Here is a 134,717-nt window from a genome sequence, read left to right as displayed (position 1 = left end):
AACCTATCTCCTACATCTTAGATGTGTGACCAGCAAGTTATTTAATCCCTTTCATGACTTAGTTCTCTTATTTATGAAATAGAGATGACAGTACCACCTATGTCACAGAATGCTTTTGAGGATTAAATGACATAATTAATGTGTAACATTTAGCACAATGCTTGGTGCATATTAAGTGTACAAGATATGTTATTATTTTTAAAAAGATTTTATTTATTTCTGGGATGCCCGGGTGGCTCAGCAACTGAATGTCTGCCTTCCACTCTGGGCGTGATCACCCGGTCTGGGATCTACTCCCGCATCAAGCTGCTTGATGGGAGCCTGCTTCTCCCTCTGCCTATGTCTCTGCCTCTCTCTGTGTGTCTCTCTGTCTCTGTCTCTCTCTGTGTCTCATGAATAAATAAATGAATAAAATATTTTAAAAAATTAAGAAAGATTTTATTTATTTCTGAGACTGAGAGCATGAAAGGGGGGGACAGCAGAGGAAGAGAGACAAGCAGCCTCCTCACTGAGCACTGAGCCCAGTGTGGGGCTCCATCCAAGGTCTAATTCCTCCTAAATTCTCGTATGAAATATTTTGCCTTTTCTTGAGCTTTTTCTCTTTCCTGTAATGCTTTTTTGTTTTTGTCTCCTCTTCACCTGTCTAAATCCTTTAAGGTCCAAGGCAACTTTTTCTTCTCCACAAACTCCTTCTCAGGGGACTCCTGCGCTCACTGATCTACTCACTGATCTTTGGCTACCTATGCCTCAGTCATCAGAACCAATTATCCAACACTTTCCTGTCCTCCTGAGATGTCTAATGTGTCATGTCCACCCCCAGCTGGTGAGCCTATCTCTGTGTGTCCCTCTCCCTATGGAGCTTCACATACGGTTGGGAATCTGGTAGGTTACATTTCAGAGCAGAAGAATCTGAGGACAGGCATAGCAGTGAAGTAAAGTTTGCTGGAATTTCAGTGCTGTCCTCAGTTTGCATGCCATCAAGGGATTGGTTAAGATGAGCCTAAGGCTCTCAGGCCCTAAGGAGGATCTGAGAACCTCAGTTTTTTTTTTTTTATAATAAATTTATTTTTTATTGGTGTTCAATTTACCAACATACAGAATCTCAGTTTTAAATTCCTTATTAAACTTGATCAATGATTACAAAAAGTCTTATTGTCGCTGATAACAAATTTGATGTTGCAGTGTTATACAGATACTGTGAGATCTGAGATCTGCTTTCAACCTGGTTTATATGCGGTCCTTTCCTAAGATTCACAAAGGAGGTCTCAGGACCAAAATTTCAGGAACCACACTAGCCACTGTGATAATCCCCGAGAAATGCAAGGATTTATAGGTTTCAAAGGATGTTCACCACAGCTTCCTTTACCTTCCCCACAGCACAGCAAAGATGGTAGTAGTAATGTCATCTTATTCATGCAAAGTTAAGGGGCCCTAAGATCATAGGGAGTTACTAGAAAAAGGACTGGAATTTAGGTCTCTTAAACCTGGATTGATGCCATTGTCATAAGAGAAACGATAGACTTTGGGGGAAAGTATTTCCTAGTTTCCACCCAGTCTAGTAGGACGTCTCTACAGCCTGAGATTAATTCTCTGCTTCTGAGCCCTGAATAGCTTTCCGTCTGGCTGACAGCTGGTTGAAGGAGCCTCCTGGAAAAGCAGAGTACCAGGTGACAGTCTCTTCACTTGGCTGTGCTCCCCACCCAGCGTCCCCCAGCCACACACTCCTTAAAGCACACAGGTACTCCCGAATGTGCACATTCCTCAAAACTGGTGTAGTTTTGTTTCTGAAGCTGAGAAGAGAAAGAAATTAGGGTTTTACTGCATTTTCCCTGAGAAAGGAAGAAAGAAAAGAAAGAGGATGGATAGAAAAAAAGGACAATACCTTGCTATCAGTTAGTCCTTGCTGAACATGAGTTTTTTCTGTTTTCATGGCTCTTATGGACACCTGCCAGCCTGACCAAACTCCTGTTCTCTCTCTGGACCACTTGTTCCTAAAACACCTGCCTCACTGTTTCCCTACTTCCATCCTTTGAATAGCCCTGTTGTGTCTCACCTCAGAGTGTCGCTTTAAGTCTTCTCCATGACCTCCTTCTTCATCTCTCCTGAAACTAGGCTAACTTCTCCTAAACAGCTTCTCCAATCTTTGGCGTTCCACCTTCTTCCCTTGCTTTGCAAGTACCCTCCTGCCCAAAGTCTTTTATGGTTTTCCTGTCCTCAGAGTCCTAGACTGGCCCTTCTATCATCTCACCCACTGTTGACTATTATTATCTTCCTCTGAGTCTTCTAGGAATGCTTTTTGCCTGGGTAAACATTTCTTGTCTTGATTATGCCTTTAGCTCTCTACACATTGCCTTTCTTCTTCTCCAGTAAGAGTTGAAGAGAGAGAGAATGTGGCTGCATGGACTATAAAGCAGAGGAATAGAAGAGAAAGAGTTTTGAAGTAGAATGAAGGATATCTGGGTTCCCATCCCAATTCCTGTATAAAGAAATCATTCATTCATTCATTCATTCACTCACACATTTATTTATTCATCAAACATTTGAATGTTTGATGTTTGTACTCTAGGTTACAGAGATGAATAAAGGATAGTCAAATAGTTTAACATACAGATTACTGATTGTCTTAGAGAGGCAGACACAGAACAAGCAAATAAGGCAATACAGTAGTGTGACTGAGACAGATGGAGGATGGATGGAGCAATTTAAGAGGCCCCTTTTTAGCGTTGGGCACTAGAGGAAACTTCTTGAGAAGGGACTACGATCTGACCCGTAGAGCTATGTGGGAGAATGAGAAGAAGCAGGCCATACTAGGTATGGGAAGCTGCCAAAACAAAGGCAAGCAGCTAGAAAGTGTGTGGCATGAGCATGCTGGGAAAAGATAACTGTGCTTGTTGGAGACGGGCATGGGCTTGCGGGTTTATTGCTGCTATGACTGAGCAGGAAGTTCTCAGATGTGAGTTTGGGACAGATCATGGAGTACTTCATAGCCCACAGTAAGAAGTTTGGGATTTATCTTATAAGTGATATATAAAATACATAAGTGATATAAGTGATAAGTGATTTCAAATTTTTAAACATAGCAGGTGCGCATTCTGATTTGTATTTTCTTTAGCATCAATTTTGAGAAATGGATTTAGGGGAAAGCCAGGAGATGAACTGGTAGGCTATAGTAGTAGTTCCTGGGGAGAAAGGATGGAGAGAAGGGGATTCATTTGAGGAATGTTTAGAAAATGAAAGAAGCAGCACTTGTTGGCTGGTTCTGTGGAAGAGGAGAAGATCCAGACTGCGACAGAGCCCCTGGTAGGACCCAGGGAAGTGCGCATGGAGGTAGGGGAGGGAAGGATGAGCAGAGTCAGTGGTCATTTAGTTTGGGAAAGTTGAGTCTGGGATCTGCAGGCAGAGAGGTCAGCAGGCAGTTGTGTGTACATGAACCTGATGGAAAATTCTGGCTGGTGGTGGAGATTTGGAACTCCTCAGTTTGGAGTAGTGGTACATACCCCAAGGATGCCTAAGCTCCCCCAGGCAGCCAAGTGCATCAGCAGGAGGGAAAGAAGCTCCAAGGAGGAGTCAGAGAATGAATAGCTACACAGAACCAAGGAAGGAGAGCCAGGGCGGTGGGCTGTTCCATGCCAAGAACAGGAGCATATTGAATGGAACTGAAAGTATCAAGTGGTAAAAGGTATAAACATGCCTATTGGTGGCGGTCAGAATGCTGTTAGAGAGAGCTATCTTCCGGGGAGAGTTGTTGCAGAAGTTTGGTTTTGGAGAATTAAATAGTGAGTAGGAGGTATGGAAATGGGCACTGTAAGTGTGGACTATCTTTACAAACTTTTGGTTGAGAGAGGAAGAAGGGAAGTTAGCCAGTAGCTATAGGAGAACAAGGGATCTATAAAGTTTTCATGAGTTTATCCTGAGACAAGATACTGAACTGGATTTTAAGATTTAAATGCAAAGCCTTAGTATGAAGAAGGTTTCTGGATCATCTGGGTAGTCACTGCTGAAGAGATCACCTAATATCTTACTCAATTCTATTTTTGTAAGATTCCACTGCTAAATTCTGTTTAGAAATCAGTGCACTAGGATTTATAAATCAGTGAATCTAGGAAACATTTGTTTCTTCTGTGTAAGTATACTCTTTCTTTCATCTTACAGTAAAGTTTGCAACACATCGTGTTTCCCTTTTTACTCTCCCTGCTGGGAAGCCCAGTGGCAAATTAAAGCTTATCAGAATGAAGAGCTCATTCCTGCCTCTTAGCATAAACTTTCCTCTTTTGCTCCTACAGCTTTAGATTTCTTTTGTACTTTATCTTACATTCATATATATGTAGTTAAATGTTTTTAAAATATTCAATATAAGTTTATTGAACAAATAAAACCTGAAAATGGTGATTTTCCTCATAAATTGAAGTACATAAATTGTTATTAACATATTTTCAGCATGTAGTTTTTGGCCAAATGTAGAAATGTTTCTATAGTTAAATGTCAAATGTTAGTCGTTATGTAAATATGGTTTTATTTTTATTTTTGTTTTTAATATGGCTTTATTTTAAGCCACCGAAAATACTTTCTGAACATAGGGAGGGAATTACCAAAAAAAATGGGAAAAGGCTTAACCTCCCTGGGTCTCAGGCTCCCCTTCTGTAAAATGGTGATAATAGTTCCTACTAGCCTGACTCAGGAGATAATGAATATAAAAGCAATTTGAAAGGGGTAAAAGATTCTACAAAGTCAAAGTAATATAAATAATAATATGATTTTTTAAAAATTCTTTACAATGTATAGCACAGTTAGCTACTTTATTGAAAATGTAGGAGTGTGGTCTAAAGACCTCTGAATTTCTGACTTTAAGAGCCCATAAATCTGACTTATTTTCAGGTGATGATTGCAATTTGCTCTATAGGCAGGCAAACTCTTCATGTATATAGTTTCCCAGATGCTTGAGCTGTGAGTGTGATGATGTGTTAGAGTTCTCCAGAAAAAGAGAACCGATGATGTATAGAGATATATAGAAAGAGATTTATTAGAGGGATTGGCTCATGCGAATACAGAGGCTGAGAGGCCCCACGGTCTACCATTTGTAAACTGGAGGCCCAGGGAAGCTGGTGGTGTAGTTCCAGCCTAAGCCAGGAGACCTGAGAATCAGGGGTGTCTATGTCAGAGGGCAGAAAATAGATGTCCCAGCTCAGGGAGAGAGGAAATTCATCCGTCTTTTACCTTTTCACTTCATTTGGGCTATCCATGGATTGGACAATGCCCTCCCACACTGGTGAGGACTATCTTCTTTACTTAGCCTACTGGTCCAAATGCTAATTTCTTCTGGAAACACACTCACAGCTACATCCAGAAATAATGTTTTACTAGCTATCTGGGCACCCCTTAGCCCAGTTAGGGTGACACACGAAATTAACCATCACAGGTGGTGAGCAGGTGGTTAAGAGGTTACCTGCTGTCCCTGTTACACCCTGGTGACAAGTCTGTCTCATGGAGATTTTCCCAGCAGGTTTTATGTTTGTCTTCTGACCCTGGAAATTGCACAGGTGGGTGATGCATGCAGGAGAAACAGTGCTGAGGCTGATGAAGAACAGCGGCCTGTCTGCAGACCTGAAAGAAACCGTCCTGCCTTACTGTGAGGTCTGCACAGTTATCAAGAGAGAAGGGATGATGGATGGGAGCGGGGCTCCCTCCCCATATGACCCGCTGGCTGGACCATCACTCACAGCCCCTGATGGACTGCCTCTTCTGCTCAGGCATGGCTTTGGGGTGGATTATGGATGAGCTGCCGTAAAAACTATTTTTTCTAATTATATTTTTGAGCTTGGGACATGACTGACCATGGGAGGTGGGAGGTGCCTGATTCTGAGGGAGGAGGTATAGAAGTAAAGTTAGAGGAGAGTGTGGGAGGATTTTTCTCTGTAGATGACTCTATATAAACAGCTAAGGAAGATCTCCAAGTCTCAGGCATGGCTGTGGGTGATGCTGTGAGCAGCTTCTGATGACCCTTTCCATATTTGCTCGCTTATTCATTCGTCAAGTGCTCTTTGAATGACTGCAGTGTGCAAGGCACTGTGTACAAGATGCTCCCTAGACAGAGTTTGTCGCACTTTACTGTGCATGCAAAATACCCAGGGATCTCATTAAAACTAGAATCTGGTTCAGTGGGTCCAGGGAGAGGCCTGAGAGTCTGCATTCCTAACAAGCTCCCATGTCTGCCATGCTGCTGATTCACTCATTTTGAGTAGCAAGGGCATAGGATACATAGCCAGATAATATATGGCTCTTGCCCTGGAGGAGCTTTCAGTCCAATGAGGGAAACAGATGTATAGACAACTTATTACAATGAAAGTAAAAAGTGCAGTTGCAGTAGAAAGACAAGAACAACGCAGGAGCAGAAAAGAGCCATTAATTCTGACTTGGAGGATCAGGGTAAGTTTTGTGACACAGATGTCATTTAAATTGCACTTTGAAGGTTTGCTGAATTTTAATAAGAGGAGTAGGACCCTGGAGGGTGGTGAGGGTTATAGTGAGGATGCTTTCTGAGGCTGATGGAAGAGCCCTGCTATGGACTGAATGTTTGTGTCTTGCCAACATTCGTATGTTGAAACCTAATGCCCAAAGTGACTGTTTTAGGAGCTGGGACCTTTGGGAAGTGATTAGGTCATGTGGGTGAAGCCCTAATGAATGGGATTAGCGCCCTTATAAAGGAGACCCCATAGAGCTCCCTCATCCCTTCTGCCAAGTGAGGACTCAGCAAGAAGGTGCCAGGTATGAACCAGAAAACAGCACTCACCAGACTCTGAATCTGCCAGCACCTTGATTTAGACTTCTGGCTTCCAGAACTGAGAAGTAAATGTCTTGTTTAAGCAACCCAGTCTGTGGTGTTTTTCATAGCAGCCTGAAAGGACAAGCATGAATAGAGGCACGCTGATGGTTAGGTTAGTCCCCAGTGACTGCAGGATTTCTAGACAATTAAACTGCTAAGGAATTTGGACCTTCTTCTCAAATGAGAAACTATATTGGGATGGGAGTGGCAAGACTGGATGCATGCACTTCCTTGTGGGAATGTTTAAGGATAGGCTGGGCAGGCTGAAGGCAGGGAGTCAGCAGGGAGACCTTTAGTGTCTGGGAGAGGTGAGAATGGGAGAGACAGGATTATTGGTGGGAAGGAGAGAGGGGCAGAGAGAGGAAGGAGAGACAGGGCTGCAGATGGGAGGGAGAGAGGCAGAGGGAGGAAGGAGAGGCCAGAGGGAGAAGGGCTCTAAACATCCCCATGCTTCTGTCTCTACAGCTATCATTCACCCAGGAGGCACTGCATTTTACTTTTTATTTTTTTCATGACAATATGTCCTATTGCTCTACCTTGAGTACTGTTTTTTTGGGGGGGAGGGAACTGGGAAACCTCTTTTGCACCTGGCAAAGTAGCTTGTACCCAGCTGGTGCTCATTAAACATTTGTTGATGACAACATGTGAGGAAAGTGATAGAGATGAACTAACTCACACTATCCCATTAGTGATTTGATCCAATGGCCTATGGTTTCCTCCCTTTAGCTTGTTCTTTCTCTTTCTTTGGCTTGAACATATCTGAGTAACAAGATTGAAAGGAAGTTGTCCCATAAGATGTTAAAACATCCTTTAATGGGCGATGAGGTAATGCATTACTTCCCCCAGGAGTACTTGCTTTTTAAAAGAAGAGGGCTGAGAAAAGTCACTGTTTTTTTTTTTTTTTTTCCTACCTGCCCCCTGGTCTTGGCCCAAAGTTGTGAGAGCTGAAAGGTGCCACAGAGATCAGTCCCAGACTCTTATCTCAGAGAATAGACCAGAGGGACCCTGTACCTCTCCCAGGGTTGTGCAGCTGGCTAGTGGCAGGCACTTCAGACACATTGGAAGAGGCTAACATTGCTGGCATTGCAGATCTACAGATGGCACAGAGATATCCTCCAAATTCTGGGCTGGTGGATGATAAGCACTGCCTTGACACAAATTGGGGTCTGTTTTGCAGGCTCTAAACCTTCTAAGAAGGAAAGACATGAAGGGCCTCATTAATGAGGACTTTCTACACATGCTCAGAAAATCAGTGCAATAAACTAGAGTGGGCCTCTACCCAATAAGGTGTACCTTATTACCTCTATTTGTCAAGGAAGATCAACGAGGCTTAGAGAGGTAAAGTGACAGGCCCAGGACTCATGGAGGAGGTGCTGAGTCTGAACTCACACAGCAGCTTCAATGAGAGTAGTTTGTGCTCCCTCCTATGCTGCCTGGTGGCAAACACAGAGGATTCATAGGGTATGGACATTGGAAGATTAACTTCAGCACTGCACCCAAAGCCTGAAGGCTGCAAGGGAGAGGGTTTTACAAGCCACAGTGGCTCTTCTGGGAAATCAGCTGTCTTGCTTCTTTCCCTGAGTGGAGGAAGGTCTCTGGCATCATCCTGCAAGCTGTGTGGGTTGCTCCGGGTCCCCAAACTGGAGTCACTGTGGACCACCAGCCCTAGCCAGAAACATCCTCTCCTCTGCACCCTATCAGAGGAGGTAGGAGTAAATATTTAGGTTTGGAGCTCAGTGCCAGGCATAGGGTAGGGGTGGAATACGTAATTGTAAAATGGACTGATGGATTCAGGGAGTCAGCATTCTGAATCCCAGCAGTGTGATTGAATTGAAGGAACATGAACCTCGGAGGCAGAATAATTTGAGATTAAATTCTGGCTTTTCCAGACTGTGGAAGGAGCCTCGGTGTCCATTGAAAGATGAATGGATAAAGAAGATGTGGTCTATGTATACACTGGAATATTCCTCAGCCATTAGAAACGACAAATACCCACCATTTGCTTAGACGTGGATGGAACTGGAGGGTATTATGCTGAGTGAAATAAGTCCATTGGAGAAAGACAAACATTGTATGGTCTCATTCATTTGGGGAATATAAAGGATAGTGAAAGGGAATAAAGGGGAAAGGAGAAAAGATGAGTGGGAAATACCAGAGAGGGAGACAGAACATGAGAGACTCCTAACTCTGAGAAACGAACTAGAGGTGGGGGAAGGGGAGGTGGGGGGGGTTGGGGTGACTGGGTGACGAGCACTGAGGAGGGCACTTGATGAGATGAGCACTGGGTGTTATTCTATATGTTGGCAAATTGAATACCAATAACAAATAAATTTATATAAAAAAATTCTGGCTTTTCCTTGTGTTTGCTATGTGACTTTGGGTGAGTCCCTTAGCCTCTCTAAGTGAGTTTTCTCATCTGCAAACAGAAGGGGGATCATAACAACCACTCGTTTGTGAAGCATCATAGAGAGAAGCTATGGGGGAGTGGTAGCTTATAGGGCTTGGACTGCATGAATGTCCTTCCTTTGGCAGCCTTGGATTCTCCACTTACTGTGTTCCTGGTTAACTGTGTGCCTTTGAGAAAGTCACAGATGCTTTTGAACTCAGTTTCTATACGTGTAAAGTGAGGAGGATAACGTCATCCTGCTTAGCTCACATGTCTGTTATAAGGATGGATGGTGATAAGCCAGTAATGTTAGTGATAACACCGGGAACGGCTGCACAGCTGTTACTGAGAGATGGCTATAGGGCTGGTGCTCTCGGAGTGTGTTGTGGGGATTAAATAGGACATATCGAATGCCTGGAAGATGTATCTGGCATAGAAAGAGTGCTTAGGACTGTTTAATATGGTCCTTATTTTGGCCACAGAGGGCAACAGTGTAGGGGGGAACAGGCTGACATCAACTCAGAGCTAAAAGCTCATGGTCGGGAGTGCCCAGGCAGTGCACTCCCAACTGGGAATTGTATCTTCTCTCCTCTTATCTCTCCCATTCAGACAAGCAAGGATCTGTGCATTGCCTAGGGTCCCAGAATCCAGGCCTGACTCCTAGCCCAGCATTGGCTCCGCAAAAGGGCGATACTGGCCCTGCAGTGGAGGGGTGACAAAGATGGTCAGTACTTAGCCTCTCTCTCCTGCATGTCAGTAAACAACTTCTCAGTTTACTGGCTGCCACTTTGCCTTCCAACCTATCTTCCCCTCCTCCTCCTCCTCCTCCTCCTCCTCCTCCTCCTCCTCCTCCTCCACCTCCTCCTCCTCCTCCTCCTCCTCCACCCTCCACCTCCTCCTTTGCTCTTCCTAAGGTTAAACCAATCATGTTGCTCCCTGCCAACAATCCTTCAATGGTTCTCCATTGCCCTGTCTTGAAGTCTGAACTTGAAATAGCTCACAAGGTCTGCTCACTCTGGCCCTCATCTACCTCAATTGTTTCCTTTCCTCACCCCAGCTCAGGGATGCTCTGTGTGGTTCCCTAGCTCCTTACACTGCCTCATGGCCCCTGTTCTCTTGCAGATGCTGGCCCCTCTGCCTCCAACACTATCTCCCATCCATCTACTTATCTTTTAATTCAGAAATGATATCGAGCTTCTATTATATGCCAGGCATGATGCAAGATGCTAAAGTTATAGCAGTTAACAAGATACAGTGTTTTTGGTCCCTTGGAGTTTACATAGTAGAGAGAGACATAGCTTAGAGAAAGCAAATAACCAAAATATGTACACATTTTGAATCTATTTATTTATTTGTGTGTGTGTGTGTGTGTGTGTGTGTGTGTGTGTGTATGAATGGAAAATGCCATGAGGGAAAGTAAATAGTATAATGTAGCAGCTCCCAGGGTGAGGGGATGGTGGACTGGTGGGTTTGGAGTACTAATTCATCAGGCTAACAAGCGTTTACTTGTTTATCCTCACTGCAATCAGGGGTCACTCCCTCAGGAAGGCTTCCTGGATCAGAACCTATCTGAATGGAATGTCCCTTTGTGCCCATACCATGTCTGGGCACTTAATGCACCAAACATACAGTTGTGGCTTAGTATCTGTCTATGGAGGCTGTGAGCTCCCTGAAGCTTGACTCTTAATGCCTGGCTCTGAGGAAGGAGGAAGCAAGTACAGCTGCTGGCGCTGAGTAAATACATGGCCCCGGGGTCAGGGGCTGGGGCCAGGGGAGGGAGAGAGAGATCATGGAGACAAGCCTTGCTGAGCTGTCCCTACTTCTATTTAGAAGAGTGCAGTTGAAGATGGAATTGTGGAAGTCAGTCGGGCACTTGTTTATAAATGACAAAGGCAGTCAGGAGCTTTTGATGAGCTGCTCATTCATCCTGCCCCCATCACCTTCCTGTCATTTTCCAGTTATTTAGAACCGACTGGCCAGATAGCCCTTAACCAAGCAATATACATGTTAATGCGTAGAGCAGGGGCTGAGATTGAAGTAGCAGCAAAAACACATTATTCAAAGAGAAGACGAGGAGGAAAAGAAATAAATGGGGGATGGCAGCTGGGGGCAGCTGTTGTCTGCACTGAAAGTGACTACTAGTCTTGTCCCCTTAGGGCATGGCACTCTCTACCCCACTACCTCACCTCCAAGCCTCCCCCCTCAAACAGTCTTCCCCCATCCAAAAATGCCCTTAGTTTATCTTTAGCCCTTTTCCAGAAGGCCCCTGGCAGTCTAACTTTAATTAGAAGTGTACCCAAGGAAGCCAGAGATATTGATGGAATGATTTCTTTTCTTCTTTTCATCTTGTTGGCATTGTGTAGAGGACAGCCAAAAATGTTTCCAGACAAGTGGAAAATTTAGCATTTATTTATTTTTTCCTGGCCAACTGGTGTCAGTCCAAGAAGGTATGTGAGAAAGAACACTGGAGCTGGCAAGACATGGTGGCGCTGGCTCTTCTCCTCCCCTCACAAGCTGTTGGAGCTAACACCTCCACCTGTGGGATGAACCTTATTTTCTTCATCTGTGAAATGGGGTCCTCATTCCTGCCTGGCTTTCCTCCCTGGGCTGTAGTGGTTATAGTGAGGAGATAGGGAGTCGGAAGCAAACTTCTATTATAATAAGGTACAAATGGAAGCACTGTGAAGAGTTTAAGTTGCCAAGGCATGCATAACGGGCCCCGGTCCCAGGGGTACAGGAGGGCAGGCAGGGGGAGGAAAGTGTTCAGATCTGTAGATTGCTGCTTCTACCCTTCAGTCTTGGCCAGTTCACATCCCACTGGCTTTTGCAACCAACTCCCTTGGCTGGAGTTTTAGGAAGGATAGAAATAGTTGGAGGGAATTTTGGGGAAATAAGTGACTCGGGACACTATAGGGTGCGCTGGGACCCTAAGAAGGGGCAAAGTTCCCTTCTGGTTCCATATCCCAGCTTTATAAGTCATGCACATAGCCTGGGTGGTACACGACAGGTGTGCTCTGGTAGGCTTCCTAGAATCTGTTCAGGCTCAGCCAGAGTGTCAGGGTTGATGATACTCAGACAGACATGTGCCACTAGAGGTGGACACATAAAATTACTTGTATGCAACATTGCATATACATTGCACATGTATCCATGAGCACACACATCCACAGACACACTAAAAACTTATAGAACTGTTGGAGTGGGAACTCTATTAGTCATAGCAAAGTTGGACTGTTTTGCCTATACTCTGCATTAGTCATTACAGGTTAGGTTATCCCGCTATAACAAGCAACCTCATCCAGCTCAGTGATTTAATACAACCTTATTTTTTGCAAATTTATCATGGATCTGGGTAATCCTCCAAGGGAGCTGCCTTCCAGATGTTGGCACAGTGTGCCACACTGCATCTGTCTTATAGTATCTTTGTGTTAACAAGTGATTACCACGGAAGGATCAGAGCTGAACACCAGCCACTAAATGCCTGGGCCCCAAAGTGGCATATTATCATTTCTGGTAGAGGACAACCAGAGTTGATGAACATCAGTTGTATCTTCTACTCGCACCCTCCCAGGCTTCAGTTTCCTTCTTTGGGCTTCATTTCCTCTTTTACTGAGTGAGGAGGATGGGTTTAATGATTTTTCTGCTCAGATATTCTGTAGTAAAATGTGGCCAACAGTCTCACACCTCTCTTTGCCTTGTTGCCTTAGTGCTCTGGATCAAGTGCTTCTGACATCCCCAAAGTCACCCTACTTTATGAGAAATATATAGGGAGTGTCTCAAAGGATCTTTCTTGCAGAACTAGCTTGGTTATTCATGAGACAGTTTTTCTGGAGAATAAAGTATATCCACTTTAATTTAGTGTCTGAGGTTTCCTGATTTTAGTCCCAAATTAGTTTTCCAAGATCATCTGTTACTTCAACTTCTGCCCAAATAGACAACTTAGTCTTCCCTTAGCCTTCATCACATCCTACTTTTCTACTTGAGCATTCTGCTCTAGTCACACTGGCCATTTTCTTGGTTTCTCAAACATGCCAAGTTTGTTCTATCTCAGGGCCTTTGAACTTGCTGTTTCCTTTGACAATGCTGTGCATCAGCCCAGCTCTATCTCATCAATTTCTTCTCAGCTGAGATGTCATCATTTTGGAATGGCCTTTTTGCTATCTTATCTAGGGTCATCCTAACATATCATCTTCACATCACTTATAACTATCAGAAATCATTTGAACTCTCACTTGCTCATTTTTTTTCTGTCCTTCCCAATTAGAATGTAAGCCCTCTGAAGGCAAGGACCTTGTCTGGCTTCTTCACTCCTGTATCTCTAGCACTTAGAACAATGGTTGGTGCATAATAGTTGCTCAGTATAATGTGCTGACTAAATTGAAGCCAGCTTCTAAGGTTTGGTCTCATTACTCCCTCACCTGACCTCCTCTTCCACCCCATCCCCATTTCAGCATTTCTCAGTCCTGCATGCACTTCAAAGTCGGCTTTAAGTCCACCTCTTCATGAGTTTCTCACTAACCATGTTTTCAGTTCTTGCCCCATGAGAAGGAACACCTTCTCTCCCTCTGAACATCTATTGTATCCAACAGAAATACTTATAAGGCATTATTCTCAAAAGACTACAGTATTTTTCAGATTCCTTTTGCTTCTTCATCTCACAATAACTCAGTGGTAAAGTCCTCATTGGTAAAGAAGTTTGGAGAGGTCCTGCAGCTTGTGAAAAATTCCATCATGTCTGGAAGCCATGTGTCTGCCTTTGTGTCCAAAATCTGTTCCTCCACATCACAGGTGATGTTCACTCCCTTCCTACTTGTTGGTTATACACAAATAAAATCAACCATAGTCCCTGCCATACAGGAAGGTCATCCCATTGTACCTGGTTCTCTCTTGTACATCTGAGTGTCTCAGAGGAGGCCCATACCAGATATCACAGGAATCTAGTGGAGACAGCACATGAGGGCCAGGAGCAAGTGGGAAGGGGCCTGCAGTAACTTACCAGAGGAAGTGTTTTGGGAGTCTGGTCTTGAAGGAGGACACTTGGTCAGGATGATAGAAGAAGATGGAAATTCTGCACCAAGATAGCCACAAGAACAAAACTGTAGAAAAGATACTCTCTGGTCCCAGGCTCCCAAATTTGCTTGTTGGTGGCTATTCAAAATCATGGGAGCCTCTTTCTTGATTCTAGAGCATAGAGAAGTGTAGTTGGACTCTACTGAAGGGAGGAGCATCCCAATGCCTCCACAACTGCCCAGGCCCCTGGAGGTCTAGAGACTGATGAAGAGAAAACAAGTTGGGAGGGGGGGTGAGGGGAAAGATAAGAAAAGACTATTAGAAAAGAGGCATTCGGACATTGAAGCTTATAACTATGGGCAACTAATGCCAGAGATGCAGAGAAGCAGGCAGTCCAATGTCTGAACTAGGCTGGACCTATTTTGTAATATGTTGTTATTCCTCTGACTTTAAAGAGCTTTAAAGGAGGGCTTGAATTTGATTCTGCAATTCAGTAGATGTGAGACCATGGGTAAGTTGTGAAATGTCTTTGAACCTCATTGCTGTTATCAGAAAGTGAAGGTTGTAATGCCAGCCTTATAAAATTATGAAGATTGAATGAAAAAACCCAAGTCATATGAGCATTGACCACCCTACATGTGCTTAATAAATGTTTTCTTTACTCTCTTCTTGTGGGCGGACAGGTGATTGCTCTCCCTTCCTTAAAAGATGAAGGAGCTGAGGCCCCTGACCAGGGATTATGGGTGAATGATGGTTGGATTCAAACTGAGGTTAAGTTGGAGTTTTCAAGTCTTCTGGCTGAGGGTAGCAGGGGATCATTGGACTGGGGCATTGTCACACAACCTGGTTGCTCAGTTTCACACCACCCCTTCTCCCCCCGCAACTCCAAAGCTTCTATATCCTTAGTGAAAGTCAGCTGCGACCACAATTACAGTAGGAGAACAATCTCCCTGTTGTTCAGGGAGAAACACAAGGCAGGATTTGAAGTACTTTGCCCAGAAGTCTTGTTCAGCAGAGAGAGCTGGGGCTGGAATTCCCAGGCCTTGAATCTCTAGTTCCCTGCTTAAATTCTTTGAGCTCTGTTCAGGCCCTTCCACAGCTCAATTAAAAACAAAACAAAAACAAAAGGCAATGTTGCTTGAACAGAAAAGCACAAAGCCAGTTAGAACAAGAGTCGATTAGCTGTTCCTGGAATGTTCCCTCCCCCCGCACCAGCCCCCTCAGATGGCTCAACAGCCTTCATAAGTAGTTTTAAGATAGATTGGGAAATAAGATAACGATAGTGTTTCTCAACAATGACAAAGCAAGCAAACAAACAGGACTATATGGCTTTCCCCAGTGGCTTGTAGCTTTCTTGGGAGGAAACATGTGGAGAGGGTGATGTCCCTGGGCTGAGAATCAGAGCCAGGCAGGTGGGCCTTTCACAGCACAGAAACCTGTTCTGTCATCTTTCACTATCACCCTTTTTGGAGAACACAGCAAGACCTCAAGTCTTCATCAGGAAGAGGCTGGAGCTGACTGGAAATTAGCTGACAGGAGACAGTGTCTCCCAAGTATTTCAAGAAAGATGGATAACCCACTGGCTTTTTTCCTCACTTCTGTGATTATCTTATGGAGGCTGTTCCAGATTGTCCTGGTTGTATACCAGGGAGCCCGTGTTTCTCCGTATGAGAAGATTCAGCAGAAGACAGCTGAATATTCCTCAATTAATGGAGGGCGGGTTTGCTGTGACAGGCCTGGGAGGCTCAGGGCGCCATCCTTACTCAGTAGTGAGTTTGGTTGTATATCATGACCACTGGCTTTAGTCATCAGAGAAATTCCCCTACTTGGGCTTCCATGAAAATGTTGGTTTGCTGAGAAAGTTTAAAAACCATTAGACAAAACAAACAAACAAACAAACAAAAAAAAACAAAAACAAAAACCAAAAAACAACAACAACAAAAAAACTTTAAAGGCACTTCTGGGTCTAAGAGCATGTAATATCTGGGATATGGGTGGCCAGCCTTGGGCTGGGGTGAAGCTGAGGAAGCACCGTGGCATAAAAGTGAAGGAGACTTTGTTCTCAGAGTTGACCTCACAAAGGAACGTCTCCTTCAACTTTGCATCCTTGGCACATCTCTAGCTTCATCCTAGCCCCAACTCTGGTCAGTAAATATTCTTCCCTTTTAGTTTCTGGAAAGTCACAGGGTCATCTGAGGTCACCCAGACTAGCCACAAAAGCCAGCCATCTAGCAAATGGGAAGAATGAAAAGCTCTTATCTGAGGTGAAGAAAGCCCAGTCTGTTGGGGAAGGGAGAATGTAAGGGGCCAGAGGCTTCCTTTCTAGTACATCTGGGTGATGATGGTGAAGGAGGGCTCTGTAGGGCAAGGGAATGAGTGTAAATCCAAATCAGAGGGAGGGACCTCAATTTGTGAGTCTAGGCAGATCAGGAACCTATAAAGTTCCTGACAGTCTTTAATAGCCCAGATGGGGAATGGGTCCTGGATAATCCAATTGCTTTTCCAGAAAAGAGCATATTGATTTTGAGGGGAGTTTGCTTATCCTGTCAGTTGCTGGGTTTGTTTAGGGAAGGGAAGCCAGCCTTGGAATTCTATGGACATGTGTTCTCAGAGGAAGAGGGAATTGTGGAATAGCAGAAGGGGCTTGGAGGCAAAAGACCCAAGTTCTGATTCTGATTCTACCCCTCACTGCCTATTGACAAGGCTCCTTGAGCCTCAGTTTCCTCATTTGTGAGATAAAGTAAATCTCCTTCTCCCAGGGTTACCAGGGGGATGGACGCAAAATGCTGAAGGCGTTTGAAAGTGTTTGGCATATACTGGGCCCTCACTACCTGTTAATATCAGTCCCATTGGGAAGGAAGGGGAATTATGTTCACTTCCTTTTCTTAATCACCATCAGTGTCTGATCCCTGCTGTGACTTCTTTTTACCAGCAGAGCATTCTCAAAAGTTGTGTATCAATTGAATTTTTTTCTAAATTGAATCTCATTTCCAATGCACCGAGGGAGCTGGGCATTTAAAAGAATTCTCTAGTTTGTCTTTTTGTAAAGCTAATAACCACCTCCTTGATGTGTTTGGTAGGAATCAGTTTTTTCATGTATTGGCTTTGTTGAGAGTGGGATTCCCTTGTATTTAAGAAGCCCACGTATACAGACTTGGTGTTGACACAGAGATTGAACAAATCTGTCTAACAGACTTGGTCCCTTATGCCATGGGGTGGGGGGTGTAGCTGAAGTGAAGCTCGAGGATGTCAGAGAGGAAACAGACACAGAAATACTTGGGGAGGCCATGAGGCCCTCTGTCTCCATTGGCACCTACGAAGGGGACATGGAAGAGAGACATTTCCATTTTAGATCTGTGGATGCTCTTCCAAAAGAGAGTACCCCTGTGCCCCAAGTGAATTCTTGATGCTACATCCCTTAATTGAAATCTATTCCCCCCACATCCCTTCTTTCAACTGTTGCTGGTAGATGGAACACCGTGTTCCGTTGCTTAGATCCCCAGACAGTGTCCTGAGGTCCCAGGCCTGACTTTAGCTCAGACGCAAATTCATCTGTCTAGTCTTTAAATCTCATTTGGTTTGTCTGTTTTCCCTAATAAGAAGAATAGAATTAGTTAGTTTGCTACTCAGCAGGGCTCTGGTATGGAATTTATGTAAATTATCTCCTTAATAAAATTACTAAATATAGCAACAACACCGTTACAAAGGAAAAAAAAATAAAGCCCTTAGATTGTGAGTGTCTTTAAAAAACAAAGCAATGTTCCACCACCAAGGGAAATGAAATTTAGCTTCTTAACCAGTGGGTACAACGTGGGGGGAGGGGGAGAAGGAAGATTCGGGAGGACGGAGACAAAGACTGAGAGAGGATGGGAGAAATCTCTAAGCCAGACACACAGATAACCATTTAATTAATTGCTCCCCAGGGATTTGCTGGGTGTTTGGAATCAGGTCAAGAATATAAACAGTTCTTGCCTTCCTGAAAAAGATACTCCGATTACCTCCTCTCATGTCAAAGAGATTGTTCCAGTAAAATGAAGGTACTAGATGTGACAGTAGGTCAGAGTAGTATGTGTGTATGTCCACATATGTGTATCCATATGTGCGTGTGTGTGCAGGCCTGGGAGGATTGGGTGGAAAGAATAATGTCAGAAATGGGAATTTTGAATTAGAGGCACGTTTTAGAACCACCTAGAGGAGAAATGCCAGAGACACCTCAGATGTTTTGATTTGTCTCTTCCCCTGGTTCTTACATATAAAACACCCTCTCTGTTGTACCTCCCCAGAGTCTCTTGTTTTTAAGCCCCTGGCCACACCCTTGATTCAGTTCCTTCTGCTGCAATTCTCTGCAATACGCTCCCTCACTTCATCTCTAACCTTCTATGCTGCGTCTTCATCAGGATGCCAAAGGCATCTTCTTCAAATATGCTCAGCTCATGCTACTGTGCTGAAAAAAGTCTGTTAATACTTACTTACTTACTTACTTACTACTTACTTACTTACTCCATACTTCTCAGCCTGATGTGCAAGGCTGCTGACCATTTCACCAGACCCTTCACTTCCCATCCAGCCTTCTCCACAAGAGCCCACTTTGCCTCTTGCCCTCCACTGATGCCAGAAATGCACTCTCCAGATGCGCCCTCTGCACGCTGGCATACCCTCAGCATTCCGCATGCATTACTCCACACTGAGACATCTAGGCCCAGCTCACACTTAGCTCTCCCATCCCTGTTTGCCATGGCACTTCCAGCCATAGCTCTACTGGAGATTTGTCCTGACTTTTCAGTACAGTCACGTTTACATATCTGAATGCAAGGCAGCAGGGTGTAGGGAACCAGCCAGACCAGGTTCATATCCAAGATCTACCACCTGCCAGCTGTGTGGCCTCAGGTAAGTTTCCTCATCTCTGTGGGGCTCAGCCTCCTCACCTGTAAAAGATGGATAGAGAGGTCCACCCCATTGGGCTGCTAAGGGGATCAAATTGTGTCATGCCTGCAAAGCACTTCAGGCACAGTAAGCATCCAGTAAAACAAATGTTTATTTTTATTGTCTGTCTCCCTCTCTTGGTTGTGAGCTTCTTCTGAAAAGTAGTGTCTTCTTCAACTTTATATTCCCGGCAGCTAGCATTATGGGTTTTTAAATTTCATGGATAAGGGAACTGGGCAGGGATACTTAGGTGATATTCGCCTAAGTGTCCCCTCTTCCTCCTGGTTGTTGTCCTGTTTAGGCTGAGAACTCGGGCTCTGGGGATATGTTAAAAGGAAAAGAATATTGCAATTAGGGCTGCATTTTTGGATGCTCCATCCTTTCCCTGGGAACTGCCTCATCTCCCATACCTCCTGTGGTGGGCAGGAACCTGGGTGACCAGTTTATAGCAGAGGATGCAATCCATTCCCCTCACAGCTGATGAGACCAGGCTCAGTGGTGGCTTATCCATAAAACAGGTGACCTTAGGTCATCAGATTCTCTTATGCGAATGTGAGCTAACAAACTCAGGGCCATGGTCAGTCTATGCTCTACTCAAAGGTGAGCAGGTCTGCCATGGAAACCAAAGCCAGGAGTAAGTCAATATGAGGGATGGATTGGTTTGCTAAGGCTGCTATAATAGTGCTACAAATCAGGTTGCATAATACAAATTTATTTCTTACTATTCTGGAGGCTGTAAGTCCAATATCAAGGTGTTAGCAAGGTTGGGTCCTCCTAAGGGCTGTGAGGAGCATCTGTTCTATGCTTCCCCTCTAGCTTCTGGTGTTTTGTTGGCAATCTTTGGTGGTCTTTGGCTTCTGCTCAGCATTTTAATATCTGGCTTCGTCTTCACATGACATTCTCCATGTGTGTCTGCGTTCAAATTTTCCCCTTTTATAAAGACCCAGTTACTTAGAATTAGGGCCTACTACAGTATCTTCATCTTAACAAATTATGCCTATAGTGATCCTATCTTCAAATAAGATCACATTCTGAGGTACCGGACATTAGGACTTCAACATAGGGTTGCAGGTAGGGCACAGTTCAACCCAAAACAAGAGGAGCAGAAACTATAACAAATCAAGAAGAGATGGCAGCAGGGGAGACATGACCCAGATGTATATAGAAAGGCAGGCCCAAAAGAGTTTGTAGCCCAAGAGGAGACGGAGGAGAGAGATTCTGAATTACAACTCTCCAGTTCTAAGCTCATGTCACTAGGCTCAGCTCTAGTCAGGTTCTATGAGATGCCTCGAACCCTTTAGGAAACCTTCTTTTGATTTGATCTGAAGTGAATGGACATGTGTTTCTAGCATCCGAATAACTTCTCTAGGTCAGGAGCATGCCCAGTTTTTACATCATATTCATTTTCATATGGTGACTCAGGTAGAACCACAGCCTTCTCAAAGCAAGAAGAGTCAGGGATAGAACTAAGGAGTTAGGGAAAAGTAATGAACAAAGACCATAAACCCCCAGCTATATTGGCCAGTCTTCCCAGAGCCTGTCCTTCTCCCTTTCTAACCCCACAGTCCCATTTCAGTCCCTTTTCCATGTCCCCACCACACACACACAATTTTCTCTCTGCTTGTCCCGCGCATCGCACATTCTGCTGGAGTCCCACAGAAGCACTTCTCACCTCCAGAGTCTTCCAACAGCACCTGCAAGGAGTCTTTTATCTGCGAAGTACACTTGACCTTCAACGTATTTAGAAAGAAACTATTTTCCAAAGGCTTCAACTATGCTGGAATCCCATTTATCTAGTGAGACTGCAAATTCCTTAAGAGTGCGGACACTCTTTGGCATCTTGTTCTAAGACACTCAGTAAATATTAATGGAATAATTGAATAATCAAATAATTGTATCCTCTCTTTTTTTTTCCTCTCTTTTTTAAGAACAAGTAATTTACCATGGTGCTAAATTCAAGAGGTAGATGAGGATACCTAGTATAAGGCTTCCCTCCCATCCCTGCTGCTAAATTACCAGATCGTTCTCCCTAGAGGCAACCACCATTAATAGTTATTGTGTATCCTTCCAGAAATATTTTATGCTTCTCCAAGCAAATACATACAACTATTCTTTTTCCTCCTGTTACATATGAGTAGCTGGCCATACAAACTTCTCTGTACTTTGCTCTTTCTTTCTTTCTTTCTTTCTTTCTTTCTTTCTTTCTTTCTTTCTTTCTTTCTTTCTTTCTTTTTGCTTAGAAATCTATCTCTGTATGGTGATTTTAGAGATATGTCCACAGATTCTTTGATGCGTGTCTCCTTATTTATTTTTTTAAAGATTTTTATTTTATTTATTCATAGAGACAGAGAGACAGGCAGAGACACAGGCAGAGGGAGAAGCAGACTCCATGCAGGGAGCCTGACGTGGGACTCGATCCAGGGTCTCCAGGATCACATCCTGGGCTGCAGGCGGCACTAAACCACTGCGCCACCGGGGCTGCCCTGCACGTCTCCTTAATAGGTGGATTCATCTCCTCTTGACTATGGAATGGCCTTGGTAGCTTGTTTCTAGTGTATAGAAAGTCAGCAGAACTGATGTGGTGTCGCTTCTGAGATGAGGTTATGAACAAACTTCCCCTTCTGTTTTGGAAGATCTCTCTCTCTTGAATCACTTATCAGGGGAAACCACTGTTACATCCGGGGACACTCAAGCAGCCTAGGAGAGACCTGTGAGGGGAGCCACTGAGGCTGGCCCACAACTGTGTTAGTGTAGACATTGCCAACAGTGACAGGATGACCCAGGAGTGGGTCCTCCATCTTCCCTAGTCAGGTTTTGAGATGACTCCCAACCTCAGCCCCAGCTGATAACTTGCCTCCAGCCTCCATGGGTGACCCTGAGCCAGAGCCCCCAGTTGAGCTGCTCCCAAATGCCTGCTCATGGAAACCAGGAGATAGTAAATGTTGCTTTAAGCCAAAGAATTTGTTGTGCAACAACAGATAATATGCTTGGAGATCTTTCCACATGAGTTACATAGAGGGCATATTTATTCTTTTATAGCTATTTTGTATTCCATTGTCTGAACAGAGCATTATTTATGTTAACCAGTTCCCTATAAATGGACATCGCAGCTATTTCTAAGCCTGTGTTCTTTGAACCATGCTGCGATGAAAAATGTGATACGTATGTCATTCCACATGTGTGTGAGTACAACTGTAGGATAAATTTCTAGAAATGGAAAAGCCATGTCAAAGGATTCATGTTTTTGTTATTTTGATAAGTCCTGACAAGTGGCTTTATATAGAGGTTGTACCAACATATGCCTTTATTGGTAGATGAAAGGGCTGGTTTGCCCACACCATCATCATCTTCTAGAAGTCTTCTGGAACAGGGCACATAGGAGGGACTTAATAAGCCTGGTAATTGAATGACATCTTCCACAACTCAATAAGAAATGAACCAAAATACCATTGATTTGTTCAGGATCCCAGAGATTCTCTGGCCTTGCCCAGCAAATTCAGTTTTTGCACGGAACAACGATAGCAGTAAAAGCAGCAGTGGACAGTAGCCTGGTGTTGAAAAAAGTAAAATAAAATAAAACCAGATCAAGCCTAGTCTTTTCAGTTTCTGCTCACAGTAAGAAGGGAAACACCCAGGGGCGTGAAAATCCTATGCTGTGGAGATGCAAAGGGAGATCTGTAGTTTGCAGGTGTCTGATGACCTTACAGTCCCTGTGGGGAGTGTGGGAGGACACTGCTGGCAGCCTTCTGAACCTGGTGAGGCGCTGAGCCTTCAAAAGAGTCTGCTCCAGCTTTTCTTTCTAAGCAGAGCTGCTGCCAGGGGCTCCCGCAGCAGGAGGTGGTGGATCCTGGTGGCAGGAGCACACCTGTGAAGCCAGCTCAGAGCTGATTGAAGCAGTGAGTGTTGGCTCTCACCTGCAGGCTCCTGCTTCTTTTGGCTTCTGGCCATTGGGCATGGCTGTCTTCTGCCAACCATGCAGGCACAGGCCTCCTTTTCCTTGGTCTAGGAGAGTGGAAGAAGAAAAGGAAGAAAAAACTAGCCTAAAATTCTGAGGAGGAGAAAACTTAAGTGGTAGAGTTTTCAGGAAAGCAGGAACTCTATGACCTCTTCCTGACTCCTGGTATCCAACTGGAAGCGAATGGCTTTGTATAGGAGACTTTTTCATATACTCACTCATCCAACCGACCAGTATTTACTTTGTGCAAAGTTCTTGCTAAGTGCAAACCTCCAGCTCCTTCAAGATCTGTTCCCACTGAGAACACAGGATCTGGACGCATTGCTAGATGCCAAGCATAATCCTCCATGAACTCAACTACTTATTTATTTATTTATTCACTTTTTTTTTTTTTAAGTTAAGAAAGGTTTCCAGGAGATGGTGAGTTTTATTGTCTTGTCTGGATAGAGGTTTGATATGCTCTCGAATGTTCCAGGGTGGAGAGACTAGGAGAAAGCACAGGATGCAGAGGTCTATTCGGTGTAATCTTCTCCCTCGTTCTCATCCTCACCATCAATGGAGAGAGCAGCATACTTGCTTGCAGAACTGAACTTGGAAGCTGGATTTTCTTCAGGTTTCTTTGGCTCAGGTGCAGATCGGGAGTCTTGATCCTTTTTGCCGTCTTTCCTATCCGGCTCCTTCCAGTGGTCTTTGTTCCCTCCGTCTCCCGGACCATGGCTGGAGTTCCCACGGTGGCCTTTTGGGACACTCACCCCATCTACTTTGTTTTCATCTGCTCTCCTTGCTGGTCCTTCCTCTGGGGGTTGAGCCGGGACTGCTTTCCCCCCACCACTCGTAGGGGACTGTTGCTCTGTGTTCGAGCTCTGAGATCGAGCAGGAGGGGTAGAACTTCGCTTCACCCAAGCATTCTCCTTTGGTGGAGGGGCTGGCATTACCTTCAGAAGCTGTTCAGATTTGGGTGGCTTAGAAGTTGGAGTGCATTCAACTATTTAAAAGAACCCCCCACCTTATCCCACCCAAACCACTTCTTCTCTCCATTACACTTAGAACAAATCTTAGCAACTCCACCTGCCACAGGGGCCCTGAATACCCGAGCTCACAGTTCATTCCTCATCTTTCTCTCTTGATACTTCCCCTCAAAATCTACAATCTAGCCACATTAAATCTACATCTGGTTTGATCATTCATGTACTCAATCATTTATTAATTCATTTTTATCATGTGGTATACCAGGCTCTGTTTTGAGTGCTACATGTGTATCTATGAAAAAGATAGTGGATCCCTGTATTCAGGGATCAAGCTTCTGGTTTTGAAGGAAGACGATATGTGAGCAAATAAATAGCCAAGGCAGGTGTGATAATGCCTTGATGGGAATAATTACGGTGATGAATGGAGAAGAGTGGATAAAGGCTAGCCAGGGAATGTCTTTCCAATGACATGACATTTAAGCTGAGGCCTGAGGCCTGGAAGGAGGCAGCCACACTTAAGATCTTGGGGACTTGCTTTCTAGCAAAGGGGACAACTTGAGCAAAGGCAAAGACCTTGTTCATTTAACCCCAGGGCTTCATTCATTGCTGTATTTTTCTCTGGCACTCCCCTCAGGACAAATCCTGCTTCTGTCACATAGATGCCTCTTCCTCCAGGAAACCTTCCCTGATTACCACTAGGAGTGAGTGGCTTCTCCTCCTACTCCACTTGGGGTCATGCTTCCCTTCACCCTAGGTGATGCTTGTACACTGAAAGTACTTGCCCTTTTACTTAGTAAACTTTGGACTAGCCAGGACCATGTTTGACTTGCTTACTATTGGAGCTGGTTGTGTTTTGAGTTGTGTATCCAAAAATAATTCTAACTCCTGGTTCCTGTGAAGGTGGCCTTATTCAGACACAGACTTTTTCAGATATAGTTGGTTAAGATGGGTCATCTGAATGAGGGTGGGCCTTAAATACAAAGACTGGTCCTTTTAAGGAGTGAGAAATTTGGAGACAGGGGCACACAGCAGGAGGAGGGTCCTGTGAAGATGGTGGCAGTGGTGACCAGAGTGATGTAGATGTAGGCTGGCCAATGCCAGGGCCTGCTGGGAGCTGGGAAGCTAGGATGGGGCAGAGCCAGGCTCTTTCTCTAGGAGACCAATTATAAGAGAGGTTCTCCCCTGGAGTCTTCATGGGAGTGTGGCCATGCCAACACCTTGACCTCAGACTTCTAGGTTCCATAGCTGTGATGGAACATGTGTCTGCTGTTGAAGCCACCTTGCCTGAGGTAATTTGTTATGGCAGCTATGGGGAACTCTGGTGTGCCAGACCCCAGGGGGATTCCTGCATGCTGCTCAGTTGGATGGATGAATGCCTAGACTATGTGGTCACCTCTTCTGTCCCGTGTGTGACTTCAGTGTCCCCTGGGTCCAGCCGTGGGCCCTCACAGAGTACAGGCCACTGGGCAGGAAGGAGGTCACATGCCTGCCTCAAGTTTTTTTTTTTTTTTTTAAGGTTTTATTTATTTATTCATGAGAGACACAGAAAGAGAGGCAGAGACACAGGCAGAGGGAGAAGCAGGCTCCATGCAGGGAGCCTGATGTGGGACTCGATCCCATGTCTCCAGGATCACACCTGAGTCGAAGGCAGATGCTCAATCCCTGAGCCACCCAGGTGTCCCGCCTCAAGTTTCCATGTAGGAAAACCTTCCTGGTGTTTCTCTTGAAGATATGTGTTGTGTTTTTCTTTAGAATACTGAATCGTGAGAAAAATTAGTTGAGAATCATAAAAAGGGAGAAAGTCTTACAAGTCTCCCAGGAGAATTAAGGATAATTAATTATAATCCTTATAATCCACATACATATCTTTCAGCACTGATGGAGTCCACTAAGATCGGTCAAAAGTGTGAGCAGGAAATGCTGAAGTGTGGCATTGAGGGTTAAAGTGGGTAGTCTGTCAGCTGAGACAGAAGCAGGCAAGAGAGGTAGGATCACAATTCGATCAAGCTATCTTGTTCGTAGCCATTGCCAAGTTAAAAATGTGTGCTTATGGTCCTGTCTGCTGGACGACCCTCACCCTTAGGTGACTTAGTCACTCATGCAAATGAAGTACATATTACTAAGTATATGTGTAATATACTGTCTACAGATATTTTGAATGATGTCCCAAGAAATAACAAGTTTGAGTATTAAAATAAGTCCTTAAATTGGCAATTTGACATACAATTCTATGTGATGCTATTAGTCTGGCTGGGAGACCCGGATGCTGTATTATTTGAATACCACCTAAAAATGTTCCCTGGTGCCTTTTGGAGTATGAAAACTCACTATCAACAACTGCAGTCCTTTGTAAATATTTCTAAACTGAATTTTCCTTGTTTACTAAATAAGTTTCTTAAGAAATATATTCATAATAATAAAGAATATGAAGAATGTTGGAAGTATTATAAAAATAATATGATTTTGGGAATTCTGATTTCTTGCTTCTAAACTTAGATTAATATCTGTTAGTAATTTAGCAACACTATAGTCCCACCTTAGAAATTGCTGCCACACCTTTAATAGTGGCTGGTTCACTCTCAAAGCCCTCACAATCTTTTTCTTTGGGCTAAAAGTAGGAGCCCCAGTCTACTTGCCCAAGTGGGAGCCCGACTCTGCTCTTAGCCAGCTGTGTGAGCTTGAGCAAACCATGTTACTTCTGTAGGCATTTTCTTGTCGCTGTTCTTGTGCACTGAATGGCTAGTTAGACGATCTCTCAGGTTTCTCCAGCCCCTACAATCTCCAATTTAACCTCTCTGCTTTAGGCTGCATTTTTAGTGTAAATATTCTGTGATCTACTTCCCAACTCAATTGGCAGGCTTTCCTTTGTGTCCAGGGAGGATTAGTTAGGGACAATTTGACACCATGTACATCCCTTATATACATTACTTTGCTTCATTCTCATCACAATGCTATGAGGGAAGCTTTTTATCCTATTTTACAGATGAGAAAGCTGAGATTCAGAGAAGTCAAGTGTTGTGCCAAGGTCAGACAGCTTGAAAGTAGCAGATCAAGTGGAAGCAGGTTGGGAGGCATCCTGGGAAATGACCTCTGGACTTGGGTAGCAATGGGCTACCCCAAGAGCCCTCCTGCTCTGTTTGTATTTTTTGCCAATAACTACACAGACAAAAGGGAAAGTTACATCTTGTGGGATATACTGGCTGTCCCAACACTACCAAAACCTTGGTTTTAATGCTGAGGATGCAATGCATTAAGGTTTTGGTACAGATTAAAGTATGTGGTGGGAGTGTAGATTGTTATGTCTTTTCTCCAAAGGGGCTTGGTGGGTGCCTGTGTGTGGGAACTGTGTTAGACCCCCAGTAAAGAAGTGGATCAAGTCCATCTCACCCACATGAGCCCCATGATGTGAGGGGGAGGTAGGGGAGGACATGCTTCCCTGGCCATACTGAGTATGGCTGGAGGGCACTTGCAAGGTAGAAGGAATCACCTCTTTCACTCTTGTGCATCAGTCTCCTCTTCTGTAAAATGGAAGGAATGGCTTCAGAACACATGGGGAATGACGGCTCCTTTCTAATTTGTATTCCCCAGGTATATAATTAAAATAAAGCTGCGTTTATGCTCCCAGTTTTAAAAGTCTTAATGCCAGGGCTCCTAGGTGACTCAGTGGTTGAGCATCTGCCTTTGACTCAGGGTGTGATCCCGGGGTCCTGGGATCAAGCCCTACATCAGGCTCCCCACAGGGAGCCTGCTTCTCCTTCTGCCTGTGTTTCTGCCTCTCTCTCTCTGTGTCTGTCATGAATAAATAAATAAAATCTTAAATAAAATAAGATAAAAAGTCTTAATGCCATAAATTTTAAATTATAGAAGAGATAGCCATATTCATGTTAAAAATTGACTCTTCACTTGGCCAGAGGATCAAGGCAGGTATCTTTGGAAAAGAAGGCTTCCCCCTGTGATGGACTGAATTGTGTCCTCCCAAAATTCTTACATCAAAAGCCCTAACTTTCAGTATGACTGTATTTGGTGAAAGGAGTTTTAGGACATAATTAAGGTTAAATGTGATTATAAGAGTGGAGCTCTACTCTGATAGGATTGACAGCCTTATAAGAAGAGGAAGAACGGAAGGCAATGTGAAGAAAGAGAGACGGTGGCCATCTGCCAACAAAGGGGAGAGGCTTCACTAGATACCTTGATTTTGAACTTCTAGCTTCCTTAACTGTGAGAAAATGTTGGTTAAGCTCCATCTGGCAGCCCAAGCTGACTGATAGTCTGCCTTAGTCCATTTGGGCTGCCATAGCAAAATGCCATAGTGGCTAAGAACAACAGGTGAAAAGCCTCTTTCTGGTTTGTAGCTTGCAATTTCTTGGTGTGTTCTCGCATGCTGAAAGGGATTAGGAACTCTGTGGGGTCTGTTATAAGGACACTAATCCCATTAGTGACTAGGTGACTTAATCACCTCCCAAAGGCCCTACCTCCTAATACCATCATCTTTGGGGGTTAGGATTTCACCATATGAATCTCTGGAGATACAAACCTTCAGACTGTAGCATATACCCTTCTTGTCCTAACAGCATGTAAATGTATTTTGACTTAGTTAATATGAAGAAAAGATATGTGCGTGTGTACATTCTGTTACTTTATACAAGCACTCTGAGAAACACCATCAGAGAATGAGTGAGAGACTCCTCATTGAGAGTAAGAGGCCCCTTTCTCTGTGTTGCAGGGGCCTCATCACAGAGAAACCCCTTCTGAGACCCTGATAGCATCTGTGACCTTGAGACCATGTGTTCTCCGTGGCCCTGCATGCCCTGTTCTCCCACTCCCCAAAGTAGACAAGCAATGGACTGGTCCAGCTTTATTCCTGTCTCCTAGCAACCATCCTTGGAAGATGGAAAGTGAATGTTAAGGTCTGGAGATTGGGCTGGGTCAGAGGGCAGGCAGGAGAGCTGGGATTGGGTGCTGCTTCTGAGAGACCACATCTTCAGGGTTTCTCCTGGGTGTAGTGGTGGGGTGGGGGTGGCATTATTATTTAACTGTGTAATTTCTGTTAACAGAATGGATGAAAAAGTTTCATCAAGCAATTACACAAAGGAGTCTGACTTGTTCCAAAACACAAAGGCAACAGACAGCAAAGATTAATGTATATGCGTGCTTGAGCACTAAGTGTTTGCCCCTACATGTACTGAAGGAGATATCCCATCCTCCTTCTGAGTTGCTTATGGTGGCATAAAGGAGGCATAAAGAGTTATTTTTGTGTCAAAGTGAGCACAGTTCAAACAAGAAGCATCCTCTCCCTCTGCCATTCATCCCAGAGTCCCCTGGGGTCCTGGACTATCTCCGATGCCCTGGGAGCCTCTTACTTTGGCCATCTCTGATGAGAGCCGGGGTAAAATCACATTCTGTCTTTCCCTTTGAAGTTCATCTTAACTAGAGGTCACTTGAAGGGGAAACAGTGTCACAAAGGGCTGTTTGCATCTGGGAATCAGAAGAACAGATGGGACGTAGAGAGGGGCTCTCTTCTTGCCTGCTTCACCTAGGTGATAAGATGAGCCTATTCCCACTTTCTTTTCCTTTTTTCTTTGCTTCTCTTTTGTTTCCTTCCTTCTCCTTTCTCTTCTCTGTTTTGAAGAAGGGTTTGGGGAGGGAGGTTTAGTGATCACACTTATAGTTAGGAACATTAGCAGCTACAAATGGGAGCGACAGTTTTGCTGGGTGAAAAGGAACAGGATTGGATAACAGTAGGCAAGGGTTTCTATTTCTGGCTTTACCACTGGGTTGTTGTGTGATCCTGGGCAGCTGGGCCTCAGCTAGCTCATTTCTAAAGCACAGGGTTAGATTAGGTGATGCTCAGAGGCCCTTGTAGCTCTAACATTCCAGGACTCCTCCTCACCTGCTGCCTTACTCAAATGTCGAGACTTAGTGCCTTGGGCCTCCCTCAGTGACTGTCTGCTATCACCTCAGCAGTGTGAATGGGGGGACAAAGTAACAGGTCAAGTCGATCTACTGATTAGTTTTTCCCCAGTGACTCTTGGAAAACACTGCGCAAGGTACAGGTACTTACATTTCTATGGGTTCTCTCATCCCCATATATTTTTCCTAAATGAAATATCTTTGTTATTTACTATTAGTATTGAATTATTAAAGTACAGATATATTCTGTAAAAATAAATCCAATTAGAGACATATTCCCAATGAAATTTCCCTATAACCAGATTCACCCATGATATATATGTTTCCAGAATTTTCCTTTTTTTTTAATTTAAATTCAATTTGCCAACATATCCTACAACATTAGTTTCAGATGTAGTTTTCAATAATTAATCAGTTGCATATAATACCCAGTGCTCATCACATCACATTCCCTCCTTAGTGCCCATCACCCAGTTACTCCATCCCTCTCCCCTCCTCCCCTCCAGCAACCCTCAGTTTGTTTCCTATGATTAAAAGTCTCTCGTGGTTTGTCTCCCTCTCTTATTTTTTCCTATTCAGTTTCCAGTTCTTTTCTGGTCCCTTGCACTATTTCTTATATTCTGCATATGAGATAATTGTCTTTCTCCGATTGACTTATTTCACTTAGCATAATACCCTCCAGTTCTAACCATGTCAATGTAAATGGTGGGTATTCATCCTTTCTGATGACTGAGTAATATTCCATTGTGTGTATGTATATATATACACACGTTTTCTTTATCTGTTCATCTGTTGAAGGACATCTCAGCTCTTTCCATAGTTTGGCTATTGTTGTTTCCAGATTTTTTCAAAATACACATATAAATATGAAATACTTGTGTTTTTAACAGTGGAATTTTAATTCTTGCTTTGATTTTCTGATTCATAGGCTGCTGACATGCTGACAACCAGGAGTGTCATAGCACAAGAAGAGAATGGAGCAGCCATTGCCAAGGGGAGAGAGAGAGGAGCTGTTCCCAGCTGCAAGCCTGGTCCTGCAAGAGTCTCCACATTTTTTCCTAGTGCAGGTTGGATGTAAATTTCAACCCAAAAGAACTTTAGACCTTCCGATGGCTAATTTTACGTGTTAACTTGACTGAGCTAAGGGATGCTCAGATAACTGAGCATTATTTCTGGGGATGTCCATGAGGGTGTCTCTGAAATGTATTAGCCTTTGGATCAATAGCCTGAGTAAAGAAAGTTGCCCTCACCACTGTGATTGAGCCTCATCTAATCTCTTGAGGGCCAGAATAGAACAAGATGGCGGACTATGGGACTTCTTAAACTCCAGTATTATGTGAGCCAATCCTTGTGGTAAATCTCCTCTTACATCTACATATATATGTCCTATTGGTTCTGTTCTCTGGAGAACACTAACAATCCTATTTATAGGCTCTCACAAAAGCATGGTAAAAAGGCTAGGAACCTTCACAAAGCAAGCTTAAAACCTGTTTGTTGTTAGAACAATGAACAGAATCTCTTGGGATTGCTATTTCTTTCTTTCTTTTAAGAAACTTAAACATTACAAAACATATGCTTTTTAATGTGAAGAGATTATAAAACAAATAAGTCTGTTATACATATAATAAATATAGTGCTCCTTTATCCAAAAATGTACTTGATGTTCTTAACAAAGAATATATAAACTTTCCACACACATATATCTAAGTAGCCTTTTCTGTCATCGTGATACTTGCCATTTAGAAATAGTTTGAGGTGATTGGTCATTTATTACATCTCCTGGGAACTAAGCACCGAAAGCACATTCATTCATCCAGGTCTTTGGAATATGGAGATGAATATAATCTAGGTTCTTTTTCCGAAATTTCTCAGAGTATGTTAAGAATGGTTCCCTCCAGTAACTATAGTATAGTATGGTGCATGCTAAAGTTTAGAAATATACTAAGCATCATGAGAACAGATAGAAAGAAGTTATTAGTTGAATACTTGCGAATCTGGTAAATTTTGAGGTCATTTAGTAATTCATAACATCTTCCTGCTCAGGCATTAATCCCAGATACATGCTATTTCCTTCCATTGTGAGAACCTCAAAGATGCTCATGTGTGAATTTGCAGACAGAGGGCGCCAGTTTCTACTCTCAGCTGAGCCAGGGATGTGTGTAATAACATTTTAATTTTTCTCTGTAGAAGCCGGCTTTTCTTCCCCTCCATCTCCTAAATTTGCAGCCTTCCACATGCTTGGGTGGGAGCATGTGTGTCTCACATTCTAGTTCAGCAACACTGGCTTCATTTATAGAGCATGCCAGTCTGCGAGCCCTGTGGTTCCACCAAGCTGAGATAGACTCTGGTTATATCCAGAACATCTTCCCTGTAAGCCCTGGAAATCTGTGTGGAACCAGCCCAGAGGTCTGTGTGTACTCTCACTCAGTCTAGAGAAGTGTAGTGTAGGTGAGGGCATTCACACACCATTATAAGAAGTATATTTGACACCTCACCCCAGGGAAGTGATATGTGCTGACTTAGTCTGAGTTAACTGGAAACAGACCTTGAGACAAAGAAAAACATGTAGAGGGCTTCCTGTGGATTGCTCTTAGAAGACACCCTGTAGGAAGGTCAGGAGGACTGGATTAGGCGATGGGAAAAACTGATCAGCAATGCTGTTACAACCAAAGTTTCAGTTGAACCCAAAGAGAACTCTGGAGCTGAGCCAGACCTTCAGAATTGTCTTAAAATGGGTCAAGGGTACAGGATCTGTGTCCTCACATTAGCCAGTCCCTGACTATGGGCTGCCCCCGAGGAAGGAGGGTAACCTTGGATGAATTAGTTCTCTGCAGCCAAGGGTGATTCCCAGGGAGGGATGCAGCTATGGCAGCAGGGGGGATGGATGTTAGGAGAAAAAGGGATCTTTTCTCCTACAGTCTAACTTGAGTGTCATTCAGATCTACTAACATTACATCTCAACCTGAAAAAGGTCCTTCAGGATTCTGATTGGTCTCATTTTCTAGCAATTTACAGGCAAAGGATTAGTGAGACAAACCATACCTCTTACTGCTACAGTTGACCTTGAAGCCCTAACTGATACTTTCTCCCCACTCTGTCACCATTCTAAATACTCCTCACCTTGACTCACACTATTACTATTCTAAGTCTGGTGGGGTGAACCAGATCCTCATCCCTTAGGGATCCGAGCCCCTGGTTGCTATGCTTTTCTTAGGACATGCCTACTGTATCTTTCAATTTACCTTAAAACAGGGCATGTAAACACTAAGGGATGTCTCAGTGCCAGAGATATTCTATTCTGCCCCCATTGTCTAGCAGCAGCCCCGACTTCTGTTGTATGATTCCTTTCCATGCCTATTGGTCTTTTAGTATGAGTAATTCAAAATGACTGCTGGCAGTGGTAGCTTAAAGTTTAATGAACTCTTACTGAGAACCTACGTCAAAGTATCTCCCCTCTGAGAACTAAGATGTCTAGACCCACAGAGCCTAAGGTCGTAGGATTGAGAGAATAGATTCCCAAGTAGAATATAGGTTGATGGTTAAGTGGGCGCATTCCTATTTTTAGTTTTCTGACTCAGGTATTCTACTTATAGGAGATGCAGTGCCATACAATAGCTATTAATTTAGGATCCATACTATGTCTAGGTACTGGTATCGTCTTCATGTTGACATCTCAGTGGCTTCTTTAAGAGCCCTTTCTACCATTCTATAATGGTTGTGACTCTTGAGGGTACAGGAGGTGGCAGGACAAGTGGATCCCATGGTTGAATGTCCACTGCCAATGCAGAACTTTTTTTTTTTTTCTCATAAAGTGGGTCCCTTGTTCCAAGGCAATGTTAGTTAGGATTTTAAGTCAGTTCATAAAATCTTCAAGTCCTTAGATAGTTGTAATTGTAAGCCCTATGCATAGAAAAGGCAAGCCCATACTGGATTATATATTGATATTAATCAAATAGAATCATTGGTCTTTTTAGGGTGAAAGGTATCTAGAGTAGTCAACTTGCTATCAAGTGCCTAATTCATCTTCTTAAGAAATGGTGCCAAATATGGGACTTAGCCTTAATTTATGTCACTGGTAGGTTGAATATTCAGTGGCAGCAGTAGCTAGATCATTTTTGGTGAGTAGCAGCATATCCTGATGGAGCCATGCATAGCTTCCATCCCTTCTATCATGATTATCAGGAGTTAGGGTGGCCCATAACAAACACCAGAGAATGTCAAATGACTGCTCGTTCTGTCCACTTGATTGTTTAGGATCTCTCCCATTATGGGTACTCTTTTGTGGTTCTTAGTATGCCATACTAAATTGTTCACACTCTATATTCATTCCTATTTGTTTATTGAGATGAGCTTCCTGAGACCTTGTTCTAGTCTTTCAATCTTTCTCTTTCAGGAACCTGGTCCAACTGGCCAGTCCAATAAAAGATACCCTAAGTCTATGAATATTTTTACTTTGGGCCATTTCTCTCTCCAAAGATGGAAAGCCAGATGCACTGCCCAAAGCCTTTCTAATTGGTAAGATTTGTCCTCATTGCTCTCTTTTAAGGACACTCCTCTTGAGACCATAGAGTAATAGCTATCCATTTTCAGCTCACACTGACTTACCAAGATGACCTGTCCATGAAATAAGCTCAAACCTTTTCCTTCTCCATCAGCTGGGTATAGGAAGCCCAAACCCCCACCCCTGGACAGCCTAGCCCCAGCAATAGATGTGAGCTATAGGAGGGAGGCATCATCAATGGTAGGTGACATGGGGATTGAGATTACCTTTTTTTTTTTTTTTTTTTTTTGAGATTACCTTCTTAGATAGCTTACTAGCAGATCATGCTCATGGCCACTCCCAGATATACCTCTCCCAGTTTACAAAGAATTGGCTCTGGGTTGGCCTGGTTTTATGACTTCATAGGTATGATAGGCCTGGCTCCTGATGGGCCATGATGCCCATTCTCAAATAGTCCATCTTTACAAGGATCTCATGGCAAGCTAGGTCCTGCCTTTCAAGTGTTGCAGATGGCATGTTCTTGCTCCCAAACCCTAAGGGTCACATTGTGATTCCTACTGGGGCTTGCCATCAGCATTACTTGGTGTTTTTATTCTAAACACAGAAATCTCTAATACTACAAGGTCTGCCAGGTTGTATGGCCAAATGACAGGACTACTTGTGCCACAGCTTGGACCTGCTGCAGAGCCCTTTCTAGGCCTCATTTAAAGCTGGCAGCCTTTCATGTCACCTGGTAAGTGGGTCAGGGCAGCTTTCCAAGTGTAAAATATGTTCCCTTCAGAATCCAAAGAAACCTATAATGCATTGTGCTTCTTTCTTAGTGGTGGGAGATGCGAAATGCAATAATTAGTCATTTATTTGGGGAATATCCTTCTATGTCCCCAGACCATTGGACACTAAAAACTTCACTGCTGTGGCAAGACCCTAAAACTTTGTAGAGTTCATCTATTCCTTCTGGAGTATGTGTACTTTACCAAGGCCTCCAACACATCTGTCCCTTCTTACTTGCCTGGTCTAGTTAGTATGATATTACCAAGATGGTAGACTAATTTATGGTTTTGGAATATTCAGATGTTTCAGTTCTCTTTGGTAGAAGGAAGGTGAATTAACAAAGTCCTGGGGCAAGACTATAAATGTATACTGTGGTTTGTAAGCGCACACTGCTTGTGAAAGACAGGAGGGAAGGAATGGCTTTACTAGAGTAGTGTCTGCATATCATGTACTGGAGTCTGTGTTAATTTACTCTAACAAGGTACCATAGTGGATGATAGCTACATTTGGGGATGCTTTTTGGTTACTGGCAGTGTCTATTGTCATCCACCATGATCTATCTGGGTTTTGAGATCCTAGCATTCCCGTTGCCATCAGGAAGTCCAATTCTGTATTAGCATCTCCTACTGTCAGGTCAGAACCACCGTAAGAGGACAGAACCCTGGGCATCTTAATGGTGCTGGTGTCATTTTCCCAGCACATTCCTTATCACTTTAATAAATGGGCTGTCCTCCTAGTCTGCCATGGAACATTGTTAGCTGGTAGTTTTTCTGCCAATGTCCACCTTATAATCTCCACTTTCCTGAGCCTTTGTACTCATCTTTCATCATCTGTCATGGAAGTTCTGGTATATCTGTTTAGTTTGGACCATTGGTTTTTCCAAGATTTACAGATTCAACCTGGAGTTTATCAGTGCCTTCTCCCAGAATTTTTGCCAGAGTGCTACATTCTGTATTATGAGGAAATTTTAATATATTTGCCAGCAAAAACCAATTCTCTTTTATCCGACCTTGTTCCTTCCCTTAATCCATCACCCTTGGGATCTAGTTCAATCCACTCCCAACTCCTTCTGTATTTATTAGCTCCTCTCTTCCCTTAGATGATCTTGTTGTCTGTGTCTTGATTCAATCATGATTTTGACCATGATCCCTATTAGCCTGATTAATAAAAGGGAAGATTGGAGCAGGGATCCTGAGGGTAGCCAGTAAATCTTGTAAGGCACCTGACTCATTTGAGACCTCTGACTGATACTCATGAAGGGAGGTGCTCACTATCTTCCATTTCGGGGAATAGGCCACTTCTGCAGGTTCACAGTTTTGGAAGAAATAGGAAGTTCAAAATTCTCAATTACATTAACCCAGATAACCACATCCTATGTCTCAAAGTTCCACTCTTTTTCTGTTAGGCTTTGACCTTGGTGTAAGAGACTTGCAAGGGAGGAACTGAACCTCCTCTGAAGCTCTGCTGCTCTTCCATGGTTAAGTCCTGAACCTAGTCCTTCGTGCTAATGGCCTTGTGCTTCAGGAGTTCAAAATGTTCTCTAACGCTGCCAAGGAGATCCTGCTTTCCTTGAAAATCATTTTACCTTGGGGCACCTGAGTGGCTCAGTGGTTGAGCATCTGCATTGGGCTTAGGTCCTGATCCCGGGATCCTGGGATAGAGTCCTGCATTGGGCTCCCTGCAGGGAGCCTGCTTCTCCCTCTACCTATGTCTCTGCCTCTCTCCGTGTGTCTCTCATGAATACATAAATAAAATAAAATAAAAAAGAAAATCATTTTGCCTTGAATTGTCAATAAATTACTATGAGCCAGATTCTTCTGATTGCCATGAGTGAATCAGTGACACTCAGCAACAGCCACCTATTCTATGGTTGTTCTAGTTATTTCCTTGCATGCTTATCCATTCCAGAGACATTACTCCAACCACTGCATTATCTTCCACTAGTGTCCTAACACATTTGGTAGACATTTGTAATTGCACTGTAACAGCACATCAGAGACTATCCATAATATACCCACCAACCACCAGTGATGGTGTCTACACCTCCAGCTGGCCAATGGGGTAATCACCTCCAAACTTCTATTTTATAGTCCACTTCATAGGATCACTCCTGGTATAAATGGCTTAGATTGGGTTCTCTGGAAACAGACTACAAGACAGAAAATTTAATTCAGGGTATATTGAGAAGTGCTCTTGGGAGAAACACATATCCCCTCCCCCGCCCCCCCAAAATGAGAAAGGTAAGATTAATAAAGAAGAGGAAGAAGTAGGAGGAGGAGCAACTGACCTTAAATGCACTTTTCACTGAGCGGTCAGTCAATTGCATGAGGAGCTTAGAGCTAGGCTGGCCTTTCAGTATTTCCCCAGTTGAGGCAAAGGTGCTGAGGCTTTAGAGTCTCATATCAGCTCATCATTGGCCACAGTTTGTCTCTTACAAGGAGCATAACCTTCCAGCAATTCCTGATGACTGAGGGCAATTCCTAGTGAACGATTCAGCTGTGAATTGTTCTAACCAGCTGAGGATGGGAGGAATCAACCCTGATGAAGGGATCTAAGAACATCTGCCCACTGCAGGTACCCTGTACTCATGCTGCCCATTGAGCAACCTGGAAAAAGCTGGATTTATGAAGAATGGGGGAGCAAAGATAACATAGTGGTAGTGGCAACACCAACTTCATACCTACCTAGGATTATTAGACATGATTCTGCTTGGGTTTTTGGAAAAGTTATTCAGCTTTTTTTGTGCCTAAGTTTCTTTAACCATAGAATGAAATTACTAACGCATATAGACCTTGAAATGGTACCTAGCATATTCAGCAGAAATATTGTTGCTGTTGTTATTGGCATTGTTCTTATTCTTGTTTTTTTTTTAATTTATTTTTTATTGGTGTTCAATTTACTAACATACAGAATAACCCTCAGTGCCCGTCACCCATTCACTCCCACCCCCCGCCCTCCTCCCCTTCTACCACCCCTAGTTCGTTTCCCAGAGTTAGCAGTCTTTACGTTCTGTCTCCCTTTCTGATATTTCCCACACATTTCTTCTCCCTTCCCTTATATTCCCTTATTTTTCAGCAATCTTAACTCATTTTCAAGCTGTTTTTCCCTTTCCATCTCCCTCTAACCTGGTCTTTCACTGTTTTCTCCTAAAATTTAAATTCCACTTCTATCTTGCTGATTTCCTTTGTTCCTGAAAGATGCCATGCACTGTGCTTACACCATCTCCCTTCCTAGGCTCTCTGCCTTCATTGGCCTCCTAAAAAAGTTACCTAAATCCATCTTATCCTTTGAAGGAGTGGAAGGAGCATCTGCTTTGATTCAAGAAGTCTAGTTTAATTCTCAGATCCACTACTTACTTAAGTTTTGTGACTTTGGGTAAGCCATTGATCATACCCGAGGATGATTTCCTCACCTATAAATTGGGGATAGTAGCACTGCTACACTAGCTCATTATGAGGAATAAATGTGATAACTAGGTTAAACTCCCAGCACAATGCCAGGCACATTGCAGTTACTCAATAAATAGGAACTATTGGATATAGTGGTAAGCCTATGAATATCTAACCACAGAGTGATTCAAAGCACAATTATTCAAAGCCTGTAATGTGCAGGGACCCTTGGGAACAGATAGGGAGGTAGATGCAGGAGCTGCAGCCCCTCCCTTGAGGATGAAAAGAGTTTCCCAGCTTTTCCCAACTTCATTTGTGCACATCTCCTCTCTCCACCCCTCCCTCCTTAAAATACCCAAAGCATAGACCCATTCAGCATCTGAGCACCCAATTTCAATTCTTTTTGGAATTGTTCCTTACATTTTCTCACATGTCAGTTATGGCTCTCGAAATAGACTATGAGCTGCTTGAGGGGGGAAACTGTTGTATTCCTTTTACCCACACACAAAACCTAACATAGAAATGGGTGCATGCCCTGTGCTCTCTAGGTATTTTTTAGATAAATTAATAAATGAGTATTTATGATTCTTGATTAAAATCATAATAAAGAAGTTTCCACTTTGCAGGTGGAAACCTGCTAGTCATGGCATCAGTTTTGTAGGCTGTGACCTAAAAATGTATCTACCATGCTACACCAGTGTTTGGTGAAACTTGTTTCAGTGTTGAACATGTCATGGGCTGGGTTGGGTTGTGGGGTAAAAGTGTATTCTTTACTATGGACCATGGTAAAAAACCAAAAAACCAAAAACTACTTCCAGAATCCAGAATGCATACCACAAGTTTCCTAGCGGGGATGTTCAGGTCCTCATGGGCAGAACTAAAGAAGACCTTGGACACCAGGACCTCGGAGCAAGAGAGGCAGCAACAACTGGGTTTGGAAAGGCTCTCCTGGGGTTTGTGGGGATTAGAGAAGATATGCAGTTAAGAGAAGGCGTGCTCAGGGCCCAAACACAATCACTCAAACTGCTTATCATCTGGGCAACAAACAGGGACTGCAGGCACACCTGCAAATCTCAAGTGTCTTTCCCTCAGAAATCTTAATACCCTGAAATTGCTCAAGATTTTCCTCTTGGGATCCCTGTTTTCTCTAGAGCTTTAGGTGGTAATAGAAACACTATTGCCCACATTCTCTCTCCCACTTATTAATTTGAAAAGATAGATTGGAGTCATTAACCTTTAGAGATTCAGTGATAATTTCTTTTTTTCTACGATAATTTCTTGATGCAAAATTTGTACACAAAGTTTGACAATTATGAGGTGACCACAGGACAATGTCCATGAAACTGAAATTACTCTGGGAATTCTAAGATGGATGACCTCTCCGTCTATGGGAGGTTTGAAATTGCATTTAAAGCATCTTTGGCTCAGGCACCTTTGGGAGTTGGAAGCATCCTGCCTGTGGGAATGTCCGACCTCATGCCCTTCTATCTTACCTTCCAGAGTCTGCAGTTGGGGGACATGAATTCTGGTGCTCTGTTCTCCATGAATGCTTCTCACCTTTCTTCCTGGAGCCTGGGCCTAATGCCTGGCTGTTTGCTATTTGTACTTTGAAAAGTGCTTTAATTGGGAAAGTAAAATACAATACCAAATGCCTTTTTTGTGCCTTGTGAAAGTCCTCTAAAGCTTAGCTTAACTCAAAGAGCTTAAATCAATAGCACCGGCCCATTTTCTAATCACAGGGAATTTAATAATGATCAGGAAAGCCATTGTCAGTCTGATCAGTGGGACTGTTAGGACTTTAACTCCTGGAAAACAGCTTCATATCAAAATTACATACTGTTATCATATTAAATGTCACTCAGAAGGGTATTAAAATCCTTTGGAGAGAAAGCATTACAGGGGTTCTATCAAAATTACTTTATATGCTGATGAGCTGGAGAAAGCTAAGGCAAGCCTAGGGGTTGAAAGGAAGAAATTGTTCCCTTTTTACCAGAATAAACCAAAATCAGGAAGGGGGAGCGTTTTGGTGTCTGCATCTCTAATTCTGGAAGTCCCTTGAGACGCTCCAGCCCAAGAGCTGGAAAGTTTACTCTTATCCCTGAAGCCTGGAAAACCTCTTGGGTCCATCAGGGGAAGAGCAGCTTCAGGTCATTCCAGGACTCCTAGCAAAGTGTAGGACTCCCTGGCCCTAGCTACTTAACCCCACTAATTATCATAAGTCCCAGGGTAATGGTGCTTCCCAGTGGTAGATTCCAGCCACATACATTTTATAGGTGCTGCTGAGGATTCCAATCCCAATTATTCATGCAACAGTTGAGCCTTTGTGAATTGAACTTGACGCTGTTGTTTTAGGGATTAAAATTTCAGAGAGAATCATTTAACTGGGGGCAGATGGTTGGCCTTTAATGAAACCCTAAAGGAAATGGAGAAGGGTGTGGACAACAGGGAATAAGCAAAAATTAAGAAGAGGAACTAATTGAAAAAGCTAGAAAAGGAGGCGGGGCAAGAGAGCGAATGTGTTTCCTGTCAGCCCAGCCTGGCCACCTGCCTCTGCACACAGGGGTTCTTCCAGCAGCTAAACATCTGTATAAAGAGAAGGGGAAATGAGTGTGTTTGGGCTTGCTGGAGTCTGCACCTCCTATTATGTCCCACATCAGACACTATCCCCCTATCCTGGGCCGCTGGCTTCCTGGAGACCAGGTTTTCCCAAGCCACTGCCACTAAGCCCAGCAGAATTCCAGATGTGAAGCCTGTATCCTGAGTCACCAGCTGTGGGGGCAGCATGCCCACTTAGTACAAATGGAGATTCCATCTCCCCTTCACTGTTTTAGCAGTTAAGACTTTAGCATCACACTTCGTAGGTTTTAACCCCTTTGGCTCTTTGAGAAGGCTTTAGCATCTTATACATTAAGAAATGTATATTACATGTAGAGGCCCAAACACTGACTTTATATTCAAAAAACTCACACTCAAAGACAGTAACTGAGCCCAGCTGGCAAGTGGCAGCCTGTGGCCAGGAAACAGACTGTGTGCTTGTCTATCTCCATGTACTAAGTGAAGATGGTGGTCCAAGCCCTGTCATCTACAAACTGAATGACCAAGGGAAATGTCACAATCCATCTAGTCCTCCCTTTCTTATTCTGTAAAGTAAGGATAATAATGTCTAATTTGAAGCTTAAATGTATGTGATGTTTTTAGCATGAGACCTGTCACTTTAAGTACTCAGTAGAAGTACTACTAAAATACTTCCTGAAAAAATACAGGAAAAAATGGCTCTTGAAAGAGAATTGGGAACACAAAGGAATCAGAACTATGACCCACGTTCTAACTCTGTCTGTTGAAGACAACTGCTTGGGAGCATTAGGGAATGTCTTGTTCTGGGCATGACAGTGTTATCTGGGTGGAGAGGGCCACTGATAGAGTTACAAGACTCATTATGTATAGAAAAGGGTCAACCTTAAATGATAAAAAAACAAAGTTAACTGAGTAAATTTTAAAAAATCCTATTGGCTTTATTCAAAGATTCATGAATTGGGTAGCATCATCTAACAGATGAGAAAGGAGCTCTGAGTATTTCCACACGACCCAGGGAGGGATCCATATGATGTTGTTCCTTGTTCTTGTCGTAACTTAAAGGGAAACTTTCACAATGTCCAGATCCCTTTAGGTCCTGCAAATTGAAGGAGGAGGATATCCTCAAATTCCTTGCAGCAGGAACCCACGTAGGTGGCACCAACCTAGACTTCCAAATGGAACAGTACATCTTCAAAAGGAATAGTGATGGCATCTATATCATAGATCTGAAGAGAACTTAGGAGAAGCTTCTGCTGGCAGCTCATACCATTGTTGCCATTAGAAACCTGGCTGATGTCAGGGTCAAATCATCCAGGAATTGTGGTCAGTGAGCTGTGGCCAGTGAGCTGCTACTGCAGGAGCCACTCCTATCGCTGGCCACTTCACTCCTGGAAACTTCACTCACCAGATCCAGGCAGCCTTCCAGGAGCAGAGACCTCTGGTGGTTGCTGATTCTAGTGCTGACCACCAGCGTCTCACAGTGGCATCTTACCTTAACCTGCCTACCAGATCCTCCTCTGTGCTATGTGGACATTGCCCTCTTTTGCAATAACAAGGGAGCTCACTCAATGGGTTTGATGTGGTGCATGCTGGCCCAGGAAGTTCTGAGTGTGCCTGGCACCATTTCCCGTGAACACCCATGAGAGGTCATGCCTGAACTCTATTTCTACAGAGATCCTGAAGAGACTAAAAAGGGAGAGCTGGCTGATGCTGTAAAGGCTATGACGAAGGAGGAATTTCAGGGTGAATGGACTTCTCTAGCTCCTGAGTTGATTACTACTCCGTCTGAAGTTGTGGACTGGTCTGCAGGTGTCCAGGTGCCCTCTGTGCCTGGCCAGCAGGTCCCTACTGAACACTGGAGTGCTCAGCTTGCCATTAAAGGCTGATCTGCAGCTCCCACTGCTCAGGCCACTGAATGGGTAGGAACAACCACTGAGTGGTCTTCCACAAAGGTAAGCTGCTATTCCACAAAGGCAAACAAAATGGGAAATAAATAATTTCTTAAAAAGAAAGAGAAAAAAAAAAGGAAAGGAGTTCTGAGGAGATGTACAAAATGAAAGACTTTATAGGCAGAGGGAGGCAGGACAAGGAATTTATACTTTCAAAGAATGGACTGGTTGTGGCAAGGCCACTTTCCTTCAGGGGATGGCAGAGGGCTGTTAGGCAGACTGCTTCACTAGTGCCAACAGTAATTCTTGTTTGACTGGTTTAAGATTTCAGTTTGGGGAGAAGCTGAAGCTGTAATTAAGTCTTAGTTTGGTGATGTGGGGCTTAGCATAAGTGACTCCATTTTGAGCCTGTTATTATGTTGTTTTTTTAACATAACCCAAACCTATGGGTTAGAACTATCAAAGGACAGCCAAAACCTTCCTCAGCCCCAGGGGCTACACGTAGCCTTGAGATATTATCAATGAGAGCAAAATTTCTTATTCTACTATATCTTCTCAAGTATCAATGTTGATGAGAGGGATCAGAGGTATTAATGACTTGAAATAAGAGTCAGCCAAAGTACCTTGTGACTATCTTCTACATCAAATAAAGGCTTGAGAGAGACGCTGTCTGTCCTCTTCCTTGCTCAGTCCAGAATAGAATGCCTGTCACATGGTAGGTGTATAGTGGATATTCATCAAATAGACAGATGTTGAAGGAATTCATAAAATAGACCGGGTAGGACTAATCAAGATTCAATGGTTTGGTATTGAATATGTTGACTAAAATTGCAATTTTAGGATATTAAAGACAGGTGTACATGTATAGTCAGTTCTTGATTATTCCTACTTTGGTTGTACATGCTTCTAGATCATCCCCTAGCATCTCTCTTGCTGCTCATTTTTTTGCCCATTTTATTTGTTTGCAATCGATAAACATGTCCAGCAGAGACCAGTTAAAGCCAGACAATGTTGTGAAAATCTTCACTCTAGAAAAAAACCTACATCTTGAGACAGTTGGAATGATTGAGTAAATGGGATTTGAGGTGGTCTGTATCTGGTTCTCCATCTGTTTTCCATGGTCCTTACAGCCATGTAAAATTGAAGTGAGAGGCAACACTTACTTTCTTAGAATCTTCCATGAATTGAGAGCACTGGCAATCTGTCTAGTGCCACAGTAATTGAAATTAATTGGATTTTAGAGATAATAACATTTATGCTAATGTGGTTATTGAGAGGAGACAATAGTCCCAGAGATAAGTAGCTAGGAGAGGTGGGGCAAGAGAATTTGCAATCCCAGCAGGAGAGATTGAGAGTCTTGCGGGGGGAGCTTCTGGGGTGGGTGGAGGTAGAGATGAGGGACAAGAAGTTGTTGAGAACTGGAAGGTTTTAGAGAAGCAAGAGAGAAGAACAAGGGGGAGGGAGAAGTAGAAAAACTTTTATTTTTTAAAAATATTTTATTTATTTATTCATGAGAGACACAGAGAGAGAGAGAGAGGCAGAGACACAGGCAAAGGGAGAAGCAGGCTCCATGCAGGGATCCGGATGTGGGACTCCATCCCGGGCCTCCAGGATCACACCCTGGACTGAAGGTGGCGCTAAACCGTTGAGCCACCGGGGCTGCCGGAAAACCCTTTTTGAATAATGATAATATGAATAGTGTCAGCAGTGCTTTTTATGTGTGAAGCATTATGTGTTTTAAATTTGTCATTTTACCTCACAACAAACTCATGAGGTGGGTACTATATTTGTTTTTCTTATTAAAAATAATAGAGAGGGGCACCTAGGTGGCTCAGTCAGTTAAATGTTTGAGTCTCGATTTTTGCTGAGGTTATGATCTTAGGGTTACAAGCTCTGAGTCAGGCTCCACACTGGGCATGGAGTCTGCTTAAGACTCTCTCCCTCTATGCACCACCCTCTTCCCCACGAGAGAGAGAGAGAGAGAGAGAGAGAGAGAGAGAGAGAGAGAGAGAAAACTGAGCTTTAGAGGGGTTTAACTAACTTGTCCCACATTACTTGGACAATACATATGCAAAGTAAGTATTCTTCTCTGCTCTATTACACCTCCCATTTGCCCAAAGTGAAAGAGCAAAGATAAATGGGAGAGGTGAAATTCTGGAACAACCCTGAAGAGAAATTGACAAAGGCCTGATTTTGACAGGAGCCTGAAAGAAGGACCTAGGACCCAAGAGAATAAAGATCTGATTCCAGGTAGTAAACCCCTTCCAAGAAAGAACCCCCCCTCTTTATAGGTTTGTACTTGGCCCTTGTGTCACCAGCAGCCAGCCTGTGGGGCTGTCCATGAACACTACAGTGAGGAGGTTCACAAACAGTGATAGACTACATGGGTATGTGGCCCACTGATATTGCTAATGAAGGTGGACTGGAAGTGAGTGTGAAAACAACCACCCTATCCAGGTCCATATCCCAATAGCAAGAGAAACTGACCTCTACAAACCTAATCTATGCCTAGTTTTCACACTGTGATCACATGTTTATGAAGTTTTACTAACTGTATTGAGCTGAAAGGGGCACAGAGGAGAGACAGAGAGATGTCCTAGAGAGGAGGTGGGCTTAGAAGAGAAACCTCAGATCACATGAGTGGTAGCAATGAGAGCCAGAGGGAAACCTTGCTGTGAGTCCTCTGCCTGGAATATAAACTATTCTGTCAAGAGTCCTTGAAAGTAAGGTCACCAAAATTATCAGGTACATGTGGGCCTTCCGAGTGATGTTGACATTGCTGTGTGTATAGCACTGTGAATGGAGAAATTTTGGAGGTAGAGCTGGACTCAAATCCAAGCTTGAACATACATTAGTTGAATGACCTTTGGTAAGTCAACTTGCCTCTCTAAACTCTAGGATTCTCAAGGGCCAAGTAGGAATATTAATACCTGCCTTTCAAAGTTCTCTTGGAGTTTCCAAATAATGACTCAAACTCCTGGCCCATCACAGACACTCCATAAACAGTGGAATTTTTATGGATGTGCTTATCCTTTGACCAGGTGGGATAGCAGAGACCAGAACATTTAGGATTTCTCTTTATGATTTTCAGTATTCCTCTCCCTATTATTAAATAAGTCCCCTGAAATCTGAATGTTGACCTCCTGACCCTATTTCACTCAGATTTAAGTCAACACTGAACTTTGTATTTCCCAAATGGAAAGCTATATTATTAATAATACATTTGGTCATGCATTTCCTTTCATTTTTGCACCTTTTTTAATTACTCATGCCTGAAAAGGTCTAAAATGTACCTTTAATCTCCTTGTCATACATCAAACTGCCATTTACAGCTTTCTCTTTATAACATAAGGATTTTTATTCAATATAATTTTGTGCTATGGCAATATGCAAATATATATGCAATAACATATATATTGTATATATTTGCATATACATGCAAAATATATTTGCATAGTTACTATCTAGGTGAATATATATAACATATATATTTGCATATTGCATATATATTACATATATATATTTTTTGCATAGTTACTATCTAGGTGAAATCATGGAATCCTTGCATATTTGAGAGAAATCAGAAAATTAAAATGGTTGTAAGGTTAACAAACACTCCACCTATTAGATCTGGTCTTAAATGGAATAATGCTTAAAATGATTCTAAAGTCATAGTATGTATAAATTTCATGAAGTGTTCTTGGCTTGCCTTCCAAGTCATTAGGGAAGTCATTTACCTCCTTACTAATCAGTCTCCGAAATCTGGAAATACTAGCACAACTCCTCTCCGTCCAAATACCATGCCTTGTTCTCCTGTTTCTCTTGGTCTTTGTCTCTAGAAAACCTTACACAGGCTTATACATCTCATCTGACCTTCCTAAGGCATAAACACAGCACCATAATGACAGTCAATTAAATCTAAAGGCTGTCTGTCCTGACATTGTGGTGCCCTGAAAACAGTGAAGACCGCTAGCCACTTAGAAGCAATGAAAAGCATCAAACTGGGTAGAAATTGCAGTGCTGCTCTTAAGTTCAATTTTCCTTGTAGCTCAATTTCCTAGCTTTGCACTTTCCTAGGTAAATCACATTAATAGAGGAGAAGGGGGGCATGGGGAGATTGGTGGTAGATAGCTAGACGGTCCTTTGGAGCGAAAGTATCTCATCCTGAGTCATGAGGGAATAGGTAACCAGTACTCTTGACAACCAGGTATTCAGCGGTACGAGAAGTCATTTAAATAGGAAGCGGGAGCAGAGGTCTTCTGCTGGCAGGGAGTATCTTCATTATTGCTGTCATGGTGCCTGTTAACTATCCCCCATCTATCATTTGTTCAATACCTCAGTGAAATTAGGCAACTGCATATTACAGCAGAGCTCTGATGTGCCAATCTCCCCTGAAAGCATTAACTGTCTTCGGTTACGCATTCTTCTTACCCTCCACCCCTTTTTACTGCCCATTAATGATCTTTCATTTGCATCATGGAACAATGAAGTCCTTTGGCCAATTATGTGAAATTACAGGTGCTCTGTAGGTGCCCTCTGTCACTCGTTTACTTTCTTTGTTGAAGTAGTGGGTTGGAGTGGATTTATATTTCAAACATTACTTGACTTCTGCTTGTTTCTGGATGGAAGCAGTACAATTTTAGCTGGCACAATAAGCATCTTCCTTTGGCTTAATAAAGTGGCTCGTGCCCAACCTGGATGAAACTATAAAGTCAGTCTTGACAGATCCCTTTAAGGGATCCTTCCAGCTCATAAACCATGAGGGGAACAGGACATCTCAGAGCATAACAAACTTGCCCTTTTTATCCCAAGAGACTTTGCTGTAACATGTTTTGAGATTACTTTTGGCATGCCTCCTCTGGGACATTTCTATTACCATAGAACTATTATTCTAATTTCTTTGATTCAGAAAAAAAAATTATCTTGTACTTTTGACCAAACTGAATGTATAGTAATCTTCTAGAAACAGGAATATAAGAGTAAGAGAAACCAACATTTACGGAACATCTATTATCACCCAGGTGCAATGCTATTTGCATTTATGTTAAATCTAAATCTCTCCCTGCAATGTATAGTCCAGATTGAAACTGCAAAGACCATTACTTTTCTTTTGCACAAGGAGGCAGTATTGAGCAGACCAAGAAAAATGCGCTCAGGTCTTAGCTCAGCTGCCACTTATTAGCTGAGTCACCATTGGAAATCCATTTATCCTCTCTGTGCTCCAAATTTATCATTTGTGTAATAAGAAGAGGGATACTGTTCAGGACTAGGATTGCTATGAGATTAGGTTAGACATCAAAGCAGACTTGGGGGCAGGGAAGTTATTTGATGACTGTTAATTTTTTTTTTCTTATGCTACTCAGGGAAAAATCTCCAAAGACAGAATATACTCATGTGAAAAAAGAAAATATAAAATCATTCCATTTCACAACTCATTTATTGATATTATATATGTTTAAATAGTGTTATGTAGCACTTAGCAGAGAAGCTTATCATTATGACAATACATAGGTAGTGCAAACACTAAAAGCAAGAACAGTTAGATGAGGGAGGAATCAATACTGAAGTCATAAGGAATGACAATCACCTTCTAAGATAAGTTTTATTTTAAAAAATCTCAATTTTTAAAGTAGGTAATGTATTCACAAGACTCAAACACCAAAAAGCTTAAAAGTTCACAAGAGGAAGTTTCTCCTACATCCTTAACTTTAGCTTCCCAGAGATAACCAGTGTTTATCAGCTTCTTATCTTTGCAGAAATATATTTCGAGTCTATAAGCAAATATATATAAATAATCTTTCTTACCATTTGCTGCATTCTTTCTGGATAGTTATTTATATTGTCATTTCACTTGAAATATATTTTAGAGATTATTATATATCAGTATATACAGACCCTTCTTTTTATTTTTATACCAGTATAATATTCTACTATAAGCAGTGCTAAATCTCCATTGAAGGATATTCATTTCCAATCCTTTTTCCACCAACAAAAATGCTGTAGCAAATAATCATATGCATGTATCATTTCCCATGTGTGTGGAAATATCTATAAGATAAATTTCTAAAAAGAGGTTATTGGGTCAATTATTGTGTGCATTTATAAAGTTGATAGATATTGCCAAATTACTCTCTGCAGAGATTGTAATTTAGCCCCCACCCCTGACATCTTATGAGAGTACGTATTTCCCTACAGTTTTCTATCCTAATATTTTTCAAAACTTCCAGATTTTTACCAATCTGATAGATGAAAATGGTATCTTAGTGTAACTTAAACATGTATCTCTTATATTAGGAGGGAGGTTGAACATTCATTCCCATACTGAAGAGTTGTTGTTTTTTTCCTGGAAAATATATTTTGTGAACTTTATCTTCTTTTCTATTGCATTGTATATATCTTTTATATGTGCTTCAATTATATTTCTAAGTATGTTGCTTGCTTTTTAACTTTGTATATTGTGTTCCTTCCTCGTGCAGATGTTTTTGTTCTTATATGATTAAGAACAAAATATTGGTTTAAATATTTCAAACATTTTTATAAATTCCTTGAATTGATTTAGAATTTTTATTCCAGTAAGACTTAGTTCCATAATTCTCTTCCATATCTCTCTCAACTGTATATGGAAGAAGTCCCCAAATGATTTTTCTACTGTTTCCTGACTATTACAGAGACAGAGGTAAGGGCCATTTACTCCTTTCCATGCATTTTGCCTAATACTGGGAGCTTAATAAATATTAAATGGATGAATGGAAGAGTGGATAAAAGGGTAAAGGAAATGCTGAGTTGCTAAATTCAGGACCTGATGATGATATGTGTGTTCACAAAGCACAGACTAGACGTTTTTGGATTCAGTGTATTTATGCATTGGTCAGTGAGTTAACGATGCAGTATGCATCATTCATTTTGTGAGTGGTCATCAAATGTTAACAGTTACTGTACAACAGGTGGAGTAAAGGGAGACAAAGAAAAGGAAGAAGGGGATAACATTTGGCATACAAACAACAAAAAGGCTTCAGAACCTTGGATAGCATCAGGGTATAGGCAGCCCTAGGACAAATCACAAATAAAAGATTAGCTTCAGGGCATAGTCTTTCCCCTTTTAGCCTGGAGTATAGTGCCATTTTTCTTCTGTAGAACTGAGTGCTGGGTTTTCAGGCTCCTTCCCCTCTATAATTGTGGATCCTGACTTGTTCTTTGCAGATAGCTGTCCTTTTGCTCCAGATCAATTTCCAAGGCTAATTATTTTCTGCAAAACATGCTTTGTCTCATACTGAACACACAGGTCCTGTATTTGGCTACTTGACTCTGCGAAGTGATATGATAAATCATGCTAAGGTGGTAATGACTGCTACTAATTTATATATGTTATTCCTTAAGCCCAAAGAATAAATCTCTTATATAAAGGTTTTATATGATCAGAAAGTTGACAGTGGATTAATTTTGAGACTGAGAAATTTGTTTCCCAAATTCCCAGGATATCTTGTCCCAGTAAATAGCATTCTAACTTGTGGTAGCTGTTACAGATAGATGAACTACACAAGGACCTTTAAACTAAAGAGAAAACGAACGAAGCCCCACTGTAATAATGCGCCTTTATTATTTTAGCGTCACGAGGAATTTGGGAATGGGGAAAGCATGCCAGGAGTCAAGACTATTAAATTCCTGTAAAGATCTTTCTGATATCCTTAATGGTATCCCTACAGCTTATGCTATCAATTATTCTCAAAGGCCAGCAGTAAATAGCTCATAAAGCATACTAATTCTATGATTTATATAATTGAATCTCTTTTCAGGACCCTTGACCATATGTATACTTTTACTTTTCTGTTCCTGTCACACAGGCTAGGAAGTAGGATTTAATTTTGCCTTGACAACGTAACTCAGAGCATTTCAAGATCATCCCCAATAGTCAAGACAGATATGTGTATTTAAGTTGTTAAATGCTCATCCTTGTAGAAGCCATTGCCTCAACCTTGCATGACAGTATGCTGTTTACTCCTGCTCAATGAATGTCACCAGTGGGAGGGGATGTCTAAGGTCTTTACCAGAAAGTGAAAAGAACTTCCCAGAAAGAGCATCTATCTTGATGCTGACAAATAAGTACCCATGCATTTGTATTTTTTTCTTAGATAATCCTAACAGAGGGAATCAGAAGTGGGAGAATGTCAGGGTACCACATACAGACTGTCAGAAATGCTAAGGCAAAGTTTTTCATGGAGCTTTAATACTTTGAATGACTTAACTGTTGAAAGGAAGATTGATGATTATAGAATATTAAGAAGAAAAGTAAGGGGTAGGAATGGATCCTGAGTGTGGATAGGAAAAACTAGCATCTATTGAACGCCTGCTATATGCCATGCTCTGTGCTGTTTTTTCCACGTACATTAGCATAAATAATTATCACAGTTTTATGATTTAAGCACTTTTTATTTATCATAGTTGAGGAAATTGAGGTTCTGACAGATTAAGTAATTTTCTTTAAGTCTTGGTATTAATACACAGCAGAATAAATTAGTCTCATTTCAAAACTCATCTCACTATTCTATTAGACACTCCTATTTTAAAGGTGAGCTAACTTAGACCCAGGAAAATTAAGTGTCTTTCTCTCATTTCTGAGTCCAGAGCAGCAGGAAGCCAAAGGGAAGAAGGTGATCCTTTCATCTTCTTCCTCTATCCTTCATATTTTTAATGTTATGTTTTGATCACCACAGAGATTTTACTGTTAACATAGTTTGAATCCCCTTTATGAAAGATTTATTTAAGTGATGTGCATTTAATGAGTTGATAAAAAATGTTGCAATTTGGAGCCCAGATGGTTGTAAAAGATAGGGAGGGTACAGTTCTTCCAATAACTCATTATTCACAAATCAATATTCAGGTGGCTTGACTGGGACCCATATATGCATGGATGTGTTCCTGTGTGCCTGTGTGGGTGCATGTGTCTGTAAATGTCCAGAAACCAAACATAAGTGATATTTTTTGTCTGTCAATTGATTCCTGCCATCTAGAGCACTCTGCACATCCTTCTAGCTTAAGGAAGTTAGTGGTCCATACATCATGCACTAAACCCCCTAATGAGGTTCTCTCTATGGGAAATGGTAACAGTAACTCTATCAAAAATATACTAGGGTTATGGCCTCATCATTACTGTCATAACATCTTCTAAGTCAAGTCATGCTCTTTGCACTCGCCGTCTAAAGCTGGTATTTGGAGATAAGGTTTTGCTATATGTCATCAAGCCAGGGACTCCTAATTCAGAAAGGGAATTGTGCTTTCCAGCATGACCAGCATAAGAGTAGCAGGAAAATGTAGAGCCAAACCAGAGCCCAGATTTTTCATGAGCTCCAGAGGGTGTGGTCTCTGTGGTCTAGCCATGCCTGGATTAGAGTTGCCCAAAGGAAAAGAAAGGCTTCATGGATAGAAATATTTCTCAGTAAAATCCACAGCAATGATTCAGAATGGTGTAGAAGAAGTGGTTTTGAGTACAATAGGTAGGAAACAGAATTTACAATCCTGGCTTTGGCTAGGCCAGTGATGCACCATGTTGACCTTAGGCAAATGACGTAAATTGCTTCAAAATATTAATGTCCCTTATATGTCCGTAAGATATTCTAATTATCTGCATGTTGGCCATGTCTATGTCTTCCTCTGTGAGATTTCTCTTCATGTCTTTTGCCCATTTCATGATTGGATTGTCTGTTTCTTTGGTATTGAGTTTAATAAGTTCTTTATAGATCTTGGAAACTAGCCCTATATCTGATATGTCATTTGCAAATATCTTCTCCCATTCTGTAGGTTGTCTTTGAGTTTTGTTGACTGTATCCTTTGCTGTGCAAAAGCTTCCTATCTTGATGAAGTCCCAATAGTTCATTTTTGCTTTTGTTTCTTTTGCCTTCGTGGATGTATCTTGCAAGAAGTTACTGTGGCCGAGTTCAAAAAGGGTGTTGCCTGTGTTCTTCTCTAGGATTTTGATGGAATCTTGTCTCACATTTAGATCTTTCATCCATTTTGAGTTTATCTTGTGTATGGTGAAAAAGAGTGGTCTAGTTTCATTCTTCTGCATGTGGATGTCCAATTTTCCCAGCACCATTTATTGAAGAGACTGTCTTTCTTCCAATGGATAGTCTTTCCTCCTTTATCGAATATTAGTTCACCATAAAGTTCAGGGTCCACTTCTGGGTTCTCTATTCTGTTCCATTGATCTATGTGTCTGTTTTTGTGCCAGAACCACACTGTCTTGATGACCACAGCTTTGTAGTACAACCTGAAATCTGGCATTGTGATGCCCCCAGATATGGTTTTCTTTTTTAAAATTCCCCTGGCTATTCGGGGTCTTTTCTGATTCCACACAAATCTTAAAATAATTTGTTCTAACTCTCTGAAGAAAGTCCATGGTATTTTGATAGGGATTGCATTAAACGTGTATATTGCCCTGGGTAACATTGACATTTTCACAATATTAATTCTGCCAATCCATGAGCATGGAATATTTTTCCATCTCTTTGTGTCTTCCTCAATTTCTTTCAGAAGTGTTCTATAATTTTTGCCATCAGGGAAATACAAATCAAAACCACAATGAGATACCACCTCACACCAGTGAGAATGGGGAAAATTAACAAGGCAGGAAACCACAAATGTTGGAGAGGATGCGGAGAAAAGGGAACCCTCTTACACTGTTGGTGGGAATATGAACTGGTGCAGCCACTCTGGAAAACTGTGTGGAGGTTTCTCAAAGAGTTAAAAATAGACCTGCCCTACGACCCAGCAATTGCACTGTTGGGGATTTACCCCAAAGATACAGATGCAATGAAACGCAGGGACACCTGTACCCCGATGTTTCTAGCAGCAATGGCCACAATAGCCAAACTGTGGAAGGAGTCTCGGTGTCCATCGAAAGATGAGTGGATAAAGAAGATGTGGTCTATGTATACAATGGAATATTACTCAGCTATTAGAAATGACAAATACCCACCATTTGCTTCAACGTGGATGGAACTGGAGGGTATTATGCTGAGTGAAGTAAGTCAATCGGAGAAGGACAAACATTATATGTTCTCATTCATTTGGGGAATATAAATAATAGTGAAAGTGAATATAAGGGAAGCGAGAAGAAATGTGTGGAAATATCAGAAAGGGAGACAGAACGTAAAGACTGCTAACTCTGGGAAACGAACTAGGGGTGGTAGAAGGGGAGGAGGGCGGGGGGTGGGAGTGAATGGGTGACGGGCACTGGGGGTTATTCTGTATGTTAGTAAATTGAACACCAATAAAAATAAATTAAAAAAAAGATATTCTAATTATCAAGACTAGTGCTGCACTTCCCTCTTTTACCAGCAAAGTCTTGTTGATTCTTTGATCCTTGTAACTCTCCTACTGCAATCATCAGAGTTATGAGATGACCCCCAAGATTCTTGCCCTTAAAACATCAGCCCTAAGTGATCCTCTCTCCTTGAGAATGCTTAGGAACTGTGATTATGATGAGATAGTCATTACTGTGATTATTAGCTTATATAACACTCCATCTTAACAAACCTGGATGGAGAGTCTCCTGCTGGCCTCAAAGATGCAATCTCCATGAGTTTCACAGTTGCAAGGAAATGAATTTTGCCAACAACCAAGTGAGCCTGGAAGAAAACTTTGAGTCTCAGATGAGACCCCAGTCCCAGCTGATACCTTGATCTCAGCCTTGTGGTAGCCTGACCAGAGACCCCAGCTAAGTTCTGTCTAGACTTCTGATTTATAGAACTATAAGATAATAAATAGGTATTGTATTAAGATGCTACGTTTGTGGTCATCTGTTGTACAGTGATAGGAGCATAACACACCCATTCAGTCCTTTTATTTTTTTTTCATTTCCAGTGCTACCAAATAAATTCCAAGTGTCTTCTTTCATCTAGACTTTTCCATGGTCTTCCCAGAGCTGATCTTTCTTCTTTTCTCTACCTCATCTCCTAATAACCTATTTCAGATCAAGACACATGACTACTATACATAGTATATCCTTGATTATTCAGTTAAGTGAATACTTTTTCTTATTTTCACATTTCTGAAATAAGGTTGTGTCCCATGATGGATGTATATGTTTATTGTAGTGCTGGTTTTCTTTCCCATAAGCTCTTATTAAATTGATGGTGTACCTTACCAATTGATAGTGTCTAAGAATTGAGAAAGTCTGGTATTTCAGTCTTAAAATTGACTGAGTAGCACTAAATAACTTCTAGTGAGAGCCATTGGATGCCTTTAATGAGGAGAAAAATAGATTTTCTTCTCATGAACCTCTTTAATAGCATCAGTCATGAAATAAAAAGATGCCCAAAATTTGCTCAGGAATAAGCCACCACAGGCAACCATGGGATTTGGCATAATTGCATTTATTTTTCTCATTGCTTCAGGTTGGTGGCACTCAAGATTCTTCTTTGACCCTAGTCAGAGACTATGCATAGTCTCTGCATCCCTAGTACAGACTATGCCCTGATTCCCAAACAATGCCACAGATGGTGACACATTTCTTGGGATTTGTACATTTATCCTGTCTCTGACCAGCAGACAACTTGATCCCTCTTCCCAGGGATTTCAAGGTATCCCAGTCATTTGCTCACTTAAGCCTCGATTTGGCTTATCTTAGATATAAGAGAAGGAGCTGTGACATGGGGGCTGGAAGGCTCAGATATCATTTATTGACCTTGAGACATTCCCTCTGTGATCTGTTTTCTCATCTGCAGGATGAAGTATTCTCTAAGGTTCTTTGTTTTAAGCCCAGGCTGCTCTTTCACCTCCTCATTTCAAATCTCCCCCAAAGCTGTAGCAGGAAGTGGATACTGCAATAGAGTCAGTCCATGCTATCAAAGGCTTAGCATTCCTTGGCATCCTAGTAGTAGGGTAGGGACACTCCTGGGCCCCTTAAGTATCCTGTTGGTCTTAGCTAGCAGGTGACAGAGCCATAACCCAGATTTTCAACAGCACGTTTTTTCTTTTTTTTTTTCTGCATATCCAGACTAACTGACATCCTTCTGTCTCCAAGTTCATTCCTGCAGATGTTTCCAATCCTCATCACTTTATCATAATTGTTATGATAAGCATTTCTGCCAAAATGGTAGTAAAAACTCAATTTTCCTGAGCAAAATTAACAACAAAAAGTGTTCACGGCTCGTGCAACCTGGTTATTAAGCTGTAGCAGGAATTGACTGCAGCTGTGAAATAAGATATAATTAAAATCTGGGGCCCTTCACCACGTATCTGGTTTGTGCATTTGCAATGTTGTAGATACACGAATTACTGGGGCTGACCAGCCCAAGCTGTCAATTGGGAACCTGTCCAGTGGAATTATATCCATCTGAATGTCAGAGAGAGAGAGAGAGAGAGATATGAGTACATACCTCCAGGAAAGTAGAACAATAACTTGGGTAAATATGTGAGGCAGAGAGATGGAGGGGAAAGACCCTTATTATAAGCTCTAGTTTAGATCTGCCATCAGATGTGTGATCTTGAATGAGTCATTTATCTCTTGAATTCTTAGAATCCTCTGATAATATAGGGAGAGGGTAGTATATTATTCATAACATGCTTGGCTGTAACATTACTGGTTGCTATTCTACTTGCTCGGTATAGAAAGGACATGAATAACATGGACCCTAAAATTTAAAAAACATCACAAATTCATTAGAGAAAGACAAGACTGATGAGGAAACCAGAAATACTAATACTTAATGGATTTATTTACTTTGGTTGGTCTCTTGTTTTTCAATTGATATGAACATTACCATCTCATTAAGTGTTTTTTTCTAACTGATCATGTTTTTATTCAAAATTCTTATCTTCTGGAGCCCTCGGCTGGGGTATTAATTATAGTGTTGTTGTTGTTACAAAAGTTGAAGGATTTGTGTGTGTGTGTGTGTGTGTGTGTGTGTGTGTGTGACTGACCTTTGTTTGGCCCCTTGACCCTATATGCATTTCTAGACATAGTTGTATCTTCTTATCATTTACATTCATTTCAAATAAAAGGTATATATGTGTGTTAAGTATTTTATGGGTCTCAGGGCCTCAACAGACATTCATAGTTTTAACTTCACTTATATACTATTGGAACAAGCTGGTGCTAAGTGAGAATGTTTTTTAGAGTCTGGCGAGTTTACCTTTAATCACTCTGAGACCAAGGACAGTAAGTCACATATGTGACTCTACTTTGGAGCTATGGTGTGGGGTAGAAAAGCAGTGGTCAGCAGGGTGTCTGGAACCCATTCACTTGCCATCTTTGTTAAACCTGTTGGAGGAAGCTATCCTTCACAACTGAATTCTGGGTTGAGAATTAGTTTAGCTCCTAAAATACCAGAAAAGGCCCATCTTCCAACTCCCCCTGCCTGTGTCTTCTCCACAGGAACCATGTTAAGAATCCTCCAATACCCTGTGCTGTTATGATTTGCTTCAATGCTGGACAAGATGTGGGGAGTGGAGTGGGTTACTTGTTCTCCCTGGACCTTTGTTTCCATAACTGACGACTCAGAATGGACTAGATAATCTCCAAGTTTTCTTCCCATCCTGAGCTGTCATGCTTCTTAGACAGATGTATATGGCTGTGGCCAGAGTCTAACAGAATTGTAATAAAGATTCTTAGACCAGATTTCTCCTCATAAGCATTTGATTCAGGTTTTCATAGATCAAAGTTAACTCCTGCCCTAACCTCTCAAGATAAAGGCAGGTAAATCTGAAAAGAGAGAATTAAGGGAAAGTGTGAAAGTGTGTAATATATCTAACACCAAGGGCCTGGCCCTGTGCTGGGTACTGCCCCAACATTATCTCATCTGGTGGCACATAGTACATAGGTGTACAGGCTCTGGGTTTCAGCTGCCTGGCTTCAAACTCTAGCTCCAATACTAATTATCCATACGACATTGGGGAAGTCATCTAACAACTTTGCACCCCAGTCTCCTTATATGTAAAATGAGTATAAGAAAACTCTTATTATGGGCTTATTGTCAGAAGTTAAATGTGTTTGTACATGCAAAAGATGTAGAAAACAAATTGACACATAAAGAACTTGTGCTAAACAAAAGTTAATTATTATTACTAATATTAGATCTTAACCACACCTAGCCAGTTATGACAGAGTTACTCATACCCAAGTTTATCAGGCTTCAAAGCCCATATTCTCTTTTCTGTGCTAAAAGGTTTCAGAGATGAGGGTCTGGAACAATTGTCTTCCCCCTTGATTTTGACTTATGCAGAATCAACATGAATACATAATGAAGAAACCTGAGACTCACTGTTCACTTCCCACATGTAGGCCCTTGTTCCAGAAGGTGGCCATCATCCTAGACTTTAATGCTTTGAGTATGCCACTCAGGAAGTCAGGCTGGAGCAGAGACTGTTCCACTTGGCTTCAAACAGTCCTTTCCTGCTGGCTGGCATAGAAAAGGCAGGCAGCATGCTTCCTCTGGAGTCAGATATTCATCATGGAAATGGGCAACTTAGCCTCTCAGGGGCTGGATTTCTGCATTTAGTAACACAGGTCTGGCCTACCTGACTTGCAGGGTTATGGCAGGGTGGCATAACATCAACCCTTTGATTTCCTGGCACATTGTGCAGGACTTCTCAGCTCACATTCATTTTCTTTCTGCATTCCCCTGTCTTTCTCATATTACCACTTGAGCCCATAATTCTTCCCAACAATCTGAAACTGGGTATCTGTGATCTTCTAACCATTGCTGTATTTTTATATATAAAAATAAAAGCTTATCGAGGTTTATAATTGCTCAGGGATTTCCCTCCTTTGAAGCCTCTTTGGGTAACCAGAGTCTCTCTGGTTTCTCTCATACAGTTTCTGATGTTAACATTTTAATAACACATTCAGAATGTTTTTGTTTTATGAATTCTAATATAGATGGAAGTTCTTCCCAAGAGATGTTTTTAAAGCAGGTGTTTTTAAGTAAATGACTCCATATCCACCTGCATATTTCTGTGACAAAAGCCATTTTTTTTCTTCTAGACTTCAAATTGTCCTTTAGTTTTCAGGCAGCTCCGAGGTGGCCACCTGTCTCGTTCAACATTTTTCTGCCTTTCTCAAGGAGCTAACTGCACTCTGAAAGTCCTGTGTGTGTGTGTGTGTGTGCACATGTGTAGATGTTATAGAATCAGGAAAAGTGTATCCACAGTTTTATGTTGACATCTTCTTTCACAGTGGTTGGAGAAAAAGTGGCTGTAGCATCTATGGAAATAGCTTTGAAAGAGTGTGTTACTAGATAACGATCCATGTGCCTCTTTTGTTGGAATTATCTGCCTCCTTTGGTGGTGAATTTCAGGGATTGCCTGATCCAGGGGAAGTATCTGGTCTTAACTCCTTAAAGTTAAGGAGTTAGGTCAGATGTCTTTGACACGAGGGCTAATGGGCCAGTGTGCAATTGAGGAACCAGAGCGTTTTCTGGTAAGAGGAGAGGGAAAAGAGATAACCAATGATGTGGGAGTGTGATCCTAACAATTTTTAAGACTATTGTGTCTAAGAGACACTCCTTCTGGCAAATGCTAATAGGATTTCTCCAAAATTATGGTCACAAAATCTGGGGCCATACCACTCCACCAGATCTTTTTGGGGTGTTAAGATATGTTTATAGATGAAGCACTGCCATTTAAAAAAGGAAAAATATTTATTGATTTATCTCAGAGAGAGAGAGAGCGAGCACATGTGAGCGAGCATGAGCAGGAAGGGCAGAGGAGAGGGAGAGAGAATCAAGCAGACTTTACACTGAGTGCCAGGCCAGATGCGGGGCTCTATCCCATGGCCCTGAGATCATGACCTGAGCCAAAACCAAGAGTCAAATGCTTAATTTACTTTGCCACCCAAGTGCCCCAGTACTGCCTTTCTTCTACCAACATTTCCCAAAATTATTTCAATAAGGAGTACATTTCTTGCTGCCACATGGTAACATGTTGTAGAATGCAATTTTGTAGGACATCGGTTGTGGAGCACTGATAAGAACAGATGAATCTTCTGGAAAAGATCCTGGAAACAAGGTTCATGGCACTTTGGAGGAGTCTGGAAAGCAATGTACTTTTGGTCTGTGAGATCACAGCTTTTTCACAACAGGTTTGCTGCCAGAACACAGGTATCATGAAAACCATCACTAAACCTAAACCAAAATGGGAAAGGAAATGACTCACATCAACATCGTTGTCATTGGACACGTAGATTCGGGCAAGTTTACCACTACTGGCCATCTGATCTACAAATGCGGTGGGATTGACAAAAGAGTTACTGAAAAATTTGAGAAGGAGGCTGCTGAGATGGAAAAAGGCTCTTTCAAGTATGCCTGGGTCTTGGATAAACCGAAAGCTGAACGTGAATGTGGTATCACCATTGATATCTCCCTGTGGAAATTCGAGACCAGCAAGTATTATGTGACCATCATTGATGCCCCAGGACACAGAGACTTTATCAAAAACATGATTACAGGCACATCTCAGGCTGACTGTGCTGTCCTGATTGCTGCTGCTGGTGTTGGTGATTTTGAAGCAGGTATCTCCAAGAATGGGCAGACCCGTGAGCGTGCCCTTCTGGCTTACACACTGGGTGTAAAACAACTAATTGTTGGTGTTAACAAAATGGATTCCACTGAACCACCCTACAGCCAGAAGAGATATGAGGAAATCGTTAGGGAAGTCAACACCTACATTAAGAAAATTGGCTACAACCCCGACACAGTAGCATTTGTGCCAATTTCTGGTTGGAATGGTGACAACATGCTGGAGCCAAGTGCTAACATGCCTTGGTTCAAAGGATGAAAAGTCACCCATAAAGATGGGAATGCCAGCGGAACCACACTGCTTGAAGCCCTGGATTGCATTCTGTCACCAACTTGTCCAACTATAAGCCCTTGTGTCAGCCTCTCCGGGACGTCTACAAAATTGGTGGTATTGGTACTGTACCAGTGGGTCGAGTGGAGACTGGTGTTCTTAAGCCTGGCATGGTGGTCACCTTTGCTCCGGTCAGTGTTACAACTGAAATCAAGTCTGTTGAAATGCATCATGAAGCTTCAATGAGGCTCTTCCTGGGGACAATGTGGGCTTCAATGTCAAGAATGTATCTGTCAAAGATGTTCGTCGTGGCAACGTGGCTGGTGACAGCAAAAATGACCCACCAATGGAAGCAGCTGGCTTCATGGCTCAGGTGATTATCCTGAACCATCCAGGCCAAATCAGTGCTGGATATGCACCTGTGCTGGATTGTCACACAGTCACATTGCTTGCAAGTTTGCTGAGCTGAAGGAGAAGATAGATCGTCATTCTGGAAAAAAGCTGAAAGATGGTCCCAAGTTCTTGAACTCTGGGAATGCTAATATTGTTGATATGGTTCCTGGCAAACCTATGTGTTTTGGGAACTTCTCTGACTATCCTCCTCTGGGCCGTTTTGCTGTTCGTGACATGAGACAGACGGTTGCTGTGGGTGTCATCAAAGCAGTGGACAAGAAGGCAGCTGGAGCTGGCAAAGTCACCAAGTCTGCCCAGAAACCTCAGAAGGCTAAATGAGTATTATCCCCAATACCTGCCACCCCAGTCTTTATCAGTGGTGAAAGAACGGTCTCAGAGCTGTTTGTGTCAATTGACCATTTAAGTTTAATAGTAAAAGATTGGGTAATGATAACAATGCATCATAAAACCTTCAGAAGGAAAGAAGAATGTTTTGTGGACCATTTTTTTGGTGCATGTGTGGCAGTTTTAAGTTATTAGTTTTTAAAATCAGTACTCTTTAATGGAAACAACTTGACCAAAAATCTGTCACAGAATTTTGAGACCTATTAAAACAAATGTTTAATGGTCTGTGAGATCATAGAGCCCCAAAGAATAGAATATTAGGTTTAAGAAAGACCCCCAAACCGTCAGCCTAACTGTCCCAGCTTGCTTGGTGTAAGGGGAAGGAGCTTTGCTCAATGGTGATGACCAAATCACCAGTCTCCTGCCCCTAGCATATGGTGCTGCAAGATGCCATCCTAACTGCTATAGTCCAGAAATGTGGGACAGGGAAAGGGAGAGAGATTAAAAATGCATAAGGAAAGCTGCAGAACAGACAAAAGAATAATTTTTGGATACTGATTCTTAGACTGGATTTCTGGGGGTGGCTGGGGAATGGCAAAGCAGAGATGCATGCAGAGCATATTTAACAAGCTTCTGGCGAGAGATATAAAAAGTATCAGAGTACAGGAAACTGTGTCTGCCTAGGAAAAGGGCAGAGAAGGGGATGTAGCACCTTGGAGAGCTCTAAACACTCCCTAGAGAACCACTTTTGGAGCTATTTTTCAGAGATTAGGGAAAAGAAAAAGTGGACATACTCCAGTTATAAAGAAAAGACATATGGGATAAACCAGCAGAAGAGGAGGAATAAGGAATTCTTTTTCTGAGATAAAGCCTCTCTGTTTCAGAAGCAATGCTGAAATGTGTAAGTTGACATGTAGTGATGAATACCTTTACTTTTTAGCACTTTACAGCTTACAAAGCACTTTACAGTTTACAGAGCCCTGTGTGGTCTCAAATACCCTCAGGAGCTCAGCGAGGCTCTTACATACTGTGAGATGGGAGAAAAAATGGAATAAAGCTCACTATGCAGAATGAGGGAGGGAAAGAATGATCACTTGGGTTTCACCAGTTTATGAAAATGAATACAGGGACATGAAATAGTAGTTAAACACACAGACTTGGAAAGCAAACTGACTGGGTTGAAATCCCAGCTCTATCACCTAGTAGTTATGTGATCGTGGGCCAATTTTTTAGCCTCTGTGTGCCTCAGTGTCCTTATATGTAAGATGAGGATAATCATAGTACTGACTTCCAGGAGTTTTAAGATGATATATTTTTATATTGTGTAGAAGATACCTGACAGTAAGAGCTAAGTAAATTCTTGGGGAAAAGTGGAAAAGCTCCTATTAGAAGGTAAATTCCTGGGAGGCCCGGGTGGCTCAGTGGTCTAGCACCACTTTCAGCCCAGGGTGTGATCTGGAGACCCAGGATCCAGTCCCCCGTCAGGCTCCCTGCATGGAGCCTGCTTCTCCCTCTGCCTGTGTCTCTGCCTCTCTCTCTGTGTGTGTCTCTCATGAATAAATAAATAAAATCTTAAAAAAAGAAGGTAAATTTCTCCATGTCAGTTACCATTATTTGTAAATAGCATTTGTTGAGACAACAAATTTAGTGTTTAATCTATGTGAAGGGAAGTACTTTTGGAATTGGTAATGCATATATATGTACAAAGTCCAACAAAGGGTTCACCCTGAAGACTGGAAGATGCCTTCATAATATTTCAAGACCAAGAACAAAGACTCATTTTCTAGTCTTTGGGGGAGATGGGGAGGCTAATGGACCCTACCACCAACACCTGCTGCAGAACATCACCTGCCTGCCTGCACTTTGCAATGCCGACTGTCTCAGGACTCTAGTGACAGGTCCCAGAGGGCTTTCTCACTGCATGCCTGGGCATGGCCTCAAGGTGGAGCCTTAGCCTGCTAGTGGGAGTCCACTTCCAGACTATAGCTCCCTGTTTCTCCCCACCTCTCCCCTTTTCCCCCAGCCTATACATGGAAGCTTAGAGCTTTGCAAGCTCAAAGAGAGCCAGAGCATCCAACCCAGGCTGCTTACTTTTTAAGTTCTTGCAGGTAAGAGCTTAACTCAGTGCTTGGCACACGGAGTAGACTCTGTATGAGGCAGATTTTTTGTTTATTTATTTATTTTTCACTCTTTTGGCTTCTAGTGCCTTTTCTCCCAAAGGACAGGACAAAGACGGTTTGGCTTAAACACCGCGAACCAAGATGTGTAATGAGTGTGCCCAGGGGCAACCCTCAGAGCCCATCCCAAGGTCTGGAGTGCCCAGAAGCATCTGGATAGGAATGGCTATCCTCTGCTTTTGGCAGCAAAGCTTTAGGAGAGGCAGGAGAGGAGGATATCTGAGTGACAATAAGTCCTCCGAGCTCCTTGAGAAGGGCTAAGTACAGTAATTTGTTGTAATGACTCAAATTTAAAACAATAACCCAGAGGCATAATAGCACAGGCCAAGAATACCTACTGCATGTGATGGGCTGTTAATGGGAAGTGAACAGTTTGATTTGGTGGCAGACAATCTTCAAATGGCTTTCACTCTGGATGTATACTCTGCAGTGTGGAGAGCTAAGTTTGCTATCAGGGTTAATTTGGACCACTTCCTCTCTGTCTGCCGAGAGCCATTCTCCTGATGGAGGCCCCTTTACTGCTCCACTATCCCCACAACTGAAAGCGAATTTCTGAGGCTTCACTTCTATGATCATTTTCTCTTGTTGTTTTGTTTTCCCTTTTCTTCTCTCTCCATCTCCCTCTCAGAGAAGCTGCTACTTCAGAGCCACTTTCCTAAGTGGGTAATGGGGAATAAATACACTGTAGCCACAGGACCTGCACTTGCCCAGGTGGATCAGGGTGAGACACGGTCTGGAAATCTGCCCAGCACTGAGAAAGACCTGGCCGACCATGCCCAAGGCTGTCATTTCACTGATAGCGGGTGGGCGCAGTGACTCTCATAAGGTCTCTCCACTGCCAAGAAGAGAGGGTGGGACTAGAACCCTTGTCTCATTGACTAGGAGCCCAACACAACTCTTTCCCAGCACCATGGGAAGATCAAGAATTAGAGCCTCACATGTCAAAAATATTTTAGTATCTTAAAAGTCACTAGGCTCAACCACTCACCCTGGGAAATAGGTCTCTCCCCCTTTCCTTATTAGATGTCACTCCTCCTACCTGGTACTATCTCCCAAGTACCTACTACAGATCTATCTGGACTTGTATTACCAGGGCCAGCAGGCTTCCTTTGGTTTACCCTATCACATTTGCCATCTTCTCAGTGCCCTTCACTCCGCAAATGCACCCTGATGAATTCAAGTTCCAGGTGAATGACAGTTAACTTAATGGCTAGCCTCTTAGGGGACTACCCAAGGAATTAATGTCTAAGGGTGGAATTCAACATAATGGCAGGCTTCAAGGAACACACTCACAGACACACACAGATACACAGACACACATACACACATAGAGACACATACAAACATACCGAGACACACACAGACATGCACAGATACACAGACACAGACAGACACTAACTTTTTTTTGTGTGAGACTTTCACATATCAGCACTAAGACTAGCCCCACTCATGATTTCTTACAGGGAAATGAATCCCTTGCAGAGAATCAGCATATTCAGTTAAATTCAGAAAGTATTTCCTGTAGCTGGTTGAAATGTGTTTTCCAAAAAGATATGCTGACATCCTCACTGGGGTATCTGTGAATGTCACCTTATTTAGAAATACGGTCTCTGAAATGTAATTAAGTTAAGATGAGGTCATGCTGGATTAGGGTGGACCCTAACCCAATGGCTGGTGTCCTTATGAGAACCTGTAAGGATAGACAGAGATGCACACAGTAAGAATATTATGTGAACAGGGAGGCAGAGATCAGAATGGTCCATCTATAAGCCAAGGGACAGCAAGGATTGCTTCAGCTGGGAAGAGGCAAGGAAGGATTCTTCCCCTGAGCCTTCAAAAGGAGGCTGGCCCTCCCAACCCCTGAATTTCAAACTTCTAGCCTCCAGAAGTGAGAGAAAATAAATTTCTGTTGTTAAGACATCAGGTTTGTGGTGATTTGTTACAGCAGCCATAGGAAACTAATACAATCCCTAAGTACTTATTAAGTGCTAGGCTCTCTTCCAGATAAAGCAGTGGTGGAGGCCCCTGGGGCCACTCAGTGAGCTCATCAGGGTCTCTTTGGAAGGCTCCAGGAGGCTCAGGTGTGGGTGGAGAGGATTTCACAATCTTGTGCTTCACTCTTCCTTTCCTACAATGCCATGATCGATAACATGTCCCATGCACTTCCAGAGTTGGGCTCAGAGCTCTGTGGATGCAGCACAGTCTCCGTGTTCAAACACTGACTTGTCCAACATTTTCCTTCACTCATACAGCTCAGGAAAACATTTGACTTTGGTGTTAAATTGGCTTAGTTTGGAATCTTCACTTCATCACTGAGTAGTTGAACCTTCTACTTCCTTGTGTGTACAAGAGGAATACTCAGAATCTGTGAGAAACCTGGGAGGATTTCAGAGAGTAAATCATAGAGTCAGACAGACAGATGGACTTGGGTCCAAAACCTATCCTTTTATACATCATCTGCTAAGGTTGTTACCTTGAGGAAGCTGTTTAACTTCCAGGGCTGGCTTCAATTTCCTCATTGACAAAGTGAGAACAGTAATTGCATTCCTCCAGTAGGGTGGCTGCGAGTATTGACTTAGTTAATATCTGTAAGCCGCTTAGCAGAATTCCTGACAAATAGTGGGTGCTCAACATTGTCATTTTACTGGTAAGGAAACTGAGTCACAGAGAGGTGACATGATTTGTCTAAGGACATTTAGAGGCTGAGCTGGTCCTAGAATATACATTTTCAGGCTGATGGATTCTCTGAATAGTCACTGGCTTGTTCATTTGAGAGGTTGTGCTTGTTAAGATTTCCAACTCTAGAATCAGACATAAATGCAATTTCAGACTTGATCAATTACTAGCTTTGTGACTTGGACTTACTACTTAATGTCTGTGGGTCCCATTATTTTCACCTAGGTAAGAGAAATATCGACTTCATTGGATTGTGGTATGTGTGAGATTAGAATAAGTATAAATACTTAACCACAAACTTGTAGGCATTCGTAAATGTTTCTGGCTATTGTTTGTATTTGTTAGAAGTAAGTTCAGCTGCATGTGACTAAATAGTAGTGGCTTTAAAACTCTCAGGTTCACTTTTTCTCCTGTAAAAGCAGTAGGGAGACAGGCAGTCCAAGAACGATATGGTGGTGTCAAAAAGTCACTAGGGACCCAGGCTCCATCTGTATTTTTTAAAATTATTATTCATTCATGAGAGATACAGAGAGAGGCAGAGAGAGAAGGAGGCTCCCTGAAGGGAACCTGATATGGGACTCGATCCCAGGACCCTGGGATCATGCCCCGAGCCAAAGGCAGACGCTCAACCACTGAGCCACTCAGGCGTCCCACCACCTGTATTTTTGCCCTGATATCTTCAGTATGTGGTTTTCACCCTCAAAGTCACATCATCCTCCAGTATGACTGCTGGAGCTCTAGTTGTCACACCCACATTGTGAACAACAGCAGCGTGTGTGGGGTGAGGGGCAGAGCAGAAAGAAGATGATAGAAGCCACTTCTCAGCTAAATCAGTTCCCTAAGGAGCCATCTCTCAAGTCAATACTTGGTGTGTATTTCACGGGTCAGAACTTGATCACATGGTCACACCTGGCTGCAAGGTGGGCTGGAAGACAGAGTCTTGTACTTGTCTTCGGTAATATCCAGTCTCTGTTACAGGCATAAAAGAGAAAAAATAATGGGAAGGAAAGGAGCAGCCTCTGCCAGATTGTCGTTGTTTTTATAGTTGCTATTGCTAGATGCCAGGAGGCTGCCTGTTAGGAATTTGCAGGTTTTAATGCAATGCTATGAATGTTTGAAAGATGCATAGTGGTGTGAGAGTACTCAGGAGGGAGAGACTACCTCCACCCTGAAGGCATCTGAGATGGCTACTCTGGAGAAGCAGTCTTTGAGGTGAGGCTTGATGTTTGAGAGGTTTGCCCGGGTGACAGCGAAGGAAGGGGATTTCTGGTAGAAAGGGTATCACACACACAGCCTACTGGTTTTGTCAACCAGCCCCTTGGCTGCTTGGAATTGTGTTGGGGATGAGGTGGGGGACAGGCTCCCAGAGGCTGTCCTGGGACTTCTCTCACCTACACAGTCTACTGGGCAGATGGTAAGGGGTGCTGAGCCCTGCTATCCATGAAGGTTTCCTGATTCTCCATTCTCATTTCACCAGACAGCAATCTATTTGTTAAATGAAAACCAGCTGGTTATTGAAAGAAACATATTTATTGGGAATTAACTGCCATGTGCAAAATGGGTATTTACTACCAACTTGTCAAACATCAGTGAGTTTGTGTTTAATAATCATTTTTTTCAATTAACTCACAAAAAATTCATCCCATTAATTCTAAATTAAATGCATATTTGTAAAACTCTAATTCACAATGTAATCAAATCATCTCTTCCCAGCCTGTTTTTGATGGCTACGTGTTGGTAAAAGAACTTCAAATGATGTCCTTAGAGAGAAAATTTGCTTATACCTACATGCAGTTGAAACTTGGGCTAGAGGGTATTGAGGCAGGTAGAACTTCTTTCCATTCACGGCTTTCCTAGGTCCTTCCCTCACTCCTTGCTCCCTAACATACTACAGGCACTGGGAGGGGCCTATAGCTGGCATATTTGGATAATCTAAGATGATAATCTAACTTTGATCTCTTGTCTTTAATCTCAGAGTTAGAAGACCTTGGAAATTTTGCTTATCGTGGTACTTAGCTGGGAATCAACAGACCTGTTTTTTTTTAAATTATTATTTTAATTGACATACAATATTACATTAGTTTCAGGTGTGTAACACACACAGCGATTTGACAAGTCTATATGTTATGCTCACCATCTGTCACTACACAATACTATGACAATACCATTGACTATATTCCCTATGATGCACCTTTATCCCTGTGACTTATTCATTCCATAATTGGAAGCTTGATTTTCCCACCTCCCTTCACCCATTTTTGCCCGTGTCTCCATCCCCCTCCCCTCTGGCAACCACCAGTTTGTTCTCTGTACTTATGAGTCTGTTCCTGCCTATTTGTTGTTGTTACTTGTTTGTTTTGGGTTTGTAGATTTCACATATGAGTGAAATCATATGGTATTTGTCTTTCTCTGTCTGACTTATTTTACTTAGCATAACACCTTCCAGGCCCGTCCATGTTGTTGCAAACAGCAAGATCTCCTTTTTTCTTATGTCTGAATAATAGTCCATTGTGTGTGTGTGTCTGTGTGTGAGTGAGTTATATCTTTACTCATTTATCTGTTGATAGACACTTGAGCTCCTTCCATATCCTGGCTATTGTAAATAATGCTGCTATAAACATAGAGGTGCATGTATCTTTCCAAATTAGCATTTTCAGGCTGTTGGTTTTTTTTTGAGGGGGAGGCGTATAAATACTCAGTAGTAGAATTTCTGGATCTTATGGTATTTCTGTTTTTAGGTTTTTGAGGAATTCCTATACTGTTTTCCACACTGGCTGCACCAATTTACATTCCCACTAGGAGTACACCAGGGTTTCTCTTTCTCCACATCCTTGCCAACACTTCTTATTTCTTGTCTTTTTGATTGTAGCCAATCTGACAGGTGTAAGGTGATATCTCACTGTGTGTTTTTTTAAGCAGCTTTTTAAATAATAAATTTATTTTTTTATTGGTGTTCAATTTGCCAACATACAGAATAACACCTAGTGCTCATCCCGTCAAGTGCCCCCCTCAGTGCCCGCCACCCAGTCGCCCCCACCCCCCGCCCTCCTCCCCTTCCACCACCCCTAGTTCATTTCCCACAGTTAGCAGTCTTTATGTTCTGTCTCCCTTTCTGATATTTCCTACCCATTTCTTCTCCCTTCCCTTCAATTCCCTTTCACTATTATTTATATTCCCCAAATGAATGAGAACATATAATGTTTGTCCTTCTCCGATTGACTCATTTCACTCAGCATAATACCCTCCAGTTCCATCCACGTTGAAGCAAATGGTGGGTATTTGTCATTTCTAATGGCTGAGTAATATTCCATTGTATACATAGACCACAGCTTCTTTATCCATTCATCTTTCGATGGACACCGAGGCTCCTTCCACAGTTTGGCTTTTGCTTTCTTCAGAGAGTTAGAACAAATTATTTTAAGATTTGTGTGGAATCAGAAAAGACCCCAAATAGCCAGGGGAATTTTAGTCAAAATCCTAGAGGAGAACACAGGCAACACCCTTTTTGAACTCGGCCACAGTAACTTCTTGCAAGATACATCCACGAAGGCAAAAGAAATAAAAGCAAAAATGAACTATTGGGACTTCATCTCACTGTGGTTTTGAATTGCAATTCCCTGATGATCAGTGATGTTGGTCATCTTTCCATGTGTCTGTTGCCCATCTGTATGTCTTCTTTGAAAAGGGACCTTGGTTTTAATTCTTGTTATGTGACTGTGATCAAGTCACTTTCTTCCTTGGAGTGTCAGTATTAGAATAAAGTTAAGCAACTATCCTCACTGCAGCATTTCTTAGTGATATTACTATGTTAATGTGCACAGAGAGTCTCCAACTGGAGAATGGATACTTTTCTTTTTTAAACTACTTTGAACAGAGAATTTTGTTTTTCTTTCCATGGAGCATCTGGGTGGATTGATGATATGAGGAAAACATTTTGGCAAAGGCTGGGAAGGATGATTTCCAGGGTCCTATGGCTCTAACATTTCAGGATTTTGTTTCTTAGTTCAGAAACCTGGACTGAGCTTCCGAAGGATAGCTTGGCAATATGGACCTCTGTTCACCAGACACCCCAACCCTGGCCAGATCTGAAGCCATATGCAAATAGTGCAGAGCATCCTCAGAAGCCCCACTTCTTGTAAATCTGCCAGATAAGGATACCAATAGAATGATCTCTGGAGCCTGGCTACTCTCTGATGCATCCAGCTACACTTAGCATTCGGTCCCTTGCCTTCCCCAGCACAGCAATTACATGCTCAGCATGCACCTCAGAAATGTTTAAGTGGTAACAACTGCCCAGAGGGTTCATTATCATCCAGCAGTGCACAAGGCCCTTGCACAGGGCATGGGCCACCTTACAGAAGGCAGTGATTCCCTTCCTTGTTTGCTGAGCCATGTGGCTGAACATATGCTGGCCTTGTAGTGAGAGGGGCTGGCATAGCTCATCTGCCTTGGCAAAGCTAGCTACTATCCTCTCCTCTGCACACCCCAGCAGCACTAGACATTCCACCCATGCGGCTGGAGGTTGAGCAGCCCCAACCTAGCTGTAGAGGAGACTTCTTGATGTGATTCATGATCAGTCAGGGAAGAACTTGAAAAGTGCCCAGAGGAGTCTGTCAAAGGGGCTGTCTGTCTGATGCCCCTGGCCACCCCTTTTCCTAGTCCAGAATCATTCAGGTAATTAAGATAGTAGTTCTAATGTCTTAAGACCTCTTTACATTCTTAGAAGTTCTGGAGACCTAAAAGACTGTTATTTATGCTAATTATCTCTGACAGTATTTATTTTATTAGAAATTAAAATGGAGGAAATGGAAACAATTTATCAATTCATTTAAAAATAGCAACAGTAAATTGCTTGCGTGTTAACATAAATAGCACACTTTTTTTTTCAATTAGCACACTTTTTAAAATGAAAAATAACTTTCTTTTCCAAAGCAAACAATAAATGTAGCAAAAAACACAGTTTTGTTTTACATTTTTGCAAATCTCTGTAATGTCTGGCTTAATAGAAGACAGCTGGATTCTCCTATCTGCTTCCATAGGCAATCTGTCACGATATGTTGTTTTGGTTGAAGTATATGAAGAAAATCCAGCCTCATACAGGTAGTTATGCATTTGAGAAAAAGGATGACCTTACAGGTCCTCAAAAAGAGTCTTAGGGACGTTCAGGGGTCCTTACACTTTGAGAATGGTTGACCTAGTGTATGGCTTTGGAGAGGAGATGGGCTGAACAGTTTTGGATGTAGATGGTCTACACAGCAAAAAGTAGCCACTTGTCAGATCACATGGTCTTCTTTTGCCTGGACTACTTCTCTATCTTCCTAGCCTATTTCTTGAATTCTGTTTTGTTCGCCTATAAGCATCCTCTAAACAGTGTGATACCTTTTAGAGATACCTTCAATTCTATCAATCCCTTGTCCCCTACTGCTCGCTGACTCCCCATCACACACAGAGTAAGACCCCCAGCTCCTGTGCCTGTGTGTGCTGGTCCTTGCCCCAAACTCCTACCTTGTTTCTTTGTTGTCTTTCCTTTGCTTGATTCACTCCAACAGCTCTAGTCTAATTGTCCCTGTGAATGCATAAGGTCCTGATTTAGGGCTTCTATCCTGTCTGTTCTCTCTGCATGGTGCACCCTTCCCTCAGATATTGGCATGTCTTGGCATTTCGATTTCAGATTAAATGTCACCCACATTGAAAGCATTTTCTTTTCTTCATAGTCTTTATTACTATCTGTATTTGTCTACTTTACTTCTTTACAATCTGTCTTCCTACATAAGGAGTTAAGTTCTATTGGAGCAAGGGCTTTACTGTATTCAATACTGTATTTTCAATGCCTAAGATGGATCTGGCACATAGTAGATGTGCACTCAATACTTTTGAAGGAATGAATGAATGAATAGCCATAAAAAATAATGTTTGCACTGGAAGTCAGACATGTTTTTCAATTTCAGCTTTGTCACTTACTAGCCCTTTGCCGTTGGATGAGTTCCTTGAATTTTAGTTTTCTCAAAAGTAAAACACTGATAATGACATCTACCAGTCTTAGTAAGTTTGGGCTGCTACAACAAAAATACTTGTAAAGAAAAAAAAAGTCTCTCTCACATGATTACCATATCTACAACATTTCTGGCACTGGATATCTAGGGTTTTTCCCATATCAAACAATGTTCTATGATGATACCACCTGGGTGTCCTATTTAGCTCAATTTTCTCTCTGTTTACTTAAAGACAGCATCAGATGCCCCAGGTTAAGGGTTCAATCCTACAAGGCTGGTTCTCTACTTCAGATTCCAGTAGCAAATAGTAGGTCCCCAAGTTACCCACAACTTCTCTCTGACTTGACTCATTAAGAGGTTCCCATGACCTCCTCATTCTTTGATTCATTTATTTGCTAGACCAGTTTATAGGACTCCCATGACCTCCTCATTCTTTGATTCATTTATTTGCTAGACCAGTTTATAGGACTCAGATAATATTTACTGACATTTTCCAGTTTATTAAAGGACGTGATAAAGCATACAAATGAGCCACGAGATGAAGAGATACATAGGGTGAGGTCTGAAAGAGTCCTAAGAGCAGGAGTTTCTGTTCCTGTGGAGTTGAGTGCATCCTCCCCCTGGTATTGGAGGCATTTACCAAACTGGAAGCTCCATGAACCCCATTCTTGTGGGATTTTTTCCAGAGGCTTCATCATTTAGACGTAATTCATCATTAACTCCATTTCTAGCCCTTTCCTCCTCTTTGGAGAATGGAGAGTAAGGCTGACAATTCCAAGTTTCTAATTATGGTTTGGTCTTTCTGGTGACCAGGCCCCATCCAGGAGCCCACCCAGAGTCACCTCATTAGAACAAAAGACATTGCTACCAGGAATCCAAGGGATCTGTAAAATCTGTCAGGAACCAAAGTCAAAGAACACAAGTTAGAACAGAATATGCCCCTAGTGCTCTCATCACTTAGGATATTACAAGGATTTTGAGAACTTTGTTTCAGGAGCTGGGGGCAGATATATATATATATTCCTATTATCTTGCAATACCATAGACTGGATGGCTTAAACAATAGAAATTTATTTATCGCAGTCTGAGGGCCAAGAAGTCTAAGATCGAGGTACTGGCAGAGTCAATATCTAGTGAGTGCACACTTCCTGGTTTGCAAACAGCCACCTTCTTACTGTGTCCTCACATGGTGGAAAAGAGCATCTTTCTGATGTCTCTTCTTATTAAGGCACTAATCCCATCAGGGGGCTCCATCTCATGACCTAATTACCTCCCAAATGTCTCACATCTAAGTACCATCACAGTGGGGATTAAGACTTAAATATATGGGTTTAGGGAGACACAAACATTCCATCCACAGCACTACTGTGTAGGGTTGTGAGATCAAATGAGGTCATGAATGTAAAGCATTTGTCACATAAAATCATTCTATAATTGCTCTCCCTTTCCTCCCTTGTCCCAACCTAGCTTGTCAATAACATCTCTATCTCCAGAGGGCTACTGTCACTCTCTAGAGTGAGATGTGGGTGTCCAGGTCTGATGGAACTAGGAGGGATTCAGAGATACTCAGCTCGTCATGTATTTCACAGATAAGGAGATTAAGACCTTGAGAGGCCCATCCCTCTTTATTTTGAGGTCCCCCCACCCTCTACTGGTAGCATGACTGAATTGAGACTCAGGCCTCCTAATGTAGGCTAATGTACTGTCCACTGCTATTTCTGAACACAGCAAAACCCCAGGCCCCCTACTTCAAGTGCTCTTTGGTAGGTCTTCAAGCCATGGCTCCTCAGACACAGGATCAAAATTAAGTGGAACATTTATGAAAGTGGTAGTTTCTGATTTCATTCTGGACCAACTGAATTAAATAATTGGGAGGTCAGGATCCAGAAAACAAGTTTTCTAGGAGATATGGATTCATGTTAAATTTTGGAAAAAAAAAACTGAATTGGGAAGCAAGGAGAAGATGCAAAAAATTCTCTTCTTTTATTCTTTTTCTGCATGGTCACCACTTTTTCTATGGCTTTTAAAAATTCTTCATTTAAACGAAGAATTTAAGTAACTTCTTGCAAGACACATCCATGAAGGCAAAAGAAACAAAAGCAAAAATGAACTATTGGGACTTCATCAAGATAAGAAGCTTTTGCACAGCAAAGGATACAGTCAACAAAACTAAAAGACAACCTACAGAATGGGAGAAGATATTTGCAAATGACCTATCAGATAAAGGGCTAGTTTCCAAGCTCTATAAAGAACTTATTAAACCCAACAGCAAAGAAACAAACAATCCAATCATGAAATGGGCAAAAGACATGAACAGAAATCTCACAGAGGAAGACATAGACATGGCCAACACGCACATGAGAAAATGCTCCGCATTACTTGCCCTCAGGGAAATACAAATCAAAACCACAATGAGATACCACCTCACACCAGTGAGAATGGGGAAAATTAACAAGGCAGGAAACCATAAACGTTGGAGAGGATGCAGAGAAAAGGGAACCCTCTTGCACTGTTGGTGGGAATGTGAACTGGTGCAGCCACTCTGGAAAACTGTGTGGAGGTTCCTCAAAGAGTTAAAAATAGACCTGCCCTACTACCCAGCAATTGCACTGTTGGGGATTTACCCCAAAGATACAGATGCAATGAAACACCGGGACACCTGCACCCCGATGTTTATAGCAGCAATGGCCACGATAGCCAAACTGTGGAAGGAGCCTCGGTGTCCATCGAAAGATGAATGGATAAAGAAGATGTGGTCTATGTATACACTGGAATATTCCTCAGCCATTAGAAATGACAAATACCCACCATTTGCTTCAACATGGATAGAACTGGAGGGTATTATGCTGAGTGAACTAAGTCAATCAGAGAAGGACAAACATTATATGTTCTCATTCATTTGGGGAATATAAATAATAGTGAAAGGGAATTGAAGGGAAGGGAGAAGAAATGTGTGGGAAATATCAGAAGGGGAGACAGAACATAAAGACTCCTGACTCTGGGAAACGAACTACGGGTGGTGGAAGGGGAGGAGGGCGAGGAGTGGGGGTGAGTGGGTGACGGGCACTGAGGGGGGCACTGGACGGGATGAGCACTGGGTGTTATTCTGTATGTTGGCAAATTGAACACCAATAAAAAATAAATTTATTATTAAAAAATAAATTCAATTTAGTTAACATATACTGTATTATTTTTTTTAAAATTTTTATTTATTTATGATAGTCACAGAGAGAGAAAGAGAGAGAGAGGCAGAGACATAGGCAGAGGGAGAAGCAGGCTCCATGCACCGGGAGCCCGATGTGGGATTTGATCCCGGGTCTCCAGGATCGTGCCCTGGGCCAAAGGCAGGCGCCAAACCGCTGGGCCACCCAGGGATCCCTATACTGTATTATTAATTACTGAGTAGTATCTAGTGATTCATCAGTTGCATATAACACCCAGTGCTCTATTACATCAAGGGCCCTCCTTAATGCCCATCATTCAGTCATCCCATCCCAACACCCACCTCCCCTCCAGCAGCCCTCTCTCTATGGCTTCGGTAGCACAACTTGTTGAGAGGATCCTGACTTTCAGACAGGGGGTGGTAGCTTGCTTGGGTGTAGCTCACAGTCTTGTCCTGGATCCCTTTCCCTGACAGAGGAAGTAGAGCAGTGCACTTGGGCAATTCATAGCAGTGAACATAGCACGAACTGCCAGAGCAGTGTGTGAAAAATCTGTTTGAATAACAGCTCCAGCAGCTCTTACCAAATTCTCAGGATCCACCAGAGAAAAAGAACAATCTTTTTCTATCATCCCATAAATCATTCCACTGAGAACATCAAATCGCAAACTGAAAAGACATTTTCACTAGCAGCTCAGCTAAAAGACATTCACTCTAGCCCATTCGGTGCCTCCTTCCTAAAAACTGGAAGGCAGATCTGAGAGTAGGGGTTGAACTTGCTTACAGCTTGCTCTCACTCTCCAACCAGTACAGAGCTTAGGGTTCTAAATACGACTACGTCTGACTTTTTTCAGGGGTGAATGGTTTGATCTGAGAGACAAACCTTCTTCTGGAACATCTCTTGTATGGACTACAGTGCAGTCCCTAGTCCTATGAGCTTGAAGATAATTATAGTAGAGAAAGATAGGACCGGGGTTGAGAACTCATTAGCTTTGAGTTCTTGGACAAGTCACTTATTAATGGCCTTGAGCTTCAGATGTTAAAAAATTGATAGTAAAATATAACTCATAGCACAGTGGGTAGGAGCTAGGACGGAACATTTGATGTCTCTGCACGTGCCCTAATGCCTGGCATTAGCAGTTGCTCAATTAATACTAGATCTTTTTATATTGTTGGCCAATAGTGGAGTCCTTCACATTGCTTAGAGTAGTAAAAAATAGAAAAAAAAATGTGTGTTCCTCTGCCTGGTAGTAGACATGATTTTTGGTTTAGCCTTGTCTCAGAATCATTATGTGACCTTGGCGAAGTCACTCCCCCTTTCTGAGGCTCAGCATCTTCCCCTGGAAAGTGAAAGGCAATGGTAGCAAATCCAGAAAGTCTCTTTCACTCTAACCTCTGATTTTAGGCTTGCAACGTCAGACAGACCAGACCCAACACTGTGATTGGCTCTTCTTGAAAGTCTGGCTCTGCTGGCTTTATGAGTATTTCCTAAGGTCTGTGAGCTCATCTGTCAAGTGGAAGCATAATATCCTTAGTGCTTTACTGGAGGTCAGGGTGTATGAAGCTCTGCTAAAGGTACAGGAACTTTAGGGAAGACAAAAAAAAAAAAAAGTAAGAAGCACCATACCAATGAGGCAATATGGTCCTTCTGTCTCTTGTGTCAGGCTCTCCCTGCCTGGGGCTGGGTGCTGGGCAAGGTTTCAGGGACCAAGAAGCAAGCCAAGTCTGAGGGCTAAGCACAGGCACTGGCCACCTTGGTCTCTCTCCCATGAGTGGCTCTGCTCTGCTGTCTTCTTGGGGCCACTCCAGAAAGTTGTCATAAGGGACAGGGGGAGGTAAAAACAGAAGGACCAGGACACGAGAGGGACAAGAAACAGGTCACAAGAAGGGATGAGAATGGAGGAGGAAAGAGGGAGGGAGAAGGGGCAAGGAGTATTAGGGAAGAGGGGAGAGGAAACAGTCCTCATTGTTCTCTCTTCATTCTGCCTGGGCATCAGCAAGACCATCATGAGCAGATCAGAGCACCCCACTCCGACCTCTTAGCTTGAGTTAAAAAATAATTCCAAGCCAAACTGCGGTGCCTAAATCTATCACAAATGTCAGCAGCTGGGCCTGAAGCCAGAGCTGTGATCTCCCTCATGTCAATAAACCCTTGAAGTCCCTCTCCCTTGGAAGCCTGGCTTTCTTCTGATCTGTTGCTTTCTACCCCGGGCTGCCCTTTCATGAGTAATTTCTTTTAACCCGAGGATCTCAGCTGTGAGCCATAATGAAAAGATTTCTTCTGGACTAAGACTGTTAAGAAGCTGCTGCTGCTGCTGCTGCTGCTGCAGAAAGTCAAAGAAAACACACAATTAAATCCAATGCCCCACCAAGGCCAGTGGAGGTAGCACATGAGCAAGCAGAGGGCCTGGCTATGGGATGCCCATCACCCCCAAACCAAGAACCAAGGGTTTCCTCAGGTGACCCAGGGAAACACACAGATGCCTAGGTCAGTCTTATTTTGTGGGTGTCAGGACTGTAATGATGGCAGGGAGAAGAGGGGCTGACATTGACCCAAGAGGGGACAATAGAATGGGAAGTTGTACTGTACACTCCAGTGTCAGGCCCAGGCTTTATCCTTGGTCTTAGGGACTCAGGAGAAGGGAGGGTGTGTGGATTCCCAGCCTGCAGGAGGGCTCTCTGCTGGCCCTCAGCCTTCTGCCCACACTCAGCTCAGTGCAGGAAACAGAAGCAGGCTGTGCACAGGAGCTTTTGACCCTGCTCAGCCCATCTCACCTTTACCTGGAGGGACGTGGCCCTCCTGGCCACTGTGGACCTCTGGCACCATCCCTTGTTTTGACAAAGTGTGTCCCACAGGGGTGGTTGAGAGGGGTAGGGAAAAGAGTCACTGAAATGAACAGTTCACTTTGGGTGCTGGGGCCTGCTCCTGACTCCATTCATGAGGTTCAGGTTGATCTATGCCTGCTTCCTGGAGTACCTTCTGGCTCCCAAGTGGGAGAATAATGCTGGAGTTTATCTGAGTTATCTACAAGTGATAGTTCTATTATGTATAAGAAAATATCAGTTCAAGTTGGGCTAAAACCATTTGACTGTTTGGGGGCACCTGTTACAGATGAAAACTCACTTTCAGTTTTAAAACTGAGCTTACCCTAGGGATGGTCTTTGGGCATTATTTAGGTAGCTCTGTACTTCCCCATGTAATAACGTGTTCTTGAAAAGTTTTGAATCTGGGTAACTTTTGAACTTGGGTAAATAGGATTATATTTTAATGTAATGGAAATATTTGTTGCTTAAGAGAATTCTATGATGGATCATTTTACAGAGCATCCTTACATGAGACAGATAGCCCCTCCCAAGTCATCTTTTTCTTTTTCCTTGTGTTTTTTATCAATCAGGTTTGCTTGAATAGAGCCTCTCTCGTACATGTCAATGGCCAGCTTCCCCCAGTTCCTAAGCAACGAAGGCAGAAAGGTGGCAAATCAGTCACTGGCTGGAGTGTTGCCTGTCCTAGGTGTGTGCTATCTTTGAAAGAGTCCTGGACAGAGACGGCAGGCGCCTTGGTGCTAGGTGCTGAGTCCCTCCTTTGTAACCATCATGCGTTAGTGTGTCTCTGAAAACGTTACTAGCTAGAGTTCAGTTTTCTGAATAAAACGCTCAGAATTAGAATATATGTCAAATGAGAAATATCCCAGATGTTGCTTAGAAGACTATAAATGTTTCCTGTTTTCTTCCTTACGCAGGTTGGGGGACCTGTGCATCAGGACAGGCTGATGTTCCCTCATTAGAGCTCTGAAGGAAGCACTTCTTTGTGTTCTCTCCTTTCTGTTCACCAAGCATGAACAGGTATTAATGAACTGCAAGTCAGGGAATTAGAGATGGTCCCTTCTCACTTGGGAGCTCAGCCCAGCTCAGGGAAGCATTAGCTTGCTGCTGGCACTTGGCTTTGCAAGGCAGGTATGTGTGCATGTGTGCACACACATGTAGGAACTTGTCCTCCTCCTTAAAGCAGTGTTTAATTACACCAAGGCTTTCTTAGCAGAATGTGAGAATTTTGGCCAAAGGTCTTGTTTTAAAGTCATCCTCTTCATCTGCAGAAGCAGCAGCAGGGGGACCCTTAAGCGGCCCAAATCTGGTAGAGCCATAGTGATGAGACAGGAGTTGGGGGGCGGGGAGTAGTAGGGAGCAACAAACACTTTATTCTACCTAGAGGTTCATCCTTTTAAAGGGATGCTGGTTGTAAAAGGTGTTTAGCACCCGGTATTTATTTGAAGCATTGAGGATTTATTGAGTGTTTCTAGTAAATAAGAAGAAAAAGACCAACTATACTTGTGAAACCAGTGAGACGGAGAGAAATGGAGCCTTTCTGCCCAGAATGAGTGGAAAAGAGCCATGGAAATGACAACAGCTGGAAAGGCCTGCAGGGGAGCCCTGTCCAGGGGATATGGGAAACAGAGCCAGGGAAGGAGGGGAGGGCTGCAGGCCAGACGAAGGTGCTAGAGGATGGAGCTGGGATGGCACAGGACCACAGCAGAAGGCAAATACAATGTTCCAGATTCTTGAGAAACAGAGATGCAGGGTTTAGGAAGTGGACTAAAAGAAGAGGCCACTCTATCTCCTAAGTCATAGGTGGCTGAGGTGGTCACAAGAAGAAAGAGTCAGCCAGTCCCAGAGGATAGGATGCTTCCTTTATCTTCTCAGTGATGACCAGGGCATCAGACTTTGTTGTTGTCAATGTGGAAAGTGATCAGTCTTCCCCTTGGCTTTCTCTGGGCAGTGACCCTTGGTGAGGTCAGGATCCTGACATTAGGACTTTTCTGATGGAGCCTGGCTGTCACCACTTGTAGACATGTGTTTCACAAGCAACTGTTTCATTTGCACCTGTAACTGCATGTTCTGGAAAGGCTACCATTGGGCAGGGAGTGACTCATAATCCTTCCCTGGCTTGCATCAACCATAGAACTTTTGTTTTGTTTGAAGGAGGTGGGATAAGTTGTCTATATGGGAGAAGAGAGGAAAGGAAGAGAAAACATCAGATCTGCTTCCTGCCCTACTTGTTGGGAATAGCTAAAGGCCCCTGGGAAGAGAAGGGTTAGGGCAAGAAGCAAAAAAGTACATTTTTAGGAGAGATTTTGAGGGCTGTCTGGGAGTGGGGAAAAAAAGGGCAAAGCAGAGCATAGAGTCAGGGAAAGACAGCTGCTGCAGTGGCGAGGCTCTTTAGTGGTTTTCCTGAGAATGGCTTCTCTCAAAGAGAAGGAGGAACATGCTGGATGCTCGTGGGGACTGTATCTGTCATACAGGTCTTGGAGCAAAGGTAAATTTCCATTTGGGGCCCCTGGAAATTCTTAGGGATGGCGGTGAAGTAGGGGATCAGGAACTCCAAGTTATTGATTTTTTGTGACTTTATTTCTATCTGCAAGTTAATAAGGCCTTGGTGACATTTCACCAATGATACATTCATCAACAAGATTATTAGAGATTCACAAGTTGTGGCTTGATTTTAAAGGTTTTTGACTAAGGAGGAGTTTACACCCTTGTTGTAGGCAGTTAGCCAGTGGAATGCTGCTTGTGTCCCAAGTCGGGGTGGAGGCATCCACATCTCATACATGACCCCAGGAAGCAGGCTGGACAGATGTTTTCGTGCCCTGACACCCCCGACCACGGCCGAAGATCTTCATTAACAGACAATTAGAAGAAAATGCACACCAAAGTATCACCAATGAATGAATGAATTCTCCTAAGCCATGGACTTTAGGCAGCTACTGTTGGAAGTTTAACAAAATAAGTCATAAATGTCCATTCACATATATTTACCAAGCATCTATTGTTTATAATACTGTGCTGGGCTCTCTAGTAAAGCATACAAGATAGGAAATATTGTCTCTGACCTCAAAGTTTACTAATGCAACTTCATTTTAAGGGAAAATCTTTTAAAAAAAACAATTTATGGGCATGAAACCCCTCTGACAGCTACCATGTAATTAATAATATATTTTTTTTCTCATGGGAATTCTATGGTATCCACAGACTATTTTGTTTTGTTTTTGTTTTTTTCAAGTTGATCTCATTAAGATCCATGGAGCCCTTTCCTGAATGTACGCATGTATGTGTATATTTATTTATTTATCTATCTATTAGCACTAATATAGAAATTTTATTTAACTTGTATTGGATTTTTACAGCATGTTGCATGTTTGTCATAATACAACTGCACAGTTTGGATTTTTGGCCATATCATGTCACTTACACCCACACAGCAGCTCTGAAAAGAGTATTTGATGAATATATCTGAGCTAAGAGCCCAGGGTCTCTCTCCAAGGCCATGAGGTATGTTCACTGATGGGAAGTCCCTTAAACAGCCTCATGAAGTAGAGAGATATAGTTTCCTCAAGCATTACTGATCTTACTCCCCCTGAAAAGGCCAGAATGAAGTATTAAAAAATCAAGTTAGTTTAAAAAAAATACTTCACAAATGGCAGTAAATTTTAATGACTGAGAAAATGCTTAATATAATTTTATATATCAGAGAATTTTATGTGTTGTTACTTTATCCACAATCTCAGTAATTTTCCAGACACAAAATCTTCATCATTTAATATTATTTAAATGAATATATGTAAAAACTGAAACAAGGAGAAAGCCACATGCAGGGTTTGCAAAATTCCTGAGAAAACTCTTCTGTCCAGGTTATTCTCACTTCCTTTTGAGTGCTTCTGTTGGAGAATAAAGACAATTTTGTGCCTCAAACAGGGTAAAAGAGTGGACGGTTGGTTATCATTTCTGGCCTACTGGTTTTGCCCAGGAAAGATAAGGATAGGGCCCCAGACGTCTATCCCCTTTGAAATAGGCGATATTACATCATTCCCAGGAATCTTGGTTTGGAGTGTGAGGAATTTTCTTTGAAATACTTTAACTTCAGTTGACATGACTTAATCTCAATTTCAGCAAGGACTAGAAGCAGTGCAAATATCTGTGTGTTGGTTATCTTTTTTAAAAAATATTTTATTATTTATTCATGGGAGACACACACACACACACACACACACACACACACAGAGAGAAGCAGAGACACAGGCAGGAGAAGCAGGCTCCATGCAGGGGGCCCGACGTGGGACTCGATCCTGGGTCTCTAGGATCACGCCCTGGGCATAAGGCAGGCGCTAAACCACTGAGCCACCTGGGCTTCCCTTATCTCTTTTTCAAATGGGAATGCAGAGACAGTAAAATCACTTTGACTAATCTTTGTATCCCAAAGTCCTGAAACTTTACTTGATGGTCATAACTGAACAAAATAAGTTCTATGTCATAATATGCTGGGGTGGAGGCAGGGGGTCCTTTCAAATTTGGCAGATCCTGGTATATCTACAGGGTATATGTTCTAATGAGAGGTGATTGAATCCATATAATTCCCCACCCTCACCACCAGTGGTTAGAATATGCAGGATCCTGTTTATATTTCTATCTGATATAGGATGTTGCGGCTTTAAATAGGATATTTGCTTTGATTTATGGCAATAAGATCCATGAATAGTGAAAGCAAGAAAGTGTGATCGTTATTACATTTTATTTTCCCTGTATCTCAGTATCAGGCTACATTTCAATGTACTAACAATTATAACTGAGGCACAAAGCTTTAGTTAAGCTAACACATGATTATTTTTTACCAAAAGGCCTCATTTATGAAATTACCAATTGTTCTTCTAGGTACAGTCATCAGTGGGTAGTGCATCATTAGTATGCTTTATGGCATGTGCTATATGATGTGTTATCAGACTACAAACTTAGCACAAACTGATGTATTGTTTTTGAATGGCATCTATTAGTTTATCAAACAAATATTTATCGAGCATCAACTTTGTGCCTATTATTAGTTGCTGTAACTATATTTATTCTAGCCTAATATTCTACAATTAGAATAACTACAGTTACTGTTTATACAGTAGTAAATGAGTAAATGAACTTTTTTTTTTGTAAATGAACTTTATAGCTTAAAACAATTGAAGTTAATTTCTTGCTTCAAAGTCAGTAAGGTTGTTCAGCAGGTGGATTTCATGTGGTGATTCAGAAACCCAGGCTTTTTCCATCTTGTGGTTCCACTATGCACTAAGTTTTCAGATTTCTTCATTTCCAGCTGGCAATTAAGAAAGGAGAGGGTGACAAAGGCATACCACCCACTTCTTGACCACCTCCTCCTAGAAGTGACATCACTTCTATTACCACCCCATTGTCAAGAACTGTCTTGCAGCCCCACCTGGAAGAAGCATGCTGGGAAATGTGGTTTCTCGCTGAGCGCTTACAGTGTTAAATCTATTTAACGGGAATCTTTGGGGGGATAGCTGGGCATCTATGCCACAGCTAGGGATTGTTTCAGATGCTAAGGATATAACAGTGAACAAAACAGAACAATATCTGCCCTCATGGAGCATAAATTCTTGCATTTGAAACTCAAATTCTCCATGGGTAAGACAAACAATAAACAAAACAAAGCAATATGTTACAAGGTGATGAAGAGGTAAGGAGAAAAACTAAAGCAGGAAAAGAGTGATAGGAAGCATGGGGGTGGGGTTTGAAATTAGTGTGGTCATAGAATACCTTTTTAAACAAGTGACATTTTGAGCAAATAATTAGAGAACACAAGGGATCCAACTATGTAAGCACTCACATAAAAATCATTCCAGGCAGAGAGTATAGCATGTACCTGATGCTGGGAAGGAATAGTAGCTGATGAGATCAGAGACATAATGGTCAGGCCACAGTATGTTGGGCCATTCGGGTCATAGTAAGGATCTTGGATTTTTTTTTTCTGTAATTAGCTTTATTTAAATAAAATAAAATGCATTTATTCTAAGTGCACTACTAGATGTGTTTTGACAAATGCGTATTTGTATACACCCATGTACTCACCACTACAATAAAGATAGAGTATTTACATCAATACCCACACCCACAGGAGAGTTCCCTCATCCCTGTTTACAATCAACCCCTGTTTCATTCCTGGCCCACACAGCCACTGATGTGCTTTCAAGCATCATAGATCAGTCTGCTTTCTCTACTATTTCATATAGATCAGATCAAATAGTATGTACTCTTTTCTGTCTGGATTCTTTCATTCAACCTACTATTTTTGTGATTCATCCATGTTGTTGCTAGTTTCAGTGGTTTATTCCTTTTTCAGTGGTTTATTCCGTTGTGTGGATGTACCACAATTTGTTTAATCTTTCATCTGTTAATAGACATTTAAGTAGTTGATACCTTGGGACTATTAGTAGTAAACCTGTTATACACATTTGTGTGCAATTCCATTTTTTTGAGCATATATTTTCATTATCTTGAATAAATATGTAGAGGTGGAATTGCTAGGTCCATAGGATAAGTATATGTTTTACTTTAAAGAAACTGCCAAAGAGTTTTCCTCAGCGGTTGTGCCTTTTTATACCTCCATCAGCAATGTGTGAGAGCTCTAGTTGCTCTGTATCCTTATCAACCTTTGTTATTGTTAGTCTTTTAAATTTAAGCCATACTAGTGCGTGTCTTATTGTATCTTGCTGAAGTTTTAGTTTGCATTAATCTAATGACTAATAACATTGAATCTTTTTATATGCTTTCAGGCCATTACATATCTTCATTTGTGGAGTGCTTGTTCAAATCTTTTGCCTTTTTTTTTTTTTTAACCATTGGGTTTTTTGTCTTACTACAGAGTTGAAAAAGTTTTATGTTTTCTAGATATAAGTCTCTTGTCAGATACTTGTATTCATATACTATGGATATTTTCTCCCTAGTCTGTGGTTTACCCTTTCTTTTTCCTACTGTTATTTTTCAAAAAGTACATGTTTTTAATTTTGATAAAGTAAAGTGTATCTTTTTCCTAGTTAATGCTTTTTTGCATCCTAAGGAGTCTTGGCTTATGTCTTGAAGATTTTCAAATTTTAAAATTTTCCTTCTATTTTCCTATAGGTTTTTTCTTTTTCCTTTTTTTTTTTTTAAGAATTTTACCTTTAGATCATGATCCATTTTAATTTGGGCATACTATGTGATTTAAGGGTTAAAATTTATTTTTTGTATGGCAGATAGGGAGTTGATCCAGCATAATTTGTCAAAGACTATCCTTTCCTGTTTGAATACCTTGGCACCTTTATTGAAAATCAATTTGCCATAAATGTGCAACTATTTATGGCCTCTCTGTTCTGTTATATTCACCTAGAAATCAGTTTTTCACCAATATCACATTGTTTTGATTACTATCATTTATAGTAAGTCTTGAAATAAGTTTAAGCCTTCCAACATAATTCTCTTTTTCAAATTGCTTTACTATTCCAAGTTCTTTGGAACTTGTTAATTTCTACCAAAAGACTTCTCAGCTTTTAACTGAGGTCACATGGAATATGTGGATTAGTTTAAGGGAAAAATAACATCTTCACAGTACTGAGTCTTCCAAATTGTGAACATAGTATACTTAAGTCATCTTTAACTTCTCTCAGCGATGGTCTGTAGTTTTCAGCGTACATATTTCATCAAACGTATCCCTGTGTATGCCATAGTCTTAAAGTTATTATTAAAAATTTTTGCTTCCTAATTCCTCATATAGAGAAAAAGGTTGAGTTTGAACACTAGTCTTGTATATAGCACCCCTGCTCAATTCATGTACGAGTCAAGTACTATTATTTTGTAGGGCCCTATACATCATCTTATATGACTTTTACTCTGAGTTTTATGAAGTTAGAGTCAGCAGAGTCTGCTGATGAATCATATGAGAAAGAAGATGTTAGAACTTTAAGTACTGAACATGTTAAAGCTAGATATTTAAGGCTGTTAGATAAAAAAAAAAATCTGAGTATCAGAGAGAGGTCACTGATAAACATGTCCATTTAGACTTACTAGCTTATCAGTGATAGTGAAACCATGGAATTGATTCAGATTATCAACATTTTGAGATGATGAAGAATCACAAACTAGTCTGTAAAGAAGCAGTCACAGAGATATGAGGAAAACCAGAAGTGTGGTACCATGGAAGCCAAGAGAAGAAAGTGTTCTAATTAGAGTGGTCTACTGTGTCAAATAGCACTTAAAGATTAAGTAAGATTAAGATTGAGATTGACCCTTGAAGTAAGAGGTCTCTGGTGACCTTGGCAAGCAGTTTTGGTGGAGTGTAGGAAGTGAGAGACTGATTGGAATGTGTTGAGAGGAGAAATTGGAGGCAATGCACATAAGGAACTCTTTTGGGGAATTCTGCTCAAAGGAGGGAAATGAAGCAAAAGTTGGAGATAAGTGGAGTCAAGAGAGAGAATGTGTGTGATTTTTGCTTGTTTTGTTTTTCAATGGGAGGAAAAAAAGGCATATATTCATGCTACTTCAAATGATCTAGCAACATCCAGTGTAACAAAGGAGAGAGGGGAGAGATTCTGGAGCAATGGTTTTTAGTTAAGAGGGGATGGGATCTAGTACACAGGGAAAAAATAGCCTCAGCGAGAAGCACAGATGGCTTATCCACAGTCACAAGAAAGAAAGTAGAGTGGGTATATGCAGGTGAATGTATAGTTGTATGATAGAACTCATGGAAATTCTTTTCTTACTGCTTTAATTTTCTCACTGAATCAAGCTAGGTTGGTTAATTGAGTTAATTGTTGTAAAACATTTAGAATAGTGCCTGGCATGTAGTAAGTGCTATGTAATTCTTTGTTAAATAGATGTCTTTTCCTGGTTTCCCAGAATCCAATCATAGAATTAATGATGATTGAATACAGACTTTCATCTTCTTTGTTTGAGTTCACAGGCATTGAGCTAGAACTGGCATCTGAGGTTGGGTTATTGCTTTGTGTTACCTAGGAGAAGCTATGATCTTTTTGGGTAACTGCTACATGTGGATCCCTGTAGCTTCAACCCTATTTATTCAGAGAATGATAAGAGTTCTTTTTTCTAAATAATCAATGCTTTTGAAGTATTGGCCTATTGCTTTTGGCTGAATAGATGGGCAGTGTTATTAGTATTATAAGTAAATAATAGAGCTTATATATCCTATATTCTATAACCTATATATATATGCCCTCTCTCTTTATATATATGTATATATATTTGTATTTACCATATAAAGAGTATTATGTTAACTGCTTTATATTTGTTATTTTATGTAGTATACCCAACAACCTTTTGTGCAAAAATGTATCATATACATTCTATATATGTGAAATCTAAGTTCAGTGGACACCAAATCACTCAATGAGATTACATTCCAAGTTTTCTTACTTGAGTTGTCCTCTTCTTCTGTGACACCTGCTCTTACCGCCTCTGTTATAAGTGAGTTATCATTGAGCAATGGACAAGAGCACTGGACTGTATATCAAGCAATACCAGCTCTTGTTCCAGCTCAACCAATGACTGGCTGATTGAACTTGGAAAGTTATTCACCTCTTTGGGGATTTTTTTTATCTGTATTCTATGAACCCAGATGATCTCTACCATTCTTTCCAACTCTAACATTCTGAGACTTTATTATTTCTATAATTGTCATCTTGCATTACCCATATCTTTTAAGAATCTAGGTCAGGGCTTCCCTAGGTGAGAAGGTGATTACAGATTTAATCAGGGCAGAGCTGGAGACAGCTGTGGATGAGATGAAGCAACCTCCTATTGCTTCCCACTCTGTGCCTTTCCAGTGAGTTATCAGCAGGATTAAATGTCTGAAGCTGCCCCAGCTTCGGCTCCAGGATGAGACATGAGAAAACCCTGCTAGGTCCAAGCTATAGGCTCCCTGACTCCCAGAACACTTGTCCCAGGGCCTGACGGACTAGTTTTAGTGCCTGGTATTTATTATCTTTGCGGAACCTTGGCCTGGAGCCTGGGCATGCAGGGTGAGTGATTAGACATGGGGCTCTCATGTATCTAACTTTAAAAAATCTCAATTACATCAGAAACAGGGTTCAGAGTAACAGATGGGGTCTTGGGGACGATAGTGTAAATAACAAACAAGTGCACTTGCCTTGATGCATCGCTGGTCCCACGGAGCTCAAGGAGCCAGCATCTGGGCATACTCTCCAGCTGGAGTGCCCAGAGACAGAAGATCCAGGAGGTGGCAGTACTTGCTAACAGTACAACTCTGAGAGCCTGTGTGCACCTCTGGGCCCCACTCAGAGCGCTTGTGAGCTGAACTGGCAGGGCGGTGGGGAGGCAGGAAAGGGAGGTCTGGCATCGCACAGAGGCTGGCCAGAGAAGTGTTTTGTGAAGCAGGTTGGTAGAGGCAGAAAATGAGTGTATATCCAGATTCTTGGAGATGTGGGGACTGTGTGAAGGAAGTGTTGAACAGAGTAGTGAGTTTGATTTGGTAAAGTCTCCTGGATGGGGGCCCTGAACCACTGCAAGCATAACTCAGTAACAGAGGACATTTTTCAACTGGTTAAAAGAGGATTTGAGAGATGGTTAATTCAACCACCCTATTTGCAGATTAAGAAACTGAGGCCTTGCAAGACAAGGTAACTTTCCTAAGGTCATCTAGCTGGTCGGTGGCAAGCCCAGGAATGGATTTCTTACTGTCCTGTTTCCCAGATCCATTATTCATTTCTGCTACACTTAACTAAAGACAGCTTCCTATAGTGATCTTGTAAACAAGAATATGACCCCTTGCCTTTGCTGCTGTCACTGTGACTTCATAACTTGACAAGTAGTATGTGGCAGGTCCCCTGTATTTGACAGCATTATTCACAGTGGGTGATGATGAAAAAGTAGAAAGAAAGGGCCACCAACAAGGGGAGGGAAGCAAACCATGTGTGTGCATGCGAAACATAGAAAGAATGGTTCTCCAGCCATGGGCGGCAGGCCAAGACAGGAAGACCAAGGACCTATGTGCCCAGGATGCCCAGTAGCATGAAGGGCCGTGGTGGAAACATATGACTCCTGAAATTGAATGGTCAATACTGGAGTCTCAGCTCTGCCTTTTCTTGACATGTGACCTGGAACAAGACATTCAATTTCTCTGAGCCTGTTTTGTAGAATGGAGCTAGAATTTGGAAACAACCTAATGGAATATTTGTTATGTGGAGAGGCTTTATGTAACCTATAAAGAGTAATGCAAATGAGAAACATTCTGGTTTTAATCTAAAGAGAGGGCAAGTTGTTATTGACTGAACTTAGGGATGGAAAAGTATGCAAAATTATCTTCTGCTGAGCCTTAGAGGGATGGGGCTTGGTGGGAAGAGGAGATAAAGAGTAAGAAATAATAAAGACTGGGCTCTGCTCTCAACTTGATATGAAGAGAGACAAGGAGACCACCTGCTGGGAGTGGCAGGACTGAGAATTGGATGAGGAGAAAGAAGTTTGCCATAGTGGACACCCAGACAATGGGTATGAGGGGTGTAAATTTTATTTACAAAATAGAAAGTCACTTGGATACTCCTAAGTGGAGTTATATGACAAGAATAGCATTTTGGAGGATCAGTTTACTAGTAGCTAAAAGAATGGATTCATTTATTCATTCAAAGTTATTTATTAGGTGCCTGGCACTGTGCTAGATGCTGAGGACACAATAGACAGTAAAACAAGATAAGTTCTCTGATTAATGGTACTTCGAGTCCAGTGATGGACCGAGGAGGTAGGAGCTAGGGGTTGCTGTGGCTGGGGAGGCTTCCAGGGTCCTGAAGAATTGAAGCATGGGGCTCCATTCATACTCAAGAAAGAAAGAGTGGTGGGCATCTTGTAACGGGCATTTTCTGAAAAGATGAAAATCCCAGTCAAGATTGTTAAAGACACCATCCCTGTTAGCAGAGCAGACCTGCATCTAATTGTGAAGCCTGGAATCTCTATGAAAAACCAGTGACAACAGAAAACAGGGCAAGGCAGGGGATCCCTGGGTGGCTCAGTGGTTTAGTGCCTGCCTTCGGCCTGAGGTGTGATCCTGGAGTCTCAGGATCGAGTCCCACGTTAGGCTCCTTGCATGGAGCCTGCTTCTCCCTCTGCCTGTGTCTCTGCCTCTCTCTCTCTCTCTCTGTGTCTCTCATGAATAAATAAAATCTTAAAAAAAAAAGAAATAAATAAAACAGGGGCAAGGCATACTTCAACTAGGAAGTTTGCAATTGGTTTTATCTCCGAGTGGTTACCTCTTGATGCCCTCAAATAGTGGACTTAGATTTCACACCTAGAAGTCATGCTTGTGGGGGGTCATTTACCTTAAGCTCTCTATTTCCCTTTATTTTGGTTCCTACCAATGCACAGTTTTTGAGCATCTCCTCCATACCAGGTAAGAGCCGTTTCTCCCAGCTCCTAATTACTGGGTATGTCTGGCTTCTGTTGTTTATTTAGCAAATATTCACTCTCCCCTTTACTGTCAAATAGAAGGGCTCTGGTTTTTAGCTAAACACATTTCCAGAAGGAATTAGCTAGAAAGCACAAAGATTGCAGTTCTCAGCTTCCTAGCAGCTAGGTATGGTTATGTGACCAAGTTCTGGCCAAAGCGATGGGAATTGAAGAGTTGTGTGAAACTTCTCTAAAGGTTCTTTCCTGTTCTCTCTGTCCTGTTGTTTGTAACATGGCACCAAGAAAGCACTCCAACCAATAAGGTGAGGCCACAGGTAGGGATGGTGAGCAAACAGCTGGAAGGAACCTGAGTCCCTAATGATCACAGAGCATCCATATGGGGCCAGACTACCTACCTTACCAGTTCTTTTCCTGAAGAAAGACATAACTTTCTGTCCCATTTATAGTGTCATTCTTCAGGTTTCTCATTGCTGCTGAACTTCACCTTAACTGATATAGTGGGATACAAGGTATTTTTTCCCCTTTTGGGCTCAAAATTCATCCTCTGATCCTGGGCTGAACATCTCTGAACCTAGTCTCGACAGGTTCCTAGGTCCATAACTATTCTTTGCTTTTTCTGGCTACAAAAAAAAACAAAAACAAAAACAAAAACAAAACAAACAAAACAAAACAAACAAACAAAAAAACCTGTGAAGTACTTGAGGTATTTCTGCTCTAAAAGACTTTTTATTGAGTTTAGAGATGAAGAAACTTAAGCACAAAGCATACATGACAGTGATTAGCACAGAGCTTGGAGCATAATAGCTACTGAATAAATGTTACTTGAGATGTATTTGAAGAATTCCCACTTTTAGCCTCTCATGAATGTGTGCTGATATGTCTCAGCTCTTCTCATTGTAACTGTCCCCCTTCTTTTGAATCAACAACTTCTCAGAAAGTTGCACATTTCTTCACAATTTCATCTCAATAGCTTTATATCTGGGGAAACTTTTTAAGCATACACACACATACACCCACACACACACACACTGGTTGTGCAAAACCTCAACATCCTAAGCCAGCTCTCTTCTAAAACAAGCTCCCCTGTTTCCTCAGTACAAACATGGATCAATGGGTCATATATAACAATAATTTGAAAATGATTGTAATTACTCTGCCTCTTGCCAGATTGACTCTTAAGTCACTCACATATGATTTTGTAGAAGGCTTTGGTGCTCAAACTCTGCAGTCTCCTTTCCCAATGATACGACATGGAGACCCAGGCTGGCTCATGGGAGTCTGTCTTAGCCTCCTGGTGCCCTGAACATTTTCAGGAAGCGCAGATGAAAATAGTGGTTTCATACAATAGAGGGCATTTGGGCACACCTGAGGGCTGGTGGAAGAGCTGTTTGCAGGCTGTGGGCCACTTGGCACTTAGAAATCACACAGCCCAGGAAGAGGCACATTCAGCCTAGGACGAGGACTCTCCACAATTCCAGTTAGTGAGAACTGGGTGCTTTCTGGGCTGGTATTGACTTTTCACAAGAGTATCTCATTTCAGAAATGATATTGAAAAGTTCAATATCAAAATGAGCTCAAGAATTCACTTTAGCCAGATGAGTCATGGAACTGGAAAGGCCTTCAGTCCTCTATATTTTTTAAATCATATAACATATAAACTCTTTTTTTCTGGTGAAAAAAAAAAGCCTCAGACACTAGAGCCAAAAATAAAAGCATTGCTTCATTAGCGCTCCTTACACCCCACCCAGAGGAAATTAGAAATTTAGTGTATATACTTGAGAGCTTTTCCTCTGTGTATGTGTGCACACTTGTGTCTATGCATCCCAAATGGGGTCCACCTGCTGCATATATTCCACATCTTGCTTTTCCAACCTAGTGACATACCTTTCTATGGTGTTGTTGCTGCATTTGCCTTAGTTTTGTTAACCGCCAAGTAGTCTCTCATTGTGCAGATACAGTGAGGCTCATTGAACAATTCCCATAGTACTTGGAATTTAGATTTTTTTTTCTAGACCAGTGGTTCATAAACTGTGCTTGGAGGGGATTCATCACAGGAGTTTGGAAGTCTTCAAGGGAAGAACAGGGAAGAAATAGAATGTGGGGCCTCTGACCTCCTACCCCCACCCCATGGTAGTAACCAGAACAAATTTAGTTCTATTGTTTTATGTACTGGGCTTCCACAGAATTTTGTTTGATAATAAGAATTTTGGGATTAATTATCCTCTTTAAGCCAGTGATATAGTTGAATGCTCTTATATTATAGTTCTTGAAATGCAGGCTCAGAAAATTAAAGTGACTTCCCTAGGATTATATGGACAGTTCACATGAAACCAGGCTCAAACCCAGGTCTTTGGGCTGGATTTCAGTACCTTTGTTCCTTTAACCTCAGGCTCCTCCTCTTTTCCTCCAAGATCTGGACACATCAAACACCCATTAGAAGGAATTGCCCAGTCCTGACCCTGAATTGAGGTAGAAGTTTTACTATGATCAAACCGCAGATCAGCTAACATATTTATGGCAGGCTTAAAGTCATGTAGTCTTGTTAGAGGTGAAAAGCGATGGCATCATAGAGTATGGTGTGGCTAAAGACAAAGCCTGGCACCTCCATCCAGTTGGAATGGGGGTCTAGCTTGTTTGTAGCTTCTTATACCAAGACTAGTGTTTCATTTCATTTACCAAACACTTACTTTATTATGGATACTATATTTTCAAGTATATCATTTTATTAAAATAATAAATTCCTTGTGAGAGATGGATTATTTCCACTTCAGAGATGTATAGGAAAGTAGGGTGACAAGTCGGAGGTTCAGTGAAAGTTTGTGCCCACAACCATCTCTAAGGCCAGTGGAGCAAAGAGCTTTTCCCAGCAAAGAGCTTCGTCCTTGGCTTGGTGAAAACACTGCCCAACAGGAACATGTGCAGCTGCATTCTGCTCCATAGGCCACTGCTCTGCAGGACAAAGCATCCCTGGCATTGCCATTCAGAAGGAACCCTGTGGTATGGTGTTGGTGCCAACACCTTGTTTTATCACCCTCTATCACTGGCCTCCAGGTCATTACCAGCAGCTGTTCCTGGGGCAGCCAAGAGTTGTCTTTTCCTTCTCTGGTTTCTCTCCTATTTTTTCTTAGAGCCCACTGGGCAGGACTAATATGCAGTAAAACTGATTTGTGCACTTTTCAGCCCTAGCTGAGAACAACAGCCATGTGCATTAGTTGGGAGGTATTTAATGGATGATTTATAAGATGTTGAAGATAAAACTTGAAAGATACATGGGCAGCGCCGACGTGCAACATTCTTGAGGAACGGAGAACATTAAGTGCTTGATTGGCTGAGATGATTGAGAGGGTAGCCCTAGGCGGCTGTCCAGCCACCCCAGCACTGTTCTGGCAGTTTCTCTCCGACAGCTGCAGCCCACAATGTGGATCTAGGGCGGAGATGGTCTGGGCAGCAAATCCCAAAGGAAACCTGTGCTTTATCTGAGGACTTTCCTTCCTATAGCCCTCATGGGAATGCAACTTGCCTCTCTAGGACAGAGCACAGTGCACAGAAGGCACACTTCTTCTGGGAAAGGCCTCTAGTAGGTAAACCCATCTTATTCTTTTCTAGTGAAGCTCTCAGCTCAGCGATTCAGTGCAGTTCAAAAACACCTGACTGGGTCCCTGCCATGCTCTGGGCACAGAGTTAGGTCTGAGCACAGAGAGTAAACAAGGTTAATAAGATCCCTAACTGCAGAAAACTTATAGCTTTCCTTCTCTCCATATTTTCCAAACAACAATGACAACAAGCCAATGTGGTCTAATAGAAAATATAAATTCAGAGCTATCTAGAAAAACCCGACTGATTAAACTCCAAACACGAAAAAGAGATCCAGAGATCATTGGTCTGAACAGTTCTGTTTTTCTCAAATTTATTCTGAATGCAAATAGTCATTCTTGTTCTCACGCCCTCAAGGTCCCATGGGGCTCACCCTGCCTTCTAGCTCACCCTAGATGAAACTATCGGATAGATAAGTGGTCCCATGCCTCTTCCTTCTCAGAAGACCTTTCTGTCTTTCCTGCTCTGGCATCACCCTCCTCCTCCAAACAAACACAATTCACCAACCCTGCTCTGCCCAGGGTGCCATCTCAAAGTCCTGCAGCAACACCATTTCCATGGGTCCGTAGTTTGCATTCAGACTCTCAGGAACAAAATAGCAGTGAGGCCCAAAAGAACATCTTCCCTGCTAGTAGAACTTCAGTTAGTGACAGCAACAGATATTTTGCAGGAAATGAGAGTGTCCTCCTTTGTCTTGTCAAATTTACAAATTTCCTGGGTGTATGGACACCAGTTAGTGTCCTGATCTCCAGGCAGAACCTTTATGTTTTCCCCAGCTTTCCTTCCCACATCACTGGAGTGGGCTCTGCTCAGGAGCTATGAGTGTTTGCTTTCTGTACATATACTCACAGCCTGTAGGGTCTGTGATCCTGGGCACATCCCAACTCTTGATTCTGGAAACCCAATCAGAAACGAAAAGTTACTAAACTAACTTTAAGAAACCTGGCTATTACACATGGAAATCTGAACTTACCCAAAAGATAAAATGGGGGAAACAGTTGTTTATTATGGAACAATGAAGATATGACACACTTGCAGGAGTGCAGGAGGGAAGAGTGGTGACTCTAGAGTGGTAACTGTGTGCCAGGCCACATGTAATCACCTCTATCCTCTCACAGCCATTTTACAGATGGGCATTTTGAGGCCCAGAGAGCTTAAGGGACTGGATAAATTCACCTGGCTAGTTAGTGGCAGGGTCGACATTTGTACCAGGTTGTTTGCCATTCAAGCCTGAGCTGGGTCAAGCGTGCTTCTCTGAATTTTTGGTGTAAGATCCCCTCCGTGTAGAGGAGACTGCTGACTGGTCCACCTCCTCAGACCACACTGTGACCTCCTGGCGGCCTGTTTGCACTTACCACTGTGGTGGGCACGTGTCTGTTCCACACAGCTCTGGTCAATGAAAGAAGGATGCAAGCTAATTAGCCACATTCCTGTTTTACGAAGGAAAAGAGAGAGCCTATAATAACTTCCTCTTTTTGAATAATGGCTACACCCTGTCCTCTCTGCACCCAGTAGCTCAAAGGTCAGAATACATTACAGACATCATCAATATCTCCAGCAAACAGTAACTGATCACAGACAAGGCACTGTGATAGGGTGAAGAAAGAGTAGAAAATCAACCTCTTGAGAGGTTAATTTACTTTGATTTAACTAGAGTATGCTGAGGTCTATATGTGCTAGATATTATGAAAGATGATAAAAAGATTAAGATGCAAGCTATATTGAAACATCTTGTGTAGTTGGAAATGTAGGATATACTAATGAAAACAAACTAAAGTATAAGATAGCAGATAAGAAGGGATTTAATATGAATAAGTAAAACACTGGACCCATTCTCAGAGGACCTGAGTTGAACTCTCAGCACTACTACTAGCTGTGCAATCTCAAGCAAGTCACTCAGCCTCTCTGAGCCTTATATTCCTTTACTACAGAGATGATAATTCAAACCACACAGGGTTATTTTGGGAAATAAATGAAAGATAGGATGGATGTAAAATTTAATGTTATATCTGATATGTATATATAGATAAAAATCTGGATATATAGCCATAATCAGGGGCTAAACATGTTGGTTATTATTTTTTTTTAATGGTCTAAAACAACCACCTGCTTAACTCACAACTCTGTGAATTGGTAATTCAGGCCAGACCCAGGTGGACAGATCTTCTGCTGGTCTTGGCTGATCTCTGCTAGGATCTCTATGTATGTCTGTGTTGAGTTAGTAGGTTGGCTAGAAGCTGGATGATCTAGGATGACTTCACTCATATGTCTGGTGACAAGCGGGCTATTTCAGGGGTGACATGGGTGAATGGGTCATAATTCTTTCATCATCCAACAGGCTAGCTCAGGCTTCTCTACAACTTAGTTGAGTTTGTTTAGCAGATTAAAAGTGCAGTAAATCCTCAGCTAAATTGGCACTAGAGTCTCTGAGGAAGGGATAAAAAATGACACAATCGGCTTTTGTATTTCTTTACTATAGGGATGGGAGAGATCCCTGTGGGTAATGAGTGGTCAAAAAGGCCTTCCTGGAGAAGGAAAATTTTAAGCTAGACCTGGGAGGGTGAATAATATCATTTTATATTGGCTCAATGTAATTAACTAAACCACTCACCGTATTAGCATTTCACCGGTTTCTCCAATAATGTTCTTTTTCTATTTTGGGAACTAATTCGGGATACCACAACGCATTTAGCCATCATGTCTCCTTGTTCTCACCTGATCTGCGACAGTTTCTCATTCTTTCCTTGTTTTTAGAAATATCATGGTCATGAAAGAGTTGGTATTTGGTAGAATGACCTTCAAATTTGAGTATGTCTGATGTTTTCTCATGATTAAACTGGGATTATGGATTTGGAGGAAGAATGCCACTGAGGTGAAGTACCCTTCTCATCACCCACAGTAGGGGGTACATGATCAACATGACTTTCATTGTTAATGCTGGCCTTGATTGTGACGTGTGCTTAAGATGGTGACTGCCAAATGTTTTCACTGTAAGTTACTATTTTTTTTTCTTTTCCATACTTTATTTTTTGGAAGAAAGCTACTAAAATACAGCCCATAGTAAAGGAGAAAGGAATCAAGATAAGGTGGATATAGAGTTTTTTAAACTTTTTATTTTGAGATCACTGTGGATGTGCATGCAGTTCTAAGAGATCATACGGAGAGATCCTGTATACTGCCCACCCATCTTGCATCACTGTACTAAAGCTTCATAACCAGGATATTGCCATCACCATAATCCACCCACTGTATTAAGATGTCACCATTTTACATATACTCACTTGTATGTCCATGTGTGTGTGTATGTGGAGGTATGTGTTTTGTTTTTTTTTTGAGGTATGTGTTTAGTTAGATGCAGTTTTATGATGTCATTGCATATGTGGATATGTGTGACCAGCATAATAATTAAGACAATGGTTTTATCATGTCAAGGATCCTTCATGTTGCCTCCTTATAGCCCCAGCAGCCTCCCTCCCCACCCCGACCCCTTGGCAATCACTAATCTATCTCCATTTCTAAAATTTTGTCATCTCAAAAATGTTCTATGAATGGAATCAAATGGTGTATATAACTTTTTGGAATTGGCTTTCTTTTAACTCAGCATAATTCCCTTGAGATCCATCTAAGTTGTTGCCTATATCAATACGTCATCCCTGTTTATTGCTGGGCAATATTCCTTGGTATGGATGTACCACAGTTTGTTTAACAACTCATATATTAAAGGGCATTTGGGTTGTTTCCAGTTTTTGACTACAGTAAATAAAGCTGCTATGAACATCCATTCACAGGTTTTTGTGTGAACAAAAATTGTTATTTCCCTGGGACGAATGCCTGTGACAGATTGATTCTGAACAGAGTCCAGGGTATTTATTACTGGTTTTGCTCTTTTTCTCTTGATACCTAGTTTGATCTGGATGCCCAGTTTGGGTTGATGTCTGTCAATAGCACCTCCACTTGTAGGAGAACTGCCCCTCACTGACGATGCTGAATAAGCAGGTGAGGCAGTGCTGTTGCCTCTCAAATTGGAGCAAAAGGGCTCTCTTTTCTCCTTCTTATCGTCTCCAATGCTGACTGGGCGTAGCTGCCCAGAAAAGAAGCAGACACCCTGATTACTCAGGGAAATCAAGTCAGAGCTTTCACCAAGGGTGCCCTCCTGGGCTCCCTTGCTTCTTGGCTTGTTTGTAGTGACACCAGGGAAAACTTGTCATCTGGCAAGGCTCTGGGAGGCTGCAGGAACAAGAAGTCAGGCCAACTGGAAGTGAGTTGTGTGACCTTGGATAACTCACATGACCTCAATGTTCACTAATTTCACATTTGTTATGTGATGCAGTAAACTAAGAATCCCCATCCCCCTTCCATTAGAGTAGAGATTTAAGTGTCAGAGATATTCGAACTGTGCCTATCACCACTAGATGGCTAAAATGGAACATCCACAGCTGTTGTGGTGACCCTTAAAATGGGAAGAATGGGAACTCCTCCATAGCACAGTAATACTGGATTATGGTTTCACAAGGAACGAGGCAAAGCCCCATTAATTGGAACAACACAGATCCCTTATGTCAAATTGGACTATGTTATTGACATTGAAAAAAGTAGTACTTGCTTTGATGAGGAGATTGCTTCTTTGGCAATTAGTGAGAAAATTAGGCATAGCTTTTGCTGGTAGGGAACCGGAGCAGAACTGGGGCACTTAACACCTTCCTCATATTTGAGATCAAAGTCCTTCCTTTAAGAGCCATGCATGTGCAAAGTGAGTCTCTTTAGCCTAAGGCAATAAAAAAATTGTTAGAGGCAGGGAAAGAGCAAGCAAACATTCCTCATTCTCCTTGAGCTATAATGGAGGGATCTGAGGCATGAACTGGAGGATGTGGGAGGAATCCAAGAGACTGATGAAAGAGCAAGAGAAGTGAAGGACCAAAAAAGTGGAATAATGGGGCCAGCCTTAGATCCTTTAACCTGGTGTAGTTCTAGGCATCATTCTGCTCACCATCACTGGTTTTGGTGGGTTTGTGGTATGGGGAAGATGAAGCCATGGGAGAGGGCTTCCTGATGGTCTCACAGGGTCCTGTGAGAGACTGTGCTCAATAGGCATTGCCTCTCTTCACTGCCTCAGACAGAGTCCATTTTAGAAGTATATCCTCTACTTCCTAGCCACCACACGTGTCCCATAGCTTAGCCAGGGATGCACTGTAAAACAGAGGCCCTGCCTTGCCAGATTATGTTTAAAATGAGGGATTGAATCAGTATGGTCCCTAACCCAACTGGTCACCAAGACAATGACAGCTTTTGAAAAAATGTCAAATTCTAGTCCCCACCCAGGATGTACTAAATGAGAATTTTCAGAGAGGAGATAGGAATATATTTTACTAATTCCCCAAATATTTTGATGAGCAGACAGATTTGAGAGTGCTATCCTAGATGATTTTTCTTTTCTTTTCTTTTTCTTTTCTTTTCTTTTCTTTTCTTTTCTTTTCTTTTCTTTTCTTTCTTTTCTTTTCTTTTCTTTTCTTTTCTTTTCTTTCTTTTCTTTTCTTTTCTTCTTTGCCTAGATGATTTCTAATGCTATCCCTAAGAGATGGAGGGATGGAGGACAAGAAGAAACAAAGACATAAAGGGTCCTTTGTTTTTATACCCACGATCTCCATTCCATGACTTCTAAGCTTCCTGAACACTCTCATTCCCATCCTCTCCTCATCAAGGCATAGTAGTAGGAAAAATGCCACACAATTTGCAATTCTTTTCTCAAAAGAATATTTGGAATATTTCCTCTAAATCTCTTCCACCTCAGACATATTTAGAAATTATTTATCTGACAAAAAGACCTGTTGGAAAAAGCATTGTACGACCACTTTGGGTTCCCTGGGAGAGGCAAACAATGGCCATTCTCATTCTTTCACAGCCCCAGTTTTGAAAGAGCCCTGTCTTCTCACCGCCTCTACTTACCTCCCATTCTTTTCTTCATTTATTGGAGCCTGACTTCCTCTCCCACCACTGACCTAAAACAACTCAGACAAGTGAGCATTTTGGGGGGCCGCCATGCCCCAGGCATTTAAAGTACATGTATAGTCCTCATCTCAACCCTATGGAATAGGAAATGTGGCATTATTGTCTGTATTTGATGGAAAAGGATACTGACACACAAAATTAGTTTAATTTGCCCTAAGTGTCATAGTTTATAAATATAAGAGTCAGGTTTGAGAATACAACAGTGTGAGTCCATTCCTGCTTCACTATCCTATAGCTAAAAGCATACACTTTCCTAAGCAAGATTTGATGGGTAGGGAGGATCTGGGGACTGTAGGTGAGGGGCAGACATTAGGAGAGGAGGCTAAGACCCAGAGGCACTGGATCTTCCCTTTGATACTGAATTGGGATGAGTCCAGCATCTCAACTACAGGTCCCTTAGCATTTACATTCCACTTATCTCTGGGGAATGTAAGAAAATAAGAGACAGATTGTTTTGACAAGCCATGACTGATTTGGCAGCTCCAGTCTTCACCATCACCACCATCACCTTGGTTAAGTCTCTCAGTTAGAGAAAGGAAAGGAGAAAGAAGAAAATCACTCTAGGTTTGAGGAATATTTTTGTTAAAGCATGTAGTCAAATGGACCCACCACCAGACAGGCGGATCACATACAGATGATTTAGCTGCAATATTGTTGAGTTCATGGAGTGAGGAATTCCCATTCCCATCTCTGAGATGACTGGAAAGAAATAAAATTGAACTGACTTTTGACAGTGCAGTGCTGGGGAATCTAGTTGAGTTCCTATTTAAAGGCACATAGCCTTATTTTAAATTAGTTTCCCAGGGTTTGACTAAGATACTCCAAGTTATCAAAATACACATTTCCTTCTACCCTAAATGCCTCCTTTGCTTAGAAAGATTCCAAATATCTCTGTACTACAGACTTCTTTATCTATTAAGAACAGCAAGGCTCTGTGCACAAGCTAAAGCTCGGAATAACAACAACTTCAACAACAACAATAATAATATTTCTGCCAAGTACTTTCCCATGTTATCTCATTGAAATCTTCACAAAAACTTTATGAGGCAGATGTTATGATTATTCCCAGCTAGCAAATGAGGTACTGACATTCAGATAGGTTAGACCACTTGCTTAAAGTCACATAGCTAGTGAGTGGAGATATATGAGGATGCTTGCAGTCTGGCCTATCTACAAAAAATGTGACTATAAACATTTCTGCTTCAAGGATGGATAACCCAAGAAACCCAAGCTCCAAACTTGTGGACTTAGGGGACATAACCCTCTGCCCATGGGTTCTCTTGGGCCAGGTTCCAATCTGGGCTGGAAGGCTTAGTTTCTGGGTGAAGTAATTGGGTGGGGGATGTTTCTGCATAGTGCATGACCTTGGAATAGTTCCTATCCAGCTGATATATTGTTTTTTTTCTGTCTGTGATAAAGTGAACTCTCACATATTGGGTGCTACTATATCTGGGAGGCTCATATTCTATGTGTGTTTGAGGAATCTCACTTAGGCAAAGAACACGTGGACCAGCAAAGGCATTGGCTAGCACAGTACTTGGAGGAAGGATGACCAGTGGGAGTGTGGTCATGACTCCACAGCCTGGCCCTGGGCACTCTGGGTCTCCAGAATGGCTCAGCCTCCTCATCCCAGCCTCAGGATCCACTGTGGGAAGGCAGGGTAAACTCCAGTTCTGTGCTTACTCCCTTTATACTCCTGGCCTGGCCAGACTTCCTTGCCAACCTTGAGTCTTAATCATGGGGAGCAATTACATGAGAACAGAACAACAAATCAGGATCAATACAGAGACTCAACTGTCTACTGGAAGAAACAAAATTTATGACTTGGCTGGATTATGCTTGCTAGCCAAGAATAGCGGTAATTCCAAGTAACCCCACCGACCAGGATCAATCATGGCATTTTATTACTTTGCTAAACCCTGCTTTCTCCCCACCCCCAACTTCCATCTTATTAGAACCCAATCTCTAAGGAAAATATTGCACTTGTTATCAAATTTTAGAAAGAGAATTTATGGCAAAGGCAGATTGATTTAAAGCCTTCTTCTAAAAGAGGAGCAGAGGGTGGTGGAAAGGTAAATTTTGCTGCGTCTTTTAGATTGGTTCTTTTGCTTATCTCTCCATTTTATGACATAATCTGTTGTAGCATTACCCAGGGTCCTCTGGGCTGAAGCTTCTTGCCTGGCATTAGATAAGGGGGAGATATTGTCTGGGTGTAAAGTTTAAAGCCCGTGGCAAGGGCTCATTTTTCTCATTTCAGGCAAGGGAGAAAGGATATAAAATGAAAAGCAAGCAATCAATAAAGAAGAAAGATAGAGATCTTCCCAAAAAGGAAAAAAAAAAGAAATCCTCACCTCACTGACTGCTCTTCTAACTAAGACTTTAACAGTTGGATAATGAGCTCACACATCCTCTGGTCAGGGCAGGGACTGGAGAGCAATCCCCCACTGCCAGGGTAATCCACTCCCCTTCCACTCATATCCTGCATAATGGGTTGCAGCTCCCATTAGAAGCCTTTGTATTTTTTTTTTTTTAAATACAACTTGGCCTCTTTCATTCCTGTCAGTCAATCTTTAAAATAAGAGCAGAATGTTTAATTACTTATCCGGCAATAAGGGTGGGGAATAGTGGTGGTTTGTTCAAATCAAGTAATAAATGCTGTGATCCTGTCCTGCTTAAGTGGATGTATCTACTCCCGATGGCTCATGAGAAACTAAAAGAAAAGGTGAAAGTACTCTTTGGTTAATCCTGGAGTTTATGATAGTCTAGTCTGATTTAATGGCTCTACAGTCATTCTGCTGTTAGAAAATCAATATTTTCCTAAGAAAGAGTATGGACCGCCATAAATACACTCTCAGTTATATGAACCTTGGCCACAGAACTTCCATACTGCAGGGAACATAATGAGTGGCAAGGAAACAGCCTTCACTAGCAGCAAGGGAGTAGGGTACCCCATAAAGAAGCCCACAGCCCTGTCTATGGACTCAGTACATCAGAGACTCAGAGACACTCTCCTCTGACTGTCGGGGAGCTGGGTGTACTCTGTCATTGGTTTTTAGTTGCACGATTCTTCTGTACCACCCATTCTGGAGCAAGGGAGGAAGCAACTGCATAGGGAATATACCTCAGGGCTAGGCGTGATGCTTGCAAGAAGGATAAAGAGGAGAAAACACCAAAGGAAAAAGCAGCCCTGTGTCATGGAATGAGCACAAGACTAGCCATCAGATGTCTGAGTTTGGATCCTGAACTACACTTCTGTGTAAGCTTGAGCCAGTCATACACCCTCATTTCACAGAGAAGGGAATTGAGGCTCTGGGGGATTTGTAACACATTGAGTTGTTTTGAGTTTAAAGAAACATGTATCAGACATTTGCCATTTATTTTGGCTGTTCAGCATCTAATACCCCTTCCTGTGTTTGAGGAATTCCACATCTTATTAAATCTTGGTGGAAATTAGAGCCCTCTTTGTACCAAAGAATCTGAAAATGTGACACATTTGGTTTTCCAACCTCCTCTGCAGTGATACAGATGTGTTCAGACAAACAATGTACTGTAGGTTTGAATCAGGAGTAGTGAGGTAAGAAGCAGGGGCAGCAGGTCATCCACTGGTGATGGGAGAGGTTGCGGGGGTGCCCTGATTCCAGGTGCCGTGCGGTCACAGTGCAACCACTGTCAGTGACAACAGCAACAGCTGCATGGGCCATGCCAGCTGTGCCATCGTCTGAGGTTTCATGGTGGCAGTTAAGTCCATAGCAGACCAACATAAAGAGAGATTCTGAATGCCATCTATGGCCGTGTAGGCTTAGAGCCTATTTCCTCAGGAGTCCTGTGCACATTGTCATACCTCCTTCATCATAAAGTGGATCTCTTGATCTAAGGCAATGTTAGGGGGCTTCTTACAAAACATCAGAAGCCCTGTGAGGTCTCAGATGGTCGAGTTGGAAAATGCACTGTGGGTGGAAATGCAACGCAATACCCAAAATATGGATGAAGTGTATTTATTTATTTGGAATCACTTCCACCTACAGGCAGAAGGAATCCAGTGTGATGAACTTATTACCAAGTGGCTTTTTGGTTTCCTTGAAGGATAGCGTCATGCCTGGGGCTTATCATCAGTCTCTGTTGCTAACGGATCAGACACTCCAAAGTGCAGTAGCTATCAGGTTTGGTGAGAAGGAGCCCCTACTGCTGGGCCCCTGTTCAGCCTCCACCTCTGCTGTATGACGACTCCATTGATGAACACATTGTGCAAGCAATGCAGTGGGGCTCATGGGCTGCCGCTGGATGAGTTTTCCTACCCATGTGCTTGTTGAGTGCTTTTCCCAAAGAGTTCCTCTTCTTCACACACTCTGGGCCCCCACTTACGGGACCACGCACATGCTTCTTTCCTGGACTTCTGTCTCTGACCTTTCAAAATGACTCCTTCCAGGCCCCTAAGCAAACAATTAATCCATTCACCACTGCCTAGAAGCATATGCATATCCTTAACTCAGGCTGCTTCACTTTCCATACAAATATTTACCACTCAAAGTTTTACCCACTGGAGGGATTTCCACTCCTACTATCTTTCAGGGCTATTCCTGAGGGGGGTGTTTTACGGAAGCAGTCCATTTTATACTCATAGCAAACTAGTGAGCTGACCCTTCTGTGAACCAAGCCTGGGTAATGTTCTCTCCCAGGCCACAGGTGTGAGCTGAATGAGAGGTTTGCTGCCTCCATTGTATAATGATTGCTGCTGTGCCCATTCAACCTTATAACTTAGTGGGTCTAAAAATATTCAGCTCGTCTTGGGCACTTATAGTAGCACAGCCATTCATATTCCATAGTCAAATGACTTTAGTAACATATCAAGTACTGCTTTTTAAATGGTGAATAATGTTTTGCTGTAGATAGCATGGTCTTGCTCCAGGGCCCTAGGGATCTGCACCTCAGCTCTGCAGTTTTGGCTTTTAGGAATGCCATAAAGCCTCCTTGTCTATCATGGGTGTCTCTAGAAGACATGAGAGCTGATGAATCACATGGGCCAAGCATTAGGGTCTCCCTGTCTATCATGGGTGTCTCTAGAAGACATGAGAGCTGATGAATCACATGGGCCAAGCATTAGGGTCTCCTTGTCTATCATGGGTGTCTCTAGAAGACATGAGAGCTGATGAATCACATGGGTCAAGCATTAGGGTTACTTGTACCATAAGTGTTGCAGAGTTCTTTTTCGCTTTGGGCACTACTCAAAATTGACAACCTTCTAAGTCACTGGATAAATCGGTCACAGCAGCATTCTTAAGAGTGGCATGTACTGTCATCAAAAATCCAAAGGAAACTGCCAAGTGCTGGGCCTTTTTCTAAATAGTAGAGATGCAAGGTACAGAAACTTAAACTTTACATTGGAGAGGACAGTTTGACATGCTGCAGACCACTAGACCCCTAAAGTCTTTAGGGTTTCACTGATGTCTTCTATTCTTTTCTCAAGCCCAGTATCCTTATGATTTTGCTGTAAATTCTCCATCAGATATGTTATTTCTGTTTTATTTAGGTCTTCGGCCATGACCTTATTTTATTCTTTAATATAAGGTAAGTTCCTCCATTTTCACATTTTGTCTAAGTCTCTGCATTCTTCTGTGTCTTAGAAAAGCCAGTTATATCTCCTGTTCCTTGTTTTATGTGGCCTCTTCTCTCCCTTTAGGGTGGAATTTGTTATGTCAATCTTCAGGTTGATTTCTGGGGTATTTAAGATGATTTGATAGTTATTTAGTTGTATTCTTAGGACAAGATCAACCTAGGGTCCTCCTCCCCCACCTCCATCTTCCTCCTCTCTCCAACCCCTAAAATCTTTAGTGATGTAGTAGGTCCCTTACTCTTTGCAGGGTTATCTCCCAATAACTGGTGCGCACATGTATTTCCAGGATATCCAGAGTTCTTACCGCTTCTTGCTCATTAGTTCTGATTAACAAGATATTCAAGAGTATCTATCTCAATGTCCCTATTCCAGGTCTCAGAATCCTGCTCCTTCTTTGACTTTAGCATAGGAAACTTGCAAATCTTGTGATTTCAGCCCTATTTATAATTATGTGACATTTGAAAATCAGGTTGTGGGCCTAATTTTCAGCACTCTTCTGTCCACCTATGGAAAGTAAAGGCTTTCACAGGGTTTTGAATTTTATACAACCACATGTATTTTATTTCACCTCATTTATTAAGTAATGGGATTCTTGTCTTCTGACCAGCAAGGGGTCTAACTTCAGAATCCCATTCTGAGTATATCCTTTCTAATACCATTTCTGATACCAACTGACTTAATACAGATTTCCCAAGAAGAAAACACTAAGACAAAGGTAAGGAGATGTCATCAACATGGGTAGGTAAATGGGAAGTAGATAGTGAAAGGAAGAATGCTAGTAAAGATTTTCAAGCAAGTTTCTACTGTAGGTCACTGAAGCAAATTTTTGCTGGACAATTCTAGAAGCCAGTGTGAAATATGTATCTCGGTTATCTTGCCTGAGAGGTGAGGGAGGAAGGATGGTTCCATCACCTTCTGTCAGTCATTAGTTGAGAGTTGCCCCAGCTGGCATTTGTTCCCTGAAACTTCCAGCTGAAGTGAGCTACAGCCCCAAAATGTATGGAAATGACAGGACTCAGTGAGATTTGCTCCACCACTGGTTAGCTATCTCTGTGCAGGGCCAGACCACAGAGGTGAGGAGATGTGGAGATGGCAGTGCCAGATATAGAGCCTAGAACCAATAACACTGTGCCTTTCTTTGAGGGCAAAATATGTCAAATAGACCACCTTGGGGGGCTTTCACATAGTAGGTGTTCAGTAAATGAATACTGATTATTTGATGTCTGAAGAATATAGGAGAGCAGGGGCCAGCAGGCGTGTAGTAGACAGACATCATTGGACAGCAGGCCTCTGCAGTCCCAGTGCTGGGGCAAAGGAGGGTCCATGTGTCCTAGATTAGGGTAGGAATCTTTGTGACCAGTTTGTTGCTTCTCAGATAAATTTCTTAGGAGGCATTGAGCCCCTTCTATCTTTTCTGTCCTAGAGGCAAGTAGTTGGTCCAGAGTGGCTTCCTGGTCAGCAAAGTCTGGTTGAATTGTGTGGCCCAGAGGGCCACATTATCTCCTCCAGTCATTTGCCCAGAAAACTTCTGGAGTTGCTTCCTGGGAAACAAACCTAGAGAATAGGAAGAGAGAAAGTGGATGGAGGAAGAATGAGCAATTACAAATGACAAGCATCAGCCCCAAACATGCAATTACTTTTCAAATAGGCTATTCACAATCCATCAGACAGAGCCTGCAGGGAGTAGGAAGCTTGTGTCTGGGGCTGGTCAGGGCTCCAGAGGTAGGAGAGGGAGCATCAGGCTGTCTCTGAGCTGTGTGAAGCTGAGAGGTAGATGTACAGGGCAGTGGGCAATTAGGGGAGCATGACAGAGTACAGCCAAGAGGCCCTCTCTGATCTTCCCTCTTGCCCTGATGCCTCTCTTCCAGATGCCAGGCTCTTTGCTGTCCTCGTCAGGGCCAGTATGCCCCATACCTTCCCAGTCCTACTCTATCCTTATCTTTATCCTGGTCTTAGCTCCATTTCTACCACCCCAGCAAAGCTTTCCTGAGTACCTAGCCCACTCTACTTGCTTGCTTTCTGAAAACCTGGGTCCTTTACCCGTTTGCTACTCACTTTTCACGGATTTTTTTTTTTTTAAGATTTTATTTTTAAGTAATCTCTACACCCAACACGGGGCTGGAACCTACAACCCCGAGATCAAGAGTTGCACATTCTACTGACTGAACCAGTCAGAAACTCCCTCACAGACTTTTTTAAAGACTATTTTCTCCTCTCAACTAGAGTTTAAGTTTACTGATTTCTTATTATTCATTTGTGCATTCTCTCTTGATCTTTGCCCAGTGAGCAGCATGTAGCTGATGTCTCTGACTTAATCACCATAAGCTTCAGCTTCCTGTTCACATAGCAGGACTTAAAATAGTACTTTCTTCTTAGGGTTGCAGTGAGGGCTGTGGCAGCCAATGCTAGTTAAGTGCTTAGCACTGTACCTAGTACACAGTGAGAACCTGATAAAGATTAGCAGCTATTGCCTGCGTTGACCTATTCATAGTTTCTGGGGCTCAGAGAAAACCATGGTGGTCAGATTGTTCTTTATTTCTCCCATATTTCCACTCATTTGAGTTAGAACAGGAAACATTTATACGATTACAAGACATATTTTAGAATGATTTCTTGTAAGCCTTTTGACACTGAACTATGTAAATTAGCTCTGTATAGTCAAGCTTAGAAGTCTTCTCTTGTGCACATCAGAATGGAATTTGAGAATTGTTATATGTGCTTGATACAGGTATTTTGACAAGCCTTATTTTTTTAGAGATTGTTCACCAGAGCCATTTGTGATCATTAGAGGAAGCAAAATCTTCAAAGGCATGTCTATGTTAGGAGAAGCAGCCAGGGCATTATTGCCAAGCTGGATTGACCATGCTGGAGATGAGAACATTTGATGATGCCTGTTAGTGATGGCCTTGACAGATACTGCACCTGCTCCTATTTTAAGTTTGGCTTTGGTTAGTTGGATACAGGATTAGGGCAGCTGTCCCCTCTCATTGCCTCTAGAAAAAAAAACACTGCAGCACTAAAATCAGATTAGTGTTTGTATCTTAGCTGAGACTTGATGCTGCATCTTTTCCATTTGTTGTCCAGACACCTTCTCCACCCTTCTTTCCTTCTGTGTGTCCAGGGACACTGATCTCTAGGGACAGTTGAAGCCCTCTGGCTTCTACTTGGCTCCAGCCAGTGGGAGACATTAACAGGAGACCAGAGCATAAGTATGGGATATTCCTTAATTCTCTCCTTCCTGGCTCTCAGATTGACATGTGATTTCTCATCCAAGGCCACAGCTCCCACAGGGCTGTCCTCTCCTCTAGCTTTCTCCAGGTTCCAGTGACGTTTGACCCCTAGAGCTGAGCAGAAGGAACAGCTGTTGTTGCCCTGGGATATTTCACTATCCTCTGCTGAATTCCCTTAACCTTGCTCATAACTTTGTGAATCATCCCTGCATTAAACTTTCCTAAAGCATTTGGTGGTCTCCCTGACATCTGGGTGGTTGAGACCATAGGGTCTACAGTCAGAATATATGGGTTTACAGGCTTAAAACAAAGACAAACACAAAGGGCAAAATGCATGCCCAAGATGGGGTCATGGCCAAACCAGGCCAAACCACCAAACTGGGACTTAATACCTAACTAATTGCAGTTTCAACCTCCCCCAGAAATGTAATCTTAACTGGTCAGTCAGGAGTTTTCTGATTAGCACCAGTGAAGTAATCTATCACATGGGCTGTCTCCATCCCCCAAAGGAAGATGAGGTAATCCACTTAATGAGACCCCTCTGTCTGTTCTCCCTAAAGGAAAGTGGCCTTGCCTGGAACAATTCTTTCTTTTCTTTCACTAATAACTTCCTAGCCCCACCCTCCTTCCTATAAAAACGTTCTATTTCCTACAACTCCTTAGAGCTGTCCTCCACTTCCTAGATGAGATGCCACCCAATTCATGAATCATTTAACAAAGCCAACTAGATCGTCAGCCTAACTCAGTTAAATTTCTGTTTCTTTTATTTTTTATTTTATTTTTTATTTTTAAATTTTTTATTGGAGTTCAATTTGCCAACATATAGCATAACACCCAGTGCTCATCCCATCAAGTGGCCCACTCAGTGCCCGTCACCCAGTTCTGACTTAATCTTTAACTAGTTGTATGATCTTGGAAAAGTTGCTTAACCTCTAGGTGCCATTGTTTCCTATATTGTGCAACTAATCAGAGTACTTTCCTAACTGGTTTGTGATGAGGATTAACTAAAATAAGACATGTAAATCCCTTCCAAATTCACTTCTGTCCAGTGAGAGAGAAAGGAAAGTAGAGGAGGACATGGAGGACATTCTAGCAAAAGCGGTAACACAAGAAGCAGGAAGATGTGTGCAGAGGTGAGAGAAGACATAGACATGGCTTGGGGTTGATCCATCTAAGGAAAGGTTTTCAGAACAAAAAAAAAAAAATCAAACAGTAGCTAAGAATACTAGAGGATGCTGGGGAGTGGGAAGAGTATAGTAAGTACTCATTTTTGAGTGTGATTATTTGAAGAATGTAGGTAGGACCTTTGGTTAATGTAAATTCCCCAAAGAGCTGGAAGGCTGAGATTGCATTACAAATCTGGAATCTATTCTAGACTGAAAGTTCTTGTCCTCTATTACTTAGTTTTTCTTAAATTTTGTTCTTGTTGGAGTTTTTGGTGGAGCTTCTATTAATATAATATATAATTCTGATATTACAGTACCTCTTATATTGGACATCTTTGATGGCCCACCTCATCCTCTTGACTAATCATTTTTGTTTTTGAATTAAAAACTTTATTTTTTATAGCAGTTTTGAGCTTGCAGCAAAATTAAGTGTAAAATATAGTTTCCATGTATGCCATCTCCCCTGCCACATACACACAAACACATACACACAACCTCCGTCACTATGGTCATTCTGCATCACAGTGCTACATTTATAACAACCAATGAACCTACACTGACACATCATTATCACCCAAAGTCCATACTTTACATTGGGGCTCATTTTTGGTGTTTTACATTCTATGGGTTTGGAAAAATTCATGCTGACATGTATCCTGCATGATGGTGTCATATATAACAGTTTCACTGATCAAAAAGTCCTCTGTACTCTGCTTATTGATCCTCCCCCCACCCCTCCAGATCCTGGCAATCAGGGATCTTTTTATTGTCTCCATAATTTGGCTTTTTCCAGAATGTGGTACTGCTGGAATTATACAGTATATAGCCTTTTCAGGTTGGTTTTTTTTTTAAGTTAATAATATGTTTTTAAGTTTCCTCCAATCCTTTTTATGATTTTATAGCTTATTTCTTTTTACTATTGAATAATACTTCATTGTCTGGATGTACCACAGTTTATTTATCCATTCACCTACTGAAGGACAACTTGATTGCTTCCAAGTTTTGACAATTATGAGTAAAGCTGCTATAAACATTTGTGTGCAAGTTTTTGTGTAAAAATTAGTTTTCAACTCACTTGGGTAAATACTAAGGAGCATGATTGTTGGATTGTATGGTAAGAGTATGCTTTGTTTTTTTGAGAAATCACCACACTGACTACCAAAGTAGTTCCATCAGCAGTGAATGAGAGTCCTTGTTACTCTTGCCTGTTACATTCTTGCCAGTATTTGGTGTCAGTTTTCTGGACTTTAGCCATTCTAAGAGGTGTGTAGTAGTTTCTCCTTGTTTTAATCTGCAATTCCCTAAGGACAAATGATATTGAGCACCTTCCATGTGCTTACATGACATCTATATATCTTCTTTAGTGATATGTCTGTTCAACCTTTTGCTCATTTTTAAATTGATTTATCATTTCCTCATTGTTGAGTTTTAAGAGTTCTTTGTATGTTTTGAGTAATTGTCCTTTTTCAGATTTGTGTTTTGCAAATATTTTATTCCGGTATATGGCTTATTTTCTCATTTTCTTGGCATGGTCTTTCACAGAGCAGAAGTTACTAGGTTTAATGAAGTCCATTGGGTCACCTTTTGTTTCATCAATTGCTGTGGCAACAGGTTTGAGTGGATAGGTAGCCCAACCAGAGCCCACCCGAGCTGCACAGCTTACTCTTACTTTCTGTCCTTGGACTTCTCTGTCTACACCATGGAGGATGCTATAGGATCCTGTTCGACAGTGCTGACTCATATGCAATCTGGAAGAGCAAGAGTTTCACAATACTGGGGACAATCCTTTACCAATGGGGTCAGGAGCCAATGCTTGAATATTTCCCTCTCCATCTCTTGGGCACACAATTCTGAAGCACAGTGTACATGATTCTTCAGATATCTCTAGGGCATTGAGACCCAGCTGTTCCCAATTTTTGAGTCTACTCAATAGTGAATGATGGGATTGGGTTTTTTTTTTTTCTCCTTTCTCTTCTTAATCTACCCTTTCCTTCCATCCTATTCCCTAAAATCACTTTTTTTTTTTCCTAAAATCACTTCTAAAAATAAACTACTTGCTGGCAAGCTTTTGCCACAAGCTCCATTTTTCAGGGAGAATCCAAGCTAAGATATTATTTTATTTAATTTTATGTTATTAAGTTCATTTTCTGGTTGCATTGTGTGTTGCTTTAATGAACATAGTTTATGTCCTCTTAATAATACACAAATAGCTAGAAGTGAGTCCTTCATAAATAAGACCACAATTTCAACAATGAATTTAATTAGCTATCTTCTTTAGTGAGTTATGCCTTCGTACAAGTTGAACACATATTGAAGCAGGATAGCCTAGTGGAAAGAGCAATAAAATGGGAGTCAGGGGTGTTTTACCCTTGACCTAGCCCTCCCCACATATAATTGTATGATTAAGCATATTTGTTTTAATAGCTTTATTGATATATAATTACATTTGCTATAAAGTTCATCTATTTAAAGTATATAATTCAATGTTTTAAAATATATTTATAGAGTTGTACAACCATCATCATAATCCAATTTTAAAATATCATCGGCAGCCCCAAAATAAACCTTGTGTGCTTTAGCAGTCACTCCTTGTCCTTTCCCCTACTTCTCACCTCTTCTTCCCCTCCCTACTCTTTCCCCTCTCTCCTAGGTTTAGGCAGCTACTAATCTACTTTCTATTTCTATAGATTTGCTTATTCTGGACATTTCATATAAATGGGATCATGCAATCTGTGGTCTTTTGTGAGTAGAATCTTTCTCACTTAGCAGAATATTTTTGATGTTCATCTATGTTGTGGTATTAGTTATGTGATTTAAAACAAAACAAAACAAAAAAACACTGACCTCTTGGATCCTGCTTCCTCCTCTGCATGTCTGAAGAGAAGATCTTCAAGGTCCTCTCCAGCCCTCAGGGTCCTGAGGGAAGGAGTGCAAGTAGCAGAGAAACCTAGAGAAAAGGTGGCTCTAATGTTTATTTTAAGATTTCAGCTTTGAGTTGAACGAAGCTGATAGAGGAGCATCATTTTCTATTGCTGAGCTCCTATTCGACAGTTGGTGCCCTTCTGTGTGCAGAAACCAATTACCTATGAGGAGTAATTGAAATCATTAATAGCCACAAACAAATGTGTCTATTCTGCAAGTAATTTGCAGTAACATTTAGTAATTGATAGTAATTTTTAGTAATTAAACACTAAGTAATTCATTTACCAAGCCACGCATTTTATGGGGTTCCTTGGTGTTCCCACAGCAAATCTTAATTACTTAACCCAAGCACCAGGAATATTTCTGTCATTTCTAAAAAAAATATAGGGAGTGTGCTATTCTCGGTAAGCCCTAGTAGAGAGAATGCCAAAGAGAGCAGTATTTTCCTGGGTTGTAGTAAATGAAAAGACTGGAGCTACCTTTTGGGCCAATAACAAGGTTGCTGAGTCAAGCTCTTTAGACAAGATTTTTGTCTATGTTGCGCGGAAAATCAAAGTGAAATCTGGTTTACAACAACTTATTTCTGCCTCCTCCTCTCAATATTTTGGCTCAGCCTTTCCCAGGTTTGTTCAGGCTATTCTAAACCCATTTTTGAGTCGGTTGTGGCAGAAAGTAATCATGAGGAGCCATTCTTATTTTCAAGATGCCATCTGAAGTTTTGAGCTTGATAACCACTGTTACTTGCAACCGGGCTTCAATATGCCTTTCCTAGTGATTTATGGTCTGAGGAGCACAGTGTTAGTTGCTTACTCAGCATCTAGTCCTCCTTCCTCCTTTCTAGCAACACTCCGATTTTACTCAGGTATCCACCCCTTCTCCATGCAGCCTATGTGACTAGGGGATGCTGGGCTTTGGGGTTTATCTAAACCGCTCATAGTAATCCCACTACCTGCTCTTGCTAGAGACTGGTAAAAGAAGCCACTGGTCTAGTGGTGATCATGTAACCCTAGATGACCCAATGAGGGTGAAGGAAAGGGCTTTCATTCCAGGGTTAGGAGAGATTTTTTTTTTCCCACTCTCTCTGTTTTGTCAGATGTGAACAAGGTAGCATATTGGCTCAGATATTGCTGGCAGCCATCCTTACATCACATGAGAAACTAGCCTGAGAACAAAATCTACATAGAGATGGGCAGAGCCAAGAGAAATGACACAGGAACTGAGCCTGAGTCCTACTGTGCCTGGAATACTATGTCTGGACTTCTAGTTACTCGAGATAATACATTTTTCCTTAGTTTAATCCAGTTTGAGCACTTTTTTTTTCACTTGGAGCTCCAGACTTCCTAGTTCATTTGTTACCATTTCCCATATTCCACAGCAATCTGATTGTTTCATTCCTGCAACAAGTTTCCATACCTCAGCTGACACATTATTGTCACGGTTTAGAATGTCCTGTGCCACTCCTCTCTATCTGGGGGAAATTCTACAGAAGTGAAATCATGAATGTTCCTGCTCAGCTCCAAGCCCGCCTCCTCTTTGAAGCCTTCATTCCCTCCCCAGTGCTGTATGGAATTCTATAGCATATAGTCGGAGTGCCATTTTTGGTGTTTCTCACATTTTTGGTGTACATGTGCACCTCTTCTAAACTAGCTCCTGGACAACAGACAATGTGTCAGCATAGCACTAAGCTGACAATCTGAAGAAGAGACTGAGCTAGGTGCTGATAAAAACTAACATCAAGAGGTCACGTGGAGGTTAAAAGAAGTTCTTAAGTACTGCAAGACATTCAGAGATGGGAAAGATGATTTGAGACAAGGTTGTCTGGGAAGTTACGGAACTTTCCTGAAGAAATAGAACCAAAATGGGTTCTTTAAATATGTATAGGCTTTTGATAAAGGTTATATGTAAAATTATTCTTTTTTTTTAAACAATTTATTTATTTTTTATTTTTTTTAATTTTTTAAAATTTATTTATGATAGTCACACACAGAGAGAGAGAGAGAGAGAGAGAGGCAGAGACACAGGCAGAGGGAGAAGCAGGCTCCATGCACCGGGAGCCCGACGTGGGATTCGATCCCGGGTCTCCAGGATCGCGCCCTGGGCCAAAGGCAGGCGCCAAACCGCTGCGCCACCCAGGGATCCCACTTCCTTATGATTTTCTTAAACACACTCCCTTTTCTCTACCTTACTTGATTATAAAAATATAATGGATAATACATGTAATGTATAAAATATATGCTAACTGATTGTTTATGTTAGTGATGTTTATGTTAGGAAGGCTTCTGGTCAAAAGTAAGCTCTTAGTAGTTAAGCTTTGGAGGAGTCAAAAGTTATACACATTTTTTTAAAAGGGGTGGGCAGGAGTAGAAGGAAAGGAAGAGAGAGAGTCTTCAGCTCCATGTAGAGCTCAGCACGGGGCTTGATCTCACAACCCTGAGATTGTGACCTGAGCTGCTACTAAGAGTCAGATGCTTAACCAACTGAGCCACCCAGGCACCCCAAAATTTATACACATATTTTTGACTGTACAGAGCTTGGCTCTAACCCCCATGTTGATGAAGGGCCAACTGTGTTTTAGGCTTCATGGGCTATACAGTCTCTGTTGCAACTATCCTACCCTGCTGTCATAGCATAGAGGCAGCCATAAATGATGTCTCAGTAATATTTGTTTCAATAAACCTTTGTTTGTGGCACTAAAATTTAAATTTTGCATAACTTTCACATCATAAAATACCATTTCTTCTTCTTATTCCATGGCTCTCCTCTTCCCAGTTATTATAATATATAAAAACAAGCTGTAGACTTGTTTTGGCCTATGGGCTGTAATTGTCTGGCTCCTTTTTTTAAATGTCTATAATTTTTAAACTTAGTGTCTATGTGGATGGGGGTCAGGAAATTGAGGGACAGTTACTCTTTACAAGCTCCCTCTCCTTCATGCCCCTGCCTCCTCACCTCCTAAAGCCTACAGTAACAGTCAACCCTGCTCACCTCCCTTACCTAGCAGCCCTGGCCGTGACCTCCCAATGGCTGTGCTCCATTGCCTGGCCCCAACCTGTTTATCAGCCCAAGACATTCTTTTAATTTAGCAATCTGCAAAGGTCTCAGATGAAAATCCTTCACCTGCCCTCTTTCTCAAGCCTGACATAATTAGCTACATCTCAGCCCCACCTTCTATTCTCTCCTTTAATGAGCACTGCCATTCCTGAATCATTTTAAAGGAGCAAGCAGCCCCTTGGTATCAATTAAAAGAGAAACACTTTCCAATGCATAAACTGTAACAAGCTGTGAACAGGTACAAAGAAAAATCTAGAGGCTCCGGCACTGCTAACAGAGCAGAGTGCTTTGCAAGGATTGTCTCTCACTCTTTTGGAGGAGAAAAGAAAACAGGGCCAGCATGTCGGGTAATATATTATTCCTGGTGGGAGAGGCTACACTCTAGAATATTCAAGCTAGAGACTCGGGAACAGTCCAGTGAGCAAAGTGTACTGAAGTATTTCAGCCCAGTCTTCTAGTACTCTTGGATGGAGTTGTGTGCAGCCCCAGTGAACTGAGTCTGGAGGAGATGATTTAAGACAACTGTTTTAGCTCCATGTGAAGTTACATCTCTCTCATTTTCCTCCCCTGAAGTGAACAATCAAACAAGCCTTTTTCAGGCAGGGGGTGAACGGGAGGTAGTGGGTGGCTTCATTAATCTCCGGGTTCTCCAGGAAAGCCAACTTGATCATCGTACAATATCACGCACTCTGAGAGTACTATGCTTGTTAGCTTGGATGTGTGCCCCGCAGAAACTCCATGCTGGGGAGACTGGTCCATGTGCCAGAACCGAATGGGGAAGAAGGGGCTGGAAGTGGGAGGAATGTGCTCTTGATCTATTCAAAAGACACACGCAGCAGAGCCTTGCATGAATCAGGAAGACACCTGTTAACAGAGTCACCCAGGCAAAACTGGGGTGCTGGCAAAGTTAATTTTTGAGTCTTCCAGCTGCACTTTGGAAGTCTTGTCATTTTGTGTTGTCTTCTCCATTTTCTGAGACAGTGGGTATAGTCACTTACACATTACTGTCGATGCCTTTTAGCACCAGGGGGTTTGTGTTTCTCTCTTACTCTTGGAAATAAGTTCCCTACCAGAAAGTACTTAGCAAAGTACTGTGAAGATTGGAAGAGCCCTTATCCTGTCACCTAAATTCTTCTTACATGGGCAATAGCCTCAACCAGGGATCAGGCGGGTTCCAATGCTTGAACATTGTGGATTCAAGGTTGCCCTCCCAGAAGGGATTGCACAGAATGCAAGGCCAGTTATTGTCTCCCACCTAGAGTATGTGACAGAGATTGAGACACTGCCCTGAGCCCAAGCCCTCCAGTTATACCCTACCCTCTACATCAGGAAGAAATGTTCATTTTCAGTGACTAAAGTGCTTTTCTGTTAGTAAAAGGCTTTCTTATACATTATTTTTTTATTGATCCCCTGCCCACCCAGCAACCTTGAGAGTTTGGAAGAACCAGGATAATAATCGCTTCTATCTATTGTGTGTGTCATTTATTATGATTATTATGAATGAAACTTCACCTACACAGAAGAACGGGCTGATAAAACTTGGTTAAAAAAAAAAAAGTAATGGTTGCTATGTGCCTGGCCCTATTCTGGATGCTATGAGTCACATGAAGAAATAGAGGGATTAAGTAACACCAGGTATCCCATAGATAGAAGGTGGCAGCACAGAGATTAGAACCCACATCTCACTGACCCCAGCATCAGACATGGTGGGATAGAGTAGGTGACATTAAAATTATCCCCAACTGTCACATGTGTAAACAGAGAATCACAAAGGTCATTAAGGGAAACACACCTCTGTGGTAGAGTCACCTCCTGGAGGCTAGATTTCCTGAACCATCTCAGAACCATCTCAGTACTCTTCCTCCTGGACCAAATGCATGGTATAGCTCATTACTGGTTCCTCCATGAAACCCAGTGTCACCAGAATTTTAGTATGGGCCCATTCCTTAGACAGGGTATCGTAGAAGCCGGAAAGTAGCCTCATGTTGATCTTGTCATTGGTAAGTAATGAAAACCACAAATTAATAACCACATGCACAAATTGATTTTTAGAGGTACAATAATTAGATTTAATGCTGCCATGCCATGTATTTATGTGTTTAATTATCAATTTCATTATGAATTTTAATGAGCTTTCAATGGTTCAAAATATTCATATTGCATTAGGTATGTCTTCTTTCTCATTCATGGTTGGATTTTAGTCTCTAGAGTTCTAGAGTTGACTTGTATATGTAAAGAACACTAATTTTTCTAAATTCGATTTTTATTTCTTATTTTATTCTCACATAGACAGGTAAGGTATGTTGGTAAAGACATGAGTTCTTCCTTCAACATCTTTGTCTACATCCACCAGAGAGAGAGGCAGAGAAAGAGGTGGTATCCACAGCCCCGAGTGTCTGCCCCATTGCTATAGTAACTCACTGTGAGACTTCAGGGAAGTCACTTCACTCCTCTGGGCCTCAGTGTTCTCATATGAAAGGGGTGGGAGGAAAGGGAATGGGAAGCAAAGGAGTTGAAACAGAGTCCCCTGATTCAGATTCCTGCAAAGCTGGCCAAGGACTTTTTCTAGAAGCAAGAGAGTGAGAGGAGGGATTTGGGCCACATTTCCTCACCCTTGCCCTGCCTTAAATATGGACTCTGCCTTGGCAGGGTGTGCAGCTGCATGTTCTGTGGCAGGTTTGGCTCCAGCCGGGATTACAGCGGCAGCATTCACTCGCAATTTGGAGCCTGGGCCACTGGGAAATTGCAGACAATTTGGATGAAAATGGTTGGAAAATTGCAGTGTTTAGGCCTCTCCCACCAGCCCCTTCATTTTTTTTTTTCTTACTTTCCTTTTTATTTCTTCCATCCTGCCCCCTGCTCACCGCAAAATTATTCTAGAAGCAGAGAAACAACAGGCTAGACTGGCTAGATTTTTTCCTAGTCTATGATGTATTTTATAAACAAACATGTAAACTGATACAGAATTTAACCACCCTCAGACGAAGTGGCTAAAAGACTACAGAGGGAGGAGAGGCTCTATGTGAAAACCTAGATTAACTGCATTGTTGAGGAGTGTTTGTCCTGGTTAATTGAATTTCTGATTGGATATGGCTAGGCCAGGAAGCCTCTCTCCTATTTTATATTGTACCAAAATGACTCCACTCACCTATCTTAGTAGTTAATTATTTAAAAAATTTCAGACTCTGCCTCATTCAAATAATTGGACTAAGCCACCTTATTAAATAGAAAATAAATGGTATCTTTTTATTGATAACTGAGATTCATGGTCATGGTGCTGAAAATATTTATCATCTCTCAGTACAATAGATGGAAATGTATAAAGTGTAGGGGATAAATTGTGCAGACTGTCAGGGTTGCAATAGGCATCAAATGCTCTAATCAACTTGCTCACTTAACATTTGCCTGTCTTCTGTATGTCCAATTGATTTCTAGCCTTAACTTAAGTTTCTCAACCTACGGCAGCCCATTCCATTGTTAGACAGATCTAGTTATCCTAAGATTCACCCTTTATATTGAGTCAAAATTTGTTTCTCTATATTCAATCAATCATTGATTCTAATTCTATCCCTTGGGTCAATACAGAACAAGCTGCTTTTCATTTCCACATGTCAGCACTTCACGTATTTGAAGAAAGCTTCCTTCCCTCCTAGAGAGATGGTATAGTGGAGTTGGTAAGAACTCAGACCCAAGGGGCCAGCCTGTATGGGCTGTCCCCTCTGCCCCCTTCATTAACTACATGTGTGTGACCTTGAGGGAACTTAGAAAAGAACTTTACCTTAACTTTCCTATATAATAAAAGGGAATTGGAACAGTAGAACCCCCTAAAAGCTTTCTAGGAGGATTAATCAGGACAATATAAATGAAGTTCTTAGTATAGCACCTTACTTCATAGTAAGTATTGTGGAAGTATCTTCTATTACCATGGCATTGTTTAAGACCTCTTTGCCTATGGTCTTTCTTCTAAACAGACTCCAGTTTATTTCCATTATTTTGAAAGTGTAATGTTCATTCATCAAGTTTTTAATGAGCATCTGCTATGTAATAGGCACTGGATATATAGGTGAAATAAGCACTGCTGTCATAGACTTTATAGTCTCTTAAGAGAGGTATCTATAAGCAAATAATTCTTTAGCATGGTTATTATATGTGCAACAAAGTGGAATTATGGGATGCCATAAGAGCAAAATGCAAGGGCACTTAATTGAGGATAGAAAAGTCAGACATTAAGCTAAGACTGGAAGAATAGGTCGAAATGAATCAGCTGAAGTGAGGATGATTAGAACCAGAGAGAAGGCTCCTTGAGGTTAGAAGATGGAAAATCTGAAGAAATGAAAAAGCAGTCTTTCTGGAAAATAATGACTTGGGGAGAAGGCTGTGGGCTGAGATTGGAGCTGCAGATAAGGGATCTTAAATCAAGTAGGAGTTTTTAGATTGTAGTAAGGATATTGTTTTTGAAAAGTTTTAAGCAGAAAGAGCAATGATTATCTATCTATCTATCTATCTATCTATCTATCTATCTATCTATCATCTATCATCTATCTATCATCTATCTATCTCTATCTATCTAAGGAAAGAGAGTGAGAGATGGTGATTATTCTAGGGGTAGGTTGATACAGAAGACAAGAAAGGGGACTTTACCATAAATCCAGGTGAAAAATCATAAAAAAGACGGTGTATAATTATGGTGGCAGAGATGGAGAAAAGTCAGTAATTTTAAAAGAAATTTAGAGAAAATGAGTGGGAAAAATCAGAGAAGGTGACAAAACATGAGAGACTCCTAACTCTGGGAAATGATCAAGGGGTAGTGGAAGGAGAGGTGGGCAGGGGGATAGTGTCACTGGGTGATGGGCACTGAGGGGGGCACTTGACGGGGATGAGCAGTAGGTGTTACACTATATGTTGGCAAATTGAACTCCAATAAAAGTATACACATTAAAAAAAGAAATTTAGAAACAAGGAACAGCTGGATTTGGTTATAGATTAGATGTGAAACATAAAGGTCACATCTGAAGGATGTCATGATGTCATCATGATTAACTGGGAGGATTGGAAAAATGATGCTTTCTTCAGTTGGGGCCCAATAGAGCAGGATCTTGAGTTTGAGGTGCCCAGGCTATGCAGTGTTCTGATAGAGCATTCCAAGTTAGACTTGGATGTATGGTTCTCAGGCTCTGGAGTTTGGAGATACAAAATTGCTGTATAGGGATTAACTGGGGTCATAATGTGGACTTGCCTAGGGCAAAGTGTAGAGAGAGGAGAAAATGGGGCATGAGATTGCCCAGAGAAGCCAACAGGTAAAGGTTGGGTTAGAGGATAAGGAGGCTGGAATGGGGCTAAGAGGAAGGTGACCAGAAAGAGAAAGAAAATCAGGAGTACTTTCTGTAGTGCTAGAGAAGCCAAGAAACAAGAGTGTTTCAGAGAGGGAGGGAATGGTCAACAGTACTGTTCAGAGACTCTTAAGAGGACAAATGACAGGAAAACTGTAAGATGTCCAGTGGGCTTAGTGGTATGGAGGTTTATTGGTAACTTTAGTGAGAGCCCTTTTGGTGATGAGCTGGGGCAGATGCCAGATTAGAGTGGACTGAGGCATGATCGGAAAGAGAGAAAGTGGAGGCACAAACATAAATTTTTTTGAGATAGTTGACAGTAAAAAGAAGGAGAACTATAGACCTAGCTAGAGGATGGTATAAGACCTACAGTTTGAAAAAATTGTTATTACTACTATTAATGGGAAAGATTAGAGCATGTTTGAATGCTGATAGGATTGATCTAAGAGGATTAAGAGGTTAAAGACCTGGGGAGAGTCAGGGTAACTGATGATATTAAGACTGCTAAGGAGCTGGTGTCCCAGATCCCAAACACTTGGCCTCTTCTATGAGGGAGGGACCAAACAATGTGCTGTCAGTTTGGGAGTAACAAATTGAGAGGGGTCCCGTTGGACGTCTTGGGTAGTTCCAGGGAAGTAGGAATCTAGATTCTCTGTGAGGGTGAGGAGCAGGACAGAAGGTCGAAGGTGGCACAGTATGGAGTGGGGCTGTTCCCTCCTCTACCAGGTGTTGTACTTAATCCTGCTTCTTAATGTGGTAGTGGTTATGGAGGGAAGAATTTTACCATCGTGTCCTTACGATGCTCAATTTATCCCCAGTTCTGACAAGCCAAACTTCATCATCTTGAACATATACAATTGGAAATTCTGATTCAAAGTGTGTGTGTATTTCTTTGAACTGAATCTTCTCCTGAAGGAAGTGCTTTGCTTTAGAAGAGGGGAAAAGGACAACAGAACAACATGCTGGCTAGCCTGTGACAGATTTTAGTGCAACTATTAACAGTACCCTCTTTTATTCCCGGAAGTCCCCTGTTTGTGTTGTAATATGGTCACTCAGCATTTTAGAGATATTGTCAGAGGGTAGCAGATAAAATTCTGTTCCCTGAGCCCTCAGGTTAATTGGGTCTCAGTGAATCTCACTTTAATGATGTTCTAAGAGCCTTGCCCTCCACCCCCAAAGGCTGAGCCCTTGGTCAGAGCAGATAGGCAAATATATCTCTACTGTTCTCTCACCCTGATTTTGACTACTCACACTAGCAACGCATGCAGATATGACTTGACCATAAAAGACTGAAAAGTGAAAACATTTGAATTTGCCACAAACTGATTAATGGGGCAAGGGCCATGAGGAAAGCATGTCATTCTCACTCTCCCAGAGTTAGTTCCTGGGTGTATAGTGGCCCCAACAACTCTTTGGACAGTGCTTCCCGATGATAATTAATGTGCTTTTGATAACCTTGCCTTATTGATCTCTCTCTCTCTTTTTTTGAACACCGCATATCCGAGAGCGCTTTGCTACAATAAAATAGCCACAAGCACAGTCTATCGATCTATAAAAGCCTCTTGAAACAGAGAGGGGTTTCTTTTTGGCCAGGTTCAGAGAAACCTCTGCAGAGAGTTATTTCATCTTGCCTAAGACACACCCAGGGATTTTACTTGAAGGGAGGAGCAGATGCCTCTCTAGATCTTTTATTTCAGGGCCCTGGTTCAGAAGATGATGCTCCTGGTAGGGGCTGTGTGAGTAGGTAGGGTGGAGTGGGGAGGGGAGGGTTGTGCTGGGAACAGAAGTTAAGTGAAATTGGAAAATGTTTCTTCCTTCCTAAAAAAAAAAAAAAAAAAAAAAAAAAAAAAGGCAGAATGTACAAAAAAGCAAAATAACAAAGCATGAATGAGTTAAGTCTGGAAAGAGAAGTGAGCCCTGAACCCCTGGAGCCACGAGGCACCTGTGAAAGGCTGAAGCGGTAACCCAGGAGAACAGAACATTATTCAACTGTGGTGCTACATCAAAATGAGGCTCTGGCTGGATTTCAGTTGAGCAAACATCTCTTGTATGTCAGTAACAAAGCCTCAGAAATAGCTCGAGGCCATATTTTAGCTCAGGCAAAGCAGTAGCCAGGCGTTGGGAGCCTCTTTCAAGTACAACATTTCATCTCTTTAGGGAAGGGGTGGTGGCCAAAGGAGGCAAAGGAGGGTCTTCTCAGAAGGCCTTTCAAAGCCTGGGAGGTTTCCCCACCCTCTGTGGGCTTCGGAACAAAGAGCCAGAGTGCACAGTCAACAGAGGCCTTGGTGGAAACAGCCTTAAGGCCCTCTGAAGCCACAAGTAGTAAAGCACAGAAAGGAGCAGAAGGTGGGAAGGGCATGTGGCCAGAGCTGGAGGCCACATTTTGCCTGAAAGGTCTGCAGCATCCTAGCTCTCTCCAAAAGCAACATTTCGAGAGGAATAGAGTTGAGGTGGGCAAAATGTCAAGGTGACAGAAGTCACCAAAATCGGTTCTAAGCTACATTCTGGGACCAATTTAAGGGAACCTCTGTGAGGAAGAGCTGGAGAAAGCTGCGAGTCTTAAAGGGACTTTTAAGATCCCAGTGGGGTGGCTGGCACAGGCAGCGTCTAGTTGAGCTCCAGCATTCTTGCTGGGCAAATATTTATTTTTTATTTTTTTTATAAATTTATTTTTTATTGGTGCTCAATTTGCCAACATATAGAATAACACCCAGTGCTCATCCCATCAAGTGCCCCCCTCAGTGCCCGTCACCCAGTCACCCCCACCCCCTGCCCACCTCCCTTCCACCACCCCTAGTTCGTTTCCCAGAGTCAGGAGTCTCTCATGCTCTGTTTCCCTTTCTGATATTTCCCACTCATTTTTTTCTCCTTTCCCCTTTATTCCCTTTCACTATTTTTTATATTCCCCAAATGAATGAGACCATATAATGTTTGTCTTCTCAGATTGACTTATTTCATTCAGCATAATACCCTCCAGGTCCATCCACGTTAAAGCAAATGGTGGGTATTTGTCGTTTCTAATGGCTGAGGAATATTCCATTGTGTACATAAACCACATCTTCTTTATCCATTCATCTTTTGATGCACACCGAGGCTCCTTCCACAGTTTGGCTATTGTGGACATTGCTGCTATAAACATTGGGGTGCAGGTGTTTGCTGGGCAAATTTAAAAGAGTCATTCAACCTCTCTGGTCCTCTGATTCTCATCTGCCAACTGGAAATTACAATCCCTGCTTTTCTTACTTGAAAAAATGCTAAAAGAGCGAAGAGGGCTGAACGGGTGGCAGTGATTTTAATAAAATGGGAGTGATCAGCACCCTAGAACGCTAGTGTGGAGGGGCCTCACTGAGTCTCTGTTGATCTCTTGCCCCCAGGTTAGCCAGCTAGAGGCAGAACTGGAATTCCTAATCAGATTTTCCTCCGCTCGGCTACATCTTATCCTCTTAATGTGGTCACGAACTTCTTCACAGCAGGGCTGTGATCACAGGCTTGTTTTTTTTTTTTTTTTTTTTTTTTTGTGGTTTTAATTCTCATTTCAAATCTTTCAGAGCACACTGACCTCACTGGTCTGCATGCAGTCAGGACTTGATAAAACCTCTGGCTTTGGTCAGCATTAGGGCTCAGAAGGCCTACTATGTTTGTAGAGCAGTTTCTCACTTTGACCCTGGTACCCTGGTTTTGTTGGTGGAGATCCACATCCCTAACAGCTTGGGGACAGGCTACCTGCTTTTCTTCCCTCTGAAACAAAGGCTCTGTTAGGATCCTAGGGGAGGACAAAAGGAATGCAGGCAGCTACTGCCTGTTTGTTAATGAGCAGCTCAGTTCTAATGGCTGGCTCTCCCGCCCACGGGGATGCTTGGCCAGGGATGCTGACCAGATTGGCTTGGGGAGGTAAGTGGACTTAACCTGCAGTGGCGCCTGGCTGCAGTCGCTCATGCTCTGCTTCCTTCTGCAAACAAAATGATGATAATATGAATCATGAAAAGAGAAAACACCTGACGGACTCACAGTGGTGCTTTCCAGAGCCTTGAATGGGGAACCGGGCTTCATTTAACACCAGCCATCAATTTATATTCTTCACGGTCTACCTCTGAAAACGGGGCTGCAACCTCCTAAATTAGAGGTCTGACTGGAAGCATGCCCAGGCCTGGAGAGAGGCCTCCAGAGAGGGGCAGCTCCCCACCCCTGGGGATTGAGGAGGAGGGGTTTGCAGTCCCTGTGAGCCCCAGGCAGGCCTACCCACAGACACCTGCAGTTTCTGCAGGGATAAAGGTTTCCTGTGCTTTCCTTGCTCCTATCCTGAATGTGGCTAAAAACAGCAACATCCCAGGGTTGCTTCAGTGAGATGCACACTGGATGAATGTATTAATAAAGTGTGGGTTGGAGCAGGGCCAGAGGGGGCGGTCAGCTGTGGGCTGAGCCAGGTTCTTGTGCTCAGAATAGCCGAGTGGGAGGAAGGTTGGCACAAGGGGTTGCCTGCATGTGCGCATGTCTCTGTATGTGCATGAGTGTGCTTGGCCATGTGCGTGTGTGTGTGCGTGCATGTTCAAGTCCGACACAGGGAGGTCAAAGGACCTCAAAAACAGAGCAGCGAGACAAGTAGGGGGTCAGATAGAAGTATCCACGGAGAGCTGCAGTCTACCCAGAGCCTGGAGCAAATGGGTGTTTCCAGGTGGGGACAGCAGGGCTCTGACACAACTGTCCGGGGAACACCTGTCTGCGGCATTCACAGACCTGCAGTTTCTGTGCTCAGGTACCACAGAATAAAAAACAAAAACAAAAAAACCCAAAAAAAACCAGACCAGTCTCTGTGCCACACAAACAGCTGCCCTGTGCTGGGCTCCCTCTCCTCCCGTCCAGACCCTGCAATCTCTTCCTGCTGCTTCTTCCAGGCTGGATGGGTGAGATGATGGCAGCCCCTCCAAGGTTATTACTCTGCCTTAGGCATTTCCCTTCCCCATCAGTTTGCTTCTCTGAGCTTTGATGTTGATGATCTCAGCCTTTCCATCAACAAACCTGGGAAATGGGTGAGGAACACAGAACCTGGTGGGCTTAGAGTCTAGCTGAGCCATGTTAGCCAGCCTTCCTTGAACCATGGCTTCCATTCCTGTAAAATGGGATGATGGTAGTAATACCGTCATCGTGAGGATGAAATCAGATAACGCTCCGTCGGCATTTCTTGTTAGGCCTTTGTGAAGGCAAAATAAGGCTACTGCAATATGGAACATTCTAAAACACCCAAAGTGAGTTGAGGGGGGATCTGAACAAATTTGCTGCGCCTTAATCTCAGCTCAGCCTTGGCTTCCTCTTCTAAGGCATCTTCCAGCTCCAGGATCCTAAGGTCCCTCAGACCTCTGGCTCCTGCATCCTTTGCTTGATCCCTTCTCTCATCTGCCAGTGGGGTTCCTACCTCATGGGCCAGGCCCGGCCACTCACATTAAATCCAGACTGAGGTGCCACATTAGAGACCTTTGAGGGGAAAATCAGCTGTTTATCAAATTAGTGGAATTCTCGGAGCCTGGCTAACACAGGAGGAATCAGATGCTAATTAATGAACAGCCAACACAGCCCCACTGCCGATTTGCATAAATATGCATTGTCAAACTGTTAGGTAAACAAAAGCAGGATAAAGTGCTAGGGAGCCAGATTCATTATGCCTGCACTCCTAGTGAGCCTTTGCAATAGGGATTACAGCCTCTACAATTTTTCCTTTTTGAAGACTTTTTTCCCCCTACACCCTCCCTACCTCATTCTCTAGTTAGAATTCAGCTTTCTTGCCATTATCAGATGCCAAACCCAACACAATGCAAAGCAAGCAGGGCTGGTTCTCACATGAACAAGAAGTGTCTTCTTTACCACTAACACCATCTGGGTCCCTGGGCTCTGTTTTAAAGAGAGAGGGAGAGAGATTGAGAGGAAGAGGCTAACATGAGGTTGTCCCCCCACTCCAACCTCCGTCTCAAATGAAGATATAAGCATAGGGTCTATCTATAAGACTCGCCTGATGGATGGTTTTAATCCTTTCTAATTACAGCTAATTGGAGCTGTCAATCGCTTAAAACCCTGAAACTGATGCAGGGAGGCCAGGCGATTCAAACTTACCCAACTGTACAGAGGATAATTAGATGCACTGAAGTTAATAAGCTTCGGGAGGGAAGCTCTCACTTTTTCTGCACATAAGGGAACCTCAGAAGATGGGAGAGGAGCCACTGCCAGCCTTTTTCTGGGGAGGAAGTGAGGTCTGGCAGCCTGGATGCTCCACACTGAAAGCCTGCTCCTCAGTCCCTGAGACTCAGCAGTGACAGCACCGTCAGTATCTGTCAGTTCATTTCAGCAAATATTTATCGAGTGTCTGCTGAGCTGGGCACTGTGGGAGGCTCTAGGGAGGTAGAGAGGCAAGGTTCTGGCCCTGGAGGAGTTCACTCTTCATCAAGCAGACCAACAAAACCAAAGATCCAACTGAGGCTCAGGGGGGCCTAACACTTCAGGGAACTCACTTTTGCAGTCCCTGGAGTCTCTCTCTGTTAATTTTCCAGTCAGAGGGTACACCTGAATTGGTTCTAGCTTCTGGCCAGATTCTTCATCGCTTCAGGGGCTGTTTTCGGGTTTGTTCTGTCTCCTGGCTACAACAAGAAGTCTCACAGGTCTGATACCATATGCTTCCCTGGGCTGACTCATCTGGCCTCTATAAATAAGAACAATACTACCCTCCTCAATGAGGGGAGGGCTAGGAGAGAAGTCTCTACAGGGCTTCTGGAGGAGAAAGTCTGGGTCCTTGGAAAGGTGGGCAGCTTAGGGCATTTGGTTGCCCTAAGACTTGAGGTTGCCCATGTAATGTGTCTTAAGCTCTCTTCTGGGGGTCCTTGTACCTACAAATATTTACTATCCTCCCAAGAAGCATGCTGCTGGAATCTCCACTCCACTGGGGCATGGAGGGAGAGTTAACTTCTGGTGAATGTCTACTAGGCAATTTACAACTACTGTTGCCCTTCTTTCTCATAAAACCATGTGAGTTCGGCACATACGCACTGAAGTACTTTACAGAAGAGGAAACTGGGTTTCAGAGAGGCTACATGACTCACCCAAGATACTACTGTAAATGTCTGAGTCAGGATTCACATTCAGTTTGGTCTGAGTCCAGAGGCTACCATCTTACTTTAAGGTAAGACCCCTACCCTGACAACAATAATAGTAATAGTAACACTGACCCCAACTTGCATTGAATGAGATCTCACTCTTCTCCACTTAAACTTCACAGAAACCGTGGGGAGCTTTCTTCTCAGTGGTGTTTCTGGGGTGAAGGCCTATGGCCTCAGTGGAAATGACATAATTCTGAAGCCCTGTTTCCACAGGACCTGGAAGCAGTGACCATCTGCTTCAACTAGCCTGGAAATCTGCAAACATGAGACCAACCACCACAGAACTATCCCACACTACATATGGACCTACCTGGTCAGTGATAAGAAGCCCACCACCAGGCATCATGGTGAAGTTCAGGCTGGCAGAGGATTTGACTTGGTAGAGTTTAAGGTATATTGAACCTCAATAAAATTGGCTGAACCATGAGTATCTCTGTGACTCTCAGAAGTCACAATGTCCAGCTTATGTGCAGCAGCTACAGGAAGTCCAAGCATGTCCTCTTTGCCAGGAAGCGCTCTACACTAGAAGGGAAATGGTTCTACAGGAGAACTCAAGTTGGCCCCCAGCTAGCTGGACCAGTTTTGCCCACACAAAATGAATGCAAGAAGGAAAAGTGGAATAAAAGAGGAGTTTCAGGAATTTGCCAGGCTTTATCTCACTCATCTTAGTACCTGGCCCACTAGTCAGTCACCTGTGCAAAAACACCTAGGAGGCCACAGAAAAGGATGTGGACAAGAAGCAATAAAAAGATGATGAGAACTTTCAGTAAGAGAGAGTAACGATTCCACTGCATATGTGTACACACAAGAAGCTAGTATCTGCACTTTAACATTAAAGAAGTGGAGTCCTAGAGAAGAGAGAAACTGTAGCACAGTCTTGCTGAAGACTGACATGCAGGGATGGGACAGAAACATTTAAAGAATTTAAGACTAGGAAAAATATAGAGAAGGAATACTGAAGGCCCCCAAAGGCCTTCAGAAATGCAGGACTAACTAACAAGGGACATGGTACTCAAAATAGGGGAGTGGGAAGGAGACTATTCACACAGGTATCAGTCTTTTTAGAGAGGTCAAAACAGAGAAAGAACAAAGATGAACAGGTATCAGCTAGGAGTCCTGCTGGGCAGAGTAGCTGCATGGATCTAGGAGTCGGCCTTCTCCCCATACCAGCTCTGTGACTTTAGAGTCATGTTACCTCTCAGAGCCTTAGTTACCTCATCTGGATGGTGTGTGAGGAGTGTCTGCCTGGTTCATTCACACTAGTCCCCTTTAGGAAACTGGCTGTGAGTGCCTCCAACCAGTATGGGCTTGGATACCCCTATATGAGAAGAATCTCAAAGTTAGCAGACTCTGAAATCAATTAGAGGTCTGAACTCAGGCCCGGAGGTGCGCTCTTGGAGATGTTCAGCCTCTACATGCAGAGTCTGGTGGGACCTTAACAAACCTTCAGGGAGCCAAGGGCAGAAGTAGTGCTTCAGAGAAGGGGACCTTTGGGCTAGCCTTTGGTTTTTCTGCTATTCCACAAGACCAGAGCCACAGGATCTCTAGTCTTGCCCAGAATCCTCTCAGGAGAGCTTGGGCAGCTACGAGCAGGGACAGGGCTCTCCTGAAGCTGGCCTCCAAGGGCTGAGCTCCTCCTGTCTGTGCAAAGGTGATATAACCACCAGAAGCTGCCACTCAGAAGCAGATACCAGAGATCAAAGAGAAGGCCCAAGGAGAGCCTTGGGGGGCCTGTTGGATTCAACTTCCTTCAAAGAAAGTAAAGCTGAGGGCTGGCAGGCAGTGTGGAGGCCTGGAGTCTTCAAAAGGCTGCTGTGATGTCAAGAGCATTGGCCAAAGCACACCTCTTGAGTGGTTACTGTGTATTGTGACACAGAGGTGGCCCATGTAGGGTTAAGGCAGCAGGGCTAGGTCTTCCCTAACTCAACCAAGGTAGTTGCAAATAAAGAGTCATCATCCTAAAACCAAACACCAATGTGTGTAAGCATGCTAAGAATATTAATTCCCAGAATTCCTGTGGAGCTGCAAATCCATCCTGTCTCTTCAATGGCAAAGAAGAAGTCTGATTTCCCCAGTGGCTCATACTAGTTCCTCTCTTCTCCTCCTTCCTGCCATGTTTATAGTCAGAGCTTCAAGGCCCAGACTTGATCCCATGCTCGGTTCTCTTGTTTTCCTCACTTTTTTTTTTTTTTTTCCCATACCATCAAGGTATCCTTTTACTGACCAATTAGTTCCCTGAGGGAAGATTCCATGACTGGTGATAATGCAACACTTGACTATATAGCAGTTCACAATTTTCAAATATCTTTCTCATTTGATTCATTTGATTCACTTTCCATGAATTAACCATGCAGGGCAAGGGTGTCCATACCCATACAACACATGTGGGCACTGAAATATAGAGAAAGGGAGGACCTTGATGGGGCTTATCTGCTATTTAGAACCAGCAACAAGACCCCATGTGACAGGCTACAAACTGCCTCCCATCAGGCTTCATGTAAATTTCCTAGCACCATGGTCTAAAAATAGGATAGGCTTAAGAAACACCTGATGATTTCCTTTTTTAAATAGCTCTCTATCTTTTAAAACTTCCAAAACCCAGTGTGGCCAATGAAAGATGGCTGCAGAGTTTTTACCTTTTTCCCAGTCAACGGATTGGATCCAATTCCCATCCCCTTGAATCTGGACTAGACTTAGTGGTTTGCTGTAACCAACAGAACATGGTGGAATTGTGAGAAATTTCAAAGGCTGTGTAGCTTCCACCTTGTTTGCTAGGAAACTTATTCTTGGAGACCTGAGCCGCCATGAAAAAAGTGTAATTACCTAGAGGTTACCATGCCAGAGAGGCCAAGGTGGGCACTCCACTTAGGTGGGTGGTCCCAGCTGAGCTAAGCTCTCAGCCATCTCTGCACAGGGACGAGACATATGAGAGGAGCCCTGCTGAGCCTTGCAATCAGCCCATCCACCAACTGAACGCCAATAAGTGGCCTTCATCTCTAGACACAGGGCAAAAAGATTACCCTAATTAACCCAGTGTGAGCTCCCAACCTGCTAAGTTTAGGGTAGTTTGTTGCACAGAAATACATAAGTGGGACATCCAGAAAATTCCCTGGTCTCTGCAAGGACACATATCAACATACAAACAGTTGCTCGGTTTGTGAAGGCTCACATCCTGCTCAACTCCATATTAGGTCCCTCAACATCATTTTAGCTTTCCTTACCTCTTACTAACATTGGGTGAAATTGTGTGGATATTCTGAATTCTCTGGAAAACTGATTTCCACTTAGAAACATGCTCAAAAATGTGAATTGTATGATTGACTCTGGGAGTGTTCACCTAAAATCATACATTTTTGAGCACCTCCTTGCTCTCGACAATGTGTTCAGGCCTACATATCATGCAAAATCCAACCTAGATGCTTTCTTTTTGATAAAATATTTCTTTTGCTACCACTCTGAAGATAGTTCTCCTTTTCTGGGCTCCCAGAGCAGTATGTCTTATTTTTATGATGCTGATTACATTTTACCTTTTCTATGATTCTGTTTAAACATAAGTCTCTCCTATCCTGCTCGAGATCCTTAAGTCAGTTGACCTTTGCTTGTTGATCTTATTTGCTTACAGCCCTTGCTTACTGCCTGTTGTGGAAGAAATTATGTGCTTACATACATTTATCTTCCTGGCACACAGGGAGACTCTGCTGTATGGTTAGAGTAGGCCCACAAGATTGAGTTTTTGTCAGAGGGGTATGAGCAGAAGTGACATATGCCACTTTCAAGTCAGCACTCGGAGACTCTCTATGATCTGTATCTCTGCCACAGTGACTTTGGAGGCTATGTATCCCAGATGGCATAACTACATGATAGAGGAGGGTAGTTTGATTCATACCAATAGGACTTCATTATGTTAAAAGTCTGAGGATTTGGGGCTTATTTGTCAGTACAGCATAGCCTATTCTATCATGACTGATAAAATGAAACAATAACAATTATAATAATAATTCATATTTGCTGATGCCTATTATGTATCAATTGCTCTGTTAAGTGTTTTACATACTTAATATCTCAAATATATTTTTTAAAGATTTTATTTATTTATTCATGAGAGACACAGAGAGAGAGGCAGAGACATAGGCAGAAGGAGAAGCAGGCTTCCCAGAGGGAGCCTAACGTGGGACTTAATCCCAGGACCCTGGGATCACGACCTGAGCCAAAGGCAGATGCCCAACCACGGAGCCACCCAGGTACCCCTAATATCTTATAATATCTTTAATCACTATAAACAGCAAGCAGTATTGATGAAATTATCATTTTATAGTTGAAGAAATTTAAACTCAGGAAGACCAAAATAACTGTTGAATGTAATTAGTAAATGGTATAGCTGGGATTTGAACCTGTTTCCATAGCTATTACCCAATCTACAGCATAGACTCTATTCCTATATTTGTATATCGACATGGCTTTGCACTGGGTATTGCTCAGAGTAGGGGGATCTAGGTAAGGTTTTTGTTTGTTTGTTGTTTGATTCAAATCAAAGTAAATCAGAGGAAGCATAAGTTCTGTGTCAAAGCTGTTTCATTTAAAATTCCATTTCTGTCATTTCTGGATTATCCTTTGAATACTGAAATAATTCTCTCCTGATGTTAAAAGGGTTCAAAAAAAAATCAACCCCCCCCCCCCCTTTATTGGACTTGCTCAGATTTAGTCTTGAGCTGGTGGAAGCAGGAAATTGGTTTCCCCTGAATTCTGGGCCCTAGAATCACAGATCAAATGAAATACATTTGGGGGAAAATTGTGATGCTTGGGGGAGTTTTCATCTGAGTCTACACTTAGTCTTTTCTCTGCTTCTGTTATAGATTTGCTGGAAATCTCCCTTTTTATGAATGGCTTAGGTTCAGAGACAATAGCGTGACAACTGCTTTCAAGATGAAATAAAAAGTTAGATTCAGATTTCAAAATGCCCTACCATGAGGCATTCATCTGGAGACAGCACTGCTGATGGGACCTTGTGAGGGTGTGTGTGAGCTGTGCCAGTAGCCAGAGCCAAGCGTGTCTAGCAAGGGCTGCAGTGCATAGTTTATGGTAGCAATTACTGAGCTAGATTTTTAAGTAGCCATGATACCTTCAGTTACGGGCAAAGTTGGGGAGGTCAACATAATGAGTGTTTGCATTTTCAGGGCCCTAGGAATCTATAAAAATCACTGGAGTATATTATTTCACTCCTACTCTGCCTTCTTAGCCTTCTTATCTGATTTAAAACATTTTCAGCACAGGGTGTAAAATTAAACACACATCACCAGCTAATACTAGCAAAAGGAATAGAAGGGAAAAAACAAAGCCTTTAAGATACAATGTAATTGTGAAGGGCAGGGCCTACTACTCTCTCCTATGGACAGAGCATACAGCTCTACCTATACACTTTTTTTTTAATATATAATTTTTTAAAATGTTAAAACAATCTCCAATGTACAGAATATTTGCAAGAACAGTTAAAATAACTGGTTTTAATGAACTATTTAGCAATACGTTGCTAACTTTGTACCCCATTACCCCCAAATCCTTATGAAAGACATTATTCTAAATAACCATCAAACTTAGGAAACTGATGTCGGTACGTCGTTACCATTTCTTCCAGATTTATGGAGATATAATTGACATACAAAATTATATATATTTTTAAGGTATAGAATGTAAAGATTTGATACACATATATATTGTGAAATGATGAACACAATGTCACTTAACATCTCAAATCACCTCACACAATTATCATTTGTTGGTGGTAGTGAGAACATTTAGGATTTACTCTT

The 134,717-nt window shown here is 42.2% G+C and overlaps 1 long non-coding RNA gene and 1 pseudogene across 1 annotated transcript; both read left to right on the top strand.

Annotated features, from left to right (window-relative positions):
• The first annotated feature begins 25,273 nt into the window (after positions 1 to 25,273).
• On the top strand, positions 25,274 to 31,221 carry LOC112670141 (uncharacterized). The gene is made up of 2 exons (XR_003142792.1): positions 25,274 to 25,351; positions 30,901 to 31,221. It is a non-coding gene; the product is annotated as an uncharacterized LOC112670141 (long non-coding RNA).
• Positions 31,222 to 40,001: 8,780 nt separating this feature from the next.
• On the top strand, positions 40,002 to 68,487 carry LOC112670053 (40S ribosomal protein SA-like; annotated as a pseudogene).
• The last annotated feature ends 66,230 nt before the right edge of the window (positions 68,488 to 134,717 follow it).

Source organism: Canis lupus, chromosome 25, assembly GCF_003254725.2.
Source record: "Canis lupus dingo isolate Sandy chromosome 25, ASM325472v2, whole genome shotgun sequence".
Classification (NCBI taxonomy): domain Eukaryota; kingdom Metazoa; phylum Chordata; class Mammalia; order Carnivora; family Canidae; genus Canis; species Canis lupus.
This window is presented reverse-complemented; position numbering and strand designations above follow the sequence as displayed.